General features: G+C 32.7%; 2 protein-coding genes and 1 long non-coding RNA gene across 3 annotated transcripts; 1 reads left to right on the top strand and 2 right to left on the bottom strand.

Moving 5' to 3' along the window:
• Positions 1-85,942: 85,942 nt before the first annotated feature.
• LOC108906642 lies at positions 85,943-105,760 on the bottom strand. Its single transcript, XM_018709957.1, has 5 exons — positions 105,339-105,760; positions 99,495-99,598; positions 94,225-94,494; positions 90,315-90,561; positions 85,943-86,263 (listed from the first exon to the last, which is right to left on the bottom strand). Exons 1-5 carry the CDS (start codon positions 105,704-105,706, stop codon positions 86,086-86,088), a joined length of 1,167 nt encoding a protein of 388 aa, XP_018565473.1. The 5' UTR covers positions 105,707-105,760; the 3' UTR covers positions 85,943-86,085.
• Positions 105,761-118,174: 12,414 nt separating this feature from the next.
• LOC108906639 lies at positions 118,175-128,611 on the top strand. Its single transcript, XM_023454529.1, has 8 exons — positions 118,175-118,419; positions 118,470-118,669; positions 118,924-119,103; positions 121,652-121,831; positions 124,227-124,367; positions 124,744-124,866; positions 126,694-128,082; positions 128,550-128,611. The coding sequence occupies exons 2-8, from the start codon at positions 118,477-118,479 to the stop codon at positions 128,609-128,611; spliced, it is 2,268 nt and encodes a 755-aa protein (XP_023310297.1). The 5' UTR covers positions 118,175-118,419; positions 118,470-118,476.
• Positions 128,612-128,716: 105 nt separating this feature from the next.
• LOC108906643 lies at positions 128,717-130,153 on the bottom strand. Its single transcript, XR_002762970.1, has 4 exons — positions 129,930-130,153; positions 129,425-129,872; positions 129,143-129,366; positions 128,717-129,048 (listed from the first exon to the last, which is right to left on the bottom strand). It is a non-coding gene; the product is annotated as an uncharacterized LOC108906643 (long non-coding RNA).
• Between the last annotated feature and the right edge of the window lie 14,026 nt (positions 130,154-144,179).

Raw genomic sequence — 144,179 nt, 5'->3', positions numbered from 1 at the left:
ATCTTGAAATCGATAGTCTATATCGAAAAACCTTAAGATACATTTTAGGGTTTTTTAAAACCTATTACAATAAAGAAAAATTGAGTATACAGAATCAGCCAAAAAGTCATGACGAAACAAGGTTGCTTTTTTTAATACAACGCCCTGTATATTATTCGATATTTCAATTCTTCTCGAAATTGTATACAAAATTCATATAGGACATAATGTACCTAAATTAACCATTTTCGAGATATCTAAGTTTGAAAGTAACTTTTTACTACTCTCAAATTTATAAAAGAAAAAGGGCCCCAAGTTATAGATATTTATTTTGAAAATAACACAATGTGGAGGATATGGATATGATTTAATTTTATTATTAGTTTTTTTTTACAGAAAATAAAAAAGCATAATAGTTCAGGATTGATAAAAATGCATGAAACGAAAAAATATATTTTTTAAGGAATGTCTTGTATATTTTAAATTTTATGAAAACAATAGTTATGATAACAAATTTTAATAAACAACAAACGTTGTCTTTGGAATTCTATTTTATAAGGTGTTCAAAATGTTCAACATTTATTTCCTGACAGTAATGAATTCACTGAACAAAATTTCAGTGAATTTAAAAGTGTGTTGAAAGGAATAGTGGAAATTTCATGCGTTATCCTTTCCTGCAACTCTTCGATATTTTGCGGCCTATTTTTGTAGACTACACTTTTTATGTGACTCTACAGAAAAATTCAAGCGGGGTTATATCGGGAGATTTAGCTGGCCATTTAACTGCCCCTCGGCGTCCAATCCAATCAAGAAAAGTTTCATCTAGATATGACCGTACCACACGTTCAAAATGTGGAGGAGCCCCATCAAGTTGAAACCATATTTTTTGTGCTACCCGTAAATTGGGATTGTTATAGCTAGGGAATAATCGTCTAAGCTCCGAAATAATATGTTCCTGCAAAAGTAATAAATATCGTTCAGAGGTCAAATTTCCGTTTAAAAAATAGGGAGGGTCCTATGACGTGTCCACCAATAATGCCACACCAAACATTTACTTTCTGTGATCGTTGGGTGTGAACTTTCTCCATCCAATGTAGATTTTAGTACAGCTGTGTTGGTTTACCTGCCCGTTTAAGCAAAATGTAGCTTCGTCAGAAAACAATATGTGGGTATTGTGGGTGACAAAGTTGACATTTTTGTTTAATTTATCCATAATAATTTCGCAGAACTCGATTCTACGATTATAATAGTCTTCATTCAATTCTTGTAACAAATGAATGTAATAAGGATGTAATATTTCCCGTTTGCAAATTTTGAATGGAATATCGATTCATGTTATGATTTAAAGCCATCTGTGTGTCGAATTTATTGGATTTTCCACTACATCTAACATGACATTCAAAGAATTTTCTTCACTTGTAACCCTTACTGGTCTTCCACTTTTTCGTCGATCTGTAACACCTCCAGTTTCATGAAAACGCTGCAATGTTTTTCAAACGGTTGATTTAGAAATACGTTCCCGATCGGAATGCAATTCATGAAAAATATCCAGTACTTCGTCACAATATCGTCTTCTATCATTTCCTTTTTTCCTTGATTATTAAAACTTCAATACGCTCGGTTTCCTTTAAACGTACCATTTTTGCGAGAAAATTATTCAATCTAAATGTATTTTTGACATGTGTTGTCAAGATAATCAGTATTAAACAAAAGAACGACGCGGCGTTGTTATGGAGCTAGAAACATCCACAGGTAACTTAATGGACTAAAATATTCTTGTATAATTTATAAGATAATTATTTTCAAAGCTCGATAGTTCGGAAACGGTTAAGCTTAGGTACATGATGTGCTGTACATGAAGCCTTATTCTGTATATTTTTCTTTATCGTACGTTAACAGATTTTAAAAATCCCTAAAACGATTGAGTCTTGTGATTTTTCGAAAGTTATCTTATTTTAGGAGATTATCGACCGTCTCCATCGGCGACTCTATATAAATCACTCGGTATATATTCATTTAAAGTTATCGAAGAGTATGAAAAACATCAATAATAACCATATTGAACTTTGCGTAACCTTTACACAGAGACATTCAAGTTTACTCTATTCCAAAGGAAAAAGTGTAGTTAATGGCTCACTTGGCTAATATGAATCGATTCCTTCCACGTTTCTAGCTCGGTCATAGCATCCTTTTAAAAATTCATCACCCTCATGTTTCAGAACGGGAAGTTTTATGATATATGATGATAGGTTAGGTGCGGCCCCCTTGAAACAAACTTATCGATGACGTTGTTGATGAACGGAATGACGAAGCGTTCTGCGACTAATACGAGAAAGGTATAAATATAAATCAGTCCGAACACGTGTAAGATCTGCATCTTGCTTCCGTGTGTTGTTTTAAAGCAGTAATAAATTATTAGGTGCAATTGTAAATGTTCTGTCGCGGAATGAAAAATTCTGATTTAAAATATGTATACATTAAATGGCATTTTTTACATTTGCCGTGAATCATCTTGAACGTGAATTGTTTCAGAAAGATGAATTTTTATTTCTTTCAAGCTCAACCTAGTTATATTTGAACTAAGAAGAAGGATTTTATTAATAACGACATTTACGGGACGAAATCGTCCTAGACGGATGTTAAACGGAAACAATTGAAAATCAATGATCCAGTCCAGTTTGACACCCGCCTACTTTGAGTTTTCGTATTTCGTATTTTCGTATGAGCGTTTGAAAACCCTCTTTTTATTATCATTTGCCTCTTTGATATTAAGATATTTGAACTGAACAAAATTTAGACATATGTAAAGATTCCTGCGGCATTGGAATATGCAATCAGAGAGATATAGATATACAGTATATCTATATATTGTTATGATATTCTAAGTTGAAACGTTAAATGAATAAATAGCATAATAACCTAATGTTGAAAATTTAGACATATTCACTTAGCAAAAAGTAGAGAAAAACTGACAACAGGGATGCGAAATACTAGATATGAGAAAATGAAGGGTAAAATTTACATATAGAATAAGTTTATTTAATAAAAAGGCAAAATCGTTAGATGAATACATCAATCTGTCAAAATACACTAAATAATGTAACATTTTGAATTAAATAGGCTGTAAAAGGCAACAATATATAGTAGAAAAGTTAGAAAGTACAACAAAGTACAATTTTGTAAAGTTATGTATCATATAGGCGCATTGGTTTGAGTAAATTTGAAAAAAATTAAGATTTTGACAGATTGATTGACGGAGAGAGAAGGAGTTACACTTATAAATATAATTAATGTAAACTAAGGTTTTAATTAAAGTTTATCATACCTTTAGTCTATATTTATAAGTGGAATTAGAATTAAAGTTCTTTGTATGACTTCAGCGATTTTCGGAATGTCAAAACGATGATTCAACATTGTGTGAAATTTGTTGTGTAAAAAGTATTTATAAGATGTAAAATGATTTGTGTTGTGTTAAAAAGACCTTCTAGTCATATAAAACTGTATTCAAATCTCAAATTACGTTCCAAGTAGTGTATAAACATTATTAGTTGTCAAAAAACGGTGGACCTGAAAACATTTCAGTTATTAGTTAATTCAAACAGGAAAAGACTGTTCAAAATAGTGAAAATAAGGAAATATCAATGTCGTGGAACAGTATTATAAACATAGAATTTAGCTAAATAGCACAGTTTGGTTAAATTTTGCAAAAATTTGAAAAATTTGTAGAATGTTTGAAAATGAACGTAGAAGAAAGATATAGGTATTGAAATTTACAGAAAATTATGTAGAATCTGAATATGTAATTGTCATGCTGCAAAAAACATACATAGAGGCATAATTTCCAGTTAAAAAATTTCATAAAACGTCGATATAAAGTATCCATAGCAACAGGTTCTTTTCTCTTCAATTTATAAAAACTAGAACAGGGCTCGTAGTAATCAGTCTTTCATAATTTGCCTAAAATAATAACAAAAGCAAGTCAAAATTAAGTAAACAAATGGTGAACTTAGTTACTAGTTTTGAAACGTCAAACGACATTCAGAAGTAATCTGTCATCTGTCAAAAAGTGTAATTTTCCATCTGTTAAAATTTTTCTCAACTAACCAAATACCTACTGGAACGAATGTTATTTAACCAAAAGTGCAAAGTATAAATTGATAAATAAAAATTAGTGAAGTGTAGTGGGAAAATAGAACGGCAGGTGAAGTGCAAACCCTATTTGCCACTGGAAAATCAAGCATATGGATCCAGTATCAATCATCACGAGGATTACGTCACCTGGAAGGCATCTCCGAAACCAGCAATACATAAATGCGTTACGTGAGTTTCGTACTTTTAAAAAAATTGGCCAATTTAAAAATCTCACCATACGAATTCGTAAATAACTATCAAATTGATAACTTTAAAGTCAGTTTTTCCAAACATACCATAGTCGACTGTAATCTCTAAATTTTCATCCTCTAAAGCAACAGTAGAATAGCTAGTAGATTTAACGTAGTAGTTAAGAAAATAAAATTTGTTAAATTGTCCGAATATTTGAATATGCAATACAATCTGTTAGTTAAATGCTAAATTGAATTTTTCATTTTCTATAGTCTGTTTAGAAATGAAAGAGAGTAATAAAAGCTTATTATGTATACAAATCGTAAATAAATGTAGTACTTGTGCTTATATTCAATATTTTTATATTATGTATTTTCCGTATAGATGAGGTCTACTTTTAATAAAANGTATAACTTCATATAGCGATTTTCGGAATGTCAAAACGATGATTCAACATTGTGTGAAATTTGTCGTGTAAAAAGTATTTATAAGATGTAAAATGATTTGTGTTGTGTTAAAAAGACCTTCTAGTCATATAAAACTGTATTCAAATCTCAAATTACGTTCCAAGTAGTGTATAAAGATTATTAGTTGTCAAGAAAACGGTGGACCTGAAAACATTTCAGTTATTAGTTAATTCAAACAGGAAAATACTGTTCAGAATAGTGAAAATAAGGAAATATCAATGTCGTGGAACAGTATTACAAACATAGAATTAAGCTAAATAGCACAGTTTGGTTAAATTTTGCAAAAATTACAAAAATTTGTAGAATGTTTGAAAATGAACGTAAAAGAAAGATATAGGTATTGAAATATACAGAAAATTATGTAGAATCTGAATATGTAATTGTCATGCTGCAAAAACATACATAAAGGCATAATTTCCAGTTAAAAAAATTCATAAAACGTCAATATAATGTATCCATAGCAACAGGTTCTTTTCTCTTCAATTTATAAAAACTAGAACTGGGCTCGTAGTAATCAGTCTTTCATAATTTGCCTAAAATAATAACAAAAGCAAGTCAAAATTAAGTAAACAAATGGTGAACTTAGTTACCAGTTTTGAAACGTCAAACGACATTCAGAAGTAATCTGCCATCTGTCAAAAAGTGTAATTTACCATCAGTTAAAAAATTTTTCTCAATTAACCAAATACTTACTGGAACGAATGTTATTTAACCAAAAGTGCAAAGTATAAATTGTTAAATAAAAATTAGTGAAGTGTAGTGGGAAAATACAACGGCAGGTGAAGTGCAAACCCTATTTGCCACTGGAAAATCAAGCATATGGGACCAGTTTGACGACCTAGAGCACGGAAATCCAGTATCAATCATCACGAGGATTACGTCACCTGGAAGGCATCTCCGAAACCAGCAATACATAAATGCGTTACGTGAGTTTCATACTTTTAAAAAAAATGGCCAATTTAAAAATCTCACCATACGAATTCGTAAATAACAATCAAATTGATAACTTTAAAGCAAATTTTTCCAAACATACCATAGTCGACTGTAATCTCTAAATTTTCACCCTCTAAAGCAATAATAGAATAGCTAGTAGATTTAACGTAGTACCTAGTTAAGAAAATAAAATTTGTTAAATTGTCCGAATATTTGAATATGCAATACAATCTGTTAGTTAAATACTAAATTAAATTTTTCATTTTCTATAGTCTGTTTAGAAATGAAAGAGAGTAATAAAAGCTTATTATGAATGCAAATCGTAAATAAATGTAGTATTGGTGCTTATATTCAATATTTTTATATTATGTATTTTCCGTATAGATGAGGTGTACTTTTAGAAAAACTTTGTGTGATCGGACTGTACTAAATTGTAGCAGGTAGCTAAAATTTAATCCCCGACAATCCGTCTTTGTCTATGCCGCTTCAATTTCTCGGTCCATTTCTCTTATAAGTAAACAATATAAAAACAGCATTTCAAAACATGAGGCTACTTTAAGCATCATAACCGGGTTAAGAGGGTTTTTAGTAATTCAAATAAAATTATTCAATATTATTATCAAAATATTTATTTAAATTTAATGAATAGACTTTTATTCCACACAAAAATATATGTATTTTGAAAATTCAAATTATGGTGAGTAAATGTAGTGTTGTATAAATGTACAATAAAGAAAATAAAAAAGTAGGTATATTAAAATTCATCCTCTGAATATTCTGATGAATTATCTTCGTCTCCTAGATTGATAACGATAGGTTCCACAGTAACGTCAATTAAATTATCGAGTTCCCACATTTTCTCCTCTTCTTTTTGTACATGATGTATACATCTTTGCCAGTTATCTGCAGTTACTCGTTCCAAGGAATTTTTTAACAAAATTTTCACGTCACTTAATTTAAACGTCGTATTATTTCGCGCTACATCTCCTTTTACCTGCGCCCAGACTAATTCGATTGGGTTAAGTTCACAGTGATAAGGTGGTAACCGTAGTACCGTTATTTGGCGATTTGTTGCCATTTCATCGATAACATATTTTTTCTGATCTTTATTAAGATTGACAAGTGTCAAAAGTTCCTTTTTCACCATATTTGTTTCAAAAGAAATGTTTTTTCCGGATAACCATTGAATTATATCGGCTTTCCTCCAAGCAGTCGTAGGCGTCCGCTCGGTCTGCCGTGAATGGTAACTGGCATTATCCATGACAATTACAGACCCCGGAGGAATAAGATCCAACATCTGTGTAAAATACTCTTCGAAAACATCTGCGTTCATGTCTTCGTGATAGTCACCTGTATTTTTAGATTCAAATAAAAGTAAACCGCCATCTACAAAACCACTGGCACTACCTATATGTGTCACTATTAATCTTCGCCCTTTACCTGAAGGTGCCTTGAACCCTGTTGAAAGTCCATCCAAAAATGCTTGTCGAAAACTTTTTACATTTTTATCTTGCCATACTTTTGTTACAGTATATCCCTCGTTGACCCAAGTTTCGTCTAGATAATAAATATTCCTCCCTTCGTCACGGAATTTTCTAATTGATCTTAAGTAGGATCTTCGCCAACAAATAATTTCATCTTTATCGATAAGAACTGACTTCCTGTTCTGCTTTTCCCAGCAAAAATTCAACTCTCGTAAGACGGCCCATAATTTGCTTCTACTGATTTTTGGCAAATCGTTGTCCTCTGAAAGTTCACTTAAAATTTTGTTTAGCGTTGGTATTTCTTTTTTAAAATAAAATGAGTGTACTTTTCTGCGAATGACATTTTTGAAGAAATCATCTATAACGACTTTTGACCTCCCTGTAGATGATTTTGGGGGATTTACAGTATCTTGTTCATTTTTTGTTTCCTTTAAAAGTCTGTAGATAGTCGATTTTCCAATCCCTGTCATTTTTGTTAGCATTAGTATTACCCGATAATTACCTGAAACGAAATATTACCACGCCCATGGCTGGTTCTTATCTCGGGGTTTTATTACTCTCTTTCATTTCCAAACAGACTATAAACAAATCTCATACTTCAAAATATATCGACATAAGTTAGTGAAACACACCCTGAGGAAGAGTCAGCTCTAAACCAAGTTATTGTACAAGACAAGTTCTTGTTGGCGTCCAGGTAAAATAAAATTAAAAAATTACAACTAAATTAAAATTCAATCAAATACAATAAATTCAATAAAAAAAATAAAAATTATATTATATTATAAAAAAAAATCATAATTAACACAAAAAAAACATAACAATATGTACGCTTCCCCTCCTTATGAATTTTTGAAAAAAATGCCGAATATTCCGATTTTCTCCGGTTCTAATCAACCGATCGAATCGCTCGTCCTCTCATTTTCTTCCAAATTTAATTTCCTACTTTTCCGTTTACGAAATTGAGATTGCTCTAGTAATTTTGGTTTTATAAGCAAAAAACGTGTTGATTTACACTGAAATGTTAATAACAAATTAGTTAGACTGTCTTTTAAATGATGGCACATTGCTGGTGGTAATTTTTGTCCAGATTTGACTTTTTTTGCTCCATTGATTCGTCTATCTAAAATCGATTTCTTGAGGAAAAACTATATTTTTTAAAAAAATTGGTAGAATTCTTTTGTTTTATTTGTCCAATAAAAACGAAAATTATTACATTGAATTGCGTAAACCACAAAAGGCAGATGATTTTTCAACTTGATCTTTTATTGAGAGTATAATTCTATCTCAAATAAATCTTAATTTTTTTGACAAACCTTTTGCTTAAGATATTTTAACATATTTTACGTGGTCTAGATACAGAGTTATGGGTTGGTTCACCCCTGTTCATATATTTCTAAATAGTAACATTTAACTCCTCTTCGCTCTATGCCTCTGTTAATTATCCCAAATTAATACGTTCTTACATACGCAAAGAAAATTAACTGCGCCCCATCGCATTAATTAAATCCCATAACGCGTCCGTCCGTTTCTACCAGAGAGTTAAAAAACCCTAAAAAGCCTGATTAAAAATTGTTATTACCCTCCGAGGAGACATTTTTAATGTGGATAATACCGCGGAAGCCCCGTTCTAGCCGCCAGACGGAACATCGGCCTTTTTTCCACATTCGGAATTAGAAAATATGCGAGTGGGTGTTTATTCCCCGGTTGCATCTACAATAGAATGCAAAGTAGATGAAAATGGACACTGAGCACGTCTGCTACTTTGCCAGGTGGCTGCTGCGAATGGGAGATGTAAATTTGGATGCATGGCTCGCCAGGAAAAACTTCCAAATGAGAGGTTTAGTTTTAGAGAAAATGTACTAATTTGGAAGAATTTAAATGAAAAAGGTGGCGGTGTTGGAGAGCTTTTCACTGTAGTTACAGGATGCTGGATTCACTGAAATTTTGCATACACATAATTATGAGAATTTTTTTTTCACACATATGGTCGATAGCCGCACGGTTTAAGGCGTCAGTACTTAAATCGATGTGTCGATCTGCCCGGGTTTCGAATCCCGCGGCCGGTAGACCATAGATTAGCTATGCTTGTACCGAGGATTGGCACCCTCTGTACAGGTATAGTAGAGTGGAAGAATGTTGGCTTGGGTCAATGTGAGAGACACCGGTTGGCATTTGACCACCCCCCTAATTAATGATGTTTCCAGGTTTTCCTCATTCCTGTACTGAATGGTGGTTAGGGCCTACCAACATAAGTCGTTCCTGGGCGCAAATGCGACCTGCGTAATAATAATATGCCGCCTCCTCTCCCGCACAAGTCTCCGACTTCTGGGCTAATTCTCGNCTCCTACACTAATGAGGCAGCGCGAGCGAGACGCGACGGGGGGCGTTCTTGTCGCGAACCCAATTGATTAATGTCAAAACATTTGAATAGGAGCTGTCGTCTTTTATTATATTATATTATCGGATTGAATTACGGGGCTATTAGCGCGCCCTCATATTTGTTATTGTTTTATTTAACTGCTGGTGTGGCTCGTGGACCGCAGAGTCCAACGACGCCCCGTCGCTTAATTACTTTATTCATCAAAAAGTGTGTTAGTTAAGCTGCTTAATAGAGTGGGCAGACAAGGGAAGCGTAAGGTCAAGTCACATACAAAAAAACAGTATAGGTACCCATTTTCAAGGTTTATTTCAGAAAGGGTTAATTTAATATGAAAAAGACTTATTTGTATATCATTATATACAGGGTGTCTCTAAAGGGTCTGTACCTGTCTGTGTCTCCACCAGTAGTACAGCTCAAAATAAATCGATTTAACTAAGACTTTATCCAAAAATTGATAATAACGGAGTGTCGAAATTGAAAAAATAAATAACATTTTCTTTAATATCTTTCGACTACTTCGAGCTAATTTCGTGAAATTTCGTAACCGGGGGTTTTTTGGTATGAGAAATTAGATTTTATCGACTATTTCGTTGTATCTTCTACAGGGCGCCACAAGCGACCATTAGGACGCATTTAAACTCCAAAAATTTTTATGTGGCACGGTGTATTTCACTCTGGGCTAGAAAAATCTTTCTCCCAATTTTTTTGCTTAAAGAAGGTATAGGTACTTTGCTAATGTGTCCAAAGCCAACCGCTTTCAACAAAAAGCATTTAAATTTGTAAATGCATCTTTGACGTAAGTTCATTAACACCCAGTATATTCTTCAAAAATATGTAGTACAGTCATTGAAGCTGAAAATCAGCTGTAATCTCCGAATTCTTTGAAACTGCATGGATTTGCATGAAAATGTTGAATAAGGCTCATCTTAGGCTCAAGTTCAAAAGTGACATAAGCCCGATTGACGCTTTTTGTTTTTTAGGGGGTAAAAACTAACTCTATGTGAAAAAAAATGAAAATATTAAGTTTTAAGCATTTTATTGATAAAAATCTTTTTCAAGCACAAAGATTAAATAATGTTCCATGTTCTCGAACAAAATGATACAAAATTACTTTTTAAAGATTTGAATCACCCCTGTGCTAAAAATATGATAAAAAATTACGTTTTAAATCTTGGAATGCTATAATTGTGCAGTAATTTAAAAATGTCATTGGTTTTTTTACCATAACTCGGTTAATTTAGCTATAATATCCTACAAAAAAGGAGCTTTCAAGAGCTGTAAGATCGTTTGCATATAAAAGCTTTTAAGTCCTTCGTTTTTTAAAGGGAAGGGATCGATGGGCTCGAGACAGGTCGTTTTTTCACTAAAATGGTTTCAATCACTTCAAGCGGCGATATCTCCTTTATTTTTATGCTATAGGAATAAAAAAGCAAAATATTTGTTAAAAAAAGCTACATTTTTGTTGTCTCATTTTTTACTTATCTCTCTTAGTTCAGAGTTATTATATAAATATGGCAATTTTTTTGAATAATTAAAAATACGTTTTCAACTTTTACCGTACATTATTAAAAAAATACGCATTCTAAACCGGTCTAACTTCAGGATCGTATGAAAAACACTAAAACAAAACTAATTGTAAAGGGTCTACGATTACTGCTCATTTTTCATTAAAAAATATGAGCAACCCATCTGTTTTTGACAATGACTCCTTCAACTTTGCTCTAATTAACTTTTATAAGTGCTCATTTTGAAGATCTTTTTGAGTACTACAAAAAACTTCAGGAGCGTTATACACGTAGAATTAATACTTTTTCCGTTATTTGACGTTGAATACATTGATTCGAGTATTCCCCCCAAAACAAGTCTCCTTCCACTAACCATATTTCGGTTTGTATATGACGTACAACACTTTTTAAAAAACGATTTCCTTTGTTTATTTATAAGATACATTTTTGTTCATTACACTTTTTTTTGAGTTATTCGCGAAAAATACTTTGAAAGAGGATTTTTTTTCACTCAAAATTCCAAGTTTTCAATCGTGAATAACTAAAGAACTATTGATTTCTCGAAAAAATTCTTCGAATATTTTTTACTCAAGATTTGATTCTCTATCGATTTCCAGCGTTATTTTTGAAAAAAAATTTCCACCCCCGAGAAGGGGGTCAATCGGCGCTATGTCACTAATGTTCATTGACGTTTTCTCTAACTATCTGCCAAATTTCAAGTTGATCGGTTCAGTTTCAAAGAATTCGGAGGTGAAAAGCTTCGTGACTGTACCAATGGTAGCATGTGTGATTATATAAGATTGTATAAAAATATATGAGAATATTTTGCGTACATGAAAAATACTCAAATTTTTAATAGGTCAACAAAAATTAAAAAAACTTTATTATTCTAAGTATAATGTATGTTGCTTTAGCCGTTTATATTCGATTTCCCATTCAGACTTGAATCTCATAACGACGTTTCATTTTTATATTCATGTCAATCAAATAATTTTGTAATAATTGAAAGGGTAAATTGTATTATCTGTCCGTAAAACGTTGAACTGATTGAAACTGATCAGATCAAATGTCGACTGGCCGTGCTAGAACGCAAAACTTCGTACTTCGACGGCTAAATTTTATTTTTATTTACGAAAATTAGTATTATCACCATACTTTCTTCATCATAATAAAAATATAAGAGAAATAAGCTCATATTGAACATGGTAATATGAGATATGAGAAAGAGTTAAAATATGTGAGACTCATATTAAAAATAGGAAATCTGGCAGCCCTACTAAACACTGAAATTTCAATAAGACTGTCTATATTTAACTTTGTGACTAACGAATAAATATACAATTCTATAAAAAAGATTGTCAAACTTAGATTAGTCACTGTATCAGGTACTTATATCTTGAAAATTGCAAATATTATTGTTTAATTTAAATTTAGGAAATTATTCTATTTACTTAACTACCATTTTGTACTGCTTTTAAGCTCGAACGAGTTTTTTTTTAACTTCTACATAAAAGTGCTTGCGAATTCTTGGTCGGCGTTATTACCTCAGATATTCTCGAATGCACCCCATAAATCACTGTGCAAACTAACCGTTCCAGTTCAAGCTCGAATTGTCGCATTCTTTTTCCCTCGAAGTCGTTCCGTGCTCATAATTATTTTTAATTGCTTAGTTTCTGACTGTGCACACAAGAGTTCCAGCTTGGGGGCAAAACGAAGGGGGAGAAAACTGATGTTATCTTGCTGAGTAAGGCATGTTTGTTTTGGGTTTTATTGAAATTTTGCGTTTTTATGTGAGAAATATAAGATCTGGCTGTATAATTAGGGAAAGATAAACGTTTGTTTTGGTTTAGGGTAGTTTGAAATTTAAGAGAAGCGGAAGAAGGTTCTACTACTCTTCTGATTTACTGTTCAGCTTTACTTTCGTTTAAAGATTTAGCCTCAGTTCTGCCAGCTACAAAACAAATGTTGTGTGAAACCCTTACACATTATTTTTCAGTATCTACTTTAGAAACTGTCAGTATGATTTAAGGAAGCATCATTTCGATTTCATCTTAAGGGGTTAAGCCTCTATAGAATTTTGAAAAAATCGATTTATTCTGTGAGAATTTTTCTCAAATTTTTCTAAGAAAACCTGTTTTTCCCGTGCATAAACTGCATTTTAAATTATTTTTTGAAATACATTATACCTATGACGGAATACTATGAATGTGAAATATGCCCGAAATAACCTAACTGAAATCCGATTTTCATTTTCTTAAGTGGATAACGCAGTTTGTGGATGTTTGTGCATTAGAACAATGTATCAGACTGCACAATAGACCTTATGATTACGATAGGCATAAACATTTCCCGCTTACGATGCGTCGATAACGATTAAATCTAGTTTATTGTAGATTTACACTTAATTGACTGCCATTCCAATTCCTAAATGGGAGATTCAACTGAAGTACCTAAGTAAAATTAAATATTCATAGAATTTATGTACAATTTAATAATAAGAGAACCTCACAATTTTGGAACATCTGAGAATTTTGGGTATTAGGTAGAAGCAGATTTGATTAATAATAATAAAAATAATAATAATGCATTTATTTTCCATTAACATTATCAGGTGTATTTCAAAGAAAAAAAAACCTTTTTGTTTTATTTAAAAGAATTTACAGAAAACAAACTTCTGATACATTGGAAATATACGTAGATTTCATGGATAAAATATCAATGGTATATAATATGTAATTATTTATTGTATAAGTGTTTTAAGTAGCATTTTATCCACGCAAGAATATTTAAACGCAAGATTGTTTAAACGCGAGAACGTAGTTCGAGCGTTTAATATTCTTAAGTGGATAAAAGGCAATTAAAACACGAATGCAATGCAACGTTTTATCCATAATCACATCACAATCATATTTGTGGAGTCAAAATTATTGGAATTTAATAAAAAAATATTCGTGCGACTTATCAATTATTTAATAAACAGTTCTATTACTTGAATTTGGTAAAAATGCAAGAAAGTAATTGTGTTCCTGTTGCTGTTTTTGGAGAACCTCAAGAAGCAATTTTTGATTGCCACCGGAATCCAGGGAACATATAACGAATGGAGGAAAATCAGAGAGTAATTACAATAAATGAAGTAGTCATGCCATTGTATTTTTTAAATTTGAAGAAAAGATATTTATTATTTATATATTTATTTATATTTTAATTTCTAAAGGCCACTCATAATTATTTTAACAACTTTCAAAGTAGTATACCTATGTTTTCGAGCGACCTCTAAAAAATAAATAGGTATCAACGAATTAATATTTTTTTTTATTGAATTTGATGAACAAAAGAATGGAAATAAATTACGAAACACTTAAATTTTAAAAAATTAAAAAATTATAAATATTTGATACTCACAGTGCGGTAGTAAATTTTGCCACGCGAAATTTTTTAAGTGCCACCCCCGTAATGGTGAAGTGCCCGAAGCACTTCTCCTCCATGTAGAAAGATCCAACCTACACAACGACCCAGATTCACTCCGATCGGACCTCTTCATCACTATTAAATCAGAAGTTTCAGAAAATTTCAGTTCAGTTTCAGTTGATTTCATTGAGGCAACGTTTGAATAATATGTTGCGTGCGGCAGTAATACATAACGTCTTTCAACAAATCGCATGAAGCGACATAAGTTATATGCAATTTATCCTACTCAACACAATTTGACAAAAATTGACTTGTCGGGCGGTTGATCTGGTATTAATTGTAACTCAGGAATGGAGTTTTTGTGAACATTTACCCATATATATTTCTTTTGTGTAGACATTTTTTAAAAGCCATTTATTGTTCATTGTGGAACAATTTTTGGGCTGTTAAATACACATTTATAAAAGATATGACTCCCATATATTTACCCTATATCCCAATTACGATTACACTGATAAATGAAATATACAAAAAGAGATCAGTTTTAGCTTCGGGCCCAGGCGTCACCGAATATCGCCGATATTCGCGGTTCGTTTATTCGAGGGAAGCGAACAACAAAGGCGCAAACACGCAAAAAAGGCGACCCCGTAATTAACAAAATTTTACTGCGATACTGGGCGGCTGTTTGTGTCACTTCCAGATATTTGACACGCTGCTAATTCGATATACGCCATGCGGTAATCCGCAATAACGTAAGCCCAATTAATGCAAACTCCGTTACGTGGGTGCGGCTCCGCAGCTGGCAACGCCGAGTCCGGGAATTTGCCACTGCCCGGACCGATCTTATACAGGGTGATTTCACTGAACGTGCTGAAGTAATCGGAATAGGGTTGTTTTCATAAATCGTTAGCAAGACACGGCTTCCGTACGCAGTATTTCCCATATTCATATCTTCTGTACACTTCCATATCAAATATATTAACATGATGCACTGTGTCATGACGTATATGCAGCCTATGGTGTTTATAGGAGACCGACGACAAAGTAAAATTCTGCGTAAGATATTATAAAATGAACAGTAATATACTTACGAATAAATTAACATTAACAATTTTACTCATGTACATATAAAAAATTCCATTTGTGAACGCAAAAATCGTGGTTTGCTATCTAGTCCAGACGGTATCTATTTCAAAAAGCCATATTTGGGTGAATCGTATATCCACGGAGATTTTTGGCTTTTTAGCTTTCAAATATCACTAGAAATAAAAATGTTTCTATGCGCATAAAAAAAAACGTGGGCTTAACTTTTGGCGGCACAATATGTTAAAAAAATTCGAAAAATGTCATATTTTTCTTCCTATTTAATTATGTATCTTTTCAAGAGTTGATTTTAAGCGAAAATGGAAGAGGAAAAAATGTTTGTAATTCAATTTTTTACAAAACATGACTAGTTACAAATCGAATGAATCATGGTTATTATGGTAAAAATCGAAAAAATCGAAAAAATGGATTTAAAAAACAATACTTTTTAGGGAATTTTTTTGGGGTATTTAAATTGGGTATAGGACCTTTATACTTGGCTCAAAAAAACTTCATGTTATGTAGAATTATTACACCAAATTTCATCAAAATCAGTTCGATAGATTTTACATAATAATTTTACAATCCAGATTTTGAAAAAAAAATTGCAAATTTTCAAAATTTTGCACAGCAAAAACCAAGGCTCTTAAATACTTAAAAATTTAATCACATATAGAAGGACTCCCAAGCTTTCAAATTTTTTTGGAAAAATTCGAATCCGTCAATTAGGAAAGCTCTGGCGCTTGTTTAAACATTTGTCGAATTTTTGTACTTATAAATAATTAGAACTTTGTGAATATTCAATCAAATCAATTTTTTTAAAGCAGGTTTTAAAAGTTCTTGGAAAGACGCTTCTTCAAAAAAAAAAAAACAGAACGATTGATCAATTAGTTACATAGTTATAGCCGATTCAATTTCGAGCAGGCCGAAGCGGCCGCGCTCTCTGTTTTCCCCACCACCTCCACCCGTACGATTTTATTGAATTTCCCGCTTGCATAAATAACTTTAAACACGTTTTAAAGTAGTTTGCCAATGAAGAAAAGTTATGCAAGTTTAGACCTACCTAGTCAGTACTCGGAATACCAAAGATATTTTTCGAAAAATTAGCCCGGATGTACCAATACATTTAGTGTAAATGACGGCTATAACTATGTAACTAATTGATCAATCGATCTGTTTTTTTTTTTAAAGAAGCATCTTTCCAAGAACTTTTAAAACCTGCTTTAAAAAATCTGATTTGATTGAATATTCACAACGTTCTAATTGTTTATAAGTACAAAAATTCGACCAATGTTTAAACAAGCGCCAGAGCTCTCCTAATTGACGGATTCGGATTTTTCAAAGAAAGTTTAAAAGCTTGAGAGCCCTTCTATATGTGATTAAATTTTCAAGTATCTAAGGGCCTTGGTTTTTACTGTGCAAAATTTTGAAAATTTGCAAATTTTTTTTGAAAATCTGGATTGCAAAATTATTATGCAAAATCTATCGAACCGATTTTGATGAAATTTGGTGTGATAATTCTACATAACATGAAGTTATTTTGAGCCAAGTATAAAGGTCCTATACCCAATTTAAATACCCCAAAAAAATTCCCTAAAGAGTATTGTTTTTTAACCCCATTTTTGCGATTTTTTCGATTTTTACCATAATAATTATGATTCGATTTGTAACTAGACATGTTTTATAAAACATTTAATTGCAAACATTTTTTTCCTCTTCCATTTTCGCCTAAAATCAACTCTTGAAAAGATACATAATTAAATAGGAAGAAAAATATGACATTTTTCGAATTTTTTTAACATATTGTGCCGCCAAAAGTTAAGCCCACGTTTTTTTTATGCGCATAGAAAAATCTTCATTTCTAGTGATATTTGAAAGCCAAAAAGCCAAAAATCTCCGTGGATATACGATTCACCCAAACCAAAACAGATACCGCCTGATCTAATCGGCTAAATAGGAAGGAAGAGAAATGCAGCTGGATAAAAAAACGGATAAATTACATTACCATAGCCACGCTATGTTATTTTATTGATTAAACGTAGCGTCAGTTTAAAACTGTTATTTGTAGTAATAATAATTGTTATTTATATGTCAAAATCAAAATTTTCTCGCCATGTCTCGGTTTGGCAATACGTGTGAAGAAGAAATAGTAAATGAAATCGAAAATTGTATCCCTAAAAATACGAAAAAAAACAAACATCAGTTTAAAACCAATTTAGAATATTTCGTAAAGAAAGAAATTTTGATTTGGACACACAGTAATGTATTGATGATGTGGCAAGGATATTAAGGGATTGGGGTTTCAACATGAAAAAGGAAAATGGAGACGATTATAAAGAGTACGTTGTGAAATACCACGGCAAAATGCTATTTTTAACTCATTCACCGATTCTGTTTTCAAGAAAGCCCGTGACGCACACAATTCTAGACGAAGAAAGTTGCAAAGTAATTTCGAAAAACGCAAAGAGAGTTCCGATGCACTATCGTAAAGTGCGATTAATAAAATGGCGCTAATATGGGATGAAAATACACCTATAGGCACCTTGAAAATATTTTTTCATATTTCTGCATACGAAGTGCTTTTAAAAATATGTCAACGTGATACCTGTCCAGTGAGACTATTTTATAAAATTTTATCATTTTATAAAATTGTTCACTTTAAAAAATATTCTGTTTATTATTAATACCCGTTCATTGTCTTTTGCTTCTGTACCTTTAAATAAAGCTTTAATTAATTTTAGAATTAATCTATTCATGAAATTGTCTTACCAAATACCATTCGAGCTTATATTTTGAGCCTGATATTTTTTTATGTTTGTTTTCTCGTACTTACTTTGGTAGGTAATTTAACTCTAGCAGTTCAATAAAATCACTACGCTGCCTGTCGTGATTTGTCGCAACAATTGTCATTAAATTGCCGCGACAGTAAGTACTCGAAAACAAACATAAAAAATATGCGGCTGAGCCAAAACCGGATATTTGAAAATCGGTGTTTTGAAAAACTGACGGGATATACGATGTTATTCACATATTCATCTATTTTAAATTTTAAAGTTAAATCTAATGTTAAAAGTTAAAATGTTAAAAGAGTTACACTTAATAAAATGTGGTTCTGCAATTTATTATTTAGATAAATGGGTTTGGTCGTTTGGTGTTTGGTGTATGTGGCTATGGGTGATTTTTTTATCAGTTTGTGTCTGTGTCAACGGATAAAATATAAAAATAAATTGTATTTGACTTAATAGTTCAACTTAATTTTTGTGATATCTAGTTATATACTATGTAATACTATACTATTTAGCTAATGTCAATAACTACATAACACTAAGACTATATTATAATGTTATGTAGTTATTGGCTATAAAGAAAGAATACGATTATTTGGATGTTTGAATGAACAGATTAACGAATAATCGTTTATCTGAATAATCGAATATTTAAAGAATCGAATAACCGGTTTTCGGATTTCGTAAAAATCCTAATTATCCGAAACCGGTTAACCGACTATTTACGAAACCGATTTCAGTTGCCAGCACTAATTATAAGTTAAAAAAGTCGTAAAATACATGGTAGGTATAATACAGCTGGTACCTGCAATCACCAGATAATGACGCATTTTTGACATTTATATTGGTATCGTAATAAGTCACTTTTTCGCATTAAGGTTAAAGCACATTACAGCTTCTAGAAGCTAGTTCTATTTTATTTATCTGTGATTTTTAAACTGTGACGGCAAACGTCGACTTTTGTGCTTATGCGCAAAAGTAATACACAAACAAATTGAGTCCTCTAGTATCGAAACCCCTTAAATCCGTTTTTGATGAAGAATGAGATATACGCAGCAAAATATTAGAAATATTAGTAGGAATATTTTGAAGCGTATATCTCATTTTTCATCAAAAACGGATTTAAGGGGTATTGATACTAGAGGACTCAATTCTGCTTTGTATTATGACCACAAAAAACAATTATAATACTGTTAATTTCGTGATTTTAGATAAAAGTTCAAAATTTCTTTTACAGCAGCAGCAAAATCTGTTTTACTGTAGGTTGTGACAATAGAAGAGTTGTGTGTAGTTATAACAGTAGAATAGAGATATATGACAGTTTTATTTTTACATTTTAATGAACAGAGACGAAAAAATATTTAAAAAAAGGACAGACAATAATAGAAGCTGAAAAATTAAACTTCTTGCAGAAGAAACCGGGAAAGAATCATTTTTGATTTGATCAATCAGGCTACCGTGTACCTTTACATTTACGCATATTTTTTTATTGATGATCAAATATGAAACAAAGTAACAACTGATATATCAATATCTATGTCATAACCTCACTTTAGTAATTAACTACATAATACAGTTGGATCAAGTTAGGTGCCCATTGAGCGCATTCTAATCAGAAAAACTTTTTTGATTTATATGCTGCGCTTTTCATTACGGAAACCGTATTTCATTTCCAACTTTTGGTTTGACTTTAAAGTAATCTCTGCACTTTATACGTCTAGACAATTCAGCGCTAACCCTATAAAGAAAAGCCGAAACAAATATTAACTCCAACTAAAGCCAGCTATCAAATTTTTAATGTACTAGAGAACGACTTAGACAATGAAAACTTCTGGACAGATTGTTACGGCTTTCCATTTTTAATAATACCCAGAAAGTTATTGCCTTCTTTAGCTGCGCGACGTTGGCATTTGGTAGTTTGATTTCATGGCTTGGAAAAAAAAATTAATAGATAGTGGACAATCAGGCAATATTAACGGTAATGAAAATTTCATGACTGCGGTAAAATTACATGAGAACATAAATGTTTCTACTTCCGAAGTACGGGGTGTTTATAATATTGATCTGCTGAAGCTAAAAACGGTGCTTAATAATAGTTAAAATTGTTAAAACTTATTATAAACCGTTTTGAAGTACTATCAGTGAGATACGCATGCATTGACATCTAGTGGTGGTGATTGAAAACTAAATAAAAGTGATTCTTAATGTTACTACGAGGTCTATCTATAAAATAATCGAACTTCATTTTTTTAAACTTTATATTTTAACTAGCAACCCGCCCCGGCTTCGCACGGGCAAATATAAAATAGCCTATGTTACTCCGAGGAGATGTAGCTTTCGGTAAAATTGGTTGAGTAGTTTTTGAGTTAAATCGTAAGAAACAAAAAATCAATAATCTTTCATCTAATGCGACCCTAATTTTAATTTTAAAATAATTCACGATATATCTATATACCTAAAGACAACAAACGAACTCAAAACTAAAAATGCAAAACCTTTAAATTTAAAACAATATAGGTAACTACCAAAAATGTGAAAACAAAACGAATTAAATTAAAGTACCTATGTTCAGGACTATCAATTTTAATTAATAAGTAAGTACTTAGGTATCTAATTACCTAAAGAAAACAAACACGAAACAAAAATCCGACTATGAAGTTTTAAATGATTCACAATAAGAAAAAAACAAACAAATTATTAAAACTCAATGAAATAAAAGTATGTTTGCAAGTATCTATGTATGTTCCGATTACCTAAAGACAACGAATACAAAACAAAATATCGAACGCAATTATAACTTTCCAACAACACCCAGAAAGAAAACACAGTCGTCAGTCGTCACCTCCATCCGCTCTAAGTCAGTTTATTAAAGGATCACGCGCGCGTTATCGTTCGGCTTATTAGCTAAACAGTAGGCAAGACGGTGCAGGGGGAGGGTCGGCGATCGCATCAAGCGAAGCGAGGCGCTTGAATTTTATTCTCGCGTCCGTAATTTTTTTGCGTAAGATATTCATTTAAATTATATGTTGTAAAAGAGTAAAATAATGTGCATGAAATGCTTAAAGCCTCTAACTTATTTAAAATGATAAGGATTAATACCGTATTTGTGTAAATAGCTTTTACATTACCGCTTTATAATTGCCAATTTTTTAAAGTATTAAAATGGATATAGGTAGTATGTTCTCTTTAACATATAGACATATGTCATCGCGGACTTTTCTGTAGGCATATATAAGATACACAATTCCACCATACATTGATACACTACATAAACTTTCGGACCCCCCCCCCCCGGCTCGGACGCGAGGCGCGGGGTCACGGAGCGCCCCGACACGAAATTAATTTCGTTGCGCATTATTTTGATTTTGCTATATCTCCTAAGGTATTCATTTAATTTGCATGGTGTAAAGGGAAAAAATAATCTTCATGAAATTTATGTATTTGTGTAAATAGCTTTCCAATTACCGCTTTATAATTGCCCATTTTTTAAAGTATTAAAATGGATATAGTATGTTATCTTTAAGAGATAGATATATGCCATCGCGGACTTTTCTGTACACCTATATAAGATACACAATTCCACCATACATTTTGTTATATCTCAAAGGGTTTAGGCAGCGTTTTCGTTGAAAGCTTCCAGACGGCTTATTTTTTTTTCCGACACCTCCAACAAATATCGTTAATGTATACAAAAACTTAACAAATTATATACTAAAACCTTCCTCAACAACCACTCTATCATTTGGTGAAAACAGCATGAAAATCGGTGCAGTAGTTTTTGAATTTATCGCGAACAGACAGACAGACAGACGCGGTGGAGGACTTTGTTTTATAATATGTAGTGATTTTATACAATACTGGTCCTTGTCTCCATCAAAGTACTCCCCTCCTCTATTCACACACATTTCCCAGCGATGTGTCCATTTCGCGAAGCTGTCCTGGATAGCTTCATTTGAAATGGTTTTTATACTCTGAGACGAATTTGCTTTGATGTCATCAATACTCTGAAACAGCGTCCTTTTGGTAGTGCTTTTAATTTCGAAAATAAGAAAAAATCGCATTTACATTTATATTAAATTGAAACGTTTTGAAATTGAATTCCATCAAAACCCCAAAACTATTAAGAAACTAATGCAAACAATTAAAGGGTCAAAATAATTTTCGAAATTTTTCCGTGATTTTTGTATTTATGTGAAAAATGGTCGTATCGGGAATGAAGCTCTAAGATTTTAGTTTTTAAATCTTTCAGTCGAGTCCACGAACTTTTCCTCTTTCTCTTTATTCACAACCTTATAAAAGTCTGATCTGTTGTAGCTTAACTATTTTTTCCCTTTTTCTTCTCCTTTTTTTATGCTTTTGTGCACCACTTAGATATATACGCTTCATTTTAAATTTTCACATTATGATATGAAATGAAATATAGCTTAAAACAAAGATAAACAGTATACATCTCAATTCACACGAACTTGTATTCAGTTGCAATCAAATGCGAAAGCTTGTTTTATAGACACTACACTCTAAGCTTGCCAAAACGCGAATTAAGCTTCCGCGTCGCATGGAGCATCCAGTCGAGCATGCGCGTACCTAGAGCAGAGCTCGCGGTAAACTTGAAAGACACTGGACAAACTTTACACAAAAGTAATCGTAATCCGTACTCGAAATAATTCTAAATAGATATTTTTTACAGGAAAAAATTATACACTGTTTTTACACATAATTTTTTTATCTATAGCAAATATCCTATCCTACGTAAAATTTTTTTATAAATGGTGTAGGGTTATTTATAAATAATGTTTGTCCGGTGCCAATTGAAATAGTTGCTTATGTGCTTATTAAATTATTATGACCTAAGCTTCTATTAAAAGCGAATTACAACGATAGGGTTACGCATATCAGACTTCAGCTTCTGATATTCGAAAGGTTTGATTAGTTTTTTTTCTACATTTATTGGGGGCCCCATCGATACTTGGACCTAGGGCCTCATACCTTGTAAAGACGGCCTTGACTCTTTTTATTTCTCTATTTAATTAACTATTAAAATTTAATTTTTTTATTGTTTAACTTTTTCAGAAGTATCGTCAATAAGTCGCTTTTGCATCGACTTCGTTCAACTGCAGATTTGTTTACATTGTAGTGGGAATCGTGTGAAGTTCATACACGAGCTGAAAAATAGACCGTTGCAGTAGTTTTATCGATTTCTTTGGGGAAAGTGAAATATACCTATAGCGGTGACCTGTTCGTCATGGGCGATATGTCGGGCGGCACAGGGGCATTCCTTTTTGTCGTCAACGGCTTTATGTTCATTTACAAAAATAGCTTTTCGTTAAGGAAATTAGTTGGGTTTTAGCACACAATTAGGAACGGATTTAATGGAAATTTTATACGTGGAAATATTTTTTAAGCGGTTAAGTTTCAACAATGAAACCATAAATTTAAGGAACAAAATAAGGTTTAATTTTTCGCTCTCATTAAATTGTTTACATCGTACAAAGTGATCGTAATTATTTATTTGTGGTTTTATTTAGTACCTAAAATTTATACTTAATAGGTTTATAATGCACTAAAAACAAAAAGAAATATATTTATTTAATTTAGTTTGTAATGCAATTTAAGATAACTTATTAATTAATTTAATTTAACTTTTAAGAATTTCAAATAAATTTGTACCAAAGAGATTGGTCATCCAATCATACCGAGAAGTATATTTTTTTGTGTACAGGCTGATCAATATGTTTTGGGAAATAAGTTTTTCTTGAAGAACATAATTATGTAATGAAAAAATGTGTTAAAAAGTAGTATTATATTCATATCGCCTTGTGGGCCCTGATGGATATAATAATTTTCCATGTATGTATGTATGTCAGAGGATGGCGGAATTGTTTTTCAACCGCGGCATTTAGGCCTTATTAAGCCCCTTGTACACCCTCCTTCATTACTCGAGTACTTTTCTTCAAACCATCCTATTTAGTACACGGGTGGCTTGGTGGCAAAGTTTCGTACAGTTTATGTATGATAGCACGGTCTTGTGTTAAAGAGATTTTCTTTGCTCTGTTCTCATTGCCATTTATCGGGGACCACACGCATGCGGAAAATGTTGAGCGACTCAGGTCTCTGGTAGGCTGCCACAGTCACGTCCACGAGCCTGCCTTAGGTCACCCATCCAAATTCCAGCCTGCGTCCGTGATGCTTACCTCGATCAAAATCCACCGGCCAAGACACCCAGCTAGGCGATCCCCAATAATTTTCCATACCCATGCTTTAGTGTCGCTAGAAAAAACTTTCTATTTAGCGATTTTTAAAACATCCTTTAAATCACATTAAGAATGGAGATTTTTTTGCAAAATGTAAAAATTTTGAAGTTACATTTTTGCTTGTCCTACTTACTTCTTTCAAATAAATTCACATAGTTATTGCTTACCTAACATTTTCATTGACACCCGGTATAACTCTTGTGGTATTAAAAGTGATTTTAATTAATCTTTCTTTGAATTTGGGTATGAATAAGAAACATTGATTTATGAAAGTATTATTTGACAAGCCCTCGCCCATTTGATAAATGTATTAAGCAGAATTAGGTTAATTAACATATCTGGGTTGGATTTCGATTAATTAGATCAAGGCTGTAGGTAACCAGTGAAAAGAATTTTTATTTAATGTATATAAACGCAGTTATTAAATATACATTTATATTTTCAGAAAGAATATGTTAACAACATTGTATCTTGAAATATTCTTCATTTATTTCATTTGACACTTAGCAAAAAAAAAGTTAAATCAAGTTCTTATGGAGTTTTATGTAAATAACATGCTTCCCTTTTCAGGTTATATAAGTTTTTTCGTACTTATGCGTTTGTTAAGTAAATTTGAGTAAGTCATTGTGAGAGTTTTATTGGAGTTCGTAGCCCTTTAAGAAGTCAGTGGTGATTGACGTTTTTGAATTATTAACATTGACGAAGTATTGATGTATGTTTCGTAAGATATTCCGGTATCCAAATATGTCGAGTAGAGGAGAACTGTTGTAATTTCTGAATCCCGATCGCTTTGAGTCCCTCTGGGCAACGACTGCTCGGGAAGGAACCTGAAAATTAGATTAGATTATCTCCTTCGTCATAAAAATTTTTAATGCTAGGGCCACACCGAGCGTTATATTAGCTATGTTCGCTACGCATATACGTTAAAAGCGGCCATGCACAACGAAAAATAAAAAAGAATTAGTAATTTTTATAGATTTTAAAGTTGTTATAACTTTTTTTTACTAAATTAAAAAAAATACTTGAAATTTATAAAACCTTAGCACAAAACAAACATAACGAACATAGCTAGCTTAATATGAGCATCTTTAGCATAAACAAACATAGCGAACATAGCTAACGTAGCGTTATGTGCAGCCTTAACGTTAAACGAACATAGCTAGTATAGCGCAATGTGCAGTCTTAATGTTAAACAAACATAACGAATATAGCTAGCACAACGTTATGTTTGGGTTTAGCATAAAACAAACATAACGAACATAGCTAACAAGCGCTCTGTGCGGCCTTAACGAAAAAAACATAACGAACTTAGCTAGCACAACGTTATGTTTGGCCTTAGCATAAAACAAACAAACGAACATAGCGCTATGTGCAGGCTTAACGAAAAACAAAGTTAACGAACATATCTAGCGCAGCTCTATTTGCAGCCTTAACGTTAAACAAACATAGCGAACATAGCTAACATAATGTTATGAGCATCTTTAGCATAAACAACCATGACGAACATAGCTATCATAGCGCTATATGCAGCCTTAACGTGAAACAAACATAGCGAACATAGCTAGCTCAGCGCACTTATAGCCTTAGCATAATATTAACCTACATAAACTTGTATTTCAAGTTGACGAAACTCTTTCTGTTAATTAATTTCATTATCCTTTTACACGTTTTGTGCCGACAGGGTATTAAAGAATTTCGATATTTATTACCCTCTGAATGGTGACATTATCGTCGTTTGAGAAAAACAGCGGTTATTCGATTGTTTTAATTGAGATTTATTATGTGAAGTACGTCGCGAAGCCTTAAGAGTCTTAAATAATAAGAGCCCGAAATTCTCAAAACTTCTTAATCTTGTCGATTCGAAGCGTAAATACAAGGGAACATTAGGGACGATTTGGAGTTCACAATTTAATTAAGCACGTTCTTAGAATATTAACCGTTATTCTCTTCTATTAATTAATATATTTAAAGCGGTATCGTCCCTGAGGATCCATGAAAGTTGTTTCTCTTTTTAACTCTTGGATATTGTTTTTCATAGAAGGAAATCGATAGTAAATCTTTTTATATTGAATTAATTTGCTTAAACTTGGTAACAATTTACTCAGTAGCGTCGAGGTATTAAGATTTATTTAAATTAGAATAGAAAAATATATTCTTATCTGAAAAGTGTGTTTAAAATAAGATGGTTTAGTATTTTCGTAATTTATTCCTATTTTGCAGTTGTTTTTTAAATTCTAAAATTACTAACTTACTTATTTGGCAAAAAATCTACAGAATTCTTTTTAAATAAATTTTAAATACAACGTCGTCATCAACACTAACTAATCTACTAATTCAATATTGTCTGGCGGTATTTCGTTTTGTTCCGTCTCAAAAGATCTCCAAAGTGCCATGTTGTAATAATATTAGTAAACAAAATATTCTTCTTATTTCTCCCTTTCGCAATTGTAATATGAATGATTAATAAAAGGTGTCTGTAATAAATTAAAATTACCTGAATCACACCAATTTCCGCATTGCTGCACTGCACTGCTAGGCAATTTTACAACTGAAATTTATGGACGGTTGCCCAGTCCGGCTGTGTTTGTTCGCCATTTGCCCGGGCGCGCATTTTGCAACTGGGCGACCAGACCTGGTACATTTTTTAAAATAGTCTTATCTTATTCATTTTCTTCTACCTGGCGCATTCGCCATTTTCTCCAGTTTATAGAAAAACGCGTTACAATAAAAATGTATTCTATATTTATGTTTCTCTATACTTAAGGTTGCCATATTCATGCTCTTGAGTCTTTGTTTTTGTAAATTTCTTCCTTCGACGCTTCTATTTATTATGAAGAACATCTACTTCAGGGCTAACTGTTAGGTTAAAATATAAACAATTTATTTTTTTCAGCGTTCGCAACTTACGCACGTCCGTCAGTGCGGTATTTTCTGTTCCACACTATAAATTTTAAGTAAATAAACAGCGTCACAAAGATAACATTGTAGAATTTCCCTGAAGTTGTGTTGGATAATGGGACGCATATTTCAGGGTATACATCCACTGTTATTCTCCACCGATATCCTCTGTGTGCATAGGCGAACTCCCACAGTTTGCTCCGCATTGTGTTTGTTACAATTAACCAGAAGTGGACAACGCCACAATAAAAACACGTCGGACTTAATGGAATTCATACATGTCTCTATTAGCTAAGTATATGTGTTGCAATACGGCATGAATATAAACAATTATTATCATTTAAAAGAAGTAGACATACAGGGTGACTCAAAAAAATTGTATGGGATGTACAATGAATTTATACAAATACTACAGTATAAGAAAATTCCTGAAAATTATTTAAAAATATTTAAACGTTACTGGAACTGGATCGACTGTATTCTGTGATCTATAATTCTCTTTTTAGGTATTTGAATTGATCAATAAAATAACTTTTCAATTTGTTATATTTTACTATCGTTTCCTACTACCCCTATTATTTTTCCATGAGGAACTTGCACACCAGTTTTTTTTGAAACATGAACGGGACACCCTGTATATGGATTGGTAATTAAAAATTTTGTCCGATACAAGCTAAACAAACGAGCTTACTTAGTAAAAAATAAGTACTGATGAAATTGATTTCCGTCAAACAGATAAATTACTGCCACCGAAAAGTTTATATATCATGTTCTAAAAAATATACAATACGTTTTCTAGCAAAAATCATTCGGTTATATCTTTCTAAATTGTTGAATTACGTTCAATCTTGTCCGGATTTTCAAGTTTCCAAACATGTACATTGTGAAAATTATTTATCCCATTTCGTGCAAAATTAACGTGAAATAACACATCATCATATATTTCTCTCTGTGGCGAACCTAATGCGTAAAACTAAATTATTTCACACACAACTTGATTATAGTTTCATTTATAATATACGTTTTTCTTCTTGTAGTTTTTCAAACAATTCTGTCTCTGACATTAATCTCTTTGTATAATTTATTTTCGTTAAATCCAGTACAGAAGGTTTATGTCACAATACGCGAGCATAAATGCCTCTGCATGCGATGATGATATGGAAAAAACTTCCATTCAATTATACTGAAATATGAATGGTTCCACACCTATGTAATTAGTCTGGTTTTTATGAGAGGTAACTGACCATTACAACAATGATAATGCATAGTTGTAGTAGAACATCAATGAAATAATTGCGTATAGATGTACAGAAAAGGCAGACAGAAAAAGTTTACTCATATTCTCTGATAATTAATTCGAACTGTTGTAAATTATTCAACAGTCGATATTTTAAATTTTCAAAACGAGACAAATACATTTAGCTGTTTAAAAATAGTATCTACCATTGATTACTTTATTTCATTTTAGGCACTAGGACGTAAATAGTTCATAATAGTATAGGAATTGAAAACTTTCAACGGGAAACAATCCTTCGGCTACAAAAATGTATTAAAATAAACGGACCATTGAACATTTATTATAAAGCAATTGTTATTTAAATAATGTTTTATGATTAAACATTATTTATCACATTTCAAACGTCCTTATTACGAAAACAGCTGATTTTAGAGATATGGTAGGTTACCCAAAAAGTGTTCAGAATTTACCGTACAATTGAAAAATTTGCATAATATACAGGGTGTTCAATTAAAAAAAATCATGATGACTGCATATGTTCTTCTTGAGACATCCTGTATACAATTTTCTTATGTCAAAAAATCCGCAACTAAAGGTACTAATCGATGTGTCCGAGCGTTTTCCCACAAAATACTTACCTGAATTTTAAACGAATTTGTTTCTTTCATAATAATAAGAACCAACAAAATATCAATTTCTTACTCATAAGGAAAGCGATTGTAAATACACATTTCAAAAACGAAAATGATCGTTTAACATTTACCGAAGTCTCAGGCGCATGTCTAATGTCTAAAATAGTAAGTTTTTAATATGCTATTATTACTTCACGTTTTAGTAATCCCAATATAAGCGTCATTATACAATAACATGTACAGGTCTGTCGCTTATGTGAAGCTTTGCATCGATCAATTTATTCGATGCATATCTAGAGGCGTCCTAATGCCTGCTCTGTGGGCCTAGCGTGCCGGTGAACAAATTAGAATTTTTGCTGGATGTATACAGTGTGTCCCGTTTTTCAGGTTAACACCTCTGGAAATATGAGAAGGCTGTGGACTTTCCGCAAACCAATTTTTTTACAAATAGTACCCTGAAAGGAGGCTATATTCTACTAATCATTTTATTGATGTGACTTTTGGCCTACTACGAGTTTTTAAAAGGTCGTTTTTTCAGAAAGTAGTATTAGGCATTTTTTTATCAAAAAGATAATATCACCAGGCCATCACCAACACCCATGAAAATACCCATATACCAAATTTGAATGACAAATGTGTATTGAGTGTTTTTTTATGTGGTGCCAAACTTCGAAAAATCAGGCAACTAAAAATTATAATAAACAGGTCAAAAATTGTCATGAAAGTGAAAACAAATACCAATCGGACAAAGAAAAAATACAGGCACTATAAATTTAAAACTTTTAATTATATTAATTAATTATTATTAATTAATTATCAAAATAATAACTTACAAAAAATATAATGAATTATAAATACTAAGTTGTTAAACCAAAAAAATTGCAAGACGTTAATCTAAATTAAATTTTAGTATTCTCCATCAAACCTCCTTCCAGTCGAACACATTTTTTCAATCCTCATCTTAAATTTAAAATTAATTTACATAGCTGTTGTGGAGTAATCTCTGCACAAGCTTGTCTTATACAATTCATTAGGTCATCCAAATCCCTTGGTCTGTTTTTATAAACTTTTTGTTTCATAAAACCCCAAAAGTACATAGTTCGACAAAACTAAAATTTAATATAGTATGTTTTGCAATTTTTTGTTTAACAACTTAATATTTATAATTCATTATCTACATTTTTTGTACGTTAATTATAATTATTTTTATTGTGGCCGCAATTAAAAGTGTTAAATTTGTAGTGTCTGTATTTTTTCTTCGTCCAATTAGAACCTGTATTCACTCTCATGGCAATCTTTGACCTGCTTATTATAACTTTTAGTTTTGATCTTTCGAAGTTTGGCATCACAAAAAAACACTCAATAGACATTTGTCGTTCAAATTTGGTGTATGGGTATTTTGATGGGTGTTGAATAGCCTGGTAATATATTTTTGTTAAAAAATACCTAATACCACTTTCTGGAAAAATTGCCCTTTTAAAAAATCGCAGTAGGCCAGGCTTTTGTGGCATCAATAAAATGATTAGTAGAATATAACCTCCCTTCAGGGTACTATTTGTAAAAAAAAATTGGCTTGCGGAAAGTCCACAGCCTCAAATTTCCAGAGGTGTTAACCTGAAAAATGGGACACACTGTATATCACTGGATTTAGAGAGGAATTAAAAAAACCGACAAATATACAGGGTATTCCATTAATATGCTCTATTAAATTAAATTAACTGTTCATGAGAATTTTCATGCAAGTTATAAAAAAAAAATTAATTTAATTTTTAGCAAAAGTGTGAAAAAAATTATCGCAGCGGTTTGAACTTATGGGAATTTTTTTGAAATACCTACATTGAGGTTAAAAAAATAAAATAATCTTAGTCTGTTCATTATTTGGCAAGTTTGGCGAAAAACCTTAAATACAATTATTTTACAATTTCCTTAATCAAGTTTCTTGCAAAGAAAAAAGTTTTTTTTATCAAAAAAACGATAAAAACGTCTTATTGAGGATACTTTAAAGTTTTCAAAACCCTGGTTACATTTTTTGTACTATCATTAGTTCCTGAGTAATTATCAAAGCCAAAAAGATCATTTTTGCTCTGAACGACAATAACTCGACCGGAAAATCATCGTACAAAGCTTTTAAATAGCTCAAATTAAAGATCATGAATTTAGCTAAAAGAGCTTGTTGTGGTTCTGTAATAGATAAATTGTTGAGGTAGCTAAGTAACAGTGTTTTTATAAAAAAAAGCAGATATCTCTGAATTGAATTTAGGAAAACAAATATATAAAGGGTGTCCCCGGGTTGCCTATACCTGAAATGGATACAAAATTTCAATTGTCAAAAAAAATCATTCTTCATAAAAATTTTTGCTTGTTCAGAAACCCTTGGCAAGATAGTCATTTGTTCAGTTTAATGTACAGGATGTTCAAAAATTTGGAAAAGGTAAAAACAGTGAACAGTAAAGTACCTTAAATCTTAACGCTACGTAAAAAAGTAATGGGGAAAAGTTGCTTGGAGTTAAATTTTATGTTTAAATATGAAAGCATGGCCTTCTAGTTAATACTCGACATTCTGGGATATTCTAGGACTCTACTTATTTTTTAATACTTTCGAAGAAGCCATTCTAGTTAAAAAATATTGCTTTATTGAAAAACAGATACACATGTTTGCATATTAATAATTTATTTTTTATACAGGGGGATCAAAAACCTGAAAGTATTATAAAATAAGTAGAGTCCTAGAATATCCCAGAATGTCGAGTTTTAACTAGAAGGCCATTCTTTCATATTTAAACATAAAATTTAATTCCAAGCAACTTTTTCCCATTACTTTTTCACGTAGCGTTAAGATTTAAGGTACTTTACTCTCCACTGTTTTTACCTTTTCCAAATTTTTTAACACCCTGTACATTAAATTGAACAAATGACCATCTTGCCAAGGGCTTCTGGACAAGCAAAAATTTTTATGAAGAATGATTTTTTTTTGACAATTGAAATTTTGTATCCATTGCAGGCATAGGCAACCCGAACTGGGGACACCCTGTATGTACTTGACAACATAAATAAAGAGATATAAACTTCACATTGGTCATAATTTCCCTACTATTATAATAAAAAAGAAGATACAGTCCATTTAACTGCTCTTATGGTGAACAGTTAAGCTGCATCAGAGCTAACAGGTAGAGTTGCCAAAATAAATTTATTGAAGGTCCTGGGCTTTTGGAAAGTGAAAATTTTTTTGCGCTAGATTTCTTATGATTTCCTAAAGGTGGTCAACGATAAAAATATTTTGACCTTCAAATCCTGTAACTATAAATTTCAAGCTTTTTTTTTCATTGCCCTACGACCATTTTTCGCAAAGTTACAGCCCTTTGAAAATCACCTAAAAATGTACATTTTTTTTATCCATTAATTTTTGTGAGTAGTTTATATTATAAACGCCAGTGTCCTTTTTCTTATTCTATTTCTGCTTTAACCACATTTTAACTTTTTAACTTTCAGATACTCAAACGTTTTGCAATGGTCTACGAGCTTTTGCTAGAAGTTTCCGTGCAAATTTTGTCTACGGTATCGGCTCTCGCCGAAGCCTGTTACATAATTTGCAAGTACAAAATATTCTCAGAATGCTTCCACCAGTGAAATGCAGGCAGTAGTGTTACTTAGAGCGGCGTTACGTTTTCTAACATTCTCCTGTGGCTCCCCGGGGAATGCAGAATATCTCGGAGCCGTCGAGGCGTATGTTTTGCATCGTTCTTAGATAACAACAGCGCAGTACGGGCCATTGGGTTCGTTTCTAGTGGGAGACGATTATGCGTAGTTCAGATAAGGGTAAAATAATAAAGCTCCCCATATTTAACAAATGAAAAACGGACTCGCCGTTCCATTGTTAACTCTGCCAACTAGAAATCGACGGAGAGATATGGAATATTCCACTTCCACGCCGAACAAAAGATGACGCTTCGTAGATTCCAGCCTAGGAACTTTATAGACAAAACGCCTACAAGTTGTGATCATAGATTATAATACAGTTTGTTTGATTATAATGGCCCCGAGCCATAACTCGATTATCCATTTTTGAACACCGTGTAAAGTATACAGGGTGTTCCACCTAAGAGGTATTCTTCTGTAACTCTGCAACTGTAAAATTTATAAAAAAATGGTTTTAATACCTACCAACATAAGTCGTTCCTGGGCGCAAATGCGGCCTGTGTAATAATAATATGCCGCCTCCTCTCCCACACAAGTCTCCGACTTATGGGCTAATTCTCGAAGTTAGAATGAGGAGTAGAGATATCATTATTATTATTATTATTATTTAATAAACTCTACTTAATATTAACCAAGGAATTCAAAAATCTAATAATATACAGGGTGTTCCATTTAAAATAACAAAGTTATGTAGCGCCCACGCGAAATGGAACACCCTAAAAATTTTTTTAAATGGCCCACATGATTCCAGACAATTTTATTAAAACCGATTTACAGTTATAGAGGTACAGAAGAATCCCTCTTAGGTGGAACACCCTGTATATATATTTTTAAATGGGATGTAATTTTCTTTATACTGACGCAGAAACATTTTTTATTCGTCGCACGGTAGATGTATGGTGACGCTATCGATATTTTTTTTAAATGGGATTGTAAAAATTTTTTTGCACGTTTTGATTGATTTTTTTATTTTCTTTCCAACCATTTATAATTTGTACGCCTTTGCATAATAAACTTTTGAGAAAAAATGAGAAAACTTTCAGTCTTTGATTTTCTATGATTTTAGTTTACGCTGCTCGCTTTCTAAATCATGTCAAATAGAAAGCGCTGGAAAAACAATTTTGCAGACTGCTATCTGTCACTTTTCGGTTTGTTTGTAATTAATTGTTGTCGCCTTTCAGGATTAATTTGTAACAAAATTAATGATTTTAATGAAGTTGATATGGTGCAGGAGCAGGTTTATTGTGAATGTATAAGAAACAGTGTTGCAGCTTTACAATTATATCGACAACGTTATCCACATAGAATTTCCCCTAATAGAAGAAGTTTTAGTAAACTAGAAGCAAGTTTAAGACAGTATGAAACGCTAAAGAGGAGAAGAGTTTCTTTAGGATATGCTTGCAGTGAAAATCAAGAATTTATTTACTATTAAGTGTGCAGAAAAATCCGAATATATACGTCAGGAATCATAATATAACCGAGTATGTTGTGTATAAAATTCTACATACACATAAATTGTTTCCTTACAATAATAATTTGGTTCTACATCTTCATGGAAATGACTTTGAACAAAGAATACAGTTTTGTCACTGGTACTTACATAAAATGATTTTATGGAGAAGGAAATCATTTTTCTGACAACGGCATGTTTAACCACAAATACATCATCCATTGGAGCCATGATAATCCTAGAATTATAAGAGAAAGAAATTGATTTCATATTAATATGTGGTGCGGTGTACTAGTTTCAAAAATATTAGTGCGATATTTCTTTGATGGTTGTTTAACTGGTGGACTATACCTATAACAATTTTTTGAGAGATCAATTACAAGAGTATTTGGAAGAATTAACAGTTAATGAGTATGTCCATATTACTTTCCAACAAGACGGTGCATCTTCACATAATGCCCAAATAAACATACATTACATATTTGAATGATACATTTGAAGACCGCTGGATTGGTACAACAGAACGCATACATTGGCCGCCACGCTCCCCAGATTATTAATCAATTGGATTACTCTTTCAAAACCCTGCTTGGATTTTCTGTACAACCATTATTTCCCTAGTAATTGATTGCCGAAGTCAAAAATGATTTTTTTTGCTTTGATCGGCGATAACTCATCGTACAGGGTGATCGATTTAACCGAAGAAATGAGTTTTTCTGGGAAACGGCCGAGAAAAATAAATTATTTTAGAAACTATTTCATTTTTGCTTACTTTTACTAGAAGTTAGGGCAGAAATACAGAAATTATCTTTACGACGCTATTTTTTTTCCAGCAACATACATTTTTTAATATGTCACTATAAAGAGCCCTTAATTTTAAATATTTTTCCCATATAACATTTTTTTATGTCCCCATTATTTAAAAAGTTACGAGCAATTCTCTAGTGAATTTCTCTATCATAATTATTATTGCAACGACGTAGTCAGCGATATAGATCCTTTTCAATGGTCTTGCTGGTTCAATGTATCAATAACTATGGTTCTATTTACAATAAAAAATGTATTCACTATAAACAATTTTCTATCACGCGCGCTCGCTATGGGACCTATAGTGTAGGTGGTTAAGTGTACGGAAAGTGCTAGATAGAACAACAGCGTGATGTTATTTTCATAGCGCAACGCTCCAGCGTCGGACAGATAATTTCTGTATTTCTGCCCTAACTTCTAGTAAAATTAAGCAAAAATGAAATAGTTTCTAAAATAATTTATTTTTCTCGGCCGTTTTCCAGAAAAACTCATTTCTCCAGTTAAATCGATCACCCTGTACATTGCTTGGGAACCGCTTTTTTTTCTTTGATTTTCTTATGATTACTCAAAAACTGCTGAAAACAAAAAATTTAAAACTCCAGATCCAAAAACTAGAAACTTGAAGCTTCAATTTCCTTTTTTTGATTCTCTCTACGACCATTTTCCTCCAAGTTACAAATCATCCACATATTATTGTGAAACACCCTGTACCGATACGTAACAGCTTAATTATTTTTATACTTGACTTAACTACCACTCCTCGGTGAAAAATGGCTTTCATCGAGATACACGTATCCCCCGCTTAACATAAACCGCCCATTAATCAAACCTATCTTTTCGTGAGCCACAGCTATTCGTTTCGCGCGATAGCTGTAATGAAATTTGCACACGATTGTAATGCTCATAATATTACTCGTAAATGATATCGTTATGTCGGGCCTGTCAAAGATTAAGCAGTCGCCACTAGTTCCACATTAACTGCCATCAATAATGCGGCGACGCTGATTTCGGCGCTGCGAATAAACTGTTGATGCGGCAGGAATTTTCAGCGGTGGAGTGAAGGGATTGTCGTGGCGTTTTCGCTAAGTTCAGTGGCAGAAGGATAGAGTTATCGAGTTTGCGAGATAAATATTACTTTTTATTCTGTTTTAAAGGTACTAAGCTAATTCTTATAAGCTCAAAAATGTGTTCTTCGATACCAGAAATTTTGATATGTAGGAGGGATCTGACACAAGATCCTGCTGATATTGCAGGAAACTACTACTCTATGAACTACTTGCCCCTACTAGCATAGAATTACACCAACAATACTATTTTATGGAAAACTACTAAAGATAAGTATGGACAACCTTATATCAGTCGAAAAGGCATTCAATTTTGCATTCACCCATGACAATTAATATGGGTAACTCCATTTGAAAAAAAAAGTTTTTCAACTCGTAATACCTACTAAATGTAGGTCTCAGTACGTACACGTTTTGCTCACAGATGACAAGATAGAGTAATTTATGCCAAAACGAACTGTGAAAACTGCAGGTTTCTATCATCTAGAAAGCTAAAATTGTGATTTTTTTTCAAAAACAACTGATTATCTCGAAAACGGTAAGTTTTAAACACCATGAACATTTAATAAACAATACCTAATATTAACCAAGTGTAACAAAAGCCGGAACGCGTGGTAATTTATTGCTTAGTTCTCGGAACGGATGGGCTAAAAAGTAAAATATTTCAGTCAACACTAATTATCGAAAGTTAAGAGTTTTCAAGTAGGTAGCGTCGTCGTTCGGAGAAATTTAGCAATATTTTTTGAATAAGTTCACTTAAACTGTCGGGGCCATGTGTTGATCTAGTATAAAGAGAAAAACCGATATTTCAAATAACGCGCGAAATGCATTCGTAAGAACGTAGGAATTCCAAGAATAAATTGTTAGAATGTTGTGAGGAAAAGAAAGAAAAATTGCTGGTTTTTAGACGGATTTTCCAAGCTATTAAGAATATTGAGATGTATGGAAATGTAATGTATTCAAAATTGCATATTAGAAAGGGGTAAAATTGAGAGAAGAAAATATCTGACAGAAGTCGCTTGTCATAAAATTAAAATGTACTGATAAAATTGAATTGATTTTGTTTTAAATGGGAAAGTATTGTAAAATAGTATTAAGTAAAGAAAATAGTGAGCTATAAAAATTTAAAATGTGAAAACAGAAGTGCGGTTACTAAGAAGAAAAAGTGTTGGGTTACGAGAAAAAAAAGAGAGAGAGAGAATAATAAACATTGATATATGACAGCTAGAATTTTTGAATAGTAGAATTTTTAAAAAAATAAGGAAGAGAAAGTTATTGGCAGAAGATAATAAAAGTAATAAGAAAAGGAAAAACCATGTATCAGAATGAATATACGGTTTCGATACACATTTTGATTGAAGATTACGGAGGATACAAATACAAGTAAGTCTAATAACGAAAACAAGGTTAAAACGTGTTATAGAGAACAACCCAAATTTGAGAAGAAATTCACATAACTCAAGTTACCGTCAGGGAGCAGAAGTATACAGTAGGAAATAGGAGTACAAGACAACACGGAATAAACTAACAGAAGTTTGATAAAATGATAATGATAAACCAGAAGTGATCAAGGAGAAAAGAAAAAGAAGTTTAGTGCATCGGACAATATTAACAAAACTAACTAAAATTTATCCAGACCTGAGTGAAATTTAGTATGGAATATTCGTATTTTGAACATTGTTGTTTAAGTTAAGTTTTAGTATAAGGATTGGCGTAGGAAAAATATAATTTATTTAAATTGTATAAAAAAAAATCAATTTAAATTTAATATACATTTTTTGAAAAAACAGGATTTCATTCAGAGATATTTTCTTCTAAAGAACCACCCCTAGAGATAATAGAATAAATTTTTGTTTACATTCCATAGAAAAATTTTACTTTCAAATTTATTTTGTTTTGAAGAAATTTAATTTCAAAAGTAACTATATATTCATATTAACCAAAATTATATTCAAGAATAATTTATTGTGACAAAGAGAAATATAAATTTCATTGAGACTAATGTCTACTTTCTTAAGCAATTGAAGGTAAGTAGATATTCCCATTTGACAAGTTGAGATATCCAAAGATACATAAACATAAATTATATAAACAAATTAAATAACACAACTAATAAAAAATAACAATACAATATATTAAATGACGATGAAATGGCTAATCCGTCCCGTATTGCTATGTGGAGTCACAAGAGGAAGGTATAGGGTTGTTTGTAAGCCTAGTCACAGAATCATGTATATAAATGTAAGTCCAGTTAATTAGGTAATTATTAACATGGCATAGTTATGCCAAAGCGTACCGACATTCAGGGTTCCCGCCAATAAGATAAGAACAGAAACTTGTGGACCCAAGAAATGGGCGTGTCGAAGCGAGGTGTCGAATTCAGGAAAGATCTCGAAAAAGGCAGTTCTTCTTTAGGTTCCACACTGAGCAGTCGACTTAGTTTTAGAGTCTCGGGCTAATTAATTAAATTTAATAATGGATAAAGTTTTTTCCAAATTTTGCTATGGATCGCGCATTCCCTGAATCTCGGTACGCTATCGCGTGTCAATAAAGTAATTAATAATGTTTTTCGAGCCGTTGTGTAGTTTGCTTGTTTGATCGTTTTGTTTTTATTGTTATTAAAACCCTTCCTGGAAAGTTTTGGTGTTACTTTTTATTTCTCTCATATTCAGTGTCACCTGTATAGTCAGCCACTGGATTACATTCTACGTAAGCAATAGAGGGTAAGTGCTTGAAATTCATTCTCTGAACATACAACATTTCTAAGTTCCCACATATTAATTAAAGTATAATGATAATTATAAACTCGCTTTCGAGAAGCAAATAGCAAACTCTTGAAATCCAGACTCGTTATGATACTGGTCGTAACGGTAGATAGATAATTAAAGAAATAACCCTCAGGTTACACAAGGAATTAAAAAATGCAATAATATATAGGGTGTTCCATTTAAAATAACAAAGTTATGTGGAAAACCCTGTAAACTTAAAAATATAAAAATATTCCCTTTACATAACCTTAAACTGTACTCTTACCTATACTTGCTTTTGAATTTTTTTTATTACTAAAATTGTTTATTTGAAGAAAATTTTATATTCAAATTAATGTACGAGACGGTAACTAATGAAAATTTATAATTTATCGGAAAAACCCAAAGCAATCTAAATATTTCGGTGTTAAAAGTTCAAATAATAAAAGTGTTTTCATCAGTTTAGTATCAAATATAATTAAATAAATAAACAATGCGCAAATTTTTGGCATTCGGTTTAAACCCGCAATAAAATAGTTTAATAATTTTTGTCATTATTACGACGTTGACAATCGATATCTCAAAAAAGTAATTGAACGTTTCTCACATTTACAGGTACATATAAAACATTCTAGAAAATAATTTAATTGATTTTTCGTGTAGGCTTAGCTCTTCTGGTTCCAGTATTAACATTCATGAATAATTAGTTTATTTAATAAACTGGGTTAAACATCATTCAATATGGGATTATGAACAACTGCGATATACCTAAAATAATATTGATTTACTCATAACTACCATCGCAATTTAGCTTAATTAAAAAAATATGGTAGCTTAACTGTCAATACGCTGATGATTTATGTGAACGAGATTCCACCACTCAAATATATAGCATCGTATGTAACGTAGAAGATAATATATTAAATCAACTAATCGTTAAAAGAATAATACATTATTCATTATATACATATGAGTGTATTGTAATGAGTATTTTGGTATAAACAAACAAAAAGCAAGTGTAACTTTTTTCCTACAGTTGATTGTGAACTCATCGTTTTTGTACATAAATTTGGAAGCGGTACATTTTATGAAAAACATTTCAATTGACATAAACATTTTGATTAAAAAAAATGATACAGCTAAGACCCTTTTTAATTCCGACATCATTTATTTGTTTTTGTCCAAAGTTGGCTTTAAAGTAGTAATTACTGTGAAGAAATTACACTGCATTAAATGTGAAATCCATATCTTCAAAAGTCTTTGACTAATTGATATAAAAATGGGGTTACAGATAGGTAACATATATTTTTGTATTATAGATACTTATATTTTAAAACATTAACATTACATTAAAACATATAAAACACTACATATACATATATTTTCGTAAAAAAATATAAAATATTAAAGTAAAAAGAAGAAATACACTCAACTCATCCTTACAATTTTTAGTGAGAAGTTTCCTAAACAAGGAGGAAGCTATTAAAGAAGTGAACGAATAATAATGTCTATTTTCCCAAATAACAAAACAGTCACAATGACAAAAGTTTTTTACTCGTTACGTGGGGAATTTCCAATTCGATCAATAATAAATAAGGCTGGCAGAGAGAACCACAATTCAATGGCGTGCCAAGAGGGTCAACCGAGACATGCGTGAGCCGCTGCCTCAGAATGCTTTTTACGTTCAGGTCGCGTTAATATACTGTCGTATTTGTTATCGTGCGGATGTTGTGTAATTAATTTCTATCCGTTGGTGTTTATGGTGCTGTATTTTAGATAATAATTTAATAATTTGTTTAATATTTTTTTTTGGTGCTTTTTAATAAATAATACGTACGCCTATGTCCCGCTCTTCAGTTCTGACAGTCCTAATAATAAATATAAATATATAAGTATGGGATATATTAGTAAAAAATTCAAATATTGTTTGTGTTAGATCTATTGATTTCATTATTATTTTTTATTATTTTATGAAACGTTGATTGCCAATAACGGAATTTTTATTTCGCTACACAGTTTATCTAAATATAAATTAATGCATAAATAACAGACGTATTCACTTATTACTGGTGAGGTTGGGAATATTTCAAATAACTAGTAAAAAAGTCTCTTTTTGACAGTTATCACCAACTTGCGAAACTATGCCTTTACATAAATTAATCAATAGGGATCATACTCTTCAGCTTCAAGTCAATAGTGATTATAAATTACTGCCGAAATAATTGTAAACTAAACTCAACTACTCAATCAAATTTTTGTCATCAATAATTTCATTCATTGTGATTAATACTAATCAGGCAATTAAATTGTGAGGATCATACCTCATTCAGACAAACTGTCCATTTCATTCATAATAATGCACATTCCCACCTCACACTGCATACACAGTAATGGCTGAAGCTGTTCTACCTCACACGCTCCTTTAACTGATCGCGATTTTAGGGAACAAATATATTTACTTTGTGGGTACACATGCCGCAAGTGCCCCATTTTTAAGCATTACGTCAAGAGCGCCAGCAGGGTCTACAGCGTTCCAGGAAGGGTCTACAGCGGGCTGGCGCCGGCGACCAGATGCGTACTCATATACCTACGACCGACTCCACACACGGGGATTCTTCAACGAACACTCACCCAGTCAACACGTCTTTTTCTATACAACTAATCTTTCAATAAAATACTTTATTATTACCGTTGAGAGAGCGTTTTTTATTATTACCGTTGAGAGAGCGTTTTATTCTTGCTGTACAGCGAAAGCAACCCTCAAGTGGTGACCCTATTCAGATTATTTCAAAAATTTTTGCATGTAAATAATAATTTATTTATTTAATTTGTGACATATGTGTTTCATTGTAACATAATTTCATAGAACAGTTAATATATGTATACTAAATATAACATAAATATAACAAGAAATATTTGACAATGTTAAAAACTATAGTTCCCTGATAGTTTTAAGCAGACTTTTTTCCTCAGAATAGTACTTAGGAACTGATATAAAAAAATTTCGTTGTAGGCTTAGTTAATTATAGATCAAAGAACAGTTTAATGAAGAACGTCTCTTTATTCAACATTAATGATTCGGCTTTATACTAAAAGTAAAATAGTTTAGATCAAATATGTTTCATATCTTTCCACTGAATCTATAAGACTGACGAAATCATACCATTAAGCTAAAGAAAATGACAGTTCGCCCAATTCGACTAGTTTATCTATTTTATATGTTGAAGGAGATATATCAGAATGAAATTATATTCAATGTTTAATGCTGGGGCGGCTGATGTTGAAAACAATAACATAAATCTGTGCTTTATGTATTGAGCAGGGGCCCATAACTGTGCCTACCCCGAGAATTGTATCCATTATTCAGGAATTGGGGCCTGCTGCGTTTTTGAGTGACATATTTGATATCAGATTTATCATCTTTGAATTTAGAAATTGGAAGCAATGCTTTGTCCAAAGAATACAGTTTTCCCAAATATAACGGACAAGGGTAATGTTGTGCAAATTTCTAAAAAGACAGGCGGTTAAATATAACACAGTAACTTAGGACGATTTTAATTAATTTGTCGTCAAAGTGAATTATGCTGATATTAAACTGAATATTAGTATTTAGTTTGTATTTTGTTCGATGTTATTTCATTATAAATAATTGTAAACATTGCAATTTATTTCAAAGGTAGAAAAAATCCAATTAATATTAATCTTATCACATCTCCGTCGACTAAAAGTGAAACAAGTTTTGTCAATTAGAGATTGGTTGCCAAGCAAGATTTTATTCGATGTTGTTGCCCTACTGGTATCTAATTTTTATTATTAATTATTGCAATCTGCTTTTGACTGGTTTTTCACATATCTTTCTCCAAAATGTTTAAAGGTCAAGATACATTTACAAATAATTTTAAATGGACAAAAAAGAACAATATATTTTATCCAACCTATACTAGAGTAAAAAATTGTCTTATATAAGAACCTGTTTAATAAAAGTTTTTATTGCTCACAAGTGCACTGGCATTATTGAGATTATTTTTTTAGTTGGCCCTCTGCGCAAAATTTGATTTGATCCTTCTACGTAAGATAATTCCACTACTAGCTAACATGCCTCTTCTACTTTAAAACATCTGCATCTGCAAGCATGTTTGCAGTTGACAGTCTTAAACGGTAGACAACAAACAGTCGATTTTCTATTGTCACTGGTGCATCAAGTCACTCATTTCGCCGTCAATAATAAAAGTTTCTGTCTATATCACTATCTATATCACTATTTATATCACTGTCCTTAATTATCTAAATCACATAGATAGTGATATAGATAGTGATATAGATAGATAGATTGTGAGATACATAGTGGTAGATATTGTATATAGTGATATATACCTATAGATATAGGTAGATAGTAGGTATAATACAGATAGATAGTGATATAGATAGATAGTGGTATATGTCACTGTGCCACACTATGTGTGGTATATAGGTATATGTCACTATCTATCTCACAATCTATCTGTATCACTATCTATCTATATATAACACTATTTATCTATATCATTATCTATATCACTATCTACATCAGTATCTACAGGGTGTTTATGAAATAAGTGCGTTCTCTGAAAAGGGTAATAGAGGGCACGAAAATGAGAAACTTTCATTAAGCAACTATTGGTCTAAATGCTTTTGTTTTTGAGAAAATTTATTAAGAAAATTAACCATACATGTATGACGACCCTGTGCATCTTGTGCACATGCGTGAAGCGCTTCTCTAATTGGCTGACGTTCCACGTTCTTCCACAATCAAGCAAATCTGATGAGATGTCACTAGGTCGATATGTCTTGCGTTCTTTAGTTGTGTTTTGCAGTATTACTTATACAGGGTAGCCTATCGAAAACGTACCGCAAGGCATTACAGGGTAGTAATGAACTTTTCGGCAAAATCCAAAAACAGGTAAAGTTTGCTTCTGAGGGGGACAACTTTTGGCGCAAAAAGCATAGCAAAATCTTCAACCCCCTAAGTGGGGGTGCCATCCCCCAAATTTTTTTAAATGGGAATGGGGGTCAAGTGGGGGGTCATTAGAAAGGGCTTTTAATTCTCTATACATCGATTCTTACTTTTTGAAAATCGATCCATTATTTTAGAAAATATGCAGCTTTGAAAATACGAACAATATTTTTGACGAGAAATGCGAAAATCGATTTAATTTTACTTCAAAACTTACGGTATTAGCTTGGTAAATTCCTTCAAAAGAATTCTTTTTTTTTTTCTGATTTGCGAATTCTTTAGCCTGATTTTGGTGAGCAAAAAATTGTCCGCTTTTTGTTTCGTATTTAGATAGGCCACAAGAAGTTGCTAGATAACTGTCTTGTGACTTGTAGTTGAAGAGTACCAATACTGCCGAGTCTTTTAAATTGATTAATTATGGTGTACTCAATTCCAGAAAGAGTAGAAATTATTGAGCTTTTTTTCAAAAACAATGAATGCGGAAATCGGGTCGCCGAACTGTTCAACCAACGGCATCCTGAGAAACATGCGTCTGGAAAAATTGTTCGCGAATTGGTGGCCAAATTTCGCGAAACTGGCTCCGTTCATAACAAAAAGAGGCAGGTTGAAAATCCGGTACTAAATGAACCTACGGAAATAGCGGTATTGGGGCAAGTGGCAATGGATAGTACGCTGAGTACAATGCAATTGGCTACTGCGACAGGAGTGAGTCGTACAAGTGTCCAACGAATATTAAAAAAATACAAATTCCATCCTTATAAGATTCGGCTAGTGCAAGAGCTAAATGAAGACGATTTTGATCGTCGTTTGCAATTTTGCGAAATAATGACTGAACGAGCGATAAACGATAATTTCCTCTTTAATGTGTGTTTTTCGGACGAGTGTACGTTCTTCTTGAATGGTTTAGTGAATCGCCATAATTGTCGTTACTGGGCTGATACCAATCCAAGGATTTTCCATGAGACACACTCCCAACACCCCCAGAAGTTGAATGTATGGGCAGGTATTTTTGGAAATTCCATTGTAGGTCCTTTTTTCCTTCCTGGAAATTTGACAGGCGATATGTACTTGGATTTACTACAAAATGTCATCGACCCAGCTCTAACAAATATCATAGAGGACGACCCTGCTTACAATGAACACGAACTGATTTTCCAGCAAGACGGAGCTCCTCCACATTACTCGCTCAATGTGCGCAATTACCTAAATGAGACGTTTCCAGGACGCTGGATAGGACGAAGAGGTGCAATTGAGTGGCCCCCTCGGTCACCCGACTTAAATCCTTTAGATTTCTTTCTCTGGGGGCACATTAAAAGCAAAGTTTACAGCACTCCACCTGATACCTTGGAAGATCTGCGAGGACGAATCATTAATGTATGTCGCGAAGTAACACCGCAAGTGCTCCAGAATGTTCGACAACGGTTTGAAGACAACCTGTATCATTGTATGCAAGTTGGCGGACAACATTTTCAGCATTTACTTGACTAATACCGTAAGTTTTGAAGTAAAATTAAATCGATTTTCGCATTTCTCGTCAAAAATATTGTTCGTATTTTCAAAGCTGCTTATTTTCTAAAATAATGAATCGATTTTCAAAAAGTAAGAATCGATGTATAGAGAATTAAAAGCCCTTTCTAATGACCCCCCACTTGACCCTCATTCCCATTTGAAAAAATTTAGGGGATAGCGTCCGCACTTAGGGGGTTGAAGATTTTGGTATGCTTTTTGAGCCAAAAGTTGTCCCCCTCAGGAATAAATTTGACTTGTTTTTGGATTTTGCCGAAAAGTTCTTTACTACCCTGTAATGCCTTGCGGTTCGTTTTCGATGGGCTACCCTGTATATCACTATAATCACTATCAAAAAATTTTAAATTGTTATTTTAATCAAAACATTTAAGAACAACAACGGCGGCCTCAACTACAACATTATGACGGCCTAGAATATAATTTAATATATTGGTTGGTATTATGCAACTTGTGTATGAATTAGTTTTTGTATAAATATATAAAATGTAGTACCAGAGCGTTGAAGAATATTCGTCGTGGTTGTGACATTTTATAAAGTCTCCTATCCCTCCCAATAAATAAACTGTAGTGTATTATTAATTTTGCAAACGGTCCTTCAAAGGAGCGGCAGAGAATCGCAGTACAAGCATCTTCTCTTGCCACTGCGGACTTTTATGGCGTATAAACGTTATTGCCATCTTAAGTACTAATACACTTAACATCCTTTGTCTATATATTAGAAGGAAAGATAGCAGCCGTATAAATCTTCATTGTATTGTGTACGGTTGCAAGTTTCTACGGAAAACAACTTTAGAGTACATGGAGAAAAACGAAGACCTATTTAAAAGTTCGCCGTAAAACATTTTGAAATTTAATTACACATAAAGCTTATGATGTTACAAGGCTATTTACTGCACTGGAAATTCGAGGCCGTTTTATTCTCTCTGTCTCTTCTTTCTTGCAGCGGCCATTTATAAAGACGGATAAGTGCGCGCAGAGGCGTATCTGGAGGGTATAATTTACTATTTTAAGAAGAAATTGCTTAACTGAAATTACTTTGCCTTGGCTTGGACAAATTTAAACTATCATTTTGTACTGTACTATACAGAACTCATTTTTATAAATAAGGATAATTTTCAAAATAAAATTGTAAATATTTTTGTGATGTTTACGTCAAAGGACGATTGAAATATTTTGAGAAATGAGTTTTTCTTGAAAACGGCTAAAGATAATCGAAAAATTGGAAAATATTCTGAAAGATAGCTGCGACTCAAATGTAGTTTCAAAAAAATAGTTATACAGAGGTCCAAATTTGGTGAGAATGTTTGTAGAGTAAATAAATCGAGATACGAAATTTGAGTGATTTTATCGACTAGTGAATTTTTGCATACTGCTTTACCATAAAAAAAATTGGAACCGCTGACTATATGGATAGCTCGGCTGGCTCAGTTTATAAGTAATTACACAAAGTAGAACTGCTGAATGAACCAGCAATTTTACTGTTAAAAAAAAACGCGATAAAAAATGGACGGTGCGCTATCTACAGTCGCAACGAAGCACGTAATTTTTAATAAGAGACGGTGCCAGAAGTTCTCAATAAGTTTGACTATCAATTTTAAACACCTTTTTGTAGTTCCAGTGGTTTCGATTATAGAAAATGTGTTTTATAAATCATGCTTATTTATAAATATTTTTATTTTTTGCCGCTATTAATAAATATTGCTGCTATTAGTAAATACTTTTATTTTTTATTAATGCATGCTATTAATAAATAATTCTCTCCAATATTTAGAGATATTATCTGAAATTTTTGCCTTTAACATATGGAAGCGGATGATAATCAGGAAAGAAAATATTTATTAATAGTTTTATTTTAATACAAGGTGATTCAGTACTTATCCAATATAATTTTGTAAACAATTATCAAAAAGGTCAATTCGAACACGATTTAAATATACACTTCTGGAACTGGAAACTGATCCACTGTAAAACCTGACCTTACGCAAGACAAAGATGTAGTCGGCGACCGGCACGGCGGCAAAGTGTAATAAAAATTAACAGACAAAAAATTGGAAGAAATTTTTTCCCAAGGAAAGAAATAAATAAAATTTTATAACACCTATTTTATATCAGTAAATTCAACTGCTTTTGCCGCTGTTGTTATTATTAATTAATAAATTAATTTGACACACTTGATATTACAACTGTTCATCAAATGGATGGAAGAGCAGAAGGTAACAAATACAGATGAACGAGTTGTGCTTGCTTATCTTCAGAAAATGTCAGAGCAGTACAAAGCGTCGACTATGTGGGCTATCCATTCGAAATTGCAAAGTATGTTGAGGATAAACAAAGGGGTCGGTTTAAAATCATTTACGAAAGTGCATGCATTCATGAAGGCAATTAGCAAGAATGACGTAGCGAAGAAGGCATATGTATTCAAGGAATATGATTTGAAGTTTTCCACGGATGTACTGGACATTACGTATTTATTTTTGAAGGTGGTATCCATTTGCGGTATTTTTGGCTCTTGTAGAAGATGTGAATTGTGCGACTTACGTTTACATGACATCAATGAAGAAGGAAGCGTATTGCTTATTACTATCCGACCATCTAAGACGGTGAAAGCTCGACGTTCTACTGTTGCCGACAGTGAAGGAATTAGTTATGTGCGTTTGATGAAGCAGTATTTATCATTGCGTCCTCAAAATGTAAGTACATACCGAGTTTTCTTACGGTGTGATGAGGGGAAGTGCACCAATCAAGTGGTCGGTATTAATACAATTGGATCATGTCCCTTGCAAATTGCACGTTATCTTAAATTGGACGATCCTGAGAAATACACGGGACACGCGTTTCGTCGTCCGCTATCATTATGGCGAATAGTGGCATGACAATAGATCAAATCCAACGACAAGTAGGATGGAAATCGGCAGCTGTGGCGGCTGGTTACGTTGAAGAGAGTATTAGCAATAAGAAAAATGTTTCAAACATTATTGGGAGTGCCATTAATGGAAGTCTCTGCAACCTCATCGACTTCCGAAATTGTTAGCTGTATTCATTTGAACAGCATTTCATCTGATTTAAAAAAACGAAGTATTAATATTTCAAACAATACCAACCAACTGCACATTTCACATTCATTAAGATTCATTAAGATGTTAAATATTTGAATAAAGCCTTTGAAACATTTGTTAGTAATATTTTATTTGATGTTACAAGGTACTTCTGTCAGATCAATAATTAAAAAGATGACATTTATACTTGACGTTTCTCGGGTTCTTGATGTTGCCATGGTAACTTTAAAGCAAGCCCGTATCAATAAAAAAAAGGTATTTTTTCCACGGTCGGGAGTAGAAATCAGTTTCTATGACATCAAAATTAAAACAGAAGTAGTCGATTATTCCCAAGGGAGTATAATGCTCCCAAGGGAGTTTACATTATGGAGAACGTTTTTCATGCAAAAAAAGATAACATTGAAATTATTTATTGACATTTAAATTAAATGTTACATTTGTACAATTTTCAAAATTAATATTAGAAGGAATATTACTTTCGCTTACATTTACAGTTTTTGTGATTGCGCTAGTAGTGGTACCTACTAAAACCTGATTAGCAATTTTGGTCTTATTTTCAATGGAGTTCTCGACATAACCCTCAGCGACTGTCGTTGATTTCCAACCAGCATGACGCTTTATTGTCGTGATATCCACACCAGCATCTGCCAGTAATGTCGCTGAAGATCTTCGTAAGCAGTGACCAGTATAACATGCAGCATCAGGTAATTTTAAATACGAAGCTACTACACTCGGAATTTTTCCCATGGTATTCTTGCCAACTGGCTGCGTACTACATTTTCCTGCTTTGTAGTACAAAAAAAGGCGCTTATGCTTGACGTGGGGAGGACGAAGGGACAGGTATTTTGGAAACAATTCAAGCATATTTCCCACATCGGTAACCACAAAGGTTCCTGGAATCTTTGTCTTAGTGTTTGGAATTTTTACAATCAAGGAAGCGCCTACATCCTCAATATCATCTACAGTTAAATTGACTAGTTCATCAGTTCGACAAGCTCCGGCAATCCCCAGAATTAATTCAACCTATAAAAAATCAAAATACTTAATAATTGAAATACCTAACAACAAAAGTAATCTTACCTTAATCATTAAGAATTCTTTGTCATCTGCACTTAATAGAAAACGGTCGATTTCACCCTTTGTCAATATTTTCGATTTTTTCGCTTGATATCCGTCACCAGTTCTTTTCAAAAATGCGATCAGCTTGGGGAATTTGCTTATATCTATGTTGTCGTAATTTATCAAGCATGACTTAACCATAGAATATTGCGCCCATAATGTGGAAGACTTGTAATTCTTTGCATTTTCACTGAAATATGCCAACAAAACATTCTCGCTGTATACTTGAACATTTTTCTCGGCGCACCACTTTTTGAACCGATTGTAGGCTATATCGTATAAAGATCTTGACTTCGTAGGCAGCAAATTGCTTATTGCAATATTTGCAGCCTCCACAATCTCCTCCGACTCACAATTATTCATTGTGCACTAAACAAACTTTAAACTAAACCAAACTAGCACCTTAATTTGACAATTCTTTTTGTTTGTTTATTTTGTAGTTATGACAATAACTCAACGACTACTAAATAAATGCTCAAATCGGAATACAATAATTCTGGTGCTACTTACTTCATAATGACAAAATATGTGTTTTTAAGTTAATGAGACCGTGGAAAAAATAGTATATACGGTGCATTGTAGCTCTCGGGCTTCAAATTGCACCTCTGCCAAAATAACGCATTTCTCTCCCTTATAAAGGTTTTTTCAATAAGGGCGGGTCGATGTTGATATGGAATAAAACAAGTTGTGTGTGAGATATCAACGGAATTATTTTTTTTATTTGAAAGGTCTATGTATGCCATTATGTATGGAATATGACATCGTTCAAATGTCCGCCGCAACTCCGCATAGTAGCATGGATCCAAGAGGTCCAATTTTAAATGACTGCCGCATAGATCCGGCTGAATTTGAGCTATGGCCTGAGTTATGTTGATTTTGAGGGCATCGGTCGATTGCGGCTTATTGGCGTAGACCTGGTATTTCAGAAAACTCCACAAGAAAGAATCAAGCATGGTCCAATCGCACGATCTTGGTGGCCAATTCACGTTACCTCTGCGAAAGATAACCATACCCTCAAATCGTTCATGCAGAATACCCATTGAGACAGTCGCTGTGAGGCACGTAGCGCCGTCCTGTTGGAACCACATGTCGTCCACGTCCATATCGTTCAATTTGGGCCAAAAGAAACTGGTGATCATTGATCTGTAGCGCTCGCTGTTGACGGTGATGGCCTCACCAACGTCGTTTTCGAAGAAGAACGGACCATTGATGCCGCCGGCCCAAAATCCGCACCAAACAGTAACTTTTTGTGGATGCATTGCCACCTGGTGAACCTCGTGTGGGTTGGCGTCGTCCCATATACGGCAATTTTGCTTGTTAACATAACCATTCATCCAAAAATGCGCCTCGTCATTAAAGATGATTTTTCGACCAAAATTGGGGTCCTCTTCCAAATGCTCCGAAGCCCAGTCAGCGAACAAACGGCGTTGTCTATGGTCATTAAGTGCAACTCCTGGGTCAGTTGAATCTTGTACGAGTGCAGGCCCAAGTACCGACGCAAAATTCGCCAAGTTGAAGTCCGCGAAAGTCCGAGTTCTTGTGCACGGTGAGGAATAGACTGCCTCGGGTTCTTCTGCACACTTTCACGGACAGCGGCGATGTTCTCGGCCGAACTGGCGTTCCTTTGACGTACGGGTGTTGATTGATTGTTTACCGAACCGGTCGTCTCGAATTTGGCCACCAAACGTTGAAGAGTTAACTTTGAAAGGCCACCGCGTCTCTCGTAAAATGGGCGCAACGTGTGCAACGTTTGCACTAACGAACGCTCATTTTGATAATACAATTTTATCATTTGGACGTGCTGTTGAATCTTGTAACTTGACATGATGATTTGACATCAGTGACTGAATAATAAGCAACATACTTGACAGATGCCGAAAAAAAAACATAGCCGCCATAGACTGTCAACATCGACCCGCCCTAATTGGAAAACCCTTTAGTATAATGTACTATTTTGATACAATTTTTAATAGGAAATAGGCAATCAGATTTACAGGTGGATTTGCATCCTTAATGATTCAATAAACTCGTTTCTGATCTCTGAAACAAATGTAGGCAATGCCTACTTGAAAACTTATAAGACCTCTCGTGAATAACCCCCATTCCAAGAACGGAAACCCAATTCACCCTTAAACACTAAAAAACCAATTACCGCCCTCTCCCCTTTCCTCCGCATCCACCCTCCTCGTCCGCGCCGTGTCTTGATTGCCCCGTTAAAATTATAACCGCCGGCATTAACTGCAAGAAATGGTTGTTTAACGACGGGGGTGTTATATAAACTACATGGCGAATAACGATATCGCCTAGCTTCACGGTGGTTTCGTCCTTAAACGCAGCCCGACTCCGCCGACAGACAGCGCCGGGCATTGTTGGGAAATTTCCCTGAGGTGCAGTTATCCTCTGGTTCGTTCGTTAGCAGCCCGCCCGTCGGCCACCAGCAGACGTCTCTATTCGGGCTCTCGTCGAAAGTAACAGTACATCAACCTGACTGCTGGGCTTCATTATTTATTTTCCGGCATCGTTTGCAGCCTGTCTGTTTTAATCCTGCGAATACGGTTTTGTGAAGCGTATCTATCTATTCAAGTAATTCATAAACATACACACTGTTAAAAGTGATTCCTGTAGTGATAATGTACGAAGAACATTGTTTGACATCGTTTGTTTCCTTATTTATTGGGTGCTTTGCCACTTGTAAAAAATTAAAAAAAAGATTAATGACATGCGCCGAAGATACCAGTCAAGAGTTATTTTTGTGAAAATAGTTTTGCGTAACCAAAAATATCACACTGAAAAAAGTATACAAATACAAAATACAAAAACATACAAATACATCAATATACAGTGTGTCTTGAGATGAGGCACCGCACTCTTGTAAACTTTTTTATTGTTGGTTTTTTGAAACAAAATTGTTCTTGATTAAAATTTTTGCTTATCTTGGCAGTAGTCAAAGATACACTGTGTTCCAAAATGATGGAACAAAATTCATATTTTTGTCACTTTTCTGCAATATTTCCTATTTTTTGACCCATGTTTGACAGACCTATAACATTACCGACATTTTTTTAATAGGATGCTATATACAGGGTCGGAACGTCCCCATGGTTCATCGGCCGTTACGTGAGAGCGATAAAGAAAGTCATAGAAATCCGTGCGATAGAGAAAGATGGCTATGAAGAAGGCGTCTAATAGTCGCCGCCCAATTCGCCCTTCCACAAATAAGATCCACTTCTTAAAATAAAATAAAAAATAAAATAACACCAAAATGTAATTGATAACTTTAAACATCGAATTAGGCATTGTGCAATGGTTAATGGTTAATGGGGGCCACTTTTAACATTTGCTGTAATAAAATAAAAAGTAGTACTAAATTAATTAATTAAGCAAAGTGTCTTTAATTTTTGTTTTCGTTAAAACTGCCCACCGAATAATTTTTATTAATAATGCTAATCTTATCTTGTGAAATGTTATGGAATCGTTTGTCGATGTTTCATATCGACATGTAATACAAATCTTTGTGTGCTCGTCTATTCTAATTTTTAGAGATCGACAGATCTCTCTCTAACATAATATTTATTGCATTCATAAAGTATGCTATAAATGCAAGAATACATTACGGACCATTTTACCACAATAAATAAGTTTTATTTAAATATGTAATATGGATTAATAAATTTTACTGCAAAGAAAGCAATTTTTTTTGTAGAGTTATATGAAAAATCGTTTAATATATAATGACAATTATGACAGTTGTGCATAAGTTAAACGTTAAAAATGTCTGGTCCTTTGTATCCAACAGGCGTCGTTGTAAAACTGTTCCTAAATTTATACATTTAAATGACAAAGTATATTCGACAGATATAGACATTGCCAATGCGTTTTCTCAGTATTTTGGTTCCGTGTTTGAGCCCTCTACATCATCATCCAACGTTCGTCCCGTTACTTCGGTAAACGCAGTGGTCATTAATACTATAACTGATGTGGAGGTAAAGAAGCAAATAAATGAATTGAATATAAACAAAGGGGCTGGTCCGGATGGCTTACCTCCTATATTCATAAAATCTTGTGTAGATTCTATTTATTATCCCTTGTTAATTATTTTCAACAAATCATTATCGGAGGGCATCTTTCCCTGTGCTTGGAAACGTGCTCAAGTTGTTCCTATTTTAAAGGGAGGTAATAAAAACAGTGTGTTAAACTATCGTCCAATATCCATGCTTTCGGTACCGGGTAAAATTTTTGAAGCCATAGTAACAAGTGAAATATTCTTTAAAACAAAACATCTTATTAGTGAGCATCAGCATGGTTTTTTCCAAGGTCGTTCAGTTGCGACAAACTTAATTTCATTTGTGCAATCGACTATTGATAGTATGAGTAATAGGAAGCAGGTTGACGCAGTGTACACTGATTTTTCCAAAGCCTTTGATAAAATTCATCATAACACACTCTTGGTAAAATTGGAAAACATCGGTGTACATGGCAACCTGCTCCGATGGGTAACATCTTACGTTCAAAACAGGTCACAGTGTGTTAAAATTAACAATGTTACATCATCTTACATAAATATAACCTCAGGAGTACCCCAAGGGTCACACCTAGGACCGCTGCTTTTCTCGCTTTTCATATATGATATTGATCAATGTTTCATGTATTCTAATTATTCTCTATATGCAGATGATTTGAAAGTCTATAAAACAATTAATGATATAAATGACTGTATCAATTTTCAATCCGATTTGTGTAGATTTCAGAACTATTGTAAACTCAACAAATTGTACCTTAATATTGATAAGTGCCATTACATAACATTTTCTAGACTAACAATAAATTATCTGTTTCCTTATCATATTAACAATACGTTACTTACCAAAGCCAAATCTGTCAAGGATTTAGGTGTTATGCTGGATTCAAAACTTGTATTTGATACACACATTGAAAATATTACTAGAAAAGCATATAGGAACTTGGGCTTTATTGCTAGAAATACTAAATCGTTTACTAAACCGGCATCCGTTATATCTTTGTATAATTCTCTCGTTCGTAGTCACCTTGAATTTGCTGGTATTGTGTGGAACCCAAATTATGTTAAATATATAGAACGGATAGAAAAAGTTCAGATAAAATTTATTAACATGTTAAACTACAGGTTTAATAGGCATCTGCATTATAGACCTTATGAAATCAACTTAAAACACTATAGAATATTAAAGTTATCCTCTCGTAGATTAATATCGTACGTTTTATTTTTATACAAACTCCTAAATGGTAATATTGACTGTAATTATATTTTAAGTAGGCTTAATTTTAACATAAAGCTTCGTACAACAAGATCAACAAATTTATTTTATTTAAATGTAAATCCTAATAATTATAGTTGTAATTCACCTATTACTTTAATCCAGAAAAACTACAACGAGTATTTCAGTCACATAGATTTGTTTGATAAATCATTTAATCAAGTCAGGCGCTGTGCTATTGATGTTTTTTGTTAAAAATTTATTGTCTTTTTTATGTTTTTTAGATTATATCTTTTTTCCTTAGATATTAGTTTCTTTATCACATATGAACATTTTTTCTTTTTTACACATAAGTACATACGAGTATGTTTATTCTCTTTTTCTGTTTGTATGCAATGCACATAGTTATATGGTTAATGTAATCTTAAGTATCCTATAATTGGAATTTCTATAGAAATTCTGTTGGATTCCCTTATTTGTAAATAAATAAATAAATAAATAAATAAATAAATAAATAAATAAGAAGAAATCCAAATGTTTATACAAGATGAACAATTTTAATTGATGGATATAATTCACATTATGTTTGTATATTTAAATATTTCGCATTATTCTATATGATTCTTAATATGTTTTTTATTTCACGTAATTTTAATGATGGGCATTCATGGGGGTTGTTGAAGAGAAGAACTCCTAAATATGACAGTACAAGATATGCAAGACAATGATTATTTGGTTATCATAAATATTTCTAACGTCAAGACAACAAATATTTGTTGTTCAGATGTATTTTATATTACATTATATCGAAAATAATTTGCTTTAAATTCTAGTCTATTAACAGTTGTAGATTTTTTATTAGCTAATGGAAAATGAGCCAATCAACTGGTTGGTATTAAAATAATAAAGAGCACTACAAGGTAAACTGCCGCATATTTGATATTGGCGCATCTGAAAGACTATACGGGACACTGTTTTAGGTACTTTTCTGTGGCAATTTTAGGTGATACTGGAATAGATATTATATCTATTAAAAGACATAGAGGCTAGAAGTCTACTTCAGTGCAAAAACATACATAGAAGACTCACGAGAATAGAATTCAAGTTAGAAATGGAATATCTCCGAAAGTGGTTGAAATTTCTCTTTCTGTTACTCAATATGGAATTATCAAAGAAAATAATGATAGTTGATTAGTTGTGAAAGTTGTTTAATTGAAAAAAAAAAATAAAATTTTGAAGTCATTTTATTGAAGCAATTTATTCAATTAAATTAATAAGTAACAGCTGTATGAAATAGACTTTTATTCCATAAGAAAAAAAAGTTTTTTCATTCCATTTGATTACAGTTCTCACACTTAGTAAAGCGATAAAAGATAAGAGATTAAAATGCTAACATTTTGTAACAGTGTTCGATAAAATAATGTTAAAAGTAACATTTGTCTTGAATGATGTTTGGTACAATCTTTTCCACTTTTGTATTAAAATGTGTTTAGAGAGTTTACATTAGGATACAATTTCAAGAGGTGCTTTATAAAGAACGTACAGGGACACGAAAATATGTTTGGTACAAAACTGATGAATCGTTAACGAATTTCCCGAAAATATCGCCCAGTATCTAATCTCATTTTCAAGACAGAGTAGATACTTATTTCGATTCCCGCGAAGTAAGACTATTCCGAAGTACTTTGGAACATCTTGCGCTAACGCTCCCCATTCAGCCAAACTCGAAACCTCTCTTACTTACTATATTACGTACATTTTGCTAGGATCTATTTGAATTGGAGCGCGAGACTGTTCTCGAGGGACGTCGGCGGATAAAACCGCACCCTCGTTATTATTATCAACAATGTAGTAGCTGTAGTAGCAATCCCATACATCAAATCCAATCTCGGAGACTACCTGAATATTCATACGCGTACTTCATGTACGTATACAGTCAGTTGAATATATTTTAACACGTGGAATGGTTTGTCTAGCGTTACTTATTTAAATTACGAATAAAAATGGTACAATTTAGCATTAAAAAATGAATTGCACTGAAATTATTACCCCTAAGGGGATATTGAAACTAAAATACCGAGTGTTTTAACTAAATCTAAGAACTATGTTGATTAGAGTATGTTGTTAATATGTTAATTAAAATATTTAAACCAACAGGTAAATAGCTAGATTAATCTAGTCTAAATCTCAAGTCGTACCTTGGACACCTCGATTAGCACAGCTCATATTACTGCGATACAACATTTTGTGATATACTTAAGATAATTATAATAATAATAAAATCATCGACTTAAAATTATATTAATATAGATTATATGCGGCCTTAAAATTGAACCTTATCAAAGTTTTTTCAAAATGTGTTAAATTTAAGTCTATAAAGCTCATATAAAAACTAAAATCAAACTGTTGGTGTAATCAGAAAAATAAAGTAAGTTTAACTATCTAATAGTTATGTAATGTTATGACTGTCAAAATTTAATATAATTTGTTATAGGTACCTATTTAAAAAATGAAGCATATAATTAACTTGCTAATTTTTTTAAGTACCACAATTATCGAAGTGTCAGACACCGATTTCAATGAAACTTCGCCATGCTGTAGAGGACAAAAAATACGAGACACGTATATTTTCTTTTCTGCCGATAAATATTGTAAAGGGGTTAAAAGTACCCCTAAAGTTTACCCCCGGAAACAGTTTTTTCAAGAAATCTCTGTTTCTGTTCAATTTTTTTTAAACCAATTGGATATTGTTTATTTTCGATCGTCGATATTATAAAAAAATATATAGAAACCTCGAAAGAAACTATTTTTGAGTATAAACTTTAGGGGTGCTTTTTACCCCTTTGTGAAACATCGCTTACTGTCAAAAATGTCACCGCTGGTCTTGGTGACGAAAATTCAAAATACATATATTTGGAATTATTCAATTTTCATGTTTGGAAACATACAAAGGTATTGAATTTTCGAAACCGAGAGAGTTATACTAACCAAATTTCGACATAGCTACTGCAATGCGAAATACCGCCTTATTGGCAAACATGATGTCACCGCCGTTCTTGGTGATGAAAATTCCAAATATTTGGAATTTTTCAATTTTCGTGGTTGGAAACATACATAGGTATTTAATTTTTGAAACCGAGAAAAGTTGAAATAACCAATTTTGGACAGGACATAGTGATGAAAATTCAAAGTATTTTGGAATTATTCAATTTCAAATGTTTAATCTGTAAAAATGTTTATCAGGAGAAAAGAAAATGTACGTGTCTCGTATTTTTTTGTCCTCTAAAACATAGCGAAGTTTCATTGAAATCAGCAACTGACACTTCGATAACCTTGTTTGTAAGTCTTTGTTAAGGTATAACTCTTATTGTAATGGTTCTCATAATCAAAACTTATTTGTATTATTGAAATAATTGTGAAAAAGAGTGTTCTGTTTCAACATAACAATAAGCATTCCATTTAAATACTTATTGATTGGCTTGTCTATGGAGATATTTCGTTAAGGCATTTTAATTTTGTATTAAATAGTATATATAATTTCATTTGATGAGAATTTGAAACAAATTTTTTGGTTTAATAATAATTGGTAATAATAAATCTATGCAGTTATGCAACTTACGACAAATTCCTTAGTTTTATATTCCAAGAAATAGTAAACTTCCTACGGAAAACTTGAAGTGAAATACAAAGCAGAAGGAAGTGTTTTTAGTACCGAATTTGGATATAAATAGAAAATTAAGTCACAAATAGTTGTCATGTCAATCTTGAATGCATATGCTATATTCGATGTCTTCAGTTATGTTGATTAGTCTAGTCGGGTATATACAAGTAAGGACGAAACTTTCATCACTATTTGAACAAATTAAAATTTAATAAACAAAGTTTTCTCTGAAACGAAAGATAGTTTATTTTGTTGTTTATTGTTTACCGGTATATTTAGTGAAAGAAATAAAACCTTTACCAGAATAATTTTATCGATTACAAGACTGTGTAAATAATGAAGCAAGTGAAGCTAGTGAATTCACTGAAGCAACGATGGTTTTTAATGTAAATTAATGTTTATCTTTCACATAGCTCAGTTTGGTAAGACAATTTATACGTATTTATAATGATTACTGTAGCGGAATTAATTATTTTGTTCTCAAAAAACTAATGAATTATGCGTATATATTTGTTTACTAATGATTTTAACATTTCTAAAGAAGCTATAAATAATGTAGCGGAAACTTTTAAAATATTTTGTATTGGAAATAAAGCAAACAAAATTAAGTTTTTCATTTAGAATAATATAAAGGGGCCCCTTATTACACACTATGCTTTATATCATCAAAAGCGAATCACCATTAACAGTCATTTCATATAAAACAAGAAAATAGCCTCGCCAAAAGTTTCAAATCCTTTGGAGTGGATTTATTTCGTCCGCTAGAACTGGATCTAGCTGAAAATGTAAAGCCCAGCGGCTACAAGCGCCTGAGTTTTCGGTTTTTCTAGTTATTATGGTCTGCTGAAAAGTTAAGGCTTTAAGTGTAAGCGGTTTACTTATATGTATTCGGGAAAATACTGAAGCTATTTGAAGTCAACACTTAAGGCCAGCCACATATAGAAAGCTGGCTCGTACAGAGCTATATTGTAATACATTCTCGCAAAAATGAAATTCTTGCGCAATAAATGGTAAAGTTATGATTGATTAATACCTCTATTATAAAATAGATAATTATAATATTATTATGATATACGAGGTCTGTCCAGAAAATAACGGAACTTTATTATTAGTTTTATATATTATTGGTCCTTGTCTCCTTCAAATTACTCCCCTCTTCTAATCACACACTTTTCCCAGCGGTGTTTCCATTTCGCTAAGCAGTCCTGGATAGCTTCATTTGAAGTGGCCTTTAAAGTCTGTCAGGGATTTGCCTTGACAGTCTGAAAACGGCGTCTTTTCAGCACTGATTTTAATTTCGGAAATAAGAAATCGCAAGGAGCCAGATCTGGTGAGTAAGAAGGGTGAGGCAGGATAGTCATCTAATATTTGGCATAAAACTGACTAATTGACAAAGCTGAGTGTGCGGGCGTATTGTCATGGTGCAAGAACCTTGAGTTGTCTCGTCACAACTTTGGTCTCTTTTTGTGGATTTTTTTCAGGTAAGCCTTGTAAAACACGGTTCATTGTTTCACCTTGAGTCAAAAATTCAAAATGCATAATTCCATTAAAGTAAAAAAAAGAATGATCATTACTTTGACATTCGATCGAGACTGACTTTCTTGGGGAGTGGAGATCATTTGCCAATCTATTGGGATGATTAAACTTTTGTCTCAATGTCGTAGCCGTAAACCCAGCTTCCATGAAAGTGTTCCTCAGTTTCACACAAAATTTTATATTGCATCGTTGTTCCAGAAAATTTCAAAAATTGTCACCAACACTTAGACACATTGCATTCAAATAACAATATCACGAAAACTAAATGAGATATCAGCCATCGAATTACATGTGATTACAGAGGAGGTGTTGCAACGCAATGCTGTCAACCGCAAATCACTACATATCTCCATTAGCGCGTAATTAAAAATGTTCGGTTATTTTTTGAACAGACCTCGTAATTGTTTCAGTTTAATATCTACACTCAATATCTATATGTAATATTTTCCTGTAATTTTATAGTGAACCAAATTCTCCCCAAAATGATGACAGGATACACTTGAAGTAAGAATAAGGTTGTTGACCAAATTTCAAAAAGTAGATAATATAATTCTACACGTACTAATTAGTATGTATGCAAAATTAGAGATTGAGAAATGCGTTGGAACAGTTTTAAAGTAATTATTTAAAACTGATTTTTTATAAACATATAATTGCTATTATTTAGAATATACTTAGTTTGAGAAGGTTTTTAAATATTGAAAGTATATCAGGTTATAGTGTTTTATTTAGTACAATCTTTTGCTGTAATAATATTTAGCTAATTTAAAACTGGTTTTATTTGAGAGCGAATAATGTACAGTGTGATTTTGGTATCTTATAAAATAGGGCGATATTAGAATTATGGTGAAATACGGGAAAACTGCAATTATTGTCTTAGGTACAGCAAAATCAAACAATGTCTCTGTTGCAGCTGAATGCTCTTAATACTTTGCTTACATTTATTCTGCTGTAAACAATTCGGATCTTGTGTTTCATCAAAAATTTTAAGTCAATTAAAGTTCAATTTTTTGGAGTAAGTACAAAACATTGTAAGCAATTCTTACGCTCATGAATAGTAAACAGTTACATTTATTTTATCATTATGGATAGTTTAATATATATTTAGCACATACATTCAGAAAATTAGGTACTATAACAACAATCTAATGTGTCGGCAAATAAATCTATTTCGATATAATTTTAAGTCAACACGAGTTTATCATCAGGAGATTGTGTTAGGTAAAGTTATAAAATGTAGTAACGCAGTAATAAGCTGTGGTAATAGAGATGTCAATGGCGCGACTCAAAAGTAGATTGAATGGATCTACGTATTCAGCTGTTGATTCGAATCTTGCTGCAACAGATTAGACAGTTGTTGAATAATCCAAGAGGCTGCGGGGATTTAACGAAATGCTTAGTTTAATTTGTAATGATAAATCTATATTTACAATAGCTTACAATAATTATGTTCGAGGAATACTGAGTAGAGTGTACAGGGTCGGAAAGTCCCCATGGTTCATCGGCATTTACGTGAGAGCGATAAAGTAAGTCATAGAAATTCGTGCGATAAAGAAAGATGGCTATAATGAAGGCGTCTAATAGTCACCATAAGAAGTGGATCTTATTTGTGGAGGGGCGAAATGGGCGGTGACTATTAGACGCCTTCATTATAGCCATCTTTCTCTATCGCACGGATTTCTATGACTTTTTTTATCGCTCTCACGTAACGGCCGATGAACCATGGGGACTTTCCGACCCTGTATATAGTTCTGGCTAAAAACATATATTATCGGGAACATTATACCTTTTTCTCCGTGCAGTCTTTAAAACGAATTGAAATAATTAGTTTTAAAAGGTTAGAGAAACGTTCAATAATTGAGACATTTTTATATATGTACATCATGACTGAATATTTAAATTGCCAATATAATTAGATATATGTTTTTGACTTTTGCTCATTTTTCAGGTACAATTTGTGTAATTTTTAAATATTCTGCTGTTTGTTTAATACGAATTGTAGGATATTTTTTGTTTTAAGTGTGTACCATAGCTTTCTTTTAGTTGCCTTTATTTTCCACATAGTTCTTTATGTGGCAAATAACAGATTGGCGTATTTTGCATGAGAAATTCTTACGGTTTTCTTTATGATGGAAGAGATGAAACGATTTTCAATTTAGGAAGCATTTTTTGGACCTGTATTGTTTAGAATTTTCTTTACTCAATTAATAAAGTTATTAAGCTAACTCTAATAAATTAGAGTAGAAAAAAATGTTTTCGTTTTATTTGAATTACCTTAATACTTTTACAGTACTGTAAAAATGTGATAGCTGTTAATAGTAAATATTTTTAAATAGAACCTTCTTACTATTGAACGTTAAATATAGCTACAAAGTTTGACAGACTAATTTCCCCATAAAACTTGGAAAGAACCGGACAACCTAAGTTTCGGAGATTTGGAATCAAAACTTCCCCGTATCCCACCTTCAAAAGGCTCTTTTAGGAAACGTTTTGGGACCTGTTTATTTAAATTTTTTCTAGCTAGATAAAATCTATAGAACTTCACATTGCTACAAAATCTCGTCGCGCAAATAGAGCGCAAAGATTTTTCTAAAATTTTAAACACATGGCTTTTATTTTATTTCATAAATTAAAAAAAATAATACTTGGATGAAATGCATAAAAGCATTTCTGCTGTTGCAGTTGCAGCTGAAATGCTTAGGATTCATAGTATTTCTGTTACACTTTTCCTTAAATCTCACAAGTTTCAACTGATTGTATTTTCTATTCCAGGTGCACTCGGCATCCCGCAGGCGAAGGAGTAAAAAGTAAGTAATTAAAACACATAAACAGCCTCAAGTTTGCGCCCCTTCACTGCGGAGCTTATTCCTAATCTCTCCCAGGAATTTTTATTGTCCACGAACAAATTTTATTTTCTCGCCGGATTTTCCGGAAGTTTATTTAAATGGTTAATTGCCATCATTTATTCTAATGGAGACGTTTCATGTTGATCCGAACAGTACCTACTTGAATAATAAATTTTAAATAAGTCTTAATGGACTATAAATTCCAATATCTAATGCGCTATCGACTAGATAAGCTCTGTTATTTGTGTCTTGGGAATTGAACATACAATGATAAATATATGAATTTGTAGGCTTCATTGAAAGTTAAGATATCAAAAATAGGGATATTTAATGGAATAGTTGTTCTATTTTTTTATTATAAAGCTGATTCCCATTAGTTCCAACTTCATCAATAAAAGAAGATATTTGCGTGAACGTTTCATTTTTAAGTCCAAAAAGCGACTAGTCGCTATTACTGGCTGTTGTTGGCATTGCCGATATAGAAACATAATAAACTTCATCCCTTCAATACTCACATAAAAATATATGCAGAACATGAAACAATGCCAATCAAATAGAAGTGATTACATTTTTTGTAGCCATATTTAACTTAATATCTTTCTAATAATTTACGTTAATAATAAAAGAAGTTACAATGGCATATCTAATTATAGAGACTTTTCTTTAGTGTACAATTTATCGAAAATTGTGTAGAATCTATAACAAAATTTACCTTCCACGGGACAGCTTATTTGGTCGCGTCAACATAGCTTTATGTAAAGAAAGTCAGCGGTATCTAACTTTGCAGTTTTTTGCAGTATGTTTCTGAGGTATAGGATAGTCGATGTTATGTGTAGTTACACTCCTTTATTGTCAGATCAAAGTTTCAGTTACAGATCATTTTCTGTTAAATCGGATATTCCAATTTTAAACTTTATAAATTAATTCTCTTATAGATTCTATTCATTTGCAAGAACTTGTCAATCGAATGTCCTCATGTTGAGAGAAAATCGTTTAAAACTCAATATAGCTAAATGTAACGTAATGAAACCCGTGAATTAAATTTTAACAATGTCATTAACAGATATGAAGTATTCAAGGACGGTCATATTCGCTGAGTCTGTACTTTTAAATCATTTTGTTTTATATATAGTAGTGGGGGATTTTTGTGCTCTTGTTAAATCTAAAATCGAATTCAATTCGATTATATGGAACCGACATTTCACGTTCGATGTTAAAAAAAACATTTTTGCAAGATAATGGACTTATCCAGCTACAGGTTATCTTTATCATTGGATTGAATTATTGTTAATCAGACGTAATATCATATTCGATATTTATGTAATCTTCTGAATAGCAAGATTAAGTTCCCCAAATCTAACACAGTATGTCTTATCTTATTTTATTCTAACCTAAGGGGTTATTTCTCTATTTAACCATCTATCGTTATGATCAGTATCATAACGATATTAACTTGCAAATGAGTTTATCATTTACTTCTCGAAAGGGAGTTTATAATTATCATTACAGTTTAGTTAATACGTGGTAACTTAGAAATGTTGTACGTTCAGAGAATGAATTCCAGACATTTACCGTACGTCGCTCATATAGAATGTAATCCAGTGGTTGGTTAGGGTGACACTTAAGTTGGAAGAACAAGAAAACACCAAAACTTTCCAGGAAGGGTTTTAATAAAGGAGAAACTGCCTTTTTCTCGGAGATCTCTCCAGAATTCGACACCTCGCTCAGACACGCCCATTTCTTGGGTTCAAAAGTTTCTATTCTTATCTTATTGGTGGGCTCCCTGAATATCGGGACTCTTTGGCATAACTATACTATGTTAGTAGTTACCTAATCGACTGAATTTACAATTGTCTAAAATAATTTTGAGACTAAGCTTACAAATAACCCTACACCTTCCTCTTGTGACTCCGTATAGTAATACGGGACGGATTAGTCAATCTCATTTAATCCATTCTTATAGCTTGGAAAATCTGCCTAAAAAACAGCTATTTGACCTATTATTATTTTCCTCACAACATTCCAACAACTTATTTAAATATCTTGGAATTCCTACGTCCTTTCGAATGCATTTCGGGCGTTATTAGAAATATCAATTTTACTCTTGATACCAGATGCTCAGCACATGGCCCCGACCGACGGCGGCGGTCTAAGTCAACTTGTTAAAAAACATTGCTAAATTTCATTACAAAATTGTATTTGTAAGGGTACATTCAAAAGAAAATTTTTGATAACTTCAGAATCAACCTGTATAATTTTGTTTTCATAATTTCATACATTTGTAATAATAATTTAATAGCCTATACCTGAGTACCTCATTTAGATTTTGGTTTGTTTTTGTTTAAATCTAGCTGTAATAGATAATTTAATATTTTGTTTGTTTTATATTATTAGTTTTATTCTATGTTTATATTTAGTCTGTATTAAGTATATGTCTGTATGCATCACATAGTATGTTTTTCCTGTTGGAATGATATTGTTGTTATTGCCAATAACCGTTGCCTTCTTAATTTGTATGTAAATGGTTGTTGTTGCGCTTAGATTTTAGTTAGCCCTAATTTGGTGTATACCAAGGCAGGGGGTTCCAAGTAAAGTGGCTGGCGATGATAGGGGTGAGTTCCAAAGGGATCGTATTAGTTGCTCAACTTCCCCTTCCATGTAGGAACAATGACACTTTATTGATTTTGCTATCTAATCTAAACTGCTGGGCTATAATGCTGTTGTTGAATCTAATACTGCAAATTTCTCAGTAAACTTGTCTTCAATATCTTGACAATAGAAAATGAACCGGCACATCATTGTTCTTTATTTTGACTTTATTTTAAAGGTGTTTAAGGTTGATGCCTTTAAAATAAAGTAAAATGTTTATTTTTTAAAACAGAAATCATTGTTCTTTGTTATACTTTCTAATAACAATTAAATCTTAGCAGGATGTTTAAAACGCGGCGATAAAGAAAAAACAATAACAAAAACAAAAAGGTAAACTTAACTGTATGCGAGAGTGCATAAGGAACTTTTTGTGAGAAGCAAAATGTCCGGCAAGCGGCAGTTTTAAAGAAATTAACTTTTAGAACTTAGTTGTTTCCTCTTCTACTAGATCTCTTTTACTACGATATTTTACTAGATTTCTTCTACCAACACATTTTATACTTTCTTCCTCATCCTTAATAAATAAATATATTACTGGCGAAACTGATAACTGACGATAAATTTTATTGAGCAAGACATCCATCTGTAAGAGCCTTGATGTAAGTACGGTTGTTTTGTAAAGGGGGTGCCGTAATCAATTACATTTTTCTTTGATGTTGTTCAGCAGTGAGCGTTTCATTTTACAGACCTACCGAGTGAATAATGGGTTTTAAAAGTCTGAAAAAGGCGATTTGATCGTCTCAGAGGAGTTTTGTTCAATTAATTTCGCGCCTTACTAAATTTTCAGCATTAATTAATTGATCGGTTTCATTAAGTAATTTATTATTTCTTACACTAATGTAGGTATATTTGTATATTTAAAAATCGCATTTTTTCCCAGTGGCGTACCGTAATTTTTGAGGAAAATGTAAACAGCATACCTCATATCTACGTCACTGGCTTGAGTAGAGACTTAATTTTTTCATGTTGAATGCCATTTTATTCACCTCACTGGCTTGAGTAGAGACTTAATTTTTTCACGTTAAATGACGTTTTATTTATGTAATATTTCTACCAAATTTCGATTCTTCAGAAGACGGATAGCTCCTTGATTTAAGGTCTAGCGATCTAAGATTAGACCTATTATACGGGTGCCCCTGAAAACAGCAACCACAGATTCGTCAGATAAAAATATTCAATTTAAAATTATGGCAGTGCTTTATTTAACAATTACAGGGTGTTGAAGTTTTCTGAAGTGGTTTTTCATTAATATCTGAGAAACAATACAGGGTTAGAACTATTTAAAAAGGAGTCTACAGGGATATCGGAAACCGTTAGTCATACAGGGTGGCTCAAATTACAAAAAGTTGCACAATTATGGGGCGAGTGTTTTGGTGAAAACAGTTCCAAGATATCTTCAATAGTTTCCGAGATATCTCGAAAAAAGTGAAAATATCGATTTTCTATTTTTCGTTATAACTCATTTGTTTTTTAAGATAGCGTCACGAAATTTTGTATCTAGGTATTATCCAACATGGCGATTTCAATGGTGAGTTTAGATCTTTTCTATCTTCCATTGTTTCAGAGTTGCGATAGTCATTTTTTTTTCTTATGGACGGCATTGGTTCTCCTCATGGATGGATAAAGAAAAAAAATACAAATTCAACGATGTATCACACTTTACAAAAATATCCTGTCTGTCCATCTTTTTTCACAAAATAATTTCGGCAACCACTCCCTAAAATATTTCGCACTTATTTACAAACACCCTGTATAATTTGGCTAATGAAGAAACAAAAAATAAATATTTGTGAATATTTACTACTTTGTAGTAAATTCTTCAGTAAATTAATTGAAAAATTTAAAGTATACGGTCATTTCGCCTAGAAACGATACCCTCATTTTTCGCTGTGTATCCCATTATTTTCTAGGACATCCTGTATACCAGTACTACCCTGCGTGGGCGAGGGCTACATCCCATACATCTTCCATATCTAAAAACAGGCCTGCGCCGGGAATATTTTAAATCTTATCCTCTAACGGGGCGAATCATTCTCTCATCGGCCGTAAATCCTCGTAGGTTGTGTATTCCGGCCCCAATGGGCGTTCCTTCGCATTAGCCGGATATGATCGCCATTTAGCGCTGATAACGCCGTAATTTTTTATTACAACCATGAACACACACACACGGTTATTAACCGGGGGGCACATACGTGACCTATCATTTTTTATTCTCCGTTGATAACGCGTGTCGTGACGCGGTCCAATTAAGCCGTTTTCGCGGAGAGCACGTTCGCATTAAGTGACGAGGCCTGGTTTGAGCGTGCCGAAGAAAAATGTGACGGATTGGTTGTGTGAGATTAGAGATACGGGGGCTTATGAGTGGGAAAATATCCATGCAAGAAAACTGACATGCCTAGAATATGGTTACTTTATGTTTAAGGTTTTGTAAAGCATGAAAAAATAAAAAAAATCCAGTATACAAATTTAACCTATAATAGCGGGAAACACATGAGCAACTATGCATCTTAAATTACTGAAATTCCTTAATAAATCTTCCCAGATCCCAGTAATTTGTCCGGATAATTTCCCGTATATCCTTAAAATTTTGTGAAAATGTGTCTAAAAATTAATTGCACAATTTCTATCATGTGTCAAAGTGAAATAGTTATTTACACCATAAAGGAGGTAAGTATTATTTATCAGTTGAGGACGATTTTGCGCCCGAGCGGAGCGAGAGCTGGCAATAGAGTCCGAGACTGGTAAATTATACTTAACTGCTGCGTGGTGTATAACATTTTAACTGCTCCCACAGTTCTTTATGGTTCATGAAATAAAGATTAGGTTTTATTTTTGGACATTTCTTAACCAATTCATTTTGACATTATTCGAAATCTTGCAAAGTCGCCTTGGTTGACCTGAGGTGTTTATAAACAAAGCTACATAAAAGTTGCAATTTTGCTGGTTTTTGAATGGTTATTTCCAAACGAGTGATTTTCAAATAGAAAGTGCAGCAAATGCTGCCAGAGAATTTTTATTGCCCGAGAAGTCGAAAGTGTGCTACGGATGAGCATATAGAAATTTCAAAGAATGGTGCCAGAACAAAAATACTGTTTGTGTTTATGAAATATCACTGCTAGCATATTTCATGGAGAAGTGAAGAACTTTAAAGTCACCGGCGAGTTTGTGGAGTGAATACTCAATGATTAAGTCAACTATTTTCATAGAGGAGAACATGAATATATCAAAATACCTCAAGCTGAGAGCATTTTTGAAACGTAAGAATGACGGCTATACACCTAAAAAGTCAAACGTTTTTACAAGAGAACATTTACAATTACTTCTCGTCTGGGTTCTGTTTCTCACCTAGAAATATATCAAGATTAGATTGGAAATTAAAATTGAAATTTCACACCTTTTTATGCGCTATCAAGCAAGTAGATGTTACAATTAACCAGTCGGCAAGAATACCAGTTCTATAATTCCTAATAAGATTGCACAGTTTTTGGAACTAGAACATCCTGAAACATATACGCCATTCATTCCGAAGAACATCGGCAACGTTACTGGCTAATACAGTAGTTGATGTATTAACAATCAAAAGACATGGTGGGTGGAAATCAATCACAATTACAGAAAGTTATGTTGTTGACAGTTTAAGTAACAAAAATGAAATAGCCAACAGGATTCTTTACAATGGCACTTACAACTCCAGGTTCTAGTAGTGACTCCGGTGACTGAAATGGAGCGGTCAAATCATTTCGAGAAAAATGTGACAATTAGTAAACGCGAGGGGAATAATTATCCAGATTTTATAAAAGTAATAACTGTACAATTACTATAAAAATTAATTCATAATAATTAATAAAATGTAGTGTTCATCAAATATTTGATGTTTGTTTCGAACTTCTTATCTGAAACGATTTTTCGATCCTTCGATATTGTGTGGTCTGTGCACATACACCTTGCTTTTTAGACAACCTCATAAAAAAAATCTAGTGGAGTTAAGTCAGGGGAGCGTGGTGGCCATTCAAGTGGCCCTATTCTGCCTATCCATCGATTTGGGAAAAGTTCATTAAGGTAATTTTTATATCGAGACGAAAAACATTTTTCTTTAATAACTTTTGAAAAGTTGGAGAGGAGTAAACGCTCTACAATATTGCTTTATAAGGTCATTTTGCTCTAAAAATATGTTTGGGAAACCACCCTCATAGCGCAAGTGGTACCAGGAGTTCGAGTGTGTAATAAATTATTCCCAACATCTTCAGTACCACTAGTGATTTTGGGCTTGGAATATTAATAATGAAAACATTATAACCAAACCATTATATTATTATGTTAATTTGATATATTTTTTTATAATTTTTCAAAAAATTACAGACGGTAGTATTAATCCACTTATAAACCTCAAAATATGCATGCACCCTAAAGTAAATGTGAATATTTTACGTGACGTCAAACGTTCTTAAATTGCTTTGTGCCTTAATGATGCTTTTAGTACGAAATATGTAATTAAGAGTTCAATTTGGTATAATAAGGTTAATGTAAAGAAACAAAAACTTTTATAGTTAGGTGTCAGGCAGTAAGTGAACGAACCTGTTGGGTAAATGTACGTCGATAATGTGATTTTAATAATAGTTTGTATGTGGGACGAAATTTACTGATGTTATGTCGTTTGCAAGAAAGATTGACATTATTGACGATAGTAATAAATTTCCTGGAATAAAAATATTATTTTTACACACTTACGAATTTTAAAATGTATTGTTTATTTTATGTTGGTTACAGTACAAAAGAAAATAATATTTAGGAAAATAATTTACGTTATAATTTTCGGATAAGCAGGTTCAAGGATATTTTTTTATAATCCTATTTTGTAATAACTTTCATGGCCAGTTAAAAGTCTTTAAAGAAAGTTGCTATCTCATAATTTCTTGTTGAATAATAATCTGTGCTTTAATTCATTTATTTAATGAAACAGTGATTGATTGTTCCACAAGAAAGATTAATATTCATTTCCATAGCAAGGCCAAAATATTAAGGATTAAAGTTAAAAATAGGACCCGGGTGACGTTCCTTCGTAATCAGATAATTATTCTAGGCACAATTTTGGAAGCGACAAAAATCAGTTCAACTTCAAAAAATAATTATTTTTCGTAGATAATTTAATATTGTATTGTAAAGCAAAAAGGAGATAATTTTGTAAATTCAGATTCAGAAAAAATATAACGGTTATTATCAAACAGTACTTGTGAATATTAAAATGTAAAACTGTACATGAAACGGCAATTTAATTAATAATTTGATAAATTAGTGATTGTTTGCTTTATAGTAACACAGTTAGTGTTTCATTTATTTAAATAAACCGCTTGCTGTTAGGAACAACCATTTTGAGACTTGTAACTTGTTTTTGTAACTGATTTCTAATGTTTTTATCAATAATTGATTCTACTTGGTAGAAATATTTGTCTTTAAAGGCAAATAAAGAATATTTATCTGGTATTGAAAATAAAAGAATGTTACATCAACTATTTGCCTTGTTAATAGTATCAAAATTTCCGTTGTTGCTATACTTGTATATGTATATACATATTTATTCAAAATCTAAAACATAATTTTGCTCCACACTCTACTTGTCATATCGGACTTAGACTTTTTCACCATAGTTTTGAATGGCCGTGGTTAGAACAGTATTTTGCAGTATAAGGTTTTTCGGTGAATTCAGTGTCATTTGGTTAACTGAAATCGTATAAATTGACATATGGCTAGTCAACTGTGTTGCTCAGGCCTCTCTTAATATTAGCTATTAAGGTGGAAAGCGAACGCAGCGAACATAGCGCTCTTTGTGGTCTTAATATTGGTCGTTTTTAACATGTATAGCAAACATAGTCAGCGTAGTGGTAGCTAAAATAGCGCTCTGCGTTGTTTTAAAGTATGTGATGAACATAGTAAGTATAGTGCACGTCAGTAATATTGGCTGCCTCTAACGTTAAAAATGAGTGCCGCGAATATAGCTAGTTTTGACTGTGTGTGATCTTAATATTAACTGTTTTTAATATATATATAGCGAACACAGTCAATATAGTATGTGGTCTTAATATTGACTAGTTTTAACGAACGCAACGAACATAGCTAATATAACGCTCAGTTGGTCTTATTATTGTCCGTTAACGCTACTAGCGTATATAGCGAACATAGTTAGCGTAGCGGTATTAATATTAGCTATCTTTAATGTAAAAAGCGAATGCAGCAAACATAGCTAGTATAGCGCTGTGTGTCATCTTAATATTAACTGGTTTTAACGTATATAGTTGGTCTTGATATTGGCTGTTAACGCTGCTAACATGTATAGCGAATATAGTCGGGGTAACGCTCTGTGTGATCTTATAATATAAATATTGTCCGTTTTTAACGTGAAAGAAAATCGTAGCGAACATAGCTAGTGTAGCGCCCTATTTTTCTTAATTTTGGCTATTAACGCTGCTAACGTGTATAGCGAACATAGTCAGCGGAGCGGTATTAATATTAGCTGTTTTTAACATAAAAAGCGAACGCAGCGAATATATAGCATAAAAGCGCTCTGCGTTGTTTTAAAGTGCATGGCGAACATAGTCAGCATAGTGCACGGCAGTAGCATTGGTTGCCTTAACATGAAAAGCGAGTGCAGCAGCGAACAAAGCTAGTGTAGCGCTGTGTGATCTTAACTGTTTTTAACGTATATAGCGGACACAGTCAATGAGGTCTTAAAATTGACTAGTTTTAATGTGAAAAACAAACGCAGCGAACATAGCTAGTGTAGCGCCCTGTTGGTCTTAGCTGTTAACGCTGCTAACGTGTATAGCGAACATAGTCAGGATAGCGCTCTGTGTGATCTTATAATATATATATTGGCTGTTTTTATCGTGAAAGTAGATCACAGCGAATATAGCTAGTATAGAGACAGCACTTTGTGGTCTTAATATAGTCAGCTTAATACTATGTGTGGGCTTAACATTGGTTGCTTTTAACGTGAAAAGTGAACGTAGCGAACATAGCTAATGTAGTTCTCTGTTCGGTCTTAATATTGGCTCTTTTTAACGTGTGCAGCCAACATAATCAGCGTAGCATTCTGTGTGTTCTTAATATTGATTGCTTTTAACATGAAAAGCGAACGTAGCAAACATACTTACTGTAGCGCTCTGTGCTGTCTTAATATTGGCTGTATCTAACTTGTATAATCAGCATATGGACTGTTTCCAACGTGAATATCGAACACAGCATGTGTGACCCCATCCTTAAAGAAACATATGTCCCTGCTCGTTCCCCATTGTTAACCGTAGCCTATTCTTGTCGATGAAAGGGAAGTATTTATTCTGCGTGGTGGTAAGTGCCTAATGCGTTTTTCCGTGGGCTGGGGAATCGTTACGCCTCCGGCAATGCGATACACTGGAAATTCTGGGGGTGACGTTAAATTGTTTCCCACATCGCGCGATGTGTAATTTATCATGGGTCGCGGTCCGTTCTGTCAACTTTGTAACAAATTATACACCAGCCGCAATCCGATGACGTCTGCGTCGTCGCTCCGGCACTGTTTTTGTTATGTGCTCGTCACGGAACCCTGGCGTGTGTGATCCTTACGTTGCAAAAGGGTTTATGTTTTATATTTTTCGCGCGTGCTAACGTCGCCGCGGATATTTTGCAAACTTTTGTTCGCTCGCACGTCTGATCTCTAAATGGTTATTGTGGCTGTTGTTTGTACAAATTGCGGTATATATTTCAGCGCGCTTGGCAACGGGGTGATTGCTGTAGTAACCCCAATGGGGAAATTTCCGACAGCGATACAATATTTGTGTGATGTAACCGCTGTGTAATGTAATTCTGAACTGCTTTGCTGCAATCAAAACAGAGTACAGCTTCACAGAAGCAAGGTTCTCTAAACTTGATTTAATATATTTTACATTGTCATGGAATTCTAAAATTGTAGCCGCATTTAAGTCTGACTAATAGTTTTACGTCAAACTTTTCTAAATATTGCTGGAAAAGGTGGCAAAACCTACATATTATTATTATTTCACAATTGTAAAAAATGTTGAATTTTCAAATTTTTAAACAATATTCCACGGATGTACAACTATTTATTTATTTATTTATTTATTTATTTATTTACTTATTTATTTAGACAATTCATTACCCTACAGAAATTCCAATTACAGGGTAGGTACAAACAGAACTACAGTAACAAATAGTAACAATGCAAAACATTGCATACCTAATCGATTGGATAAATAATAATTTTTAATTTTGGCTATATTATAATTCAAAATATCAAACTGATTTTGAAACAAGTTTATATTTATCACTAGGCTTAGTGACGAGCAGAGTCTAACAGAGTCGGCGCGGCACGGGGGTCGGGGCCTTCACAACTGACTCGCGTTTTGAATTGTTCAGTTATTTACGGAACCTTGCAGTAGTTGGTGTCAGTGGATAACTTTCTTTTTTACGTTTGCTGTAAATTGTATTTAAATAATTATTTATCAATAGTAACATAATTTACATTAGTCGGGGGAAAAGTGAAGGAAAATGCCAAGAGAGAAAAGAAACAGACGAGAATTAGTTCAAATGTGGTTTGACAGTCATCCCGAAGGTTACAGGGACATACGTATTAAAGGGAATGGACCTGTTTTGTGACAAGCCATTTGAAGTAAAGCTAGAGAACCCCAAGTTCCGTAATTCCGCAAATTGGAATCACATGGACTATCCCTAAATGAACAATTTGATATAATGGATGATATACAAAAAATATATACGATGACAATAATATACGCCTAGTCAGTAGTACGATAAAAGAAAAAATGCAAAGAGTGTTGGAAAAAATCGAATATAAACCATTTTGGAAAAATATATGTAAAGTTATATCTGGTACATATTAGGAGTTACCAGCAAATATATTAATATATACCTCAACAATTTCTCATACTGTCCGTTGTCAACAGTAGACGTTGAACGGCCATTTTCCCTACACAAGTTAATATTAATTAAGTGATAAACGTCGCCATTTCGCTAAAGAAAACTTAGGAAAACACGTAGTACCTATTATGTTTTAACTCTTTCCAAAATGCCACGGAAGCCTTGTCTCAACACTAAGGTTTATCGGGTAAGTGGTGTCATTTAAATTTATATAGGTATTTTATCCCCTACTTAGCCTTGCTCTTTGGTAATAGTACTATGTTGCGACATATTTTCATTCTACTACTATACTAATCTGACTACGGTCCTGTTAAACTCTGCGCCGCACTAAGCCTATTTAATCATACATTTGAAAAAGAGAAGAGTATTTTTGAATATTAATTCCTGACACAGGTAGATAACACAATTAAGAAAAACGAGATGAAAATTTAACAAAGAAAGTAAAGAAGGGCAGTCAATTGCGTTATATGTATAATAACTTATAAAAATATTAATCGGTGGATAATTGCCATCCTCTCTAAAAACTGCAGCCTTTATGAAACGTCTCTGAACTCTTTTAATATTAGTTATGTAAACATTATAGTAGGGTGATCACACAATGCAGGAGTACTCTAATTTAGACCGAACCAAAGCTGAATATAGTAATTTAAAGGTAGAGGAATCATTAAAATCCTTAGAGGAGCATAGTACAAAACAGGCATTTCAAAGCCTTCGTTTGCTGTTTGAGAGAGAAGCGTTGAACACAACACTTTTTAATACTAAGCTGTAAGTTATTATCATTGCAACATAAAACAATTTTATTTAAAGCACATTGTAAATTTAAACACTCATTTCCACTTATACTAGTATAGAGCTTCATGTCATCAGCATATAATAAACAGTTAATATCAGTTCCCATCGCAATATCATTAATGAATATATTAAAGAAAAGGGGACCAAGAACAGATCCTTGCGGCACAGCAGAAGTAGATACAAATTCCTTCGACACCCGATCATGATATTCAACAAATGCATGCCGATTTAATAAATAAGATAAAAAGAAGTGTAGTAAGTCTTTTGAGAATCCAAAGTTATTTAAGTTAGTCCATAAAACGGTGTATATTATATCTACTTGCGAATTTGAATAAAAAACACCCGAAATATATTTATTCAGTTATACACAGAAGGCTGGAGGTGGTGGATCGGCCCCAAAAAAAAAACATGTTGATTTTCACTTATTCGGTTCTTTATAAATGAAAAAATAAAATCATATAAAAGAAACTCATAAGCTTTAGATAAATTATTGACAATTGTTATATGTTTATAATTTTCAACTTTATTTATTTCACCTTTTTTATAAACAGGAATTACTTTGACAAATTAAACAAAATGGTAAGAGGAAGAGGTATAGCTAAAACACAAGCACAATCATTAACTACAAATGCAGGGATTTTATCTGGACCCATAGTAGTTCTGGGTTTAATTTTTTTTTAAGGCTGAAATCACCTCTGCTTTTGTGAACTGATTCAGTTGGAACAATGTAATGCCAGTATCAGTCAATGAGTCAACAGAAACACTATTAAGTCCTACTAAAGTACTGAGCAAACATCTCTATTATTCTTTTTCATATTAATCAACTGCCAGAATTTATTGGGATTGATTTTCATGTCAGTAATTTTCCACGTAATTATGACTCAATTACTACCAAAGATATAGAGATATTGTGGGATATTAGGAAGGTTTTACAAAATTATATGACCATTTTACAACCCTTCACTGATCCTTTTGGTGCAAAGGTTTATTTTATTGATTTTTATTTTTCGCAGATGGCAAAATACCAAATAAATAAGAAGAAACTATGCCACAAATAAATAAAAGACAATAAAAATTATAAAATTGCGATTTTTTATAAAAAATCGCTATTATGATTTTTTTAATATTAGCTCTTTAGCAACTTAAAAGAAAAAGGTTAACATCTGTTAATAAATACCTACAAGTAAATTTGTAATGGTAGTATCTAAAAATTATAAAACGCTTAAAATTGCAGCTAATAATATCTGGATAATAAAACATACCTAACAAAATAAGAGCCGTGTCAATAATTGCGAAAGCTTAATCACTTTCGCCATTAAGATGTTGTGCCGCCGTATTATCAAGTTAATTACAAGCCCGACACACCTACTCTAGTAATTAAAACCCGCAAAGTTTAATCAACGCTCAGCACACCAAACAATATATAATATTAATATATACATTAAATTTGTAGCAGGGCCACAGGGTCCGTAATCGTCCCCTAAAACTTTACACGGGATTCGAGAGTAGGAGGCGGCCGATCCGGGTTGTTAGATTAAAATCGAATAAACAAATGAAATTTCTATTTAATCTTAATCAACCTCGGCGGCCCCTTCCTGCCGGATTATGCGATCCCGTCCCAGGAGTTTAAGGTCAGCTCGGTGTCAGGAGGCGCACTTCATTATGCAATCCGGCCCGCTCCGGGTAAACATTTGGTTAATGATTTTATCCGTCCTAAATCTACCCTTAAATCTGGGCGAGTGGAAAGCAAAATATTTGTGTTTTCGAAGTTGATATAGTTCCCATAATATTGATGATTGATTAAAGTCTCCCCACCTGCACAGATATGATTGCGTTCCGATTTAATCAACAAGTGGTGTGTTTGTCAGTTTCCTTTTGGGAAGAGGACTCTTAGGTGTTGGTAGTCAGTGTCATCAACAGACAGATGGACAGAACTTTATCGTGCTCTGTCAATCTGCGCCGTGCGTTTTCCCATCTATCTACGGAAATATGATTGTGTTTCGTTTTCATCAATAAATGATTCGCCAGTTTCCTGGAAATATTACAGAAAATAGAACACTATTCACGAGTCTAGAGGTTAGAAGTAGATACTTATGTAACCTGAAGGGTTATTTATTTAATTCACAGGCACACAAAAAAAATGTTAAGACCCAGAGAATAGACCCCCCCCTACCCCTCCGTTTTTGGGGTCGCTGAAACCGAATATGACCACAAAAAAAATTTACCTACTCGTTTTCCCGTTACCACACCCCCATGCACCCCCTTCTGGGTGTTGAAATGTTAATTCTTATACAAAGTTGAGTAGGGTGTGTATTCCTACGTTTTCTGGGCCACTAAGAACGGAGAAGACTACCAAAAATGAATTAGACCCCTTATTACCCCCTAGCGTCACTTTACCACCCCCATGCACCCCCTTATGGGAGTTGAAATATCAATTCTCATACAAAGTCGAGTAAGATGAGTATTCCTATGTTTTCTGGGCCACTAAGGACGAAGAAGACTACCAAAAATGAATAAGATCCCCTCGTTACCCTCCAGCGTCACTTTACCACCCCCATACACCCCTTTATGGGGGGTTGAAGTGTCAATTTTCATACAAAATCGAGTGGGTTCTGTATGCCTACGTTTTCTAGGCTGCTGAAAACAAAGAAGACTACCGAAAATGAATCCAACCCTCAGCACCCTTTGCCCCCCACATACACGCCCTTGTGAGGGTTGGAATTACAATTTTCATACAAAATCAAGTGGTGTGTGATTCGGAGTAACTTTTGAGACGAGTCCCCTCGTCTCTCATAGTTCAGGGTACTTTTTCAACCGTAAGTCTCCTCGTCTTTCCGAAATCGGAGTACTTTTTCAACTTTCCAAGGGGTGTTCGTGTTAAAACCTACCAGTTCGTGAGAAATAAGAGGATTCACCTGTTAAACAATCGTGAGGGGTGAGGGGTGAACTTACGGTTGAAGAAGCACCCTGATTCGTAAGAGGCGAGGGGATTTACAGTTGAAAAAGTACTCCGATTTCGGGAAGGCGAGAGGACTCGTCTCAAAAGTTACCCGGAATCACACCCCACTTGACTTTGTATGCAAATTGCCATTCCAACCCTCATAAGGGCGTGTATGTGAATGGCAAAGGGTGCTGAGGATTGACGAGGGGGTTGGATTCATTTTTGGCAGCCTAGAAAACGTACGCATACACAACCCACTCGACTTTGTATGAAAATTGACACTTCAACCCCCATAAAGAGGAGTGACGCTAGGGGATAACGAGGGGGTCTTATTCATTTTTGGTAGTCTTCTTCGTTCTTAGTGACTCAGAAAACATAGGAATACTCACCTTACTCGATTTTGTATGAAAATTGACATTTCAACTCCCAAAAGGGGGTATGTGAGGGTGGTAACGGGCAAGTGCCTGTGAATTAATTATGATACGTGGGAATATAGAAATGTTGTTCGTTCAGAGGATGAATTTCAGACACTTACCGTCCATTGCTCACGTAGAGTGTAATCCAGGGATTGGTTGTATAGGGTGTTACGTTACCACACAATGGGACACTTAATTTAGAAGAAGAAAACACCAGAACTTTCAATTAAGGGTTTTACAATAAAAAAGCAAAACAAACAAAACAACGACGACACAACGGATTCAAACAAATATCAAAGATTAATTTGTGTGAGACAACGTAAATCGAGATTCAGGACAACGCAAACACATAGCAAAATTTGAGAGACATTATCCATTACTAAATTTACTCCAAGACTATAAAGTTAAACACTCTGCCCAGTATGGAACCCAAAGAGAAACTGTTTTTTTCGGAGATCGCCCGGGTTCTAACACCTCGCTTCAACCCCCCTATTTCGAGTTCAGAAGATTTTGTCTTCGTCTTACTGGTGGGATCCCTGAATATCGGGAACGCTTGAAATGGCTTTACTTTACCATGTTAATAATTACCTAACAACTGAATATTCACTTAACCCTTACACCTTCCTCCCGTGACCTCGTATAGCAACAAGAGGGCGGGCTAGTCAACTTTATCACCCTTTGTTTTATAGCTGGAATAAAAACCCTGACTAAAAACCAGCTTTTTATGTTTTTTTCAAATATCAATTTAACAACTTATTACTAGAATCTCTACGCTTTTCTGTACGTGTTTTGCGCGTAATTATCAAATTATCATTTTTTCCCTCCTGTCGTGCTAAGACTTGAGGGTCACATGGCGAGAACATTTTGAAGAAATTAACTTGCCCAAAGTGCGTTTGGCATTTCATAGACCGATTACCCTACCTACTAGAAACCCCTTGTCTGTCAATAATTGTTGTTCTCAACCGATTCCTAACACTGACTCATAAATTGTACGCGTTTTGGCCTTTGGTACACTTATTGTTAGACATATGTGGTTTACTAAAAATACAAATTTCGTTAATGATTTATCTTTTAAACCTGGTAGAGTAGGAAGTAAAACATATGTCATTCGCAAATTGATAGGATTTCATTCACAATATTGATAGATAAATTAACCACCTTCTACCTACATGGCTATGACTGTGTTCTATTTTCATCAACAAGATATCTAGTTATTTCTTTTCTTTTGGGGAATATTATAGAGAAGAAAATAATATTTAGTCACGGCTCTTGAGGTTACAAGTTGCATCCTGTAGTTAGTTCTTTTATCAACAGAGAAAGAGAAAACTTCATTGCGCTCCTTGATATACCCGAGATAAGCAATTGGTTAATGATTGTATTAATCCCAGATCTACCTTTTCAATCTGCGCAAGTAGAAAGTAAAGCATGTGTGTTCTGATTTAGCTTTCATTACAATATTGGTAGTTAATTAACCTCTTTCTACCAACACGGATAGATTGTGTTCCAACAGATTGAATGTTTGCCAGTTTCTTTTTGGGAAATAGACTCTTGGGCATTGGTAGTTAGTCTTATCCTTAAATCTGGCAAGTGGAAAGTAAATTATTTGTTTTCAAAGTTCCCTTCACAATGTTCATGATAGCTCAATCTTCTTGTACCTATACAGATATGATTGCGTTCTGTTTTCATCAGCGAGTAGTCTTGTGAATTTTCTTTTTGAAAGAAAACACGACTCTGTCACGAGTCTAAAGATTACTCGTACATGTGTTTCTTAGGCTAGTCTAGATAAACAGTTGGTTGATGATTTTATTATTCTTTCGAAGTTGATAGAGGCTCCTTCACAATATTGATGACCAGCTACTTTCATGGATATGATTGTGTTCCATTTTTGTTAACAAAACGGCGCTAGATGTTACAAGTAGACTTTTAGGCATCTGTAGTCAGTTTTGCTTTCAACAGAAAAAGATAAAACTTTATCGTACTTTCAGGTCTAATCTAGATAATCATCCGGCTGATGATTTTGTCCGTTCTAAATCTAATCTTGGACAGTAAAAAGTAGGACATTTGTGTTTTCTAGGATGATATAGGTCCTTTTATAATAGTGATGATTGCTTAATCTCATTCTACCTACACAGATCTGATTGTTTCTATTTTCATCAATAAATGGTCCATTTTAAAGAAAATGGCAGAGAGAAAAGCACTGTTTAGTTACGATACTAGAAGTGACAGGTTAGAATCTTAGGCATGTACGGTTTACCCTAAAAAAACATTAGGTTAAAGACTTTATCCGTATGTTTTCAAAGTTGATTTTGATCCTTTCACGATATTGATAATTGATTAAACTCCTACTTACATAGATATGGTTGTGTTCCATTTTCAACAACAAGTGGTCCATATCGCAGAGAGGAATGAAGCACAGTTTAATCACAACTTTAGTAGATTCTTATGCATCTGTTATTAGTCTTGGATGCTATCAGAGAAAGAGGTCATTAGTCTTGGATACTGTCAGAGAAAGAGAACACCATTGTGCTCACTGATCTACTTTAAATAAACATTTGCCTGTTTTGTTAAAATATTGAAGATAAAGAAACGCTGTTTAGTCACCACTGTAGAAGGACGACATAGTAACAAATAGACCCTTAACCATCTGTAATCAGTCTCACAACTAACAATAGAACACGCGACATGGTGCTATCTGGTGCACTTGGTTAATGTCTAAATTAAACTTATTTGTTTTTGTTGCTGCTACCCAAAAAGAAATAAGCATACTCGTAGAAAACAATCCTCGACTAATTTTTGCAAAGGATTAATTCTTTTCGAAAGCGACAAAATTCCCTTAAAACAGTGCGAACCAACACCACCTAATTGAAATGGAATCATGCACGCCTCGGCCCACATTAAAACGTTACAGTCCATTTACAATCGCCGACGAGCCACATTTGTCAGTGTTAATCAGTCGGATGCAAATTACTCAGTTATGTAACGGCGCCATTAGACCGGGTAATAGTACACAACTTTATTAAATGGCTTTAGTTCGGGAAGGTCTGCGGTCTAGGACTGCAATTTCTCCTCGCAGTTGGGAAATCCTTTCGGGAGGATTTATGTCTCTTCACCGTTACGATTACCTAGGTACTTGAGATAATTGCTTGGGAGTAACTTGTTAGGTAACCGCTGAGAAAGCGGTGGAGCAGGTAACGTCCATCTCCAATGAAAGATACGAGAATTATCCTAGTATTCTTTCGAAAGATAGTTAAATTAATAGACGCTTTATCCTGGAAAGGAATAAAAACCGTAAAGGTTGTGTAATTTGTTGCTGAAAAGGTTATAGAAGTTACAAGTATTTGTCTATTAACTGAAACTGACACTTAGAATTGAATACTGAATATTTTTTAGCTAACAGAAAGGCCAACAGTTTATACTAATGTTACTGTACTCGCCAATAAAGTTTAATACTTTTTAACTGATTTAGGAGAAACAACTACTCTGCGAACTTATAGCCTGACTAGCATAATAAATATTTTATTTGTTCTTTTTGTTTTCTATTTTTCCCAGAACATCATATTGCGTTACATTTAGAAAGCGTTGAGTTTACAAATGGGCGTAATACAATAATCAAAACTATACATCAGGCGTTACAACTTACATATATACAACCTGATGAAAAATTTTGTTCTCTTTCGAATGGTATAATGGTTCCCTATATCTGTCTCTTCTGGTTTTTAAGACATTTACTGTTTTTTCGTGCAGTCAACGGATATCGCTTAATATTTTGCGAGGATGGCTGTGAAATTTTTAGTGGAACTTCAAAACAAGCCCCTAATCTGTCACCAGTTTATTGTTGTCAATTTAATACATACAGTGAATGTTTATTTGAGTATTATTTATTGTTAAAGAATGGAAAACGTTAACGTTATTCAAATGCTGACATTCTTATTGTTTATTCAAGGAGAGTGTCACAAGATAATAAATAGGACGGAAGCGTTTGGTGGACGCTATTATTTTAGTTGAGAAGGGCATGACCGAAAACACTATTGCTCAAATTTTCAAAATTAAAATCGAAGTAGTCTCTGAAATATGTCTAATGTCTCGTCACAGTGGGACACCCTGTATATCACATAATACCAATACGAATGTATCCCAATACTAATATAATACCAACATATCACTAAAAATACCAACATACCATATACCACTACCAGTATACCAATATATCACTACCAATACCAATACCACTTCCTAATACCAATACATCAGTTAATCAATATAGCAATACTATGTAAAAGTATGAAGATGTAATAAAAACCGCTCAGAAAAGAAAAATATCAAGACTGGCAATAGACATCGAAAGAATTTGGAAATATGTCAATCCGTTTATTATTTCAGCTACAGGTATCACATCACACTCGTTCAATAAACATTTCGCTCAAATCAATTTAAATCGGAATATTTATACCCTTGCAAAAAAGCAGTCATTCCTCATACCCGTTCATCGAAAGCATACACCAGAGAAAGCTGTGAAAAAAGTAGAATAATAAAATTGATTGCAATCTACAGTACCTATCCGAGAAACGGCGAATTTTAGCCTATTTAACAAATTTAATAAGAAAATATAATAATTAAAATATAAAAATTTCGTAACAGTACAATGTAATCGCAATTATTTTTGGAAGAATCAGTAACAAATATACTAAATTAGGAAATACAGCTATACAATTTACGATTATTTCTTTATTTTCTTTTAGTTATGCTAAGATCAATTCTTAGAACTATACAGGGTGATTCATTAATAATGGGACAGAGCTTAAGGGCATGTTGCTGACCTCAAAATAGAGCGATTAAGTCAAATATACCTTATCCGAATGTTGCTCCTTTTCGATCTACAAGGTGTTAAAGTTGAAGAAATATTTTAGATTTTTTTAAATATCTTGAGCATCTTTGCACGGATTGTCTTGAAAGTTTGTACACCTATGTTTTCTGAGGTGGTAATTACGGAAATGGTAACTATTTTGCAATCACATCTCGGTTGCGCTAGTTGTAGTGTTCCGTCGGAGTAAACATATGTCAAACTTTTTTGTCCTTCAAAAATCTGAATTTCCAATAACAAATTATTAAACTAGGTTCAATTCTAAATAAAAAAGATATACCTGTTAAAAATCGAGAAACTTAACCGTTTTCGAAATAAGAAGGATTTACTATACTTCTTTACAAAATAATTTGTTTGAACGTACGCCTTTAAATAAGATGACTTAAATGAAGTAGGCCGCTGTCAATGAAATGTCATGTATTGTTTATGTCAGTTCTAAGCAACTTGTAAAATACTGGACAGTTTAGTTCTTCTTCGTTTGTGATTTTTTTCATTAAAATGCCGCGTCATAATGATTATTAGAAGAAAATTATTGTGGTCGTCATGCAGCAGCGAGGTACTTGGAGTTATATCCAAATAACAGACAACCTAACCACAAGCTTTTCAAGACGTTGTACTACAGATTAGGAGAAATGGGATCATTTCGCCCTAAACGAGACGTTGGAAGGCCTAAAGTATTAGCGGCGGAGCAAGAAGAGAATGTTTTAGTGCGAATTGTCGAAAACACGCAAACAAGNAAAGGGCTTTAAAATGATGTGCCACAAGTGGGGTAGTTGCATTTGAAATTTTTAAGTTGGGGTTGCTAGGCATTAGGGGGATGAACATATCGAGTTGGCTTGACTGTCAAAAAAGCTCCCCCCAAGAACAAAAATCGACGGGTCTCGGCGAATTTTGAAATATTATTCGGTTTTCCAATTATAGGGGGGGTCAAATTTTCGTTGGGATACCCTGTATATACAACCTGATGAAAAATTTTGTTTTCTTTCGAATGGTATAATGGTTCCCTATATCTATCTCTTATGGTTTTTAAGACATTTACTGTTTTTTCGTGCAGTCAACGGATATCGCTTAATATTTTTTAGTGGAACTTCAAAACAAGCACCTAATCTGTCACCAGTTTATTGTTGTCAATTTAATACATACAGTGAATGTTTATTTGAGTATTATTTATTGTTAAAGAATGGAAAACGTTAACGTTNTTCGAAACCGTTGGATTGGTCGCGGCAGCGAAGTGCCTTGGCCTGCGCGTAGCCCCGATTTAAATCCCCTAGATTTTTATTTCTGGGGTAACGTTAAATCTTTAGTTTATAAATATGTTATACATACTCGAGAAGAGCTGTGGGCAAAAATACAAGAATCTGTTAACATTATGGTCGCCACTTTGAGAATCTTTTGTAATTAGACTGAAGCATAATAAAATTTTCAGATGTTACTGTGTTTGCCTTAATTCGTAATTAAGTCATCTTATTTAAAGGCGTACGTTCAAACAAATAATTTTATAAAGAAGTATAGTAAATCGTTCTTATTTCGAAAACGGTTAAGTTTATCGATTTTTAATAGGTATATCTTTTTTATTTAGAATTGAACGTAGTTTAATAATTTTTTATTGGAAATTCAGATTTTTGAAGGACAAAAAAGTTTGACATATGTTTATTCCGACGGAACACTATAACTAGCGCATCCTAGATGCGATTGCAAAATAGTTAGCATTTCCGTAATTTCCACCTCAGAAAACATAGGTGTACAAACTTTCAAGACAATCCGTTCAAAGATGCTCAAGATATTTAAAAAAATCGAAAATATTTTTTCAACTTTAACACCCTATAGATTGAAAAGGAGCAACATTCGGATAAGGCATATTTGGCTTAATCGCTCTATTTTGAGATCAGCAATATGCCCTTAAGCTCTGTCCCATTATTAATGAATCACTATGTAGAAGTCATATCGGTACATTATATTTTGTCTGTAACTTCATAAATGTCATATATTTTTTTCACATCTTACTTCTTGTACTTTGTAATATTGCTTATAAAGCGCGCGTACGTCTTTTAGTGCTTGTGTATTTATACATTTACACTTTCCGAACATATTGTCGACTTCCTTTTCGCATTTTCTCTATAATATTTATTTTTGATTTGATTTGATATTTGATTTCCTAAAGCCAAGAACAAAACGTTATAGCGTTTTAGTTTACAATTCTAAGCGTAGCTTGCTGCCATAAAAGCAGGGACTTTTTAGTCAATAAAAAACATTCAGTGTTTTTAAACATTAGTATTTATTAAAATAGACATCTTAGTAAAAACAAGTATAAAAAGAGAAAAACTAAAGTAAAAATGGGCAGTATGGTTATGAAGATGAAGATCAAGATTTTTTGTCATTCTTTGATAGTGTGGGTTGATTTACCATCCAAATCCACTGCCATATCCAGATCCAGTTTGACCAGCCCATTTGGCGTGTTTGGCTTGCTCTTCAGCATGGGCAGCAAAGTGTCTAGCTTTGGCAATCTTGACTTCAGGGGTCTCTTCTGGAACGCCGTCTGGTGTTATATTGGCGTGGGGGAAGGATGACCCATAATAACTGAAACGTAAAAAGTTGTGTTAATTCTATACTTGTCTCTGTGATAAACGTTTCTTATAATCATATCCATATGCACTATATTAAGGGTAAATTGTTTAAGCACGAATTTTGTACAGAATTTTATGTCAATAATAATTTAGGCTTGACCATATCCCCATCACAGTTTAAGTAATGTATAGTAGACATAATGAAGTTAAATTCATGAATACATTAACTCTGCACAACGTTATAACATAAATATGTCACAGTTATCATATCATGAAATATCAAGTGTCATATATTGGCTGAAGTTTTAGACCATAATATGTTACCATTTAAAGCAGAATATTTGATAACAATCTGCGATTGAGGTATGTAACCCAAAAACAGCGTATTGATGATTCGTGTTGAAACTTTGGACTATTATTAATGTTTAAGAGACATTCGTTTTATTTTTGCATTCCCAACTTAAAAAATTCCTTTTGGTATCATTTCCGGTTATGTTTTTGACATTCATGAACTATTCCTAAAGCAAAACGACGGAAAAATATGTGAAATCTATTTTTCTTTCATCTGAAACAATCATTTGTGCAAATACTGTACTGTCGTACTTAACTTGAATGAAAAATTGCTAGAAAGTCATCTTTTTCGTAAACGTGTCAAGACATCATTATAACAGCTTTAATATCATAATAGCATGTCCAACAACAGTTTTAATTTGAATTCATGGAACTGGTTAACCCTTCACAGTTCCCTTTGTATTTAATTAAAGAAGGCGAGTATTATTTACTGTACCATTGAAATTGTTTTAAGAGAAACAAAATGAACTCGTCAATCAGGTATATTCAGTCTGTAATAGTATATAACTGACAATTATCACGGCTTTGTTTTTAGCTTAATTTAATAATTTCTACAAGATTAATTGCTAAAAATGCAAGTTTAAATAATTTTACAGAACTTTTATAAATGATTACAAGCCTGGTGACCAGTGATGATTATCTACAATTCATATATTTGTAATGCGTGAGTATTACAGTAGCGGGGTATACAAGTATTAAAGTAGTACTCGAGTATTTATTTGATTAAAAAAAAGAATTTTAGATCAGTATTCAGTGGAACACGTACTATTACCCCTAAAAAACTGACCCCCATTTAAAGTTACACTCTGTATAACGTTGAGTCAATTTTGTTCTGCTTTGACGTTTGAAGCAATTGTTTAACTAAAATTGCAATTGTTTCCGTGGACACCGCTATCAAAATTAATGCAACTTTGGTCTAGACCTCTTTCTCAGGACGAATGAAATCGGAGCTGTGGAACAATGAACTTGAACACCCTGTATTTGTGTCTAAAATCTCGCATCGAGAATTCCGAATACAATAAACGTCAGGTCGGTATAAAAGCGTCCGTGTTAGTCGCCGGACGACATTTATCTCCCGTGACAGAAGACGTCGCCGTTTGGGGGGAGGGGGGTACGAATAAAATTTATATAGTAAATCTCGGCTACGGGACTGGTATTATTAACGAAGGCCGAAACTTGTTGTTGGATAGGATCGGGCCGTGTGGGTTCAGACAGGAATTATTATTTCCATACGAAATAAATCACGGCCATTGTCACAGCCTCCGACTAAGGGAATTGTTTGCGATCATTTATCCCGAGCGACGATCAATTGTTTGGCCGGGGTCGGCGCGATTCTCCATATTTGGGTCGAGTTAATTTCAATCGGATGTAGGATACGGGTTTTTATAACACTTGCTAAAAAGCGAAGGGTGTAATCAACCGATTGCTTTCTGCAACCAGAGAAACGGAAAATTCAGGGGAGACTTTGATAATAGTGAAATTGCATGGCAAATCGTTCAAATCAATTATGAATGAAAGAAATTGAGTTACATTGTCTGAATTTTTTATATTTGGTTTTTGGTCGCAGTGGACATAACATTTGTCATTACATTGTCTACCTACAACCAATATTTTTGTTCAAAAACGTGTACCAAATTCGGATGGTATTAATAGTTCAACAGTTTTAGAAGATATTAAATAAACACTATTGTTAATGTGATCTTATAGCTTCAACTATTATAGTCTGCTTTGAAATAGAGTTGGAAAAACTGTTAAGTACAAGAAAGCCGATATATTTAGAAGATGTGCAAGGAAAGGCCAAAGTTTAACGAAAAATCGTATTTTTCCTGTATATTATGACATCCTCAGGACAACTAATGGTCCAATTAACTAAGCCTTTAAATCGAAATTTTGCCAACTTGGCTGAATTTTTGATGAGTTAGTTTAAGGTATATTATAACAATAAGTGAGAGTAATTTTTTGTTCAACCCCCGGCCAAGGGTGGAAAAAGATAAAACAAAGGGCTTTTTCAAGATAACTCAAAAAGGGTAAGAGCTAGAAAAAAAAGTTTTTCATGAAAGTTGTAAAGCAGACAATTCTACATAAAAATGGTCTCTTAGCTTTTTCTTGTACTATTAAAATTAACAGAGTTAGGGAGGCTAGAAGTTAAGGGAAGATTTCAGAAATTTAATTTTGTTAAATCATTAAAATTAACGATTAAAAATTTGATTTTTTGTTATAACTTTCTTATTAAAAATTAAAAAATATATCTATTTCTCTGAAAAGAAAAGTTACATATTTTAGAGCAGATTGAAAAAAAAAATTACAAAATTCAATCATTTTTCTGTTTGTTATGATTTTTTTTAAATTTCTGAAATCTTCCCTTAACTTCTAGCCTCCCTAACTCTGTTAATTGTAATAGTACAAGAAAAAGTTAAGAGGCCATTTTTATGTAGAATTGTCTGCTTTACAACTTTCATGAAAAACTTTTTTTTCTAGCTCTTACCCTTTTTGAGTTATCTTGAAAAAGCCCTTTGTTTTATCTTTTTCCACCCTTGGCCGGGGGTTGAACAAAAAATTACTCTCACTTATTGTTATAATATACCTTAAACTAACTCATATCAAAAATTCAGCCAAGTTGACAAAATTTCGATTTAAAGGCTTAGTTAATTGGACTATAAACAGCTGATGTTTTCAACCGGTTTGCAGAATTATTACTTTGATATCTATATAAAATATTCTTTTATTCTTAGTATTACGTACAAATAGCTGAAATTTCTGAAAAGGCGCCAAAAAATGAAAACGTTTACTCCGTAATATACAGGGTGTCCATAAATGTATAAGCCATATTCCAAGGGTAACTTTCTTGGATGAAAATAAACCGATTTGGATCAAGTTACCTTAGTACAAATTTATTCCTTAAAAGTTAAAAATTTTGGTTGAAAACTCATCACTTTCTAAGGTAACTTGATCTAGTTTGTTTTTTTTTATCCAAAGACATCGACAAGAGTAGTACCGTTTTATTGTTAAATTAAATTGTACGTAGTAATAACAAAACACGTACCCTAAAAAAGTTGCGCCTAGGTAAGTCAGCGACTCTAGTAAATGGTAAACAATTAACGATACCATTGCATTTAGCACCCTCACAAAATTAACCGTAATTAACTGTTTTTCGGAAAATTATCTCTGTATCTCGAAAACAAAATATGATAGATATTTTTTATGTTCTCTCAATCCCTGAATACTGTATTCCAAAATACTCCATATCATTACAAAATAGATTACAGTTTACTTGACCATTTTTTTGTTAATATGACACATACTTAGAAGTTTGGCAGTCGAATAATAATTGCAGCGATGCATCTTGAAATAATTTTTGCTTATTCCAAAAAATGAAACGCAAATTGTATATTTTTTATTAGAATGTTGATTTAATTGTCGCTTAATCTGAGTATAGAAGGACTTTTGAAATTGAGGCGTTTCTTTGGCAATTTTTTTATTTATTAGAATACAATTCATTTCAGTGAAAACATACTGACAATTTAGAAATAACCACGTTGATTAAATTAGTTGGAGATTATTCTTTTCAGCGATATAGAAAATGGGTTCATGAGTTACCTACTTTTTAATTTCACCTGAATCTAGATATATCAGAAACTCTATTTGCCTTTGTTGTTATCTGTGGTTCACTTTCAGAATAGATTTTTCTTGAACTTTATCAAAATCATAATTACCTGCCAGCCTGTACTTGACTGTAGAGTCCAAGCTTGGCTTGAGAGTGAGCAAGGAAATGTTGCTGTTTGGCAATTTGGACTTCTGGGGTCTCTACGGGTACGCCATCTTTATCAATTTGGGGGTAGTGTTGGGGTCCAGTCCACCCCCCGTAGAAGTCGTGGTTGACGGAATATTGCACTTTGTTCACTTCTGGTGTTTCGTAGTTGGTCCAGATAGAGGAACTGTCGCCGTAGTTGCCAGCAGATGCTGAAAGAACGTTATAATTCTCAATTTATTGATTAACGCATTCTCAATAAAGTTGTACTAACGTCGCCGGTCTACGAAACGAATTTTAATTTCAATTTAACTAAATCCAGTTTGTGCGTGAAGGTATCAGATATTTAATTGGCTGTTACCAAGGGATTTACTTAAATACAATTTAGATTTTCTTTGATGAATCGAGACTATATAGCCTTAGAAGAAACTTTGCTATATTTTAGAATCTTAACTTGCGCTTATACGAGTACATCAATATTGAAAAAATGTTTAAAGAAACAACGCTTTAATGAAGTAAAAAACATCGTTAAATGAAATAGAACGTCTCGAATCAAAGGTTTATATTTCCATGGCTTTTCTATAGTCATTATCTAATTTTGAGCTGTAATATGTTTTTTCCTGTACTTTCCAATAAGGTACTTAAAGAGAAATGTAGTATCCGGAGGGGAACTAACTTTCAAACCGAGCTATTTATCTTTAGCTTGAATGTGCCATATGTCCCATAAAGTAAGTAGCTAAAATAAAGTAGTTAAAGCAATACAACTCGCACCCAGTCACGCGAATCTTAAAATTTACCCTAAAGAGGTCAAAGCACGAACTTTGTTCTATTCGAGTGTGTGGCCGAAAATTTACGGTTTGTTCACGTTTATTAGCTGGGTGAAATCAGTTGTGGGGTGTAGTTTTTGCTGTGGCATCTTAAAGTCTTTATAGCTTTGTGGATTGCTTCAAATAATCATTTGGTATATGCGTTTATACCTTTTTACAGTCAACATACCAATGCTTTCGATATGCTTTTTATACAATTGATATTTGAAAAAGTTTTCTGTAATATTAGGGTTTCATTGACGTAAAGAAACTGGTTTTAAAAGTAAATATATTGAGATGAAATAAAAATATTGATAGAAGTTTAGAAATTTAAATTAAAATTTTACTTGACTAAGACAATATGAAGAGAGAAGTGAAATAATTATTGTAAAACTTAAAAAAAATAAGTAAAAGGAAAAATTGTTAGTATTAAATAGGGTATGTTGAAATGCTATCGGAGAGTCGTATTACTAGAGCAGAATATAAATTTCAAAAATTTAAGTATAGTAAACATTATCATTTTAGTCAAATAGCGTACATGACAAGATATTATCGGAAAAACATAATCAAAATTAATTAGTAACAACAAGGGACATATAACAAACGAAAGCTAAAATATGATAGTTTATTTAATAGTAGTATTATGAGTAAGTAAAATAAGTATAAAGAAATATTAATGTCCAAAGTATTATAATGTCAGTGAAATGTCAAAAATAAAGTTAGATTCACAAGTCAGAAAATAGTACATATGAAATTAAAATAAAAATATAGAATAAGGAATATTTTGAAATATAAGTTAAAATTTTTTGTAAATAAACTGGAATGTGATTGTAAAATTGTAAATTATAAAAGTGAAGTGAAGTGAAATGGAAAAAGAAAACAGAATTTTAAAGAACAGGCATATAGGTGAAAAGACCTTAACAAGGGAGAAAAAAATCAAGAGAGAGGATAAATAAAAAAGAAGAATTATTGATTAGTTACGAAAGATTTGTCAGATAGAAGTAATTGAAAAGAAATAAAGTGGGAAAAACCCATCTAAATAGTAATAATTACAGTGTAATATAGTAAGACAATCAAAGGTAGTATTCCAGTACAAAGAAAAATTAAAGTTGGGCCAAAAGGATTCAAAAGTTCAGTCTTTTCAAAGGACTCCAATACGATATCCAGGACAGGCCAGGACGATATTCCGGATATTCAATAGTAAGCAGCAGTTCCAGAGATCTTACAAACTCAAGAAAAACGACAATTCCAGGACGATATTCCTGACACACCAAAGTAAGCAGGTTCCAGCTATACAGTCAAGTTAGGAAAACGAGGATTCCAGGACGATATCCAGGTCTAGTATAAGAGGGCAAGCAGTTCGAAAATAAAAATCGACAAGACATACGTAGACGTAACTTTGTGCACAAAGAATTACGAAATCTTATAAGATAAAGCTAGCTAGCAAAAGAGAATAATAAACATAATCTCAAAAGTCAAAAAAAATCTATAGGTGTAATAATAAAATTTAAAGTAGTCTTACCTGAAAATAAGATTGAAATTAATATAAATTCTTCATACCTAATAAATAGTAGATAACTTTAACTTCACTATACTAATAATAATAAAAAGTGTCCATATTAAAATTTAGATAAATATTTAAGTATAAAAGTAGGCAAAGTAACACAGGAAAGAAATTTTAAAATCAGTTTAATCGCCTTAAGTATAGGCAACCAACCGTACACAATAACGAGTCATTTTGAATACCACTTTATGAAAAGTTCCCAAGGTGTTACAAAATAGCTTTCATAATAAGATAATTTCAAATATTCCGAAATTGTGCCTGAACATTTCACGATTATAATTTATTGTTGAACAAAAATAAATAAATAAATAAATTAATTAAATTTTGAATAATATCTTTTTTTTTAGTGTGGTGTATTGTTTGGGTTTCTACAAAGTTTTAATTTCACTAGAACTCACTACTGGGAAGAGTTTAAAGCTAGCTAGGGTTTAATTGACAATAATTGACAAAACATACCAACACAGCAGCATACACATATACACAGCAAAATCATATTATATTAATTATATAAACAAACCACACACACACATACTACTCATAACAATATATTTGTTTTATGTGCTTCTATAGTTAAAAGCGAATTCAGAAAGAAATAATGATAAGGTATAGTCTTTCCGATCTCAATTGAAGAACCAAGAGGTTGGCAGTATGTACCAGGTTCGGTCGCTGACGCGGCAACTCGGCATTGAAATATTTGAAAAACTTGTTCCCATATTTATTTAGCCATATCCATATACAGGTCTGGTCGAACTAAACGTGAAAGTGGTAGAAATATATACGCTCAGTTGAAGAGTGCGGGCGGGGGCAAAAAGCGTATAACACAGCTGCACTGGGCGACTGGGCAATAAATCTCAGTTGTTGACAAGTGGTTGACAAATTGCCCAGCAGTGCAGTGCAGCAATGTGGAATTTGGTGTGATTCAGGTAATTTTAATTTATTATAGACACCTACTATTAATCATTCATATTACAATTGCGAAAGGGAGAAATAAGAGGGATATTTTGTTTACTAATATTATTACAACATAAAATTTTGGAGACCTTTTGAAATGGAACAAAACGAAATTTACCATCAATATAAAAGAGTATAAATAACTAAAATATGTTGTGGGCCAAATGAGCATATAATTGAAATTTTCTACACATTATGTATACAAATTATTATAATTTTTTATCTTTAGCAGAAATCTTTTTTAGGGACATCTATGAAACTCATATTTTATTGCTAGGCGTTTTTATACATGTTCAACTGACTTCGGAAAGACTATAACAATTGTGAAGTTTTGAAAACGAAAACGGACGTTTTCCGGAACATAAAATGATACATTTTTTTGCACTTTTTTTAAACTACTTTTCTCGGTGTGGAATTGTTGGTAAGTAAAAAATGCTCAGTTCCACATAAACTATCCTAAATCAATCCTTTTGACACAAGGGTTTATTTAAGCCATTCAATTTTTTCCTAAATCAGAAAACTTTCTGATGAAAAAGTTCATTCCCTCATCTTACCCTGACTCCACTCGGAGTGTCCGGCCTTGGCGTTGGCGTGGGCGATGAGGTGCTGTGCCTTGGCGACCTGGACCTCGGGCGTTTCCTGGGGCACTCCGTCCTTAGTGATGACGGGTACGTGCTGAAGTTGGGCGCCCCAAACGGCGCTACGCCTGTACCTGTGATGTTCTGTGGAGGCGGCGCGGACGGCGGCTCTCTGCAGGGCGGTGAAGTGTGCCGCCTTGGCCTGTTGGACGTCGGCGGTGTCAACAGGTCCCGCTTGGTAAGGACCTGGGGCGAACAAGAGGTTTCATGTTCAGTATGCGGAACGAGGGCAAGCGTCGGAGGGTGCTTCGCGCTTGCTGACGAGCTGGGAGGGTTTGGGAGTCGGTTTTAATGGTTTAGCGGGTAAATGGCTGAATAATACAGGGGGTATGGTCCTTGAGTAAATTTCAGTAATGAAATAAATAAATAAACTTAAGTCCTGAGCGGCCTTGTTTTCAAATTACACAATTTTGAATTATAGGAAATAAAAATATTTTTGTCAATACAACAAGTTGACTAATTTTAAACTCAGGGTATATCTTCATAGATCCGAAAATTTCTGTATTTCTTAAATTTTCATGAAATTATCTTTATTTACGAGTCATGATTTTTTTTCAATATAATTCTAGAAATAAATGGTCAGTATTTTTCTTTATTTGTAATAAATAAGGATTACCTATGTACACGGTGTTAAAGTTGTTACTTTGAAAAGGGTTTTCCATAATTATCCATAAATCGGCTGCAGATAAAGATGCCAAAATTCGGATATGAATAAATATCAACAGTCTTAAAATCGCGCAAACTCTTTTATTCTCAAAGACAGTGACATGGTTGCGGAATTAAAAATTCGACGACTTAGCAAAGCTCAAAGAATAATCTAAACCTATTCTACTTGAATTTCGAAGTACATTTTTCGAAAAAAATTAGAGTAAAGCTTTATGCTCACAGAAAACGGCAAAAGTAACTTTCAAAATATGAACATAAAAAGTTTTACTGTAACTCTGTAAACAAATAAAAGAAATTATATTCACTCTGTTATGGTAATCAGTTAATTATCGATTAATTAGCAATAGCAGTCTTCTAAATTCTTAAAAATGATATGTTTTGTTATTCCAACAGTCATTTGTAAGCAAAGAAATTCACCTTAATTTATCTCAAAAATATATGTCCCATACCTAAACCGTTAAGATGTTGAGAAAATTTTGATTTTTAACATGTTTTTCTTCAATTATACTCCTCATACTACCCGCATCCACGCCACTGCTATGGAAAATATAGTTTGTGCATTCTTCTTAATGCACTGTTAATGTTTATTCGTGTGCAAATTTTGACATCATTATCTTTGGCCGATTTAAAAATATTAAGAAAATTCCTCTTCTAAGTAACAAATTTACCACCCTGTGTATTGAAAACGCGATAATAATTGAGAAAAATGTTACATGAACTACCCCCACTATTTTCTCAAGAGGAACTCCTCAGTTTTTTTAATTATAAACGGGCAAGTTTTAGTTTTGGAAAAGTTGGAGTTATTTTAAATAAAATTAAAAATAATTCTTAAATTTTTCTGATTCAAAACATGAAAGTCGTGATGCAAATTTTAATACGAGTATTACCCATTTATTTTGATAGAATTTTAATTTGCCCTCCAAATAAAGTTGATAAAAAAAAAAAATACAGTTTTTAATTCTCTTCAACTGCTTAAAGTTGTAGTGCAGTTATTTTTAGCTTGGGCCCCTTGCATATATTTTCAGATTACACATTTTTCAGTACTACAAGTTGAGTTAATGTTTTTTCCAACAAAAATATTTTTTTTAATGTGTTTTCAATTTTGACTTGTACATAATGCCATTTTCTCTTAATAGTCGAGGCGGTAGAGCAGTAAAAGTAGGCTTTTGCCTTTGTGTTTGAAGTCATCTATTTTGTTGTACAGAAAAATCCCAAATATTATGGTAGAATAAGAATCCGAGTTTGCCTATTCCAAAATACCATTGCTAAATTTAGGGGAACAAACAAACAAAACGAACCAAAAATGATCCGTTTTTCGACCTGTAACATTGAAAGTAAGCCCTAAATAAAAAAGTCATTTTTATTTTTTGTTTATTTGATGATTTTATATAAAGTTACAATAACTGCGAATAAAAAAAGTTGAATTTTGCATTAATAATGGGCAAAAAATAGTAGAAAATCATATGTATATTTCGAGCAATTTTTAAAATAAGTAAATATTTATAAATATTGATGAAACTTTGTGAACAAATAGTAAAACATATGTCAATTCTACTCTTAAAATTTGCAACGATGAATCACGTGGTTTTCGATTGACAGGATTTTTAATTAAGAAATTTTCAAAAAGTTTATCGCGTACCGTGGGTTTAAATTAAGGTTTAGAAAGGGCACACATTTTTTTTAGAGATACTCATAATAAACAATGATCAATACTAAAAATACCTATTTTTACACTTTTATAACCATATTTTTGGCCATGAAATTTTCTATGCAATCGACAAAATCTTGCACACATAAAAACTACGTCGTAACCCCTTCCTTTTTAGTCAAATACGGTAACATTCTACTATGTAGATTCTGAGATATATAGAAGAAAATTTTGTTATATTTCAATGAATTAACATAATTTGAATTTTTTTGTGACTCGTCGTAAATTAGCAACATATCAACTTTTTCTGAATGAGAGAACAAACGTTATACGTTTACCGATTGTATTGAATAATGACAAGTATTTTGTGACATTTAAGCACTTTAAACAATGAACATTCAAATATTTTGCAACGACTACTTGATTTTTTCACCGCTAATGTGATTTTTAGGTGGTATTTATTTTGAGACTGTAGGACCATGTTGCTTATAACTTTTAAATGGGAAGCACTACAGGAAAATTTCACTAATGAATGTTTGTTATAGTAGTAGTATATAGTAGTAGTATAGTAGTACAAAACAGAGCTTTTTAACACCTCATCCCATTTAACACCACGTGTCCCAAATTTTATTTAATTTTTTTGTATCCTCACAGTAGGCCCATACTATCAAGTTTGAGACACCCTGTAGATATCCTTTATCGAAAATTTTGTAAAAATACTCAATAATTGTGATTAAACAATTTCCGGGATGTGATTATGTTTATGGTACCGTGTGTGATGTTCTGTATATTCCACAGGCGTGTGAAGTTTATGAAATGTAATGATAAAGATAAGAGGAAAAAGTATGCTTTTTTCCTTACTCTGAATTGTCAACTTGTAAATTGTCTTGTACCCTGGAGAAAACTTATATAACTGGTACAGTCAAGAGATACTGTTTCTAACTTGTTGTCAAAAGACGATGAATTCATTGAAAGAAATTAAATTCATTGAAAATTATTCGTAAAAACATCCCCCTTTAAAATTGATTATTCCATCATCTGTTAAAGTCTTTCGTGCAAAATTTTGTATATGTTTTGTGATTATAAATACATAATATTTACCAGCGAAGATATTAGACCATTTTGTGTTTTTATTCATATTCAATATCATGTCATTTTTGCCATGCAAAACTCAAACTGTATGCCATAGCGAACACTTCAGATATTCGCTTCACTGTTAAATATTTAACAGATAACGTTTGCACATTTGGCGGCTGACGTATCAACTAATTAAGTAATTGGATGAATAATTTCACAAGATGGCTTTAAAGTAATTTGTGCTCTGTTATGGTTGTATACAGTAAGCCATACATATGCAGCTGCAGACTGACGCGAGATTACATGCATAATTACTCGTTGTGTGGAATCAGTTGCTGCCTTCCGAGGAAACAGTAAATTTCGCGGATTATTTATAATAATAAGCGGCTCTAGACTAGCTAATTTTGGAAACCAAGAAGAATATTTTGAATCGTACATATATATTAAATATTAAATGATTTTATGCACTTGATCAGTATATAGATAATAGGTGCCAAGTATAATACATAAATGCACAGAAGTGTTCATTTGTGACCAGATATTTTCAACGATAGGTCGCAATTTATCAGTAAACAAAATATGCAATTATGTTGAATATAATTTAACTATACTGTACCTGATCTGACCTGGCCTGACCTAATTTAATCAGGTCAGTCGTTTTTCAAAATACTCGTAACTGAAAGTCTGTTACTTTTATGGTGCACTTTAACATTTAAAGTACATTGCAATATGTACTGGAAGTTTTAATTTTGCAAAAAGTAATTTCATCCCCATAGAAGTAAACATATTAAATTTAAAATAGTATCTGTACACTGGGAGGACGCTATACAGTCATAAAAAATTACCTGGAAGCTACGTTTTCATAGCTTCCTTAATAAAAAATCCGTTCTTTTTTTGTTTTCTATAAGTTGCATGTTTTGACCCTGTAGCTTGAACGAGTAGGTAATTCTTAATTATTTTAATTTTTTTTATTTTAAAACTTATTTGTTCCTGCAAATGAACATCACATCCTTCTTCGATACGTTTTCTTGAACGTAACTGTAATATCATGTAAAATTTTTCTAAAAAACCGCTTCCTTGTTTAAAATTACTCAAAATCTCCATTCTTCTAAGCTCCATGATCAAAACATACATTTTCCAGGAGACAAAAAAATCGAATTCGTTTTATTGAGGTGGCTATACAAAAGTGGGTGGGTTCTGTGGAATATATTTATTCGTGATTCCGTATCGTCATCAACTACCAAATAGCCAAAAATGTGTATCAATTTTGGTAATTAATTTCAACTAGCTTTGAAAGGTCATCTTTACTGATATATTTTCTCCGAGAAGAAATAATCGTTTATTTCAGTTAGTTTTAATCAATCAAGCATTTATCTGATCTACTTAATCCAATGTCAGAAAAAGTTAATTTAAATATATTTATTATTACCCCATTAAACCAGTGTCGGTGAGAAGTAAATACTGACATCTAGCAGAGACGCTTTCAAGTAAACCGTTGAATTGTAACCAAACTGTTTCTCTTAGAGATTTGTATAGTCTCTAGTGTGTTTTACATATTATTATACCGCGTTAGTTGATTAATTCACATTTTCCCGCAACGTCAGCCTAGTGGAATCGTTTCCGTTCGCTCAGTTTGCTTTACAGCCGGTAAGTCTGGGAAAACTGGGTGTTAATTGTGGCGAAAGTAAAGCCTCCGGCCTCAAAGTAATGCCGATGCTTTGGTGCGTTTATGCTTGAAGATTAAGTTAATCCACTTACGTTGCTCTGACGTAATAAATGAAGGAGGCTTGTTTACCTGAATTGGATAAATGTCCACCGGATTGATAAATGTAGCTGCTGCCGCTGCTGCTGCCGCCGTGCGCCTGGCTGTACTGATTGGTTGCGGTGGGGTAGTAGGTCCTGAAAATGAAATGATTTTCTGAGAAACGCTTCATTTATTGTTGCGTTAATGAGTTGTAGCGATCCGTGAAACTACAAATATTTGGTCTATCTAAAATCTTCGCATACGCTTTTCTGAATGCGTCAGTTGTATTTCAGTAAATGTAATTTGAATTTCTGATTGATGACGTGTATGTAATATAATATAGGTGAGAGAGAGAACCGAAAACAGAGAAACATAATTAATATCTATAACAATAGAAATATCTTTAGAAGAAAAAAAAAACAGAATATGAGTGACAAATACATTAACAAACAAACACATTTTTACACTATACAAAAGTAAAGATGAAAAACGTGAAACTACTGAAAGCAATTTGTTAACAAATGCTTCTAACAAATCTGTTTTAAGTAGTCAAGACAAAATTTTTTTTGAATCTTCTACTACACACCATAATCATAATCAGCATAAGCATAAGCTGATTTCAAAATGCAAACACTATAAATTATAAAAAGTAAGGGGCTTAACATTGAACTTTGGGCAACACCAGAAACGATTTCTAAGTTTAGAACAAAGAAGGTTAGGATTAATTATGACGAAGGTTTTAAGAAAACCAATAAACCAATAGGCAATTAGAATACTACTCCCTTTTCAAGTCACATTGCGAATGAGGCAAGAGATTGTCAGAAAATAATCATAAACTTGATTAATATTCTCATACAAATTTTGGAACGAGTTGGTAATATACTGGTGAAGATCAGAAAAGGTATTATGATTAGGTATAGACAAACTAACTGTCTCACTCCACATAATGAAAGTATTGTTGCCCAATGTAGCAATTAATTATATGAGTAACATAAGGATCTACAAAATGATTGCAATACTGTAACATAGTCAGCAACAAACATATCGGTTTTACTTCTATAAAGAATGGTACACTGCCGGCCCTTTGAAAGTGGACGATTTATTTTTCTAATGTGATGTGGTCTACTTTTCTTATTATGACGTTATGAAGTTTTTATATGTCAGTGTCATTAGTAATTTGCTTGGTAATTCAAGATGCCGCGTTTAACGGAACCAGAGAAAGTGGGAGCTATAACTTTACTTCAGAATGGTCGGTCATTGCAGATGATCTGCATGTATGCAAGAACAGCATATTTATACTCAAAGAAAAATAGAATGCTCACTAGAACTGGTATGATAGACACACATTAAATTTGATATAATGACAGCCGATTTGAACCTCACATTTTCAAGTCAGCTTCACAAAGGCCAATTATAGACAATATGCTTATAGGAGTCGTCCACTTTCAAAGGGCCGGCACTGTACGATCCTTATCAACAATAGTTAAAATTTAATACAAGGGTTTCCTCTGCTAAGATGACACAAATTGATTTAATCTTCATATTATGAGACATATTCTGTAAAAATGAAATGCAAAGAAGTTATTAACTACATTAGAAAAATTAGCCAACTCAGATGGTAATGTATCATTTTTACTTGGTTGTATATTAAAGGTCAAAAGTCTTCCAAGTCCGTTGAATATTTTCTTTTCTTGTAAGACACAGTAATTACATAATTTTTTATATTGTAAAAGAATTATACAGAGTGCACATGATTAATGATTCTCAAAATTAACTTTAAATTTGGAGTCAATCAAGGAGCTCGAGGTTTAGTCATCCTTATTTGTATTACTGGAGTATGGATGTCAAGAACAGTTGTTATAAAATTTTACAAAAATGATATATTTTCATCAGTATTATTTTCATGATCAGCTCAAACCAATGGAGGCAAAAATTTCACTCAAATTCACTAAATTTTACTCAATATCAATTTATGTTCACACCCGACTGAGTGAAATTTTCACTATTGGTATAAGTATAACTAAAATTTTATGAGTGTAACTATTTCAACAGACTATCTAACTATCACTTGAGTGACTTTTAACTCTATTCTGAGTATGTAGAACCAATTGTTGACTTTTTCTCTAATTTAACTATTATTGATTAATTTTTTACTCAGACTTGGTTTACATTCTCTTCAAATTTTAATTTAAATGTCATTGTATCAGAGTCATAAACTGCTAAGCTGCCACATTGGTTTCTACACAGATCTGTTTTAGGGATAATATTTTAGGTCTCGATTAAAAGAATTGGTTAACTGATCGGACGAGTAGATTGCCATAACCTATATTGTACGTTACAGTTAAGTTGTCTAATACCTTAAACCACCCGATTAATGAAACCCAGTTTTTTTTCACCGTTTGAAACGTCGAATTCAGCTCCTCTTGCGGCTCGTTCAACCGTCAAACCAGAATATACAATAAAGAATTTTTAGTTAGACGAATAGGTATATCGTTTCTCAAATTTTCCGCCTCTAACCCGTAATAAAAGGGCTCGCGGTCTCGTCGACGGGGCGAAGGAAATAAAGCTTATTCAGGCATTTTTTATGAAGAAAGTCGCCGTAATGGCATATATAAGCTTTATTCCTCCTTCTCATTGCCCATTCCTTTCGAGTTTTTATCTCAACATATGGACTTAATGGGGCATTAAAAAATGTTATAACTTTATTATATCGTGAAATACATCTGCTGGGGAGGGTTTTTTCCAAATGGGGTTAAGCGCGGGGGACTAGTTCCGAAAGTTATATTTCTGCCGAGGAAATAATTATTCTTGTGGATTCAATTATTTTTAAATGTCGGCCGACACGCTTTTAGCTTTTAAGGATATAATGGAGCAATAAGGGTAGTACGATTACTCCTGCAACGTTTTGAAAGACCGACGTGTGTGGTTAATTTATATCTAAAATAAGTTAGGGAAAAAAACCTGCCATATGCTGGAGTAAGTAAAATCGGTAACCTGCCTGAATCACATAAAAAAAGAAGTTACAACAGCTAAATTGAAAGAAAAATCTGAATCCATAATGAAATTGTTTGCAAAAAGTTACTGTGATAAAGCTTATACGCATTTAAAAAATTTGTAAGATTAAAAACAATGTGTATTTTTTCTTCACAATATAATATTAACTTGGTCAAAAACGTTCTCCGTTTTTCTGGACCATATAGTTTCCAAGATCCCAGTACATGTTCTTATATTTTTATAAACGACATAGTTTCTTGTTAGGCAAAACTAAAACTTATTTTACTAATTAAATCACTGTGACTTTGACTATCGAAATGGTTTACTTATGAAATATTATTTCTTTTCAATGTGGCAAAAATACCCAATTAAATAAAAAAGTAACGACAATTCTCAAAATATTCAATTATATAAATATGGTGGTTCGATATAGGAATAGAAAAGAAGGATAAGTAGTTAGAATTAAAGAGCTGAATAGCGAACAATTGAGAATGTAAATTTTACCTAAAATAAAGAAAATTGTTGGCATAAATTATTTTTGTTTATAACATTATGATTTTTTTTCTATACATTTTTAGAAACTTTTTACATGCTGAAATTTAACCACCTCATAACTTAAATTTAAACCCGTTTAAAAACAGGATAGAACTATTCAAAATTGTTCTTGTATTACAATTTTTTTTTCTCTATTTGGGAGTTTTACTTTATATGAGAAAAATATTTTTTTTTTAAATAAACGCCTGAAAAGGTCAGTCGTGTTATTTTATAAAACTGTTTTTTGAAGTTTGTTTTTTTTTAATTTTGGGCGGATTTTACTGAACTTTAATTTACTCTACTGTACATAATGTTTATTGCAATCAAAAGGTATACCGTAAATGCAGTTCTTTGAATTTTGAATGTAACGATTTAGACGTGTTTTTTAATGTTAAATTATCTGTTCTCCATAATGTTTTCGATAATACAGGAATTATATGGAATTTTAGGTGAATAAGTATTTTTTGTTCTTCTTGCAGAAATTGTTTTATTTTCAATATCTTATCAACTCTTATCAACTTTCCCTGGGTATTTCCCTGATTGCTTGTTAGTACATTTTTTATGAATATCAATCCATTATTAAAAATTTCACCTTTGAGGAAAACAGTTTTACCCTACACTATAAAAAATTTTCACTCAAATTTCATTCAATTTTATTCAGTAATGTATCAATTTCTGTCCCCACCGGATTGAGTGAAATTTTCACTATATTAGTATGAGTGAGTTTTTTACTCAAATCCGAGTAGTCCTAGCTGAGCCCGTTAGTTGAGACTCGGCGCCACCGGCTAAGGCCTGTTCTCCTGACGATCACGCTTTTCTTTAGCATCTAACGGGTCCCTATCAACTGTGGTCGAGATTACAGAAGCAATATGTAAGTGGTGCCATCTTCACGGCACCATTCAAATTAGTCGAAATTAATATATATTTAAACTCACTCACATTTACTCTGATTTAGGTACAGGTGCACCAAATACGAGTCTACGTGAAGAATTTATTTAAGGAGTACCTATATTTGAGTGAAAGTACTCACTTTTAATTTAAATATAATCACAAATGAGTAAAATGATCAAAATGCCCAATATTGAGTGAAAATGTACTCAATATTTTCTCTCATTGGATTCACTCCGAACCTTTATTGCTTTTATACATATCGATTTTTTTACAGTGTATCATACAATTTTGCAATTACTCCTTTCCTTATATCATGTATTAGCATTAAAATTAAAATTTAGGTCTGTTGATGTGAGAAATACTTGTAAATGTAATTTTTTTTTAAATCAAATGTGTAGAAATGGTATAATATTATTCTTTTCTATTTTTAAAGTGAATTGAATTATCGATTCTTTACTATTAATATTGTCTTAATTCTTCATTGGGCAATAGGCCAATTAGCCAAAAAATAAACGATATGCTCTACAAACTTTGTTCATAGTTGTTTTCATGTGCTAATAACATACTTCCAAACGACGGTCAAATACCCAAAACGACACAAGTCTCATTTTAATTGTACTGACATCCTTCGTACATTAACACCATATCTGCTAGTTTTTGATCAGAAAACATTTAATACGCCGGCTAAGTAATGCTGCAATACACAACGCACGTGCACAATGTGCACATGGTCGGCTTACATTTATGGTTAATTTTCTTAATTAAATTTTTTCGAAAACAGAAGCATTATACCATCATTTGCTTAATAAAAGTTGCTTATTTTTGTACCCTCTATCAAGGAATCTCTTCAAGGAACGCACTTATTTCAGAAACACCCTGTATATCTCATAGGAAATTTTATTGGAAAAATTCATTATTTAACTGATTGATTGATTTTTTGCGTAAACTTAGTAATTCAGTTATATATTTTGTACCTAGTTGTTGTAGATAGTTCTGCCAAATTGTTATCAATTTTTATGTTTATATAATCAATTCTATCTATTGATAAATTAACAGAATGAACTAACCACGTCAGAACTTTACATAGAGAAGGGCGAATTTGGGAAATTCATTCAAAAAACATTTGCAAACATATGGTCATATGATTCAATGAATTATGAACCTGTAAATTTGTTAATAAAATTGTTTCGTGAACTGTGATCTTTGTTGGTTATAAACATTAAAAGAAGTAGTAAAGAAATATGATATCTCTAGCTAACAAAATTTGGACTACCAAACATAGTTAAAGAAGAAACGCCATTAGTAGATTTGAAAACGAAAACAGATTCTTTTTCGCAACTTTAATTAACTGAACTTAATCGAGTCTTTTGGGGTAATGGTTTATTTAATCAGGTTTAATTTTTTTCCTTTCGCAGTTGGCAAAAGAAAGAAAAAAATAAAAAAATTACTGTAAATATTACTGTTTATTATACTTACTGACTCTGTTGATAGTAACTTCCATCATCATACTGCTTCTGACCCGTCGTAGCCTTGGCAGCCTCGGCGGCCGCGGCGGCCTTAGCATACAGGGCGAAGTGCTCGGCCCTGGCCTGTTGCACCTCAGGTGTATCGACGGGAACGCCATTTTTGATCACCGGCACGTGCTGTGGTCCGTTTTGTACTTGAGGCTGGTACACGGGTTGAACGTAGTTGCTGCTGGCGCCTCCATGGTAGTAAGCTTGCGTGACGTATGAACTACCAGGGGCGACTGGACTACCATGAACTACCGCGCTGCCCTGGTAGGTGGGAGTTATGTACTCTGCGCTGACGACCGCGAAGGCACACACTACGAGGAACAACTTCATTTTTTGTATTTTTTTGTGTTAGTAGAGTTAGATCTCAACCTCCTAGACGGTGAAGCCTAGGACTGTTGCAACTAGAGTAATCGGATTAGCTCCGGGCGAGTTTATATACCTGCCCAAATTACTAATGAATTATTAATTGATGATTACAAGTCCCTCAAGCGTGGTAAAAACGAAATGCAACTATTTTCCGCGTTGCTTGTTGTTGCGTTAGAAGAAGACGGGCGTTGCCTCATACATATTCCATTGTTCGAGTATGTGCATTTGCTTAATAATATTTCGGTATGTACGGGGTGGGCACTCATAATATCTGTGTTCACATTGAATTGCATGACAATAAAGACGAGATAGTCCATATAGAAGATATTATAGAACCATCATCAACAATCTAAGTCAAAAACTAATCTTGAAGTAAATGAGGCTATTAATATGTTAAAAAATTCTCACTGTTTGGATGTATTTGACATAAATAGTAAAATTGTTAAAAGAACAGCTGATATATTATTACAGTCACTTACTCACTTACATCTTTAATTAATATGTATGTATACGATTTTGTACCGGCATTTTTCCTGACATTTTTAAAATTGCACGAGTGGTGCCTTTTTTTAGAAAAGGTGACTGGATTCTGGAATAATTTGGAGGGTAACTCAGTATACTAAGCAAGAGCGAGAGATCAGCTCTCTTGAGCCGTCAACCAGTCTATCAAGAGCAAAAGGTGATGACGTTGCTCAGTGGATCTCTCTGATGTAGGTCATAGAAGGCCATCGTTCTCCTAGCACGGATCCTCTCATTGACGAGACACCAGTGCACTCGCACAGTATATGGAAAACTGTCTCGTCTTCCTGCTTACTACCTCTACAGAGAGGTGTTTCGCACTTCCTCATATTGTAGAGGTGTTTCCTAAGCCAACAGTTTCCGGTCTGGATACCTGTCACCAGACGAAGGCTTACCCTGGACATAGCCAGGTTAGAAAAGGTGACTGTAATAAAGTGGAAAATTATCATCCTAACTCTATTCATTCCTGTATTTTTTTTTGGAAAAATTGTAGAAACTATTCTAAAGCAAAGGCTTTCCAATTTTTTTTTAAAGTAATCTTTTGATAGATGTATGTCAATTTGGTTTTAGAAGTGGCCTTTCTACTACCCATGCTCGCTTTAAAGGAAGGTTTACATTGTGCTATTATAGCTTGTGGTCTAACCAAGGCATTCGACTGTGTTTCACACAATATATTAATTTAAAAATTGGACTATTATGGGGTAAGGGGTCTACCAGCTCTATTACTGCAATCGTATTTAAAAAATCGTAAACAATTTGTTCCAATTAATGATATTAACTGTAGCATTCAATTAGTTCGATGTAGAGTACCTCAGGGTTCCGTACTAGGACCACTTTTATTTTTCATTTATGTAAATGACTTTATACATCTTATGTCGACAAAAATACATTCTCTTTGCTGATGGTACAACTCTGTTTGATACAAATGTCAGTTAGGAATCCTTGATGGACTTTGTGTGGGTAAGTACTGATGAGATGGCAATATATTGGTTTTCTGCAAATAATTTAAAACTCAACCCAGAAATTGTTTCTGTCTAATAATATGACCAACAATAATAATAATAGTTCATTTATTATAATATATTATTATAATATTGATGCAGATTCACCCTGCAAAGATGATGTAAATGTTGTCAATTATAATATTTTCATTTAGACAGTTACATGTGTTTTTTAATATCTTACGTGGTATCTATTCTAGTTTATTTCATTAGCACATTTCATATACCTACTTTCATTTTGTGGAGTAATTCCAGTGCGGCCGGAAAAGTTTTACACCAACAGAAGAAAATAATTAGCATTTTAGTCAATGCTGATCTCTGCGACCACTGTCACCAACTGTTTTACAGCTCAAACTGAAAATTGACGTACCATATTTGTATGATGTAAACAGTGGTCAAATTAATATCTATCTATATCTATCTAATAAATCTAACCCAGTAAACACATATACGCCAGAAACATGTTTAAAATGGCCAAACACCAATGAACTTAAAAATGTTGGGGTTTTACGAGTTTCAAATAACGGAGGAATACATGTTTGATATTAGTAAACTTGAAACAATAATTTTTAGTATTATTATTCTTTAGGTTTTGTGTTTCAAATAACATTTGATTAATGTTTTTAGTAAACTCAATTTAAATCTGGAAAAGAAGGCTTAAATAATGTGTTTTCCAAACTTTTTTGGTAGAACCCAGAATAATTCTCATTGCAAATCGTAAGTAGCTGATTAAGAACTACATTGTAATAAATTTTAGTAGCAGTTTATTAAAGATATAGTAGAAGGAGGAGGTAGGTAATTAAGATTATTAGACTTGTATGTATAGAAATTAAAACAAATGTTTCTGGTGAAGTCTGAAAACAAAATTAAATATGAACCATATTAAACAAAGGAAAATATTAGATCCGAAATAAAATAAGTGTCTTTCATAAAGAGATATTAAGCTTCCTTTGGTACATAAAAACGTTTAAATTAAAAGTAAACAAGAAAAACTGGAATTGGTGTAATGTAATAATAGAGTGCATGCTCTTGTAAAAATCATTCACTAAGAGACTGTAAAATACTGTTTCTATTTATGTTTGCTTTGATTGATTCTCGTGAATCAATGTTTGCGATATTCCTTTACACTCCATATAATTCGTATATCGTTCTTTTTGGTTAAGTTTGTTGGCTTATAAGAGGATTTGAAATTTTATACCAATATTCTGAATATTCTCCGTGTCGAATATTAAAAGGTAGTCCATTATATGATTATGTGTTTCAGAATAACAGTAGAGATATTTAAACGCAAACATCCCTCTGAAAAGGTTCCCTGGACCAATGGAATTGTTCGTAAAGCTTTAATTTAGTTATTAATTTTTTCAAGTTAATCAGATTTTAGTAAGTAGTTTAAAACATGCATATACAAAAATCACATCCATTTTTTTTTATCAATTTTGTCATCGTCGTAGGTTCTTTAAAGGCATAAATAAGTAGGCTTAGATGAAACTTCAATAAATCTTAATTCTATAAATAATTATTTGTAATGTGTAATTAAAAAAGTTACACACTATGTCAATAGACGCGTCGCTATAGCAGTAAATTGACTAAAAAATCGATGAAATTTGCAGGGGTAGAAAAGGTCTCTCATCTCGTGAGTCAATTTTTTTCATTAGCAACATTGTTTTGTTTAAACAATTCTGGTCGAAAATCAGATTTTCCAATGTATTGGAAAACTGTTGATTTTAGGGAAAAGTGTATAACAGACGAAATGTGCGCAAAAACAAAAAAAAACGTTGCCAAACAGCATTTTTTAAATTATCCATAACTTGGTTGTTATTTGTTGGAATTTTATAATTATGCCTAAAAGTTGTGAGTTTTATCGTTTTTCAAAACTGTGCGAAAGATGGGCTGTACGCCCAATAATTTTTGCAAAATTCTATTTTTTATCCCGTCAAGGGAAATAATGCATAACTTTAACCTCCTGTCTCTCCGAAAGTTATTAACAAAAAAGGGTTTAGAAAGTCAATTTTTAAAGTTTAAAACTTAGCTTTGTATTTAAATGGAATTTTGACTTATTGCCAGGAGCCCTTATGATTTTTACAGAACCGCTATGATTTTTTGAAAAAGGGCGCAGGAAGATTTTTTTAAATGTGTGTTTTTTAATTGGCTTATAAATATTATGCATGGTTTTGGAGATAATCTAAATGTTTATAAAAAATATTATTTTCTAATGTAAAAATGTAATGTAACCTCACAAAATTGCGTTGCAAATTTCTTGTTTCTTCATTGGATATGGCGACAGTAAAAATGTGATACCAATAATTTTTTATTTTAACCTTTTTTCTAAGGTAATGTAATAGTAAGGTAATGATAAAAAAATAGAAAATAATTCGTTGTGTTATACCTAGACACTGAATACTGTTAATTCAATAAAAAATTAAAATTAGTGAAAAACATCCGTTATAACTGTAATTAAAAAGAAAAGAAACGTCGATATCATGTTTTTCTCAGTCGTATGACAGAAATTTTGCTCTACATATACAGAGAATCTAAAATCTTGTCAAATGAAGTCAAATTTTGCTCGTTGATTTTGAAAATTTAGGTATGAAAGAATATTATTTGATTTAATTTGACAGGATTTTTTTTAGTTTATTTAAATTAGCTAAATACTTTTTCAGAACACATTCTAAATATTATTTACTCTAGTATATTTTACTCTAATTTAAAATAATTCAATTTTATTGTAAAAATTTTTGAATACATCAGACATCTAGGATGTCTATGGAAAAGATATCTAATCTCTTTAAAATAATGTAAAAATATGAGAGTTAATAAAAAATATACATTTTTAAAAATAATCTGTTCATAATTGGTAAAAAATAAATACGAATTATTTAATAAATTACTTTAGCAACGATTTTCAAGAAATAAAAAAGTGCAGAAATATAGAAAATTAAGTATTTATAATAAGTCACAAAATGTCTAATTTTTTAAAAGAAAATCGTCAATATTTTCAAGAAAAGTCGCGATTTATATCAACGCCAATATAAAGTAGGTAGTGGTAAGTCATGCACTGTGAAATAGATTTATGTTCAAACAATAAACGTGTTTGCATTGTGTAATCATCATATCGCTTATGCACTCTAGAATTTGTCGTAAGGAGAATAACATATTCATTTCAGTAAATGATTTTGTACATCTGCCCACAGTTTACATTTTCATATTTATCTATTCGCCTGTTGTCATCTGAACAAATATTGACCAGTACCTAACATTGCTCAACAAATAAATATAAAAACATTTGTATACTCGTAGGCATACGATTAGGGTTATTTTCATAAAAGAAATAAAGTCTTATACATAAAGTATTCATGAATAAAAGTCCGTAAATACCTAGTGCACCTTTTACTAAAAACTACACAACTACAGCAATGTTCATCGAACTTACTAGCTTTTCAAATTCAAGGCGGTTTTGATCGTATGTTTAGTCAAAAAAGCAAATTAGCCATATTCTGAACAAAATGCACATACATAATGTTTCTTAGACTTTGCTGTTATAGTAAATTCTCTGAGATTTACCATGTTCTAATTACAGTCTTGACTTTTTTAATATCTGTGATATTAATTACATTTCAAGGAAAATGAAGTATTTCTTGGAATAAAAAAAAATTAATAATGAGTGAACATTCGGTTCAGGTAAAATATCTTACTTTTTGTAAATGCCATTGATTCCTTCTTGCAAAAATGTATAATTGTCTTTGATAAACAAAATTCCTGAACAATGGAGGGCTACAAAAGTAAGTTCCAAAATGGGAAACCCGTTGAAAATTGTCGGCTAGTTGTTTTCTTGTGTATTTTTTTAAGGTATTTGAGATTGTTTTATATAACCATATCTACCCTTCAATGAAGTAGTACATATCTGAATTTCAGTTCGGTTTTATGAAAAAATCTGCCATTACTTATCTACCATATTTCAGTCAATATGTGTCTGAAGTTTTGGATGCACATTGTCAAGTCGATAGGATTTATACAGACTTCTCAAAGGTTTAGATTCACTATTCATTTTTTTCCTGTATTATTTAACATTTGGGCAATCCAACAAATTTCATGCAACGTAAGTACCGCAAGGTCCAAAAATAGGGTCATTATTTTCTCTTATTTGCCTTGTTGCGCACATTTTTTGTGATAATTTCATCTTGCCTTTGTGTTTCTATCTGTGCGTTGTTGAACTATAAGAATTTCTATAAGAAATTTCTGTCTAAAAATTTTCGTAGAACACACTGTTCATCATTATATTTAATACATGTATATTAAACATTTCCACACTCCACCTGTAAACTATAACTCGCGGCACGCTGAAGTTGTTACAATTATTAAATAACGATTTCCTCAAGCGGAGCAAATTGTAGTAAATGAACGTTCAACACTATTATTGAAATACTTGCTCGTGGCGTAATTATGTTAAGGTCGAGCATATGTGTAAAAATTTCACGTTATCGTCTTCATCCAAATTCAAGGATTTTTAAGTTTCTTTTTCCTATGACGTACTTTTCGGCTTATGTAGTAGAAAACAATCAGGCGTTAAGTCCAAACCACATCCCATATGGCCTTCGATGTATCAAAAGATCAATGAACATGAAGGTACCTACTTAGGACCAATACAATACTTACAAGGACCAATAATGTATAAAATTAATAATAAAGTTTAAAAAAATTAATTTTACTGAAGAGATCTCTTATGTTTAAAAAAATACAAAGTGTATTTACTAATTTTGGTAACAGTGAATTGGGAATTCAAAAGAATAAGAAGAATAAGAAAAAAAAAATGAAGGGAGAAAAGCGAGAAAATTAGTTGATTCACAATACCTGGAAGACAAGACATATTATACAAGCCGTCCAGGAAATGGTGGGGAATCTCTTGGATTCGGGCAGGATTCGAAAAAATGTCACAAGTTCAAATCATTTTTATTTGTGCCCACCCTGTAGAATTATTGACTCTTGAAACTGAGATTTAAAAATCGAATTTTTATTATAACTTTTTTGTTTTTAACTAAATTTGGATAATTTTAAAGCAAAAGCTATGTCATTCAAAGCAATTTCTACTAATGATTTTCGTCTATCTCTATCTACTTTGAGGGCTCAGGGGTATAGCGCCCAAGGAAGTCTTGATCCCAAAAAGAATTTACAGGGCTGCGTTTTGAATTTTGACCACCTTTTTTGCATTTTCTTACTACTTAAGTTTTAATAACGGCGATGAATATTGAAAAAGCAGGCATATAAATTGATTTATGGTTCAAGACTGCTGAAAGTGCTCTTTCCCCAGGCCTCATACAGGCTGTTACAAATTTACTTCTCACTACAGGGTGTTCACGCCTACATGTTAATTTTAAATAAGTATTTTCTTATTATTATTATTTTTTGTTATTTTCTTAATTCTCTGTCGCCAAAGGGCACTTATGCGCTCACTCTGGCATTTAAACAGTCTGAATAGAGTCGCTGGCGGGTATCCTTGTTGTACCTAGTGATAATATTTTGTGCTGAAATTTCCGCATCCGCGTTACCGCCTATACAGTCCACCTCTCCTACCCTACCACCTGTTCCGGAAGAGCTCCAGAGAGTCACCAAGGGGCCCCTTCGAAGAAGACGCTCTCCGGGAATACCAGGTAATCTAAAATTTCTTTTTTTCTTTCCGCATTTCCCTCAACCGCAACCCACTCGCTAACACAGGGATCTCAGAAACGGTAAGAGGTACGAAGTAATTTAAATGTGGGCAATGTTCGTAATCAGGGGACCAACATTATGCCTCTAAAAAATCAAGGCTAACTAACATGATTAGTTTTCGAAATATTTGAAAAAAAACGAAATTTTGGAAATCCGTTTTTGTTTCATTTCAGCCTTGTTTGAGGTGATATTGAAAAAGATTAACACATTCTCATGACCACTTTTTGCCCTCTATCGAATGGCATAATCAATTTTCATATGTAACGTTTCGTCTCTCCAGGACCAACATCAACTTCATTTTTTTAAATACGACCTAGAAATTTTATTACATTTTTATATATATTACTGTACTGCCTCAGCCCGAACCAGATTCAGACGTTTTGTCTCGAAAAATTCATCTTCAGGTATTCGTTCCAAATTTATCTAATTTTTTGTTTATTGAATTATCGTACAATGTAAGTGTCGTTAGTCCCTGTGAAATCCATCTAGTTATTTAAACTATTACCACCACGCGTTACAATAAAACATTTCTAGGGTCGTATTTAAAGAAAATGAAGTTGATGATGGTCCTGGAGAGACGAAACGTTACATATAAAAATTGATCATGCCAATCGATAGAGGGCAAAAAGTGACCATGAGAAAGTGTTCTTGTTTTTTCAGTATTATCTCAAACAAGGCTGAAATGAATCAAAAACGGATTTCCAAAATTTCGGTTTTCTTCAAATATTTCGAAAACTGATCATGTTAGCCTTGATTTTTTAGAGGCATAATGTTGGTCCCCTGATTACGCAACTTTGCCCCCATTTAAGCTACTTCGTAGCTCTTACCGTTTCCGAGATCCCTGTAGTGAGAAGCGAATTTGTAAAAGCCTGTATATTATATTAGTAGAAATTGCTTTAAGTAAAATATTTTTACCCAAAAATGATCCAAACGCTAATAACTCGGGGTGAGCTGAAATAAATAAAACTTATCTGAAGTTACCTTACTTTTGCGGGTCCTACCCAAATCCGAGAGATAGTCCGCCATTTCTTGGACACCCTGTACAAGAACAGGAATACTTTCGGATATTTTTTTCTCGCTTCATGGACGAAGAAATGAAATTCTATGTCTATAAGTCTTTTGATATTCATATTGTCTTTAACTGGAATATTTTAAATTGCAACATTTTGGATTTATTGAAAATCTGGAATTAACACTAAATGAGCTTTCGTTGCAAACAATGCAAATAGAAAATTTGGAACACGTACTGACCAGATATTCGTCCCTGGTTAACAAGTCGTAAGGTACCAGAGTTAACGTTTGAACACCTCCTATGATGACTCGACAGAAGTCCTGCAGCTTTTTTAAGGGATTCCCCCCACACAAGAATTCAAAAAATCCATACTGGTCATCCAACCTACCTATCTTTATATCTGAATCACGGTTTGAGTTTGCATATCTGATCTATGGCTTGCGAGAGCATTTCTAAAGTTTAGTTTGAGTTCGACTATAGTTTCGTGTTCAGCGCTTAAAAAAACAGAATACAATGGATATGGAATAACGCTCATTATTTTTTTTTGAGCTTGTTTTTTTTTTGGATTGACAGCCTGTTGGGATTTTTAGATTTTTTGGGGGGAATTGAGGGTGTGTGGGAAGGAATTCATACGTCAGATTTTTTTTATCATTATTGAAGAGCTTGGCATGTCAGTCTCGTCTCAATCCCCTTGAACATGGGTATCTACTTTTTGGCTTGCAGACAGATTGGAAAGTGAAGTGAAATTTGAAATTGATTTCTGCCGGGTGCTGAGACAGTTCGGTAACGTCGCTCGGGCACTGCACGGTGATGTGTAGACAACGTTTACTCGATATCAGCAAACACTTTTTTATAGCGATCAATTCGAGTTGCTAGTTATACTTAACGTATAATTTAGTCCCACGTCAGAAAAACCCTCGTAATGGACGTTTCATTGCACCCATTAAAATTAAATCAAGATCCAGATCGGAGTCGAGCGGTACTAAAATATGCACATTAAATTTTTAACCCCGATCCTGCATGTTCCGTAGCTGTAATAACGGCCCCTGCCAGTTTATAAAACGTATCATAACGTATCGATAATGTAATTTGCAATTTAATTGTTTCCAATTTAATTAAAATTACACACCTAAATAAAATCGCCCGCTGCATATTAACGTACACGGGCAACCTATTAAAGTCGTTCAGCTATAATTAATTGCATTAATTTGTTAAACAAAAGCGTATTAAAACAACGGGTTTGTTAATTAGCGGCTGAATATACCGGGAGATTTACGCAGAGGGGCTCATTAATAGGTTAACGTTCCAGGTTTCTTTTGAATTATACAATTATTATTATTAGGAACTTTTATGCTTTCACGTTAAACACAATTTTATTACTTTACAAAAATATTTTGTTCAGGTAAAATAGGTCACTTAAAAAAGTCATCCTTATCAAAATGTTCAAATGTATCAAATTGATTATATGCTTTACCATTTGAGTATTTAAAAAAAAATGTTACTATCTATTTGTAGAGGTACTATATTTCCGATACATGCCTAAATATTCGCATACAATGAAAGATCTTTTTTTTATTTTTGTAGTTAGCAGTGATTTCCCACATCTTCAATATCTCCAATTTTTATTGGAAGTAATTCAGCGCATCGACACGCTCCAGATATGGCAAAAACCATTGCCACCTAAAATAATAATAGTCTGTATTCTTCGTTTACAAAAATATGTTTTTATAATTACGTACCTTTTTTTATTTATTTACTTTTTATTATTTTTGTTTTTTTATTTTCCTTTTATGACAATAAAGTTATTGTATAAGAATGGTCATAAAAAACCTTAGGTCTAACACTTAAAACAAAAAACACATACTATATTCAAAACACATTGCATTAAAATAATCCTCTAGAAAATAAAAACATTTTTCTTTCAGAAAGGATGTCAAACTCTTTTTAAATGCTGTGTCGGTAGTACTTTGTTCTATATTTGTCGGTAACAAATTCTAAGCCCTATAAATCTGGTTGAGTCACCAGTTATTTTTAATGTAGCAGAAGGCTCCTATTACTTTTCCTTTCGTCTAGTATTCACACTGTGATAATGACTATTCAAAGCAAAATTATTCCTATTTTTAAAAACATATATGCTTATCTCTGCTTATGCAGGGAAATGTTAAAATTCCAAGCTTCTTAAATATAGGTTTACAAGAGTGATTTACTTAGTACCCCAACAATACACCGGAAAATCCTTTTCTGATCAATAAAAACACTAGAGCTTAATGTGGAATTGCCCCAGAAACAGACACCATACCTTAAACGTGAGTCAATTTGTGCAAAATATAACATTTTAATTTGTCCCTCATTTATAAATGGTCTAATATTTCGAAATAAATATGCCAAAAAAGAAATTTTCGATATCAAAACTTTACAATGGTACTTCCAATTTAGACATTCATCCAAGTGAATTCCAAGAAATTTAACAGTTTGGTTATATTTAAGTTTAGTTAGTGACACTAACATTGATATCCAAATTGTCACACGGCTTTTGTCTGTTGTGAAATTGAATAACTTGAGTTTTTTTAAGATTCATATTAAACTGATGTTGAGAGAAATAAGTATTTAATGAAGTCAAAATGTGCTTGCGGTTTTGTTGAATTAATTCATTCGATATGTTAGAAACTATTATAGAAATGTCATCTCCATACATTGTAAAATGCGATTGGGGATATTATCATTTATATATAAATAAAAAATATGGGACCCATAACAGACCCTTGAAGAATTCCCATGCTAATATCTACGCTCTTTGATGCCACACTTTTCACTACGTGTTCATGTTCATCAAAATGCTGCAAACTTACATACTGTTTTCGGCCTTCAAGAAAAGTGTCTATCCAATTTAAAGACATTCCTCTAATACCATAGTGAGACAATTTAGACATCAATAACTTGTGATCGACACAGTCGAATGCCCTGCTTAGATCACAATATATATANCTTGTTTTTTTATTTTTGAAAGGAGTGGACCTGACAGTTTGTAGAAACGTTACTTTCTATATATATATATATATGTATACCTACCGTGGCTTATTGAGACAAATATTGTTATCTATTCGAGGTTAGAGCGACAAGGCGGTGTTTATCGCGACGTCGCGCTAAAAATTTATCAAAATGTGTCATTTACTGGTGGTTAGTGTACCATTACAGTGTTGCCATATTTCCGCAATATGTGTATCGTTAACTACCGATAAATGTAGAACGTGTTAGCGCGACTCCTGATAAATTATATATCATGTCAAGTTAAATACCATACCAGTCGCGGTAAAAACCATAATGTGTCACGGTATACATTAACTACCGATAAATGTAGGACGTGTTAGCGCGACTCCTGATAAATTATTATATATCATGTCAAGTTAAATACCATACCAGTCGCGGTAAAAACCATAATTTGTCGCGGTATACATATTTTATCGACGACTAAAAATTTAGTTTTTTACGATCGTGTAAAAAGTTACTACTATTTTTTGCACTAGTGCACAATGTTATTATTACTTATCTATCAGTCTGTAAAATGTCATGACATCCGATATCACCTCTACCCAGACTTCCACTTCTACAAGTGTAAAATGCACATAATAAACCATTCTATATGAATTTATGGATTTATTTCTCATTTAAAAAATGTAAAGTTAAATCTATTGCTTGAAAATCGAAAGCGATAGGAAAAATCTAATATTACCTTATAAAACTTTAAAATTCAAATATATATTCAAATATAAAAATTGAAATTTGTTTGCGAGTATCAGTAAATAAAGCCGTTTAATAGTGTGATAAAATAAAATGAACACGGTATACATACCTAGATATGAATAAATTGACACTTACACAGGGATTAGGGATTTTAACGGTACCAACGAAGATAATATCGTCGATGACGGTACAACCTTTCATCATTTTTTTACATATTTTTTAATTTTAAACAATTGACATGACGACATTTTGGCTATTAGCCTCATCTGGTGGCGAATGGACAAAATTTGTCTGACAAAGAGGCAACCCTGGATCTTGGAGATAGGCAGCGGGATGCGGGGTGGCGCACTTCCTGTCGTGTCGTGTCGTGTGGTTTGTTTGTTCGTTTAGCGCACAGAACATCCCTAACTATTTACTATTTAGCGTTTAGCGTCTTTTTAGCATATAACATGTACAATGTAGAATGTACTTTGTAATTTGTTTTTAATTACGAAAAGTTTTGTGGAGTCGTTTCTATTTTATATGTGATTTGCGACAGTGACGGTTTTGTTTGGCGGTATAGAAAAAGTGTGCATAGTAGTACTGCTTAGTGATATCAACGTTTATTGGAACTACGTTGGTGATACATATTAAGTTTATAAAAACAGACAGTGCAGCAGTCTCAGCCATGTAAGTCTAATTCAAGTTACCCTTGCATAGAGGTGAATAAATGAGCTGTTTAACGTAGGTATTTGTAAAATATTTGTTTCAGATTTCAGATGTATTCTTTAGTGCAATTTGTCGAAGACAGCATCTTGTATGTAACTCCTTCGAAGGGTATCACTTTGATCGAGGGAGATTTAGTATGGGCCCCATATAAGAAAATGGGTTACTATGAAGCCAAGATTATTGCAGTAGATAATGATAAATCTACTTTAATGGAAGCCATGAAAAAAGAGAAGAAAAAACAGGGTAGGTAAAATCTTTTAAACACTTGGTAATTATATATTATAACCTAGATACTTTCTATGATTATAAATTAAGTAGGTAAAGTTTTCCAAGAAGTTAATTTATTTATTTCTCACTTTTTTATCTTAGAAATTGATATATTATTATAGTATAGTATAGAATTCGATAAAATATATTCGTTCACTTAAAAATGTATAATATTGAATTTCTCTTGACATTGCTAGGTACTTATATGTTTTTCACAAATTATTTTTTAGCAACTGCAGTTACCAAAGTGTCAGAAACAAATACCAATGAAATATCACTTCCAACAAGCAAACAAACTCGGTATAAAAATATGAGAGAGAATAACACATCTTCAGATGCATCACTTGGTGAACAAAAAAGAGTAGGTGATGCCAGTGGTACAGAAGTTAATGTGGGTACATTAAAAAATGGTATGTTATCTAAATTTATAAAATTCATCTGTTTTCAATAACTCCCAACAAAAAAATAAATAGGTATAAAAATTAAGAGTTCTGGCTTACAGTTGTCAATTGTTTTTAAAAGCAATTGGTTGGTCATAATCTTGTTGTTTAAACTGCTGTTAATTTTATTATTTCTAATGTGACTATGGATATCTGTAATTAAAACTTCTTGAATATTAACATTTTAAACTATTTAATGGGAATATATAAATGAGTTAAAGCACAAGGGAAAATTTGTAGAGAAGTCACTTGCAACTTGATTCGACACTGGGTTGCATAATGTTTTTCATTATACAGGAGCATACTATAATTTTTTGAAATAAATTATTTCTGCCATTTATAACAACTTCGTACTACTATACAGGAGTTTCTTAAGTATATGTCAATATTTAAGAAGATTAATATGTCTATTTTTGTAAAAACTTGCTTAATGTTGATGTCCACACTTGTTACAGTGGCATGCTGCAGATTTTTTTTAATTAAAATTTGTGAATATTTGTAAAAACCAGTGAGATATACAAAAATAATAAGAATTTAAAAAAGTGCATTTATTGCATTAGAAGCTGCTCTCAGAAAAAATAGGAAAATGTACTACGAAATCCATAGAAGAGACTCACCAATTCATTTTTACATAAGGTGAGTGAGAAGAGAAGAGAAGTGAGAATCTGAGTGTTGGACAATATATGCCAAAAATTATTCTGCTTAATCCTGGTATCAACGTAAGAAAGAAGTTCATAAAACATAGACTCAAGAATGCTTTGTTTCCAAGATACAGGATGTCGAAAACTCGTAGATCCTGTATCTTGAAAACCAAACGTATTTGGAACTTTGTTCAGAAAAACTTTTTTCTTTCTAATTTTTTATTAAAATAGACACACCATTTTATGTTGTCCATTGTCTTGACACCTTCACTATGTAAAAGTTAATTGGTGGATAATTTTCATGTGTTTTACAGTAGTTGAGTATATTTTCTTAATTTTCTTGAAAGCAGATTCTCCTATTGCGTTGCTGCCCCTGTTGTAAATGCGGATATCACATTAACACGAAATTATTGGCTGTGGACCATTATAATTAATGGGCAAATATCATAAATTATGCAAATTTTTCCATGAATATTCAACATCTATATTTCAGAAGCAAAGCAATAACGGTCTTATGTCTATATAAACTTTTTTCGTTAAAATTCAAGGCAAATTAACCTGCTTAACCATTGACATTCGTTTATAAAACACTCTGTATTTACATCAAACTGCCTAGAAATACAAGGTGTCCTGAAATTAGAGGTAAATAGTTTAACAGAGACTCAAAATAAGATGAAAAGTAATATAAACCTTTGCCCGGAAATGTTTTATTTCTGACATACAGGGTGTTGAAATTAAAATTTTAATTTCAATTTTCTTAAATAGGTAACTTTTACGAAAGATAGGTACATTTTTCGCACAAAATTTGGTAACCGGGGTTTTTTTCAGGTTAGAAATCATAATTTAGTATTAATTTTTGTGCAGCACTTAGATGGCACTACATACACTATCATTATTAATTTTAATTTGCCATAACTTTTTTGACCGAAAACTTCTGAGATTTTTTATAAATAAATCTTATTCCTACACCTTTTCTACTAAAAAAAGATATACTTCCTCATCATTGGTAACCATTTTTGAGAAATTTGCAAATTTCTGCAGGGTGTTTAACATTAAAAAAAAANTTTATGTACCGTCACTGGCTCAAGTTTTCAACACACATTATGGAACACCCTGTATAATTCAGCAAATATGATAAATCAAAGAATTAGTAATGTTTTAGTATAATTTCGCTGAATATATGCATATATGTATAAAGTACCTATCTATCTATGTATATTAATTATTATTTAATGTAGGTATTTACGTTTCTTTTTACTCAATATATTTCACCAAATTTAGTGTGCTATGTGCTTAGATACTTTAACATGTATTGTATTTTTATATAATGGGTGTTTAAAAAAACTAAATATGTGATGAAACAGAACCAAATAGTAAGAAAATGGTTAGAAGAGATCATTTATGTCTAAAAGAGTGCCATGGCCCTATATTCCCTAGAAATTTGTTAACATTACATTATCCTAAATAATAATAAAAGAACATAAAACACATCAGATTTGGCTTAAATATCTCAATTTTTTTTGGAATGCATTTGTTTTAAAAGAAGTATTATTTTTCGGAACACTTCAGTTCTCTACATCACAAAACTGGCTTAAGTTTAAAAATATGTTNAGAAAAAACAGGGTAGGTAAAATCTTTTAAACACTTGGTAATTATATATTATAACCTAGATACTTTCTATGATTATAAATTAAGTAGGTAAAGTTTTCCAAGAAGTTAATTTATTTATTTCTCACTTTTTTATCTTAGAAATTGATATATTATTATAGTATAGTATAGAATTCGATAAAATATATTCGTTCACTTAAAAATGTATAATATTGAATTTCTCTTGACATTGCTAGGTACTTATATGTTTTTCACAAATTATTTTTTAGCAACTGCAGTTACCAAAGTGTCAGAAACAAATATCAATGAAATATCACTTCCAACAAGCAAACAAACTTGGTATAAAAATATGAGAGAGAATAACACATCTTCAGATGCATCACTTGGTGAACAAAAAAGAGTAGGTGATGCCAGTGGTACAGAAGTTAATGTGGGTATATTAAAAAATGGTATGTTATCTAAATTTATAAAATTCATCTGTTTTCAATAACTCCCAACAAAAAAATAAATAGGTATAAAAATTAAGAGTTCTGGCTTACAGTTGTCAATTGTTTTTAAAAGCAATTGGTTGGTCATAATCTTGTTGTTTAAACTGCTGTTAATTTTATTATTTCTAATGTGACTATGGATATCTGTAATTAAAACTTCTTGAATATTAACATTTTAAACTATTTAATGGGAATATATAAATGAGTTAAAGCACAAGGGAAAATTTGTAGAGAAGTCACTTGCAACTTGATTCGACACTGGGTTGCATAATGTTTTTCATTATACAGGAGCATACTATAATTTTTTGAAATAAATTATTTCTGCCATTTATAACAACTTTGTACTACTATATAGGAGTTTCTTAAGTATATGTCAATATTTAAGAAGATTAATATGTCTGTTTTTGTAAAAACTTGTTTTATGTTGATGTCCACACTTGTTACAGTGGCATGCTGCAGATTTTTTTTAATTAAAATTTGTGAATATTTGTAAAAACCAGTGAGATATACAAAAATAATAAGAATTTAAAAAAGTGCATTTATTGCATTAGAAGCTGCTCTCAGAAAAAATAGGAAAATGTACTACGAAATCCATAGAAGAGACTCACCAATTCATTTTTACATAAGGTGAGTGAGAAGAGAAGAGAAGTGAGAATCTGAGTGTTGGACAATATATGCCAAAAATTATTCTGCTTAATCCTGGTATCAACATAAGAAAGAAGTTCATAAAACATAGACTCAAGAATGCTTTGTTTCCAAGATACAGGATGTCGAAAACTCGTAGATCCTGTATCTTGAAAACAAAACGTATTTGGAACTTTGTTCAGAAAAACTTTTTTCTTTCTAATTTTTTATTAAAATAGACACACCATTTTATGTTGTCCATTGTCTTAACACCTCCACTATGTAAAAGTTAATTGGTGGATAATTTTCATGTGTTTTACAGTAGTTGAGTATATTTTCTTAATTTTCTTGAAAGCAGATTCTCCTATTGCGTTGCTGCCCCTGTTGTAAATGCGGATATCACATTAACACGAAATTATTGGCTGTGGACCATTATAATTAATGGGCAAATATCATAAATTATGCAAATTTTTCCATGAATATTCAACATTTATATTTCAGAAGCAAAGCAATAACGGTCTTATGTCTATATAAACTTTTTTCGTTAAAATTCAAGGCAAATTAACCTGCTTAACCATTGACATTCGTTTATAAAACACTCTGTATTTACATCAAACTGCCTAGAAATACAAGGTGTCCTGAAATTAGAGGTAAATAGTTTAACAGAGACTCAAAATAAGATGAAAAGTAATATAAACCTTTGCCCGGAAATGCTTCATTTCTGACATACAGGGTGTTGAAATTAAAATTTTAATTTCAATTTTCTTAAATAGGTAACTTTTACGAAAGATAGGTACATTTTTCGCACAAAATTTGGTAACCGGGGGTTTTTTCAGGTTAGAAATCATAATTTAGTATTAATTTTTGTGCAGCACTTAGATGGCACTACATACACTATCATTATTAATTTTAATTTGCCATAACTTTTTTGACCGAAAACTTCTGAGATTTTTTATAAATAAATCTTATTCCTACACCTTTTCTACTAAAAAAAGATATACTTCCTCATCATTGGTAACCATTTTTGAGAAATTTGCAAATTTCTGCAGGGTGTTTAACATTAAAAAAAAATCGATTTTTCAACACCCTGTATCTAGAGAACGAATCGATTTTCAATACATCTTTATAGGAAAACAGTTGTTTCTTCTAATGAGATCTACCACATACTTAGTTTTTGTAAAGTTCTGAGCAACTTCATGAGGCACCTAAGGGACCCAGTAATCTGCATTGATGCAGAAATTTGTAAATTTCTGGGAAACAGTTACCGCTAGTAATGTTGAGGAAGTTTTTTTCTGTAGAAAAGGTGTAGGGATAAGATTTATTCGTAAAAAAGTTATGGCAAATTAAAATTAATAATGATAGCGTATGTAACGCCCTCTAAGTGCTGCACAAAAATTAATACCAAATTATGATTTGTCACCTCAAAAAACCCCCGGTTACAATATTTTGTGCGAAAATTGTATCTTTCGTAAAAGTTATTTAAGAAAATCTAAAATAAAATTTTAATTTCAACACCCTGTATCTCAGAAAGGAAGGATTTTCGGACAAAGGTTTATATTGACTTTTCATCTTATTTTGGAGTCTACAATACACTGTTAAAATATTTAGGTACCTCTAATTTCGAGACACCCTGTATAATACACCAAATTTGAATAAAATGTAGTCTTCTAGAAATTATCTAAGAACATTTGTTTCTCAGAAAATGTTAATTTCCTGTAATACTCTGTTTTAGAAGACAATAAAACCAATAATGGCGCTAGAATAATAATAATAGAAGATATTAAAATAAGAGATAATCAAGATCAAGTTGACTACAGACATGAAACTGGGATAGGGTCTAATTCAGAATTTTTAAACAATACCTGGAAGGAAGGTAGGTTGTATTTAAGTCTGATATTTTTATTTTTAATTAGTCTCTATATGAAAAAGAAGTATTGTACATTGTACCTATATAATATACATGTATAGCAAATATGAATCAAAGAAAAACTTGGAAAGTGATGGTAAGTTAATGCTATAAAAATAAACTTTTAAATTATGATTCAATTTGAAATAGCACTAAAATATTACCATTCCTACCTAATTTCATTACCCCATGTCTTCTCGTTTTGGAAATATTTAGAAAAAACACTTTCAGAAGGTCATTTTTCAACTTATTTTTGGATTAACTATGATCTCCTAAAGTTTGATCCTTAGAACCTGACCACCCTGTACAATCAGTTTAATTTTAATTCACCGGTATTTTGTAGATAGTGAACTTCTTGATATGGATCCAAGGCATAAGGAAAAATTGTTTACAGAAGACTGTATGGAATCGGGAGGAAATTCAGATGATTCTTGTGAAATGCGAAATGATAGGCAAATTCCAAAAGGTAGATTGATTTAAGTTTATAAAATATTTACATTGTTCTTAGTAATGATTTTGACACAGGGTGTTCTGTAATGTGTCAAAAACTTTAGCCAGTGATGGTACACAAAAAAATATTAGGAAAAGTCCTTATTAACCCACCCTCTTAAACGCATTGTTTCTGTATAATAAACCAGTGGCGTGTAACCTCGGGTTACAGGTAAAATTGGGTTCAAAAAAATAAAGTTACATGCCAGGAGTTTATTGGATTACGATGATTATTATTGTGATAATAAAGCTCTGTATTAGTATGCATTATACCAACTTGGTTCATTGTTTTTCGAGATACGAATGAAATCATTTATTTTTTATTCAACTTTATCACCCTGTATCTCAGAAATGATGCATTTAAGAGAGTTCAGGTTCATAAGGACTTTCCTAATATTTTTTTATGTACCGTCACTGGCTCAAGTTTTCAACACACATTATGGAACACCCTGTATAATTCAGCAAATATGATAAATCAAAGAATTAGTAATGTTTTAGTATAATTTCGCTGAATATATGCATATATGTATAAAGTACCTATCTATCTATGTATATTAATTATTATTTAATGTAGGTATTTACGTTTCTTTTTACTCAATATATTTCACCAAATTTAGTGTGCTATGTGCTTAGATACTTTAACATGTATTGTATTTTTATATAATGGGTGTTTAAAAAAACTAAATATGTGATGAAACAGAACCAAATAGTAAGAAAATGGTTAGAAGAGATCATTTATGTCTAAAAGAGTGCCATGGCCCTATATTCCCTAGAAATTTGTTAACATTACATTATCCTAAATAATAATAAAAGAACATAAAACACATCAGATTTGGCTTAAATATCTCAATTTTTTTTGGAATGCATTTGTTTTAAAAGAAGTATTATTTTTCGGAACACTTCAGTTCTCTACATCACAAAACTGGCTTAAGTTTAAAAATATGTTCTCATAGTGATGGGAAATTTTCTAATCTGTGAAAATTCTTGGAAAAGTTTTCTAAAATATTGTTTGAATTTTATGACTTGCAAAATCATTTATAAACAGATTTGTTCTTCACCTTTATATACACAAAGGTATGAACCTTGCTGAACTAACCGGTGATGATCTAAAACGTTTTCTTTGGAACTAAACCGAATGCTAAACTGAATTTTGACGTGTTCATTCCAGTGTATACTTTGCACAGTAAATGGGCTATAATACAGGGTTCGTAGCGGCTGGGAATACCGGGAAAAGTCAGGGAATTTGTTGTTCTTCATAAAAAACAGGGAATAGTTAGGGAATTTTAAAAATATTCATGAAAGTCAGGGAATTTGATGTTTGCAACGGGAAATTTTGTGAAAGCTGGCCCTGGGTTCTTGAAAGAGAAAACTATTTGTGGTTTTGAAATCTTTGTTGTTAGGGTATAAAAAAGATTATAGAGTCCAATCGAAAAAAATTAATGCATAAACACCAATTAGTATGTAAAAATGAACTACAAGTGACCTGGATTTTTTTTATGTCAGGGAAAACCTGGAAAATTCAGGGAATTCTTTATTACTTTTGAACTATGAACCCTGTAATACTCATTTCCTGAACAGTTTCAAGACAGTTCTATACTGTAGACTTTATCCTGGATTTTTTTTTTAGCATATAAGTTATTTTTATTAAAACAAGCCACAAAAGTAAAAAGTCAGGATATCTTAATGTTTTTAGTACTTCTAAGCTCGCCTATATTTCCCATAACTCATCACTACATAGTAGCACTTATTACTTTCATTTAAGCAATCTATAGATGTTTTTGTAACGTAAAAAAATCTATTTCAGCTGAAAATTTATCCAGGCAAGGAGTTAAAAAGAACCATAAACGTCACTGTTGTCTTTACTGCAAGAAGAAAATTTTTCAAATAGTGAGACATTGGACTAAGGTCCACAAAGAAGAAGATGAAGTACAAACAATATCAAAATTACATGCTGCAAATCCTTTACGAAGAAAAAAAATCGATGATTTGCGGAGAAAAGGAGACTATGAATTTAATAAATCATGTAGTTTGAGTGACCTGATTGTAAGTAGGAAATCAAAAAAACAGGAAGCAATTTTTGTTCCTTGCCCATCATGTCTGGGTTACTTCAGCAAATCAAATCTTCGCCACCACGTACAAAAATGTTGTCCAGAAAAAGGAACAAGGCAACTACAAGGAAATTCTAGAAAATTAACTTATCACATTCATGAAAAAGCCTCTGATACACTTAGAAACATTATTACTCCTGATATGTTTCATGACGAAGTTACAAACCTAGTTTTTTTTGATGAGATATTAGTAATATATGGCAACTATTTATGTATAAAATATACGGAAGAACATTTAAAAAACCATATAAGAGCACAGTTACGTCTTCTTGGAAGGTTTATGTTGAGGGTAAAGGTACATGACTCCAACATTGCAAATTGCAAGCAGCTAATTAACTCCAAAAATATAGACACAGTCAGAAAGGCTGTTGATGATCTCGGTGCAATTAATCCTTCAACAAATATATATGAGCACCCGACTAATGCCCGTACACTTCTTATAGAATTAAGAAAACTAATACAAGTGGTAAAATCAGAAAGTGACAAAACTGATGATGAAATCCTTATGAAGAGGGCAAAAGCATTTTCTAGAAGAGTAAAACAGGAACTAGCACCATACATAAATCGTATCTGCAAAAATAGTGAGAATAAACTAAGGCGGGCAAAACGTCAAAAAGACAACATTTTACCAGAAAATGAAGATATTGGAAAATATCTAGATTATTTGCAGAAAAATATCTATCTAGCTGAGAAACAATTAAAGAAAAAATTTTCTGTTTCAGTTTGGACAGAATTATCACAATATCTAATGGTTTACTTAGCCGCTTTCAATAGAAAACGGCCAGGTGAGACACAACGAATAGAGGTCAGTGATTTTCAAAATCGGGAATGTGTCAACCCTAAAGATGTTGATCAACTTGATGAATGTGGAAAAATACAAGCCGACAAGTATGAAAGGATTGGTTTTCGCGGAAAACTGGGTAATTCAACTGCGCTTCTGATAGACAAAACAAAAATTTTACCTGGACTGAATTTGATTATAAAATACAGGGATAGAGCAGGTGTCAATTCGGCCAATAGGTTTCTTTTTGCGAAGCCTTCAAAAACAGACCAAAACTTNTATACAGGGTCGGAAAGTCCCCATGGTTCATCGGCCGTTACGTGAGAGCGATAAAGAAAGTCATAGAAATCCGTGCGATAGAGAAAGATGGCAATAATGAAGGCGTCTAATAGTCACCGCCCATTTCGCCCTTCCACAAGTAAGATCCACTTCTTATTTGTGGAAGGGCGAAATGGGAGGCGACTATTAGACACCTTCATTATAGCCATCTTTCTCTATCGCACGGATTTCTATGACAGGTACTTTATCGCTCTCACGTAACGGCCGATGAACCATGGGGACTTTCCGACCCTGTATATGGTAATGGGTAACAAAGGAGGCTGCCATTTTGATATACCTATTGCCAATCCTTCAAAATTTGTTTAGTGAAAACACTAAATCCCAAATATTTTGAGGGCGGCAAATATAAATATAAGAGCGGTGTGTAAATTTAAAAACCCATTTTATAAGAAATTAAATTATAACTAGTAATCTGTTTTAAAAATGTATTAGTAAGGATTAGGAAATTAAAACCAGAAAATATTAGTTCTACAAAATTAAGAAATCAAATCTGAAAACACTTATTTTTATCATATATTTTTTTTATTTATAATGAAGTAGAAGATAGTATTTATTTTATACTGTTAATAATTAATGTTTTACAATAATTCATTGCTAATAGTTTATTCACACTTAAAACATAAAAATAATAAATAAATAAATAATAATAATATATAGGGTGTTCCGTAATGAATAGGTCATAAAAAGTTGAATATAGAATATATCCAAATAGGGGTTCTGAAAATTAGTAAAAACTCAGATATCTCGATCTAAAAAACATAATAGCACTATATAATATATTTAACATATTTTGACTCGTACTGCCAGTATCCTTCTTGAGGTGCTGGCGAGTCTCCGTTGATGGTGAGTTGGCCTTCCTGGCGTTGTTTGTCCTTTATCCACTTGCTGACCTCATGGTCTCCAGACCTGGTTGATGGCACATGTTGGAGATCTGCGAGAAAAACCAGTGATCAATCCTGTTATTTACTCTTGGGGTAGCATGCGGTTAGTACAGGGAAAGGTTAGAGGGGGCCATTGGTACTTACCTAGAGAGATAGCTTGTTTATCCAGGGCTGGTTTGGCACCAGCCCATGACTCCTAACATGATGATGATTGTCTCCGTTCTCAAGGGTGTTTTCTGCTGCCTCCTGGGTTTCCTGGTGAGTCTCCAATAATTCACTTCCGTAGACTCTACTCGATTGGGTTCGCCCTCCTCATTCGTACGGATGACTAGGTGGTTATTTCATATTTTGACGTCTACTATCTTACTCTAAAATAACAAAATGTGTATGCTAAAATTTTTAATCTAAAACGTGTAGGTTACTTACAAATAGGTGTGTTCAGCCTGTAAAAATTTTCTTTGTCTATCTGCACTTGAGTCATTTCTTGATTAAGCCCAAACTGTTGCACAAGTGAAATATAAATTTTCACTCCCATTGCCATCCTTTGTAATTTTTCTTTTGGAAACAGATAACATCGAAGGCAAAGATGTTAACAATATATGGGATAAACTTGTAGGTTCAATCGTTTTTATTTCTGAAGTTGATGGTAAAGGTTCGATAATTTTTGATATCAATGGTTTGTTTTCATCTTCAATGTTCTTTTCAATAAAGGGAAGGATTCTTTTATGAGAATTTTCCGTTTTCCGTTTTGATATAATTATTATTAAAATGAAGGGAACAAATAAACATAGTCTTTGACCATGTAATGGTTTCATTCCATCCCATATCAATGGCAATAAGCCATTTCCCAAATATTTTTCCCTTTCTAGCAAAACTATAAAATATATTTTTTAAATAAACAAGGGAAAACAAAACAGCATTTAAAACATACCGAGAAAATGTCACTTCGGAATTTATAGGCACGAGTCTTAACATTTTTGCAGTTTCTATGGTTTCTAAGAAAGCATGACATATTTACAATATACACTATAATAAAACTGTGATATAATATTAAATTTTTAAATAAACCAGAATATTCTATACTGTGAATAAACCAAGTAAACCTCAAAATTAACTAAACAATTTCGACAACAAAACACAAAAATAAACAGGAGTATATAATGGCGGTCATTTTCCATCTTCTTTTATTGCATGTTACTACCGATGCGCGATTCGCACTTGTCAAAAAGCAGTAGCAGTACTAGCAGTATATCGTGCTTTCACCGTACAACGCTACATAGGGAATTAGCTCTATTATATATTTTGTGGAATTAGCTAAAGTCAACCACAAAATCATAAAGGCATATTTGGTATATACAAGGCTACCATATATATTTTTCAAATCATCGTTCTGTACCTGATATACGCAGGTCAATGCCCTTTGCATGCACATGCCATCTTCGCAACTGTATCGATATCAGACAATAAGAATGAGACGCCTTATTTGGATAACTACTGCTATAGTTTAGATTTGTATAATATTTTACACCTTAACCCACCTCCACATTTTTAAGCAAATTCTAAATTATAATTGGTACTGACGTTTTGTTGAAATACATGAAATACCTTGAAATCGTAAGAAATATATATAAACCATAAGTCAGCATTTGATGAAATGAGACAAATATATAAATAAGTGGCTCTAGTAGTCAAATATCCAGTTCCACCGCTTAACCAAAGTAGGTATTGTTAGATATCAAAAACTAATTGTTACTAAGTATATATAGTAAATATGTCTAATTTAATTCAAATAGCGCAGTCTTTTTATAGTTTACTGAAGATGACATTTCAAGTAACTTCCAGAATAGCGATTATGAAAATTATTAATTATAAAGAAAGAAATTACATCAAGTAGTGTGGTTAAGAGCAACTCCTATAGTATAGTATAGTAAATGTATTTTACCGCGACCTGAAATTTTTTTAGCGCGACTTTATGAAAAAATGTACTTCAAGTAGCGTGGTTAAGAGCGACTCATATATATAAGGTGATATAAGTTAAGGTGGTTTACTGCGACCTGAATTCTTTTAGCGCGACATTGCAACGTTGCCACGTTTTGGTGTGCTAGACACCAGTAGATATGTGAAAATTTCGGGGTACGGTAAACACCTGTATACATACATATATATATATATATATATTCAAATTCCCTTTTACCCTTAGGTGTCGGGATTACAAATAATTTCATATAATTAATTTCCTAACTATTTATATACAAATTTTCTCCATTGCTTTTNTATTTATATATATATATATATATATATATATATATATATATATTAGGACACTGTACCTAAATGTGTATCATCAGGGGCCTCCATTAGAAATTTTTTAATTTGTTCATTTTCTAAAACGCGTGATTTCTTAGCACGATCCTATTGCCGGTTCAAGCATACCTTTAATTTTATATTCTTTCCAATATCGATGTTGTTATAGACATTCAAAGTAGCTCTGAGCATCGCATATATTGACCATAATGAAGAACATTTCATACTTTTGCTTAATTCAGAAAAATATACCAATAGTACATTTTCTGAAAAAGACAATATAAGTAATCAATAATTTTTGTTTGCTAATATATTTTCCTCGTTTTTTCTGGTAATAAATTACACTCTGGCACAATAAAGGTACTTGTTGAGATAGAATTTGAAGAAGACCCCTGCGTCACTTTCTTGAAATTAACCTCATTCGATATCCGAGGTAGAAAGACATTGGCGGCTTGGCGTTCACCGAAGCAGCTTGCAGTGCATACTATGTTTTGCAGTTACGAAGGCGTGCTTCTTCGTAAATATATCTTGGATTCTATCTCAGCAAATATCGTACGTTTATAATCGTGTTATTATTGAAGAAAACTGCAGTTTCTTCGCTTAGAAACTATACCATAATTTTTTGCAGTGTAGGCTTTTAACACGTAAAATTACCTCTTCTGGGTGCAACCATGAGCTGCTAACTTTCCGTGACGTTTCGCTGCTCGTACAGCCACCTTCATTAGCTTCATCATTACCGATATAATTAAATTCTGGTATATTAATTTATTATTTAGCATATTACCTTCATGATGATTTAAAAAACTATGAATGTACCTAATTTATTCTTTTTTACAAGAAGTTAATCTGATATATCGAAAAATAAATAAATACTGAATAATATTCAAGTGCCCCTCAAATAAGAAACTTGTTTAATGATGGAATAAAGTATGTTGATTTCAGCCAATTAACGTATTTATGAAAATGTAAAATTATTCAAGACGGATGTTTATGTTTACGTTGAATGAGCATCAAATACCGAGTATAATTGTTTGTTTCAACAAAGCTCTAGCTTTAGACGAACAAAAAGTTTTGGGCCTTAAATCTGCAAAGGATTTATATACAAATAGCATAACTCTTTTTATAAAATGATTTCTTGAAGTTTCCAATTCCAACATTTTTAATCCTTAGAGTGTATTAATATACAGGGTATCCCATCGAAAACGTACCGCAAGGCATTACAGGGTAGTAAAGAACTTTTCGAAAAAATCCAAAAACAGGTCAAATTTGTTTCTGAGGAGGACAACTTTTGGCTCAAAAAGCATACCAAAATCTTCAACCCCCTAAGTGGGGGTGCTATCCCCTAGATTTTTTCAAATGGGAATGGGGGTCAAGTGGGGGGTCATTAGAAAGGGCTTTTAATTCTCTATACATCGATTCTTACTTTTTGAAAATCGATTCATTATTTTAGAAAATATGCAGCTTTGAAAATACGAACAATATTTTTGACGAGAAATGCGAAAATCGATTTAATTTTACTTCAAAACTTACGGTATTAGTCAAGTAAATGCTGAAAATGTTGTCCGCCAACTTGCATACAATGATACAGGTTGTCTTCAAACCGTTGTCGAACATTCTGGAGCACTTGCGGTGTTACTTCGCGACATACATTAATGATTCGTCCTCGCAGATCTTCCAAGGTATCAGGTGGAGTGCTGTAAACTTTGCTTTTAATGTGCCCCCAGAGAAAGAAATCTAAAGGATTTAAGTCGGGTGACCGAGGGGGCCACTCAATTGCACCTCTTCGTCCTATCCAGCGTCCTGGAAACGTCTCATTTAGGTAATTGCGCACATTGAGCGAGTAATGTGGAGGAGCTCCGTCTTGCTGGAAAATCAGTTCGTGTTCATTGTAAGCAGGGTCGTCCTCTATGATATTTGTTAGAGCTGGGTCGATGACATTTTGTAGTAAATCCAAGTACATATCGCCTGTCAAATTTCCAGGAAGGAAAAAAGGACCTACAATGGAATTTCCAAAAATACCTGCCCATACATTCAACTTCTGGGGGTGTTGGGAGTGTGTCTCATGGAAAATCCTTGGATTGGTATCAGCCCAGTAACGACAATTATGGCGATTCACTAAACCATTCAAGAAGAACGTACACTCGTCCGAAAAACACACATTAAAGAGGAAATTATCGTTTATCGCTCGTTCAGTCATTATTTCGCAAAATTGCAAACGACGATCAAAATCGTCTTCATTTAGCTCTTGCACTAGCCGAATCTTATAAGGATGGAATTTGTATTTTTTTAATATTCGTTGGACACTTGTACGACTCACTCCTGTCGCAGTAGCCAATTGCATTGTACTCAGCGTACTATCCATTGCCACTTGCCCCAATACCGCTATTTCCGTAGGTTCATTTAGTACCGGATTTTCAACCTGCCTCTTTTTGTTATGAACGGAGCCAGTTTCGCGAAATTTGGCCACCAATTCGCGAACAATTTTTCCAGACGCATGTTTCTCAGGATGCCGTTGGTTGAACAGTTCGGCGACCCGATTTCCGCATTCATTGTTTTTGAAAAAAAGCTCAATAATTTCTACTCTTTCTGGAATTGAGTACACCATAATTAATCAATTTAAAAGACTCGGCAGTATTGGTACTCTTCAACTACAAGTCACAAGACAGTTATCTAGCAACTTCTTGTGGCCTATCTAAATACGAAACAAAAAGCGGACAATTTTTTGCTCACCAAAATCAGGCTAAAGAATTCGCAAATCAGAAAAAAAAACAGCGAATTCTTTTGAAGGAATTTACCAAGCTAATACCGTAAGTTTTGAAGTAAAATTAAATCGATTTTCGCATTTCTCGTCAAAAATATTGTTCGTATTTTCAAAGCTGCATATTTTCTAAAATAATGGATCGATTTTCAAAAAGTAAGAATCGATGTATAGAGAATTAAAAGCCCTTTCTAATGACCCCCCACTTGACCCCCATTCCCATTTAAAATAATTTGGGAGATGGCACCCCCACTTAGGGGGTTGAAGATTTTGCTATGCTTTTTGCGCCAAAAGTTGTCCCCCTCAGAAACAAACTTTACCTGTTTTTGGATTTTGCCGAAAAGTTCATTACTACCCTGTAATGCCTTGCGGTACGTTTTCGATGAGCTACCCTGTATAAATAAATAACCATTTACAAGACCTTTAAAAATTGTCATTAATTGTTCGCGTATGTAGGATGTACTGAGGGTGAGTGCCCATTAAACTTGCTTTGCATACTTTGAGGGAGTATACGTACACGTATTATAATGAGTAAAATGTCTGAAATAATAAAGATAAATGAAGTATCGTGCATTAACGCTATTAGCTAAGTTAGGATTGATTATTCCTGTAAATAAAACGACAGATTCTGGGGTTTGAACACTGTAATTGCTTTTGTAATGCACACTATATGACGTCACACACCTCTTGTTTCCAAAATTTATTTTCGACATACGGACTTCGGACCATTTACATTCAACGCAGAAGGGTCGATCAGAAGTAGCGGTGTGGGGAGATTTTTTTAATTATTTTTTTGATTCAACTCACCGTTTCCAAGTTATAAGACCTTTTTTACTGTATCACCTCACACATCTCTTGTTTCCGAAATTTATTTTCAACATACGGACTTCGGACCTTTTGCATTCAACGCAGAAGGGACATTTTTTCAATTATATTTTCGATTCAAATCACCGTTTCCGAGTTGAGTTATAAACACTTTTATAAACACTTTTGTATTCTATGATGTCACACACCGTTGGTCCTGATTTTTTTTTTCGACATGCGTACTTCGGGCGTTTTTCACTCGATTACCAATTAGAACCATTTTTTGGTATTTCGAGTCTTGCAAGGTACAAGCAAATACTGTTTTTTTTTTCTTTCATATATTGTGACACCCCGCTCTGCCTCACCGACCGAGTGCTCTACTCACAACCAAGGGGATATTTGTTTATATTTCCAGCCATTTCCGAGTTACGAGCAAAATCTGTTTTTTTCTCATACGTTGTGACGTCATAGCTCGATGACGAAGGCTCAAAAGGCCACCCGCTCTATCCCACGCTCCCTCCTAGGTGTCCTGAAGAGGCTGGTGAAGCCCCAGAGACTCCTGAAGACAGCAGAGAGAGAGACAGGGAGAGAAAAGCCCTCTATGAGGGCAAAGCCTCTATCTCTATCGCACACTATAACTCTGTCTCTCTCGCACACAATCAGACAAAAATGATAGAAACGAACCTTCCTTTAAAAGTACATGGGATTTACCAGTATCAGAATAACCCATTTTAATTTAAAAAAATTAAAATGGGTTATTCTGATGACGAAAAATAATGTGCAAATGTTTTTCAGCAATATCGGCAAATTTATCGGGAGGACGAATCCCCTCAACGAACACTGTAAAAAAAACCTTAGAAACCTTAGTCCTTTAGACATATTTTTGTGGGGACACTTGAACAAAATACATTATTAAAGGCTTCAAAATTTACAAGTATTGAAAGAAAAAATACAGGACGAAATGTTTGATAATTCTGAATTTGTTTTTGAAGCAATAAATAGTAAATTAAAGCATATTTTCAACTGTATCATCACAATTACTTGCATGTTGAAAATTTGTAAAAATTGTAGGTATTTTAATGTTATTTCGTTTTTAGGTATCCTCCGTATGTTGTTGTAAAGGTTAGTTAAAAAAATCATTGTTTGTTATTTCAATAAGGATGAATTTAAATTTTTTTAATGATTTTCCTTTAAACATATTTTATGCCAGCAAATTTTGATGTCAAAAGAAATAAAGGAAAAGTCGTACATTTGTATTTATTTAATTATTAAACCTATAAGTAATAATAATAATATAATAATAATATCTCTACTCCTCATTCTAACTACGAGAATTAGCCCAGAAGTCGGATACTTGTGCGGGAGAGGAGGCGGCATATTATTATTACGCAGGCCGCATTTGCGCCCAGGAACGACTTATGTTGGTAGGCCCTAACCATTCAGTGCAGGAATGAGAGTCACCTGGAAAACCTCATTAATTAGGGGGGTGGACAAATGCCAACCGGTGTCAATCTCTCACACTGACCCAAGCCAACATTCTTCCGCCCTACCATACCTCCACAGAGGGTGCCAATCCTCCGTACAAGCATAGCTAATCTACGGTCTACCGGCCGCGGGATTCGAAACCCGGGCAGATCGACACATCGATTTAAGTACTGACGCCTTAAACTGTGCGGCTATCGACCGAGTGGATGTCAAAATACAAAAAAATCCTTTAACTACATTCCGCGACGTAGTAATAAATAAATTTATCATCATCAAATATTAAAAAAAATATAATACAAGCTGTTTAAAATATCATTACGAATTTTGTTCATTTGGAAATATATTTTCTACAGTATTTCAATACCAAAAAAAAATAGAAGCTAATTAACGAAATTATGATTAAATAACCTAACTGTGACACCGCTGCAGAATATCATGAATATGAAACTACATAGATATTCGTAGATTCTTCAAAAACATTTTTATCAATACCTACATCATACATTTAAGTAAATACAGTAACGCAAAAAACAGATATTTATAAAAGAAGTGTACAAAATAAATCCGTAAGTAAGCCTGGCAATATTGCCAAAGTGTTGTTTATATGTTGCTAGGATACACGTAGGAATGCGGGCCGCTGCATTTAATTCTTCTTAAAATTTTGCTAGTGGTGTACTTACTCTATCGGCAATTCGGAAATTTAAAACTGCTATCCTTTTCCACTAGCGGTCTGAGCCGAAGCTATATTGTCTGTGATTAACCTAAGACTTTTTTAACTGTCAAGACTAATAAAATAAACCATATATACTTATCTAAAACAAATGAGATACATTTTCTTCCATAAAATTGACTTCTAATTTAAAATAAAAAGAAAAAACTTTCTTCAATTATTTTCTGGGAACAGTGAAAGATGAAGACTTTTTCGTAATGAAAAGTTTCCCCTAGTTTTCTTGTCCAATTGCATTTTGAGGTTGAATCAATGAACATTTCCTGAAAACATTAACCTTAAAAATGAAATTTAATGTAAGTATTACATGTAAAACAGGTCTTAAATAGTAAGCTACAATATGGATGGCGTATAAAGGTTAGGCAAAGTCCAATACAGTTATTATTAGTGTATCCCATACTCATTAATAACTTCAAATGAAGATATACTGAGACTATTTTACACAAAATCATATTATTTACTTTCGTTAGTATTTATTTGTAACATTATATTTAGGTAGTGAAACACTTTGCTATGTTATTACGCCGCAGATGAATCTAAACATGCCTATTCAAGAACAGCTAGCACTACATTCGTATATTTACATAAGATCTAGTAAAAACACATAAAGGATTAGTAATAATACATTTTAAAATTAATTTTACGGAATTAGGTTAAATACTTTTAATTAGTTTATGAAAAAGTAAATTTTAAAGGCCATATTTAACATAAATGTTTACGTACTGAAAATTACACGCAATTTTACTTGAATATTTGAAGCTAGAGGAATTTTACCATACTTGTTATTACAGTGTACCTTGTTAAGAAAGTCATCTCACAGGACCCTCAAATTACTTCCTCGTTCTCAGTTTTCATATGAGATTGATCCTATACCATTTCTGAAATTTGAATCATTTTTCCGAATACAAGTGGGTGTAATCATCAGATAGACAATCTGATTGTAGAGTAGGAAAAAGTCGATACGTCGCAATATCTCTGAATATGTATTTCGACTGTGCGTTATGTAGGTTTCCAAATGATGCCACCCACTTAAATACTGTCTATTTTCAATGGCGAGATGTCTGTGATGGATAAAGCCGCTCAATTTGGCTTTTGCGGAGCGATTTAATGAGGCACGTCGTTTAGCGGGTCTCTTCAGTTGCCACTAGCTTTCCCGCTAGCAATATATGGTTTAATTGTTTTGTGACGGGTGTCATTGTTTATGGTTATTTACTTGTAATTTTAGATTAATTGCTGTTTCTAACATATAAAATGACTTAGATTGAGCAATAATTAGAAGAAAATTCAAGTAAATGTACAGAAAGTATTTAAAAGGACCAACTTTTACGTTTTTTTCTCACGTTCTTAAATTCTGAATTGTAGAAATTCTTTAAGAGCAGTCGTAAATTGTTTCCGGATATTTTCAAGACGGATAGAAAAAACTGAATGCAAGTGAGATACAGGGTGGTCCATTTTTCATGGCTCACCTGAGCATCTGGGTGGATCAAATTATAAAAAAATTGCAACTTTTCAGGGTCATTGAAATAAACCAAACCGATCAAAGGTATCTGCTACCGTTCCAGAAGTATTGTGAAAAAAATAAAGATGTTAGAAAATGCGCTCTAGCGTCCTTATTTCACAACAGATAGAGCTGAAATTGTGCACTGGGGGATAAGAAGATACGAGCAATCCATTTTCGTCGAAAGAAAATTTATACCGCCACTAGTTTCAGTTATGCAACATTCAATTGTTTTTTTTATGGGCGCCATATTGGATCTTGACAGAATCAGATGGAGGATAAAATCCTACATAAATAGATACTTCAAATTATCGTCCATTCTGAGCTTAATCCTCAATCTAATTTTGTCTACCAGCCCAGCGTTTTTAATACTTTGAATATGAATTTTTCAGGAACGGCGGTAGATATCTTTGATCTGTTTGGTTTATTTTAATGATCCTGAAGAGGCCATTTTTTTTCTAATTTGAGCCACTCTTTATATCTTAAGGGTTTCCCAGATGCATGAAGGCAGGTGAGGCATGAAAAACGGACCACCCTGTATACACTTAAAGGGGATAGGTACTGGATATAATATTATTCACGATATCTTAAAAGATCTTATCCTCGATATGACGAAAACTTTCGATTGCCTCAATCATAAGATTTTTCTCGAATTACTCTATTGCGATTTCTGATAAATTATACTAAATTATTTAAGTCGTCCCTTGATAACAGACAACAATTTGTTTAGTGCCAAGGAATTAAAGTCGATACAATTTTGTGTATCTTCTGTGGTTCCTCAGAGTACATTATTATTGAACATTTATGTTACTGATATATCTTCTTACCTTGCTTACTATATGCTTGTGAAATGTAAGTATGCTGATGTATCTAAAGTTACACTGTGAATTGTTACATAAAAACTTTAAACTAATTAATCTGCAACATTGACATTTCCTAAATATAAATAATTCCCCTCTCTTAAAACTCTACACATTTAGTGATTTTGATTGTTTCTCCTCATTCACTGATTATCTTCATGCAATTGTTGGTAGTGCTAATAAAAATATGAGTTTTATTATTCTTAATTCAAGGCTGGTACTCCAAATATGGTAATTTATTTTAAGTCAAATGGATTCTATCCGCCTATAGGACATCTACATGACTTTATTATTATCTGAGAACAAGGTTGATAGTCTTGACGTTTATTGACAAAATTGTGCATTCTTTGATAGGTTATCCTGAAAGTTTAAATAGACTGAATTCAATGTTCCTGGTGTGAATTCAAGACATCATGACACATTTAGACTTCCAATACCTAAATCGCATATTTCATCATCTTGTATTAAATGATTAAGATTTATGTTTCTGCAAGTCTCCTCTGGCCTATTTGACATTTTCCCTTCAAAAATCAAAACGATTTTCTTGATTTTTTTTTGTGTAATGCCTTTTTATTTATTAATTTCTTTATTTTTTACTTTGTTTGACTAGTCAACCCCGTAATTGGCTTTCGATGGTGCACAGTTGTAGCTTAAATTAAATTTATCTATCTTATATATTAGTCTCTAGATTTTAAAGAAACAAAGGTAACATTTTTTAATTAAAAAAATTGAACCGATTCCAAAAAAAAAAAAAAAACGAGAAATAGATTATCGTTTTTGAAGTCTCTGAGTTTGAGTCCGTTTATATGTATCAAATCAGATTTAAGGTCATTTCAAGGTTGATTTGAGAAAAAAATACGTTTTCTGGTAGGATTAGTGAGGGGCGATTTTAGACTTCCCTGTATTTCACCGAATCCTGTTCAACTTCACAAAAACTCGTATTTCCTCATACCAACTCATATTACCTCGAATCCACCCATATTCCTCCATAAAACGCTGTATTCTCTCACACTAACCCACTCTGCCCCTTAACCATTTTACCATGGATAACTACGTATAATCACGTAACTAACTAACTAACTAACTAACTAACTACGTATAAACCAATATACCTTCATACCCAGCCATCATAACACATACCCGTCTTATTCCACTCTGTCTTACCCAATAAATACCTATATTCCTACATAAAAACGTTTATTACCTCATACTAGCCCATATTGCCTCATATCAAGCTTCGCTTGAAAACAGAGGGGTCTGAAATCGTCTCTCACTGACCCTACCAGAAGTCCTTTTTTTCAATTTAACCTTGGAATAACCTTGAACTTTAATTAATACATATAAATGGATGTCGAATTCGGATGGTAATTGATTCCAGGGTTTATTCTAAAAATTAACTTTCAAATGACCTTGAGACGACCTTCAAATAACCTGATACACACAAACTGACCCTGGATTCGAACTCAAAGACCTCAAAATCCTGTATAACATGTGGTCGGACTTTATTGTTTGATTTTTTTCTCAATTTGACTTTGAAATGACCTTGAAACTAACTTAAAATGGCCTGATATAGACAATTCGGACTCGGTGACCCAAAAAAACTTAATCTATGAGATCCTTTGATTTATTGTACTTTTTCTCAATCTGACCTCTAATTGACCTTGATCCTGACTAGGAGGGAGGGAGGAGGTCCTATTTGAGGTTGGAATCGATTAGTTATTGGATATAAATAATAAAAAATAATTTTTTTTTGGGCAAAAATGAAGGGGACCAAAAACTGGTCTAAAAAATTAAACAGGAATTTCTCTTTCTCTAACAAGTAATATTTTTCAAATTTTTCAGATGAAACAGCCTCTCCTAAAACTCTCACTTACACAACATGTGTGATTTGAATAATACTGCGACAATTAATGAACACATACCCTAAGCCTAAGTTTAAAGGGAATAAAATATATCTGAATATTTTTAAGATATCGCAAAAATATAATATCTATCTCCCCTTTAATGAATATCTCTCTCGTCGTCCATTTTCGGAAAAAGTTTACTTAAAAATGTACACTTGTGTTTTGATGAATTATCCTTCTACAAATAATTTATTATTAACGGCAGTTGTAATTCAATGTTTACAATTTTTTTAAGAAGCGATCTAAAAATAAAGTGGTGTGCCCCGTTAGAACGTTTGGGGTTATTTGGTTAAATTTGAATACGGCAAGGCCCTTCTCTTCTACCTAATCCTATAGGCTTGAAAAGGTTGAAAATCATTTATAACTTTCCCAAATAAAATTTGATTGCGACCTGTTTGGAGATGCGGAAGTGAGCCGCTTTTTATTCAAAGCCGAAATGTTGGGAAACCGGGAATATATGTAAACTGCTGACAGTTCTGCTAAAGCTCTGTCCGAGGAAAAAGCTGATAATAGGATGACCACAGAGCATAAATACCAATATGATTAAATTTCGTGCCGAATTTTAGTCTGTCTTTGGAAGTTTATTAGATACAAAGCAATTTTGATATTGAATTTTGTTTGGATATCTGATTTTAGTAGCTTCTATTTACATCTGAGTTGTACAACTGCCACAACATTTTTTATCGAAATATCTCTTTGTGGTTTTAAAAATTCCGGATTGTTTTCGGTTTCCTGCTATACATATAGTGCGACAAAAAGGCTACTTGATAGTAAAACTCAAACAATATTGCTAAGCGTGTAAAATCTTTAGAGGGGATATATTTCAAGAAAATTGTTGTTTTACCACTGGCGCACAAGGCTTACATTCCTCCACACACTTAGCCTAAGCCCACCACATTAATCCGATTGCATTGTATATTCTGAAAAGCCACACAAATCTATGTTCTTGATTACAAAATTTACATCCCAGTTCATATGTATAAGAAGTGATTCAGAAATTGCTAAACAAATTCCATATAAGAAAAATTTGAAAAACATTATTACTAATTTTTGAAAAAAATCCCATACATCACTAGAAAACTAGCGACAGAATTAAAGGCAAGAACTCTGAGCAAGAAGACTTCACATTTTACAAACAAGGCCTTTCAGAACTTTATTAGATTTTTTTTAACTCCAATATAATGTTCAGAAATATAGTTATTTTCTTTCAAGAAAAATGTTGTAGTTTCTGTACCTATAATAATTTATAAAATCAAAACCATATAATTGAACTGACTAAGAAACAACAACATTAACAATAGTCATTCATGCATCAATGGAATTCATGTGCCATTTTAAAAAACATGAAACTACTCTATATTAATTAAAATACTTTTATGTTTTAGAACGCCAAAGCCTTTTTCGTTCTAGAATATAAAACAAACGTCAAAATAATTTGTCATTTTTTCGAAACTAAACAATATAATATAATTATTTTAAGTAATATAACATTTCAATACAAAACAGTAACTATTATAGACAGGACGATTACAATTTATTTTGCACTACATGCAAATTGAAAGTGCCGATATTGCAGTGAGTTAAAATGCCAGATCCAGTGCTGTCAGTTATTATAGCTTTTAGTTCTGTGTTTTCAATGAGGCTGCTGCTGTAATTGTTTAAGTTTACTGCGCACGTTGTATTATTGGCAAGTTTCGTAGGCTCTGCTGAAGATGGTAATTCTCAATAATGCGAACAGCAGCCTTTTGCAAAACAACTCATGCGCCACATTTGAATTACCCTATAGAGTGATAAGATGGGATAAATGGCTGTGTATAATTGCAAAATACACTGTGGGTAATACATTAGAAGGAAGCGACCGCCTCAATTGTCTCATACAAAATATATGCGACGACAGCTTAGAAGCAATATGATCTATCTGAGACGACCATTCCAATCTGGAGTCAAGAACCAACCCAAGAACTTTAATCTCTGATTTTCGGTACTAAATAAAATATTTTGGGTTCAGGATTCACTGAGTATTAATTTATTCCAAGAAAACCAATTTTTAAAAAGCTGTAGACTACTTAAACTGAAATCATTGTCTCTTGTATTGAATGTAGTGTCATCCGCAAACATAATACAAAAGGCATTAATATATAAGAGAAACAGAATGGGTCCCAGGACAGACCCCTGGGGAACTCCGTTCTCAACTTGCAGTAAGCCAGACTCAATTCAATACAGTCAGATGCCCTTGTGAGATCGCACAATCATTGACAATAATGCTTTGAGTGTAGATCTTTTCTTCCTGAAATCAAACTGGGAATCAGAGAAAATATGCTTGCTCTCGCAGTAACTGGTTGTTAATCTCTGATTTATGATTATTTAAAAAAATTTGCTGACTACAGGGACAGTTGCAATCGGTCTATAATTATCCGGACAGCTTGAATCACAAATATTAGAAAAATGCAAATTAAAATCATGAGCTGAGATCAAACTAGATTTAAGTACTGACTTTTTAGTTTTCCTTTCATTATTTACTATGTTCCATATTTTGTTTGTTTTATTAGTACAATTGGAGATTTCATTTATGTAAGAATTTCGTTTTTCAGTTTTTATAGCTTTTCCATATGTCTTCTTGACATTACAGTATATTGCCCAATTTTCAATTGTTATTTCATTGTCTTAAACAGCTCTAACATATTTTAACTCGCTGCGTAACTCTCGGAGCCTGTCATTGAACCATCTAAATCTATTCAATTTATTAGGCACATATTTTAGAGGAAAATTTGTTTCTGCGATATTGCGCAGGGTATATCTAAAAAAATGTCGGCAAAGTCAGAACAGTTGAAAGCAAAAATA

This window comes from Anoplophora glabripennis, unplaced genomic scaffold (assembly GCF_000390285.2).
Source record: "Anoplophora glabripennis isolate ALB-LARVAE unplaced genomic scaffold, Agla_2.0 scaffold241, whole genome shotgun sequence".
In the NCBI taxonomy this organism is placed as follows: Eukaryota; Metazoa; Arthropoda; class Insecta; order Coleoptera; family Cerambycidae; genus Anoplophora; species Anoplophora glabripennis.
Note: the sequence above shows the minus strand (reverse complement) of the source record. Positions and strands in the feature narration are given on the sequence as shown.

Bases quoted from the DNA above. Each gene is read 5' to 3' on its own strand.
- LOC108906642 (XM_018709957.1), bottom strand. From the start codon at position 105,706: ATGAAGTTGTTCCTCGTAGTGTGTGCCTTCGCGGTCGTCAGCGCAGAG. The intron at 94,495-99,494 runs GTAAACAAGCCT...TGTTCGCCCCAG, and splicing joins TGGACATTTATCCAATTCAG to GTCCTTACCAAGCGGGACCT. The intron at 90,562-94,224 runs GTAAGATGAGGG...ACGTTCTTTCAG, and splicing joins ACACTCCGAGTGGAGTCAGG to CATCTGCTGGCAACTACGGC.